At 44.6% G+C, this 137,699-nt stretch overlaps 1 protein-coding gene and 1 long non-coding RNA gene across 3 annotated transcripts; both read right to left on the bottom strand.

Annotated features, from left to right (window-relative positions):
- Window positions 1-14,891: 14,891 nt before the first annotated feature.
- On the bottom strand, window positions 14,892-25,738 carry LOC142677997 (uncharacterized). Its single transcript, XR_012852628.1, has 3 exons — window positions 25,344-25,738; window positions 15,500-15,606; window positions 14,892-14,967 (listed from the first exon to the last, which is right to left on the bottom strand). It is a non-coding gene; the product is annotated as an uncharacterized LOC142677997 (long non-coding RNA).
- Window positions 25,739-73,974: 48,236 nt separating this feature from the next.
- LOC142659939 (uncharacterized) lies at window positions 73,975-121,839 on the bottom strand. Of its 2 annotated transcripts, none has more exons than XM_075836577.1 (9): window positions 121,590-121,839; window positions 108,432-108,586; window positions 107,584-107,945; window positions 101,313-101,410; window positions 101,035-101,146; window positions 82,268-82,431; window positions 81,618-81,785; window positions 81,410-81,536; window positions 73,975-77,571 (listed from the first exon to the last, which is right to left on the bottom strand). In XM_075836577.1, exons 3-9 carry the CDS (start codon window positions 107,666-107,668, stop codon window positions 76,253-76,255), a joined length of 2,073 nt encoding a protein of 690 aa, XP_075692692.1. In that variant the 5' UTR covers window positions 107,669-107,945; window positions 108,432-108,586; window positions 121,590-121,839; the 3' UTR covers window positions 73,975-76,252. The 2 variants fall into 2 exon arrangements, with proteins under 2 accessions (XP_075692692.1, XP_075692754.1); XM_075836639.1 differs by having other exon boundaries at window positions 81,410-81,533.
- Between the last annotated feature and the right edge of the window lie 15,860 nt (window positions 121,840-137,699).

Raw genomic sequence — 137,699 nt, 5'->3', positions numbered from 1 at the left:
GTGTGATCACTTATATAATATATACTGATTATCAGGACTGCCCCTTAGGTGATATGTGTGATCACTTATATAATATATACTGATTATCAGGATGGTCCCTGGTGCTATGTGTGATCACTTATATAATATATACTAATTATCAGGATTGTCCCTGGTGCTATGTGTGATCACTTATATAATATACACTGATTATCAGGATTGTCCCTTAGGTGCTATGTGTGATCACTTATATAATATATACTGATTATCAGGATTGTCCCTGGTGCTATGTGTGATCACTTATATAATATACACTGATTATCAGGATTGTCCCTTAGGTGCTATGTGTGATCACTTATATAATATATACTGATTATCAGGATTGTCCCTTAGGTGCTATGTGTGATCACTTATATAATATATACTGATTATCAGGATTGTCCTTTAGGTGCTATGTGTGATCACTTATATAATATATACTGATTATCAGCATTGTCCCTGGTGCTATGTGTGATCACTTATATAATATATTCTGATTATCAGGATTGTCCCTGGTGCTATGTGTGATCACTTATATAATATACACTGATTATCAGGATTATCCCTTAGGTGCTATGTGTGATTACTTATATAATATATACTGATTATTAGGATTGTCTCTGGTGCTATGTGTGATCACTTATATAATATATACTGATTATCAGGATTGTCCCTTAGGTGCTATGTGTGATCACTTATATAATATATACTGATTATCAGGATTGTCCCTTAGGTACTATGTATGATCACTTATATAATATATACTGATTATCAGGATTGTCCCTGGTGCTATGTGTGATCACTTATATAATATACACTGATTATCAGGATTGTCCCTGGTGCTATGTGTGATCACTTATATAATATATACTGATTATCAGGATTGTCCCTTAGGTGCTATGTGTGATTACTTATATAATATATACTGATTATCAGGATTATCCCTGGTGCTATGTGTGATCACTTATATAATATATACTGATTATCAGGATTGTCCCTGGTGCTATGTGTGATCACATATAATATACACTGATTATCAGGATTGTCCCTTAGGTGCTATGTGTGATCACTTATATAATATATACTGATTATCAGGATTGACCCTGGTGCTATGTGTGATCACTTATATAATATATACTGATTATCAGGATTGTCCCTGGTGCTATGTGTGATCACTTATATAATATACACTGATTATCAGGATTATCCCTTAGGTGCTATGTGTGATCATTTATATAATATATTCTGATTTTCAGGATTCTCCCTGGTGCTATGTGTGATCACTTATATAATATATACTGATTATCAGGATTATCCCTTAGGTGATATGTGTGATCATGTAAAGGATCTGCCAGGCACAGCTTCGGGGTTAACTCCCAGAACTAATCAGTCAGCACCTGAGAATACATCCCTGAGACTGACTCCTGCTTCCACCATTCAGGCTGGCAGGCTTAGGAGTGGGAGAGCCTATCGTAACCTGGCCAGACTCAGCTAGCTCCCGCCCTCGGTCTATTTAAGCCTGCACTTCCTGTCCCTCGGTGCTTGTGATTCTTTCCTTGTGGTTTCCTGGCCCAGCTACAGCTCCTGCTATTTTTGATCCTGCTCCATACAGACCCTGGCTTACCGACTACTCTTCTGCTTTTCGTTTTGTACCTCGCACACTCCTGGCTTGACTCGGCTCGTTCACCACTCTGGATGCTCACAGTGTTGCCGTGGGCAATGGCCCCTTTTTCTTGCTTGTGTTCCTTTGTATGTTTGTCGTGTTTGTCGTGCACTTACTGAGCGCAGGGACCGCCGCCCAGTTGTACCCCGTCGCCTAGGGCGGGTCGTTGCAAGTAGGCAGGGACAGAGTGGCGGGTAGATTAGGGCTCACTTGTCCGTCTCCCTACCCCCTGCCCTTACATAATCACAAGCCCATACCTAGTCTACCCCTGGTCCCTGACACCACTATGGATCCCCGTGAGACCCTGGCTCAGCAAATGCAGGATCTCTCCCTACAGGTCCAGGCCCTGGCTCAGAGGGTCAACCAGCCTGATGCTACCCTGGTAGTTCCCCTCACCGCACCTCTTGAACCCCACCTCAAGTTGCCCGACCGATTCTCAGGGTTCCGGAGGGCTTTTCTCTCCTTTCGGGAGAGTTGTAGGCTTTACTTTCGTTTAAAGCCTCATTCCTCAGGTTCTGAGAGCCAGCGGGTGGGTATAATTATGACCCGGCTCCAGGAAGGGCCCCGAGAGTGGGCCTTCTACTTGGCTCCTGACGCCCCTGAACTTTCCTCCGTTGATTGTTTCTTTTCTGCTCTCGGACTTATTTATGACGAGACTGACAGGACTGCCTTTGCCGAGAGTCAGCTGGTGACCTTACGTCAGGGTAAGAGACCTGTTGAGGAGTATTGCTCTGACTTTAGGAAGTGGTGCGTAGCTTCTCGGTGGAATGACCCTGCCTTAAGGTGCCAGTTTAGGTTGGGTCTGTCGAATGCCCTGAAAGACCTGCTAGTTAGCTATCCCTCTTCTGACTCCCTAGACCAGGTTATGGCTTTAGCGGTACGACTTGACCGACGTCTCAGGGAACGACAACGTGAACGTTTATGTGTTTTCTCCTCCGACTCCCCCATGATGCCTCCCGAAGCTCCGATGCTTCGTTCCTACCCGAAAGATTCAGAGATACCTATGCAACTCGGGGCCTCCGTGTCCCCCCAACAACGTAGAGAATTCCGCAGGAAGAATGGTCTCTGCTTCTACTGTGGGGACGACAAGCATCAAGTGAACAACTGTCCTAAGCGTAAGATTGCAGCCAGAGAACTTCCGCGTCTAAGTGATCATCGGGGAGGTCACTTGGGCGCACAGGTATTTCCCGTAAATATGAAACGTACTAAGATCTTGCTTCCCTTTCAGGTCTCTTTTGGTGGTAGGTCTGCTACCGGCAGTGCCTTCGTGGATTCAGGGTCCTCTACTAATATCATGTCTGTGGAATTTGCTATGTCCCTTGCTATGCGTCTGATTGATTTGCCTAAACCTGTCCCGGTAGTGGGTATCGACTCCACTCCTCTTGCTAATGGTTATTTTACACAGCATACCCCTGTTTTTGAACTCCTTGTTGGCTCCATGCATTTGGAGCAATGCTCTGTACTGTTGATGCAGGGATTATCGTACGATTTGGTTCTAGGTCTTCCCTGGTTGCAGTTGCATAATCCCACGTTTGACTGGAATACTGGGGAGCTTACCAAATGGGGTAATGAATGTTTGACATCATGTTTTTCTGTTAATTCTATTTCTCCCCCTAAGGAGGCGAATACGCTACCCGAGTTTGTTCAGGACTTCGCTGATGTTTTCTCTAGGGAGGCCTCCGAAGTGTTACCTCCTCATAGAGAATACGATTGCGCTATCGAATTGGTACCAGGAGCTAAGCTTCCTAAGGGTAGGATATTTAATCTTTCTTGTCCCGAACGTGAAGCTATGAGAGTGTATATCCAGGAATCCCTGGCCAAGGGTTACATTCGTCCCTCTTCTTCTCCGGTAGGTGCTGGATTCTTCTTCGTGGGGAAGAAGGATGGTGGTCTTAGGCCATGCATTGACTACCGTAGCCTGAATAAGGTCACGGTAAGGAACCAGTATCCCCTTCCTTTGATTCCTGATCTCTTTAATCAGGTTCAGGGGGCCCAATGGTTTTCTAAATTGGATCTACGGGGGGGGCGTATAACCTTATTCGCATCAAAGAGGGGGATGAGTGGAAGACTGCGTTTAACACGCCCGAAGGCCATTTCGAATACCTCGTCATGCCCTTTGGGTTGTGTAATGCCCCTGCGGTCTTCCAGAATTTCATAAATGAGATTTTGAGAAATTACCTGGGGGTTTTTCTGGTAGTGTACCTTGATGACATACTGGTGTTTTCCAAGGACTGGTCCTCCCACATTGAGCATGTCAGGAAGGTGCTCCAGGTCCTTCAGGAAAACAAACTGTTTGCCAAAACCGAAAAATGTGTGTTTGGGGTACAGGAGATTCCATTTTTGGGTCAAATCCTCACTCCTCATGAATTCCGCATGGACCCCGCCAAGGTTCAGGCTGTGGTGGAATGGGTCCAACCTGCCTCCCTGAAGGCGTTACAGTGTTTTTTGGGGTTCGCTAATTATTACAGGAGATTTATTGCTAACTTCTCGGTCATCGCTAAGCCCCTTACGGACCTCACTCGCAAAGGTGCTGATCTCCTCCACTGGCCTCCTGAGGCTGTCCAGGCTTTTGAGGTCCTTAAGAAGTGCTTTGTCTCGGCCCCGGTGCTGGTTCAGCCCAACCAAATGGAGCCATTTATCGTGGAAGTTGACGCATCTGAGGTGGGAGTGGGGGCTGTCTTGTCCCAGGGTACCAGGTCCCTCACCCATCTCCGCCCCTGTGCCTACTTCTCCAGGAAGTTTTCGCCAATTGAAAGTAACTATGATATTGGCAACCGCGAACTCTTAGCCGTTAAATGGGCATTTGAAGAGTGGCGCCACTTCCTGGAGGGGGCTAGGCACCAGGTAACGGTCCTTACCGACCACAAGAATCTGGTTTTCCTAGAATCTGCCCGGAGGCTAAACCCGAGACAAGCTCGATGGGCGTTATTTTTTACCAGATTCTATTTTTTGGTTACCTATAGGGCTGGGTCTAAAAATATTAAGGCTGATGCACTGTCGCGTAGCTTCATGGCCAGCCCTCCTTCGGAGGACGATCCTGCTTGTATTTTGCCTCCAGGTATAATCATTTCCTCGATCGATTCTGATTTAGTCTCTGATATTGCTGCTGATCAAGGTGCAGCTCCCGGGAACCTTCCTGAGAACAAGCTGTTTGTTCCCCTGCAATTCCGGCTAAGGGTACTTAGGGAAAATCATGACTCCGCACTATCTGGCCATCCAGGCATCCTGTGTACCAAACACCTCATTACCAGAAATTATTGGTGGCCTGCTTTGCCTAAAGACGTTAAGGCCTACGTCGCCGCTTGTGAGGTTTGTGCTAGGTCCAAGACTCCCAGGTCCCAACCAGCGGGCTTACTGCGTTCGTTGCCCATTCCCCAGAGACCTTGGACACATATCTCCATGGATTTTATCACCGATTTGCCTCCATCCCAAGGCAAGTCGGTGGTGTGGGTGGTGGTGGACCGCTTCAGTAAGATGTGCCACTTTGTGCCCCTCAAGAAACTACCCAACGCCAAAACGTTGGCTACCTTGTTTTTCAAACACATCCTGCGTCTCCATGGGGTCCCTGTCAATATTGTTTCGGACAGAGGGGTACAATTTGTTTCATTGTTTTGGAGAGCCTTCTGTATGAAGTTGGGGATTGATCTGTCCTTCTCCTCTGCCTTCAATCCTGCAACCAATGGCCAAACGGAGAGGACTAATCAATCTCTAGAACAATACTTAAGGTGTTTTGTCTCTGACTGTCAATTTGATTGGGTCTCTTTCATTCCCCTCGCCGAATTTTCCCTTAATAACCGGGTCAGTAATTCGTCAGGGGTCTCTCCTTTTTTTTGTAATTTTGGGTTTAATCCACGGTTCTCCTCCATTTCACCTGGTAGTTCCAACAATCCCGAGGTAGAGGTCGTTCATCGGGAACTGTGCACAGTCTGGGCCCAGGTTCAGAAAAATCTAGAGGTGTCCCAGAGCGTACAAAAAACTCAGGCTGATAAAAAACGTTCTGCTAACCCCCTGTTTATGGTCGGGGATCTGGTGTGGTTGTCGTCTAGGAACTTGCGTCTCAAGGTTCCGTCCAAGAAGTTTGTACCCCGTCGCCTAGGGCGGGTCGTTGCAAGTAGGCAGGGACAGAGTGGCGGGTAGATTAGGGCTCACTTGTCCGTCTCCCTACCCCCTGCCCTTACAGATCACTTATATAATATATACTGATTATCAGGATTGTCCCTTAAGTGCTATGTGTGATCACTTATATAATATACTCTGAATTTCAGGATTATCCCCTAGGTGATAAGTGTGATCACTTATATAATATATACTGATTATCAGGATTGTCCCTATGGTGCCATGTGTGATCACTTATATAATATATACTGATTATCAGGATTGTCCCTGATGCTATGTGTGATCACTTATATAATATATACTGATTATCAGGATTGTCCCTTAGGCGATATGTGTGATCACTTATATAATATATACTGATTATCAGGATTGTCCCTATGGTGCCATGTGTGATCACTTATATAATATATACTGATTATCAGGATTGTCACTTAGGTGCTAGTATATACTAGTATAGAAAACTCGTTACATGGGTTTGCTAGCAAAAGGAATGCAGTGGTTTGTTAATATATATATATATATATATATATATATATATATATAAATGATCCCCATAGCTGCCCCCACACAGTATAATGCTCCCTATAGCTGCCCCCACACAGTATAATGCCCCCCATAGCTGCCCCCACACAGTATAATGCCCCCATATCAGCTCCTTCTATAGTATAATGCCACTCATAGCTGCCCCACAGTATAATGCCCCTCATAGAAGCCCCACACAGTATAATGCCCCCCAGAGCTTCCCCACACAGTATAATGCCCCCCCCATAGCTGCCCCCACACAGTATAATGCCCCCATAGCTTCCTCCCCACAGTATAATGCCACCCATAGCTGTCCCCACAGTATAATGCCCCCCTCTCTCCCATACACAGTATAATGCCCCCATATGTACGTACCAAATAGAAAAATAATAACATACATACTTACCTATCCCCGTTCCCACGGAGATACCCATTACAAATGGGCAAAGCAATAACAATTTTCATGGGAGTGTTTCTTTAAATTATCTCTTGGTATTTTGTTCAGTTTATTTGATAGTAATAAGAAAATTGAGTTTCAAATCGAAAAATCGCCCATAGGGTTGAAAAAAATCTAGATTTTATTTTTTGCCAAATTCGCCAAGCCCTAGTTCCTAGTAACCTTAGACCTGCTGTTCTTTTACGGCGTCATGGCAGTCAGTTGGCGGGTCATTCAGGTTTCACGAAGATGTGTAAGACCTTGTCTCGATCTGTTTGGTGGCCAGATCCGAGGAGAGATGTAGAAAGGTTTGTTGGGGAATGCGACATCTGTGCTTGGAATAAGACATCTACAGCATTACCTTTTAGCCGATTAAAACCTTTGCCCACTTCCAGGAAACCATGGACACACATATCCATGGACTTTATTGTCGAGTTGCCCAGATACGGGAAGAGAGATACTATTTGGGTTGTTGTGGACAGGTTCAGTAAAATGGCCCATTTTATACCCTTGTCTAGCTGGCCCTCTGCTGATAAACTGGCTACTCACTTTGTTCAACAAGTGGTGAGAATTCATGGTATTCCTGAAAATATTGTATCTGACAGGGATTCACAGTTTGAGCAAATTTAGTTATTGATTTGGGTTTCTTCACCGCTTATCATCCACAGATCAATGGTCATACAGTCTTCATTTACCGGCAGCGTGGGTTTTGACATTCCATTGCTCAGACTGAGGATTAAGATGTTGAAGTCAGTGTGGAGTAAAGTCGATGAGGCTTTGGGCTCAGCTTCCCTTCGTGGTGAACGCAGGATTGATCGCCACCGCAGGCCACATAAGTTCAAAGTGGAAGATAGAGTGTGGTTGTCCATCAAAAAAATCCATGTAAGACAACCATGTGGCAAGTTGAGTCTAGATTTATTGGTCCTTTTAAGATTTTAAGACAAATGAATCCATTTTCCTATATGTTGGATTTACAAAAAAGCATGAGAATACTCAGGACGTTCATTGATCTCTTTATAAACCCGAGTCTACTCTCAGAAGGGCGATCCGTAGACCTCCTCCTGTTTTGGTTCCTGGTCAGCTCGAGTATGTGGTCCAAAAGGATTTTTGATCTATGTGGCGTGGCAGACAACTTCATTACCTTGCTGATTGGTGGGGCAATGTCCCCGGAAAAGTCCTGGGAACGGCTAGAAACATCCATGCTGATAGATTGATAAGAACATTTCATGGTGCCAATCCAGATAAACCCAGGATTAAAGGCTCGTCAGCCCTCCTTTAAAGGGGGGGGGGGGTAATGTTACTATTAGGAGGAAGACTGCAGCTAATTAATGATTTTGGTTACCTCTGTGTGTGGGCGTGGCTAGGCAATGCCTTTGTCTGAGTCTGGATTTGGTCATCATTTAACTTTGCCTGGTTAATTATGGCGGAGTACTTTTCTTTGGCCTATACATACTTCAGGCCTGGATTACTCAGGTGCTGGTTATACTGTTTCTGGCATGTGCAAAACTCTCCAGATTCCAGTTGGTGATGTTGTTCTTGTATGTATGTGTTTGGTTTGTTTGTACTATGAGACCTGTTTGTCCTCTAAGAGATCTGGTTTTTATAAAGTGGGTTTCATGTGTATCCTCGGATCCTAGTTTGCTTGCCGTTCCTGGGCGTTTGGTTTGCTGCCAAGCTGTTTTCCACTGTCTATTCATCAGTTAACTACTTTCATGTTATTCATGTGCCATCCACTTCATTTATGCGTCTCCATCTTCTACTACCTTTAGTGTTCAGTTCCGCTTATCCACTGGTGAGTACTTGTGCCTTTTGTTTTCTGCCAGCGTTGATGCGTGCTTCACCCATGTGATTGCGATTGTCTGGTGTTGAGGTCTTGAGCACTACCAGCGGCGTAACAAGAACTAAGATGGAATCTTACCCTAAAGTGTACTTATTATTCTGGGTGAGTATTCTGAATAAGCCGTCATGTGTGTGTGAACATGAGGAATAACACTATTTTTTAACCATTACAGGACTTGTATCCTGCATTATTCACCAGCTTCCCTCATCTGTAGGCTCTCTAATTGTCAGTTTTCCCTAAATTCAGCTACAGAGTTTGCCTTGACTTGCTGCTATGTCCTCTCCCATACACAGCACACAGAGAGAAGAGAGGATTGTGCTCCCCTCTCTCCCACATTGAGAAGCAGCACGGGGGAAAGTATACAGCAGAACTGAGCAGTGTATCTGAGAATCCAGCACTTGGGTGAGATATAACACTTGCTACAAGCATAAGCAGCATGGAGGACAACATACAGAAGTACTGAGCAGTGTAGGTGTGAATCCAGCACTGGGTTGAGATATAGCATTACTAGAAGCAAAATCTGTGTGTGTCTCACAGGGCACAGCCAGATGTGGCAGAGTTTTTCCGCTGCAAATGTTGGTGTAGATTTGGGGAAATTACGCAACGAATCTGCACCAATATTTGCATATTTGACAGGTAATTCAGACGTTGCAGAAAAGACAGCGGACTTGCCACAGATTTCAGATTTTGCATTGCAAAGGCTGAAATCCGCAGTGAAATTCCGCTTCTTCTCCGCAACAGACAATGCATGCTGCGGAGGGAAAATTCCGCACCGCAGCCTATGGTCCGCCACGTCTGAACAAACTTGCCTAAAAATGTATTGAAACAACTGTAAAAAACGGCGGCTGGAGAATTCCACTGCGGATTGTCCACAGCAATTCCGCCACGTCTGGCCGTGCCCTCTCTCTCTCTCCTTTGCAGCAGCTCCTTCCTCCACCCTCTTCATGGAATTCTCTGGGCAGTAGCTGTAACCTGATCTCTTAGTGTACAGACTCCTTCGTATATATTTTATCAGTACATTCAGAGCAGAAGTCAGAGGAGGATGAGGTGAGAAGTCCGATAAGTGGAGCAAAATTTTTTTGTCATAATATAAATTACAAAGTTTCTTATCTTCACTTATACTAACGATTTATGGGGGAAAAAAATGTAAACGAGAGTTGATTTGCAAGAAACCTCTGAAGTCATTTTCTACATTCATTATTACTTACCTGTGGTAACTCCTCCTGGAATTTCCTCCTCTGCTTTACTCTTACACGGTTGCTCGCCCCTCACCCGCTCTTCTTCTGCTTCATCCTCCGCTTTATTATTAGTCAGATCTTCCCCCTGATTTCACATATGGAACAATTCAGTACAATACAGCAGAGATTGCAAAGAATCTAACAGATCAACATAAGAAACCACCAAAATCTATGACCACATCTATGACCGCAGGACCAAAAAGCTCCACACCCTCCTATATAGATCTGGTATAGGGCTCAGCTTCATCTACCTGATGATTCTCTGGGACATTGTGATTTTCCTCTGGACAGTCCTGGGAATACAGAGGACTGGGACATCTCTCTGGTGGATTTCTCCTACTGGATCCATCTGTAGGAAACACACAGGGACTGAATACATGACTACTGTATATCTGTCTATATATCAGACACTTCTCTCTAAACTTCCATGTTTATTTTTAGAACGTAAATTATAGTAATTTGGGTCCTCACCAACTGTGCTTGGGTCCTAGTGGTAGTTCACAGGCCTGATGTGGCCGATGGGCAAATGAGAGTCAATAGTGTCGCAGGGGAAAGACAGATTTTTACCCAGCTATAATATTCCACGTACACACTTGAAAGCGGCAGGGCGCATCTCTTAAAAATTCCCTGCTAGCCAAACAAATCCCATGGTGTCACCTGCTTACTCGCCCATTTAAAGATGCTCTGTCACCACATTATAAGTGTCCTGTCTCCTACATAAGGAGATCGGCGCTATAATGTAGATGACAGCAGTGCTTTTTATTTAATAAAACGATCTATTTTCACCACTTTATTAGCGCTTTTAGATTTATGCTAATGAGTTTCTTAATGCCCAAGTGGGTGTGTATTTACTTTAGACCAAGTGGGCGTTGTACAGAGGAGTGTATGACGCTGACCAATCAGCGTCATGCACTCCTCTCCATTCATTTACACAGCGCATAGGGATCCTTTTAGATCAGTATAATACGTTACGTCCTTTACGGACCGAACATGCTCATGTGAATCCAGCCTTACATTTTCCCATTTTTCTGCTTCCGACATCAACAACTGACTGGTCACTTACTCCCTAATATATCCCCCCCCCCTTGTCAGGTGCCATTGTAAACCAGATCAACAATGTTTTCACTTCACCTGTCCCCGGTTTTAATGTTAAAGAGGCTCTGTCACCAGATTTTGCAGCCCCTATCTGCTATTGCAGCAGATCGGCGCTGCAATGTAGATTACAGTAACGTTTTTATTTTAAAAAAACGAGCATTTTTGGCCAAGTTATGACCATTTTTGTATTTATGCAAATGAGGCTTGCAAAAGTAAAACTGGGCGTGTTGAAAAGTAAAAGTACAACTGGGCGTGTATTAGGTGCGTACATCGGGGCGTTTTTACTACTTTTACTAGCTGGGCGTTCTGACGAGAAGTATCATCCACTTCTCTTCAGAACGCCCAGCTTCTGGCAGATCACGCTGTGACGTCACTCACAGGTCCTGCATCGTGTCAGACGAGCCAGGACACATCGGCACCAGAGGCTACAGTTGATTCTGCAGCAGCATCGGCGTTTGCAGGTAAGTCGATGTAGCTACTTATCTGCAAACGCTGATGCTGCTGCAGAATCAACTGTAGCCTCTGGTGCCGATGTGTCCTCGCTCGTCCGACACGATGCAGGACCTGGGGCAGGAAGTGAGTGACGTCACAGCGTGATCTCTCGAGAACACGGCTGTGTCTGCACTGCCAGAAGCTGGGCGTTCTGAAGAGAAGGGGATGATACTTCTCATCAGAACGCCCAGCTAGTAAAAGTAGTAAAAACGCCCCGATGTACGCACATAATACACGCCCAGTTGTACTTTTACTGTAAACACGCCCACTTGGACTTTTGCAAGCCTCATTTGCATAAATACAAAAATGGTCATAACTTGGCCAAAAATGCTCGTTTTAAAAAAATAAAAACGTTACTGTAATCTACATTGCAGCGCCGATCACATGCAATAGCAGATAGGGGCTGCCAAATCTGGTGACAGAGCCTCTTTAAGGCTGAACAGTGAAAATACATATATACACTGTGTGTGTGTCTATTAGAGTGGAAGTGGATTGTACAGTGTATATATATGTGTGTCTTTATTGTAAAGTGAATTTAAAACGTCACTAAAGTAAAACGTGAATGTGGAAGAAATGGTCAGTTTGGAGATAATAAATCCACATCCACTCGTCATTCTCTACCCTCTCTGGTGTTTTTAACCTCTAATAACTGGTGTTGGGGAAAGAACATTTTAAAGTTTTTATTTATTGCAGCAATTTAAAGAGTTCTAACATTTTGACGTGCAAAAAGTGCTGTTCCTCATGTATTTACATTGGGATCCTCAGAGTCAGGGTCAGCGGAGCGACATACCGGAAGCTGTTGTTCTGAACTCTGACTGAAGTTGCCCTGTTCCTTAACCCCTTTCCTGACATTCAGTTACGTCATAGCCGGGTAGGGGGAAGTATGGAGCGGGCTCACAGAACCCGCTCCATACAAAGCTGGTGTGTGCTGTATGATACTTCACATACTTTACCCATTAAATACCACAGACAATAGCGACCACAGCATTTAAATTGTTAGAAAGAGGGGGGGGGACCCCTTCTAACATCTCATCAGCTGTGACGCGATCGCGGGGGGCCGATATATATTATGGGAGCCTGTTTGTTCGACCACCTTTGAGCTCCCATATGCAGTATATAGTGCAAGCGATCCAAGTTGACTTGATCGCTGGTTCAAGTCCCCTAGGGCAGTGATCCCCAACCACTGGGCCGCGGACAAGTACCAGGCCGCAGATCATTTGGTACCAGGCTGCGGTATCTGGTATCCGCCCCGATCGCCGAAGGGAATTCCGGCCGAATAACTGCACCAAATTGTGGTGCAGTTTTTCGGCCGGAATGTCCGCTGTGGAAAACTGCTAAGTATTTAGCCGGCCTGTTAACAGGCCGACCTCCTGGGATGACGCATCATCCCAGGAGACCGCTGCAACCTGTGATTGGCTGCAGCGGCGGTCACATAGGATGAAACTTCATCCTAGGAGGATGGTCCTCTGACGTCATCCAGGTAGGCCACCTGGGATGATGATTTATCTCATGTGACCGGCCTATACGTCCCAACCGTCCCGGATTCAGGGTGGCTGTGGGTATGTCTCGCTGTCAAATGTATCTGCGTCCTCAGGACGCAGATATAGTTGAACCCAATTCTGAAGCAGAAAACCATCAGCTCCCTGCTTCACAATTAGTTCAGAGCAGAGGAGAAGAGGGAGATCCTCCACTCATGAGGACTCCTCGGACACAGCGCTACTTTAAGTGCTGTGCTCGGGGAAGCCCTCGACGTCACTGTCCATATATGGACAGTGACGCTGTCAGTGACTACTCCTTGACCGGAATCCCCGTTGCTGATGATCTGGCCGTAGATTCCGCTCCTAGAGGAAACCTCTGAAGTCACTATCCATATATGAACATTGACATCAGGGGCTCCTCCTGGAGCGGAATCCGAAACCAGCGTAGGCAACAGGGATTCCGCTCAAGGAGTAGCCCCTGACGTCACTATCCATATATGGACAGTGACCTCAGGGCTTCCCTCTAGGAGCGGAATCACCGGCCTATGCTCTGGCTGGGGATTCCGCTCCTAGAGGGAGTCTCTACAGGGGGGGTGGCGCTTATCTTCAAGAGGGGTGTGGCACTATCAACATGGGCACTGTGGCACTACCCACAAGGGCACTGGCACTTTATATGTGGGCACTGACACTGGGGCGGCTAGGGGGCATTATACTGTATGGGGGTATTATGCTGCATGGGGGCAGCTATAGTGACATCTGTGTGGGAATTATACTGTATGAGGGGAATTTGTGTGGGAATTATACTGTACGGATGCATCTATGGGGGCATTATACTATATGATGGCAGCTATTTGGCATTATACTGTGTGGGAGGCACTATGGGAGCATGATACTGTGTGGGCTGAACTGGGTGTTTATGGGCGGGCTTAGAGGGGTGGATTAATAGAAAAAATAATTTCCGTTACGTGTGCCGCATTGGTTGTCTCTCTTTGTGATACTTGACAGTTGAGAGGTATGGTGACCGCATCTGCAGCGGTCACATGCGTTGAAACGTCATCCCAGGAGGCCGGCCCAGAGGAAGATCAGACTTCTCGGTAAGTATATATATATATTATTTTTTTTCTGAGTTGCGTTTTTGCGGCCGTGATTCCGCCACAATAAAAGTAACAACTTCTAATTGTTGTGGGTTTTACCTCCCATTGAATTCAATGGGGAAAACTCGCAAAAAATAAGCAGCGTTTACGTAAATACAATTGTCATGTTGCAGAATAAAACTCCGCACCGCAGGTCAATTTCTGACCGCTTCTTCCACTCACTTTTACACAGCGTGTGGATGTGATTTGTTTAATCTTATCCGCTTTGCTGCTACTGTATTATGCTGCGGATTTTCCGCAACGAATTCCGATGTGGAAAATCTGCGGTATTTACGCAACGCGTGAACTCACCCTAACCCCCCCCCCCCAACCAGAGATCAGCAGAAATGATGTACTACAAGCCACGTGGTCTGTGGTGGGACAAATATTACAAGGAGGCTCACATGATTTTCTTGTTCCACACATGAATTACCCTCCAAACAAATGTGCACAGATGTGTAAAGTAGTGGCCCCCACATCACAGATATACAGCAGCTGTTCTCAACATGGCCGCCCGTGCCGGCCAGTGCCCACAGTAATGCCAATATATGTATCTATCTCTTCTCACCTTGTGATGTGCGCGGCCGGTAGTTCTCCATCATGACCTCCTCGTACAGATCCTTGTGTCCTTCTAGATACTCCCACTCCTCCATGGAGAAATAGACAGTGACATCCTGACACCTTATAGGAACCTGACACACACAATGATACAGTCATCACCCAGACACCTCCAGAATTTCCCAGCATTCCCAGCAGTGTCACCTCTCCAGTCAGCAGCTCAGTCATCTTGTAGATCAGTTCTAAGATCTTCTTCTCATGTATCCGGGAGTGAGGGGGAGGCTCTGTGATGGGGCTCTGACTACTGCTCCATCCTCCTGACTCATGGATGATGGGAGTCGTACAGTCACCCGATGTCTTCTTCACTATTGTGTACTCCTGTGTATGGAGAGAGACACTTAGAGAACTGAACACAGTATTCCCCCCTCAGTAGAAAGAGGGAGATTGTGACCCCGCTGTATAGAGCTCTAGTGACCCCACATCTGTAATACTGGAGACCTCACCTACAAAAAGACATTGAGAAAATAGAACGAGGCCAAAACTAAAAAGGAAATAATATTGGGGGGACTAGATGGACCATGTGCTCTCCTCCTGCCGTCATCTTCTATGTTTCTATATAGATGTCATCCTGATCCTCCTGGTTCCTTGTCATTGCTCTACAACATTACTATTGCTGCATTGGTGACATGACACATAACTGACCATATTGGTGGCTGATCTTCAGCTTTTCTGCTGGTGGCTTCTTGACGTCACTTGGGAGGTCTGGACGCTGTTATACAGGACACTGGATTCTTCCTATTATGTATTGTCCCTTCCCTATGTGTGACCTTTTCTACATTATAGAACAATTTACATCTCCGCTCAACAGGTAGATGATCTCCAAGGTGAAGTCTAATATTCTTCTGCTCACCTCATTCCTGTCCTTGTCCATCCTTGGTGGGTCATTCAGGAGAAGGAACGTTGTGGAGAAGAAGATGAGAAAACTGGAGGATCTGGAGGATCTAGTACTGCAGACGTCTTTATGAAGAAAGGAGAAGATGGAGATCATACAGGGGACAACATCATGTGTGACATACAGAACCTCACTTATTCATCATTGAGAGAAACATCTTCTCAGAGCCGTCACCACATGGAATAAAGGGGTATTCCCAACACGGACATTTCTCCCCAGGATATGCCAGAAATGTCTGATAAATGCGGCTCCACCTCTGGCAGTGCTCGGCTGTTTCTGGAACTCCTATACAAGTGAATGGAGAGTCGTGCACATGAGTGGTCACCTCTGCATTCATTCTCCACCTGGATGTAGTCATCATCTCACCAGGCGGGTCGGGGGACCCCCGTGCTCCACATAGAGGTGGGACCCCCATATATCAGACATTTATGGCCTATCTCTCAGGTGAGAAGAGTAAAATGAAGATATTTCCCCCCCCCCCCCCCAGACAATGAAGACCTGACTCCTGACAACCTGACGGATATTGCGGAGACATTGCTGACATCTCACAAGACGTGGTACAGTTTGTCCCACATAAAACAACTACCCCACTCCGTTCCATCGACGGAAAAATAAAAAAAAGTTCTGGCTCTGAGAACTTGGTGACACAAAGTTTTTTTTAACTATTAGTTTTTTTCTCTGTAAATGTCGCACATCATCAAAAACGATAGAAATTTGGTATCTCCGTAATCGTATCGACCTCAGAATAAAGTTATCAGGACGTTTTTACCACAAAAATACATTGGAGGAATCACAGATTTTCCCCATTCCCCCCCCCCCCATAGGAGTTTTGCAGTTGCAGTGACATTATGTGATACTTTATATGACGTCCTGAAAATCTACAACTCGTCCCGCAGAATCTAATCCTCACACCGCGGCACTGATAGGAGAACACAAATACATTATAGATCCTAGAAGACTGGGAGGGGGTTAGAAACTGGCCTGGTGGTTAAGGGGGTTAACCGGCGGTGCGGATTATAAACACGCAGGTTATCGGATTTATACAGCGGATTCGCGGCGCATTTGTTGCAGAATTTCCCCATTAAGTTCAATGGGAAAGTCAAGTTCCGCAACAAACGCGATTGTTCCCAGAATCCTCTGCGGCTCCACCGCGTGTTCACAGCAACGCTGCAGATTACACATATATAAAAAAGAAAGCGTCATGTGACCCCTGCAGCCAATCACAGGCCGGAGAGGTCACGTCATTATAGGGGTCATCTCGACACAGCCGGAAGAGCAGGGACGTGTTGCTATGGTAACGCTCGGAGTGGTGAGGATCAGCCTTGTTGTATTTCTGTAGTAGATATTCGGGAGGATTTGGGGTGAATATTCGGGGTGATTTCCTTGCGTGTTGTGGGTCATATTCGCTACGTGTGAACATTCCCTTAAACCGCACGGTGAACGACATTAACAAGAAATGCATAAAAGTCAGTGAATAAGTTGTATGCACCCGTACCTCCCAACCGTTCCAGATCCAGTGGGACAGTCACGGTTTTCGGGGGGTGTCCCGTTGTCCCGGGCGGGCGGTGGTATGTCCCGGACTCCGGGTATCAACTGTATCTGCATCCTCAGGACGCAGATACAGTTGAAGCCAATGCTGAAGCAGGGAACAGTCAGCTCCCTGCTTCAGCATTAGTACAAAAGACTCCCCTGGCACAGCGTCACTTTAAGTGTTGATCCCGGGGAAGTCCTTAACGTCACTGTCATATATGGACAGGGACGTCAGTGGCTCCTCCTGGAGCGGAATCCCCGCCCACAGCGTGGCAGATGCTCGGGCCGGGGATATCGCCCCTTGAGGGAGTCCCGATGGCTACAGGGGGGTAGCGCTATCTACAGGGAGTGTGGCACTATCTACATGGGCACTGGCACTAGGGGCAGCTAAGGGGGCATTATACTGTATTGGGGCAGCTATGGGGGCATTATAGTGTATGGGGACAGCTATGGGGGCATTATAATGTGTGGGGGCCATTATGGAGGAATTATACTGTATGGTGCAACTATGGGGGGGATTATACTGTATGGGGGCATTAACCTGTATGGGGCAGGTATGGGGGCGTTATACTATATGGTGGAAACTATAGGGGCATTATACTGTATGGGGGCATTATACTGTATGGGGGCATTATACTGTATGGTGCAGCTATGGAGGGCATTATACTGTATGGGGGAATTATACTGTATGGTGCAGCTACAGAGGGAGATATACTGTATGGTGCAGCTATTGGGGGGCATTATACTGTATGGGGTATTATACTGTATGGGGCAGCTATGGGGAAATATACTGTATGGCGGCAGCTATAGGGGCATTATAGTGTATGGGGCAGCTATGGGGGCATTATACTGTAAGGGGCATACTGTATGGGGGCAGCTAAGGGGGAATTATACTGTATGGAGGCAGCTATGGGGGCATTATGCTGTATTGGGGCAGCTATGGGGGTCATTATAATGTATGGGGGCAACTATGGGGGAATTATACTGTATGGGGGCAGCTATGGTGGCATTATACTGTATGGGGGCATTATACTGTATGGGGGCAGCTATGGTGGCATTATACTGTATGGGGGCATTATACTGTATGGGGACACTATATTGTATGGGGGCATTATACTGTATGGGGCATTATACTGTATGGGGGCATTATACTGTATGTGGGGCATTATACTGTATGGGGGCATTATACTGTATGGGGGCATTATACTGTATGGGGGCATTATACTGTATGGGGGCACTATACTGTATGGGGGCAGCTATGGTGGCATTATACTGTATGGGGGCATTATACTGTATGGGGACATTATACTGTATGGGGACATTATACTGTATGGGGCATTATACTGTATGGGGGCATTATACTGTATGGGGGCATTATACTGTATGGGGACATTATACTGTATGGGGACATTATACTGTATGGAGGCATTATACTGTAAGGGGCAGCTATAGGGGCATTATACTGTTTGGTGGCAGCTATAGGGCATTATACTGTATGGGCATTATACTGTAAAGGGCAGCTATAGGGGCATTATACTGTATGGTGGCAGCTATAGGGGCATTATACTGTATGGGGACATTATACTGTATGGGGGCATTATACTGTATGGGGGTATTATACTGTATGGGGCATTATACTGTATGCGGGCATTATACTGTATGCGGGCATTATACTGTATGGGGGCATTATACTGTATGGGGGCATTATACTGTGTGGGGGCATTATACTGTGTGGGGGCATTATACTGTGTGGGGGCATTATACTGTGTGGGGGCATTATACTGTGTGGGGGCATTATACTGTGTGGAGCATTATACTGTATGGGGACATTATACTGTATGGGGGCATTATACTGTGTGGGGGCATTATACTGTGTGGGGGCATTATACTGTATGGGGACATTATACTGTATGGGGGCATTATACTGTATGGGGGCATTATACTGTATGGGGGCATTATACTGTATGGGGCATTATACTGTATGGGGTCATTATACTGTATGGGGGCATTATACTGTATGGAGGCATTATACTGTATGGGGATATTATACTGTATGGAGGCATTATACTGTATGGGGGCATTATACTGTATGGGGGCATTATACTGTATGGGGGCATTATACTGTATGGGGGCATTATACTGTATGGAGGCATTATACTGTAGGGGGGCATTATACTGTAGGGGGGCATTATACTGTAGGGGGGCATTATACGGTATGGAGGCATTATACGGTATGGGGACATTATACTGTATGGGGGCATTATACTGTATGGGGACATTATACTGTATGGGGGCATTATACTGTATGGGGACATTATACTGTATGGGGGCATTATACTGTATGGGGGCATTATACTGTATGGGGGCATTATACTGTATGGGGGCATTCTACTGTATGGAGTATTATACTGTATGGGGACATTAAACTGTATGGGGGCATTATACTGTATGGGGACATTATACTGTATGGGGGCATTATACTGTATGGGGGCATTATACTGTATGGGGGCATTATACTGTATGGGGGCATTATACTGTATGGAGTATTATACTGTATGGGGACATTAAACTGTATGGGGGCATTATACTGTATGGGGGCATTATACTGTATGGGGGCATTATACTGTATGGAGGCATTATACTGTATGGGGGCATTATACTGTATGGGGCATTATACTGTATAGGGGCATTATACTGTATGGGAGCATTATACTGTATGGGGGCATTATACCGTATGGGGACATTATACCGTATGGGGACATTATACCGTATGGGGACATTATACTGTATGGGGACATTATACTGTATGGGGACATTATACTGTATGGGGACATTATACTGTATGGGGGACATTATACTGTATGGGGGCATTGGGAACATTATACTGTATGGGGGCATTATACTGTATGGGGGACATTATACTGTATGGGGCATTATACTGTATGGGGACATTATACTGTATGGGGACATTATACTGTATGGGGACATTATACTGTATGGGGGACATTATACTGTATGGGGGCATTGGGAACATTATACTGTATGGGGACATTATACTGTATGGAGTATTATACTGTATGGGGGCATTATACTGTATGGGGGCATTATACTGTATGGGGACATTATACTGTATGGGGCATTATACTGTATGGGGCATTATACTGTATGGGGACATTATACTGTATGGGGGCATTATACTGTATGGGGACATTATACTGTATGGGGCATTATACTGTATAGGGGCATTATATTGTATGGGAGCATTATACTGTATAGGGGCATTATACTGTATGGGAGCATTATACTGTATGGAGGCATTATACTGTATGGGGCATTATACTGTATAGGGGCATTATACTGTATGGGGGCATTATACTGTATGGGGCATTATACGGTATGGGGGCATTATACTGTATGGGGTCATTATACTGTATGGGGTCATTATACTGTATGGGGCATTATACTGTATGGGGCATTATACTGTATGGGGGCAATATACTGTAAGGAGGCTTATACTGTACGGAGGCTTATACTGTATGGGGACATTATACTGTATGGGGACATTATACTGTATGGGGACATTATACTGTATGGGGCATTATACTGTATGGGGCATTATACTGTATGGGAGCATTATACTGTATGGGGACATTATACTGTATGGGGACATTATACTGTATGGGGACATTATACTGTATGGGGCATTATACTGTATGGAGGCATTATACTGTATGGAGGCATTATACTGTATGGGGCATTATACTGTATAGGGGCATTATACTGTATGGGGGCATTATACTGTATGGGGCATTATACTGTATGGGGCATTATACGGTATGGGGGCATTATACTGTATGGGGCATTATACTGTATAGGGGCATTATACTGTATGGGGACATTATACTGTATGGGGACATTATACTGAATGGGGACATTATACTGAATGGGGCATTATACTGTATGGGGGCATTATACTGTATGGGGACATTATACTGTATGGAGGCATTATACTGTATGGGGACATTATACTGTATGGGGACATTGTACTGTATGGGGACATTATACTGTATGGGGACATTATACTGTATGGGGACATTATACTGTATGGGGACATTATACTGTATGGGGACATTATACTGTATGGGGACATTATACTGTATGGGGGCATTATACTGTATGGGGACATTATACTGTATGGGGACATTATACTGTATGGGGACATTATACTGTATGGGGGCATTATACTGTATGGGGACATTATACTGTATGGGGCATTATACTGTATGGGGACATTATACTGTATGGGGACATTATACTGTATGGGGACATTATACTGTATGGGGGCATTATACTGTATGGAGCATTATACTGTATGGGGGCATTATACTGTATGGGGACATTATACTGTATGGGGACATTATACTGTATGGGGGCATTATACTGTATGGGGCATTATACTGTATGGGGACATTATACTGTATGGGGCATTATACTGTATGGGGGCATTATACTGTATGGGGGCATTATACTGTATGGGACATTATACTGTATGGGGACATTATATTGTATGGGGGCATTATACTGTATGGGGGCATTATACTGTATGGGGGCATTATACTGTATGGGGGCATTATACTGTATGGGGCATTATACTGTATGGGGGCATTATACTGTATGGGGGCATTATACTGTATGGGGGCATTATACTGTATGGGGGTATTATACTGTATGGGGACATTATACTGTATGGGGACATTATACTGTATGGGGGCATTATACTGTATGGGGACATTATACTGTATGGGGACATTATATTGTATGGGGGCATTATACTGTATGGGGCATTATACTGTATGGGGACATTATACTGTATGGGGCATTATACTGTATGGGGGCATTATACTGTATGGGGGCATTATACTGTATGGGGAAAGTATAGTGTATGGGGGCATTATACTGTATGAGGGCATTATACTGTATGGGGCATTATACTGTATGGGGACATTATATTGTATGGGGGCATTATACTGTATGGGGACATTATACTGTATGGGGACATTATATTGCATGGGGGCATTATACTGTATGGGGCATTATACTGTATGGGAGCATTATACTGTATGGGGGCATTATACTGTATGGGAGCATTATACTGTATGGGGGCATTATACTGTATGGGGGCATTATACTGTATGGGGGCATTATACTGTATGGGGGCATTATACTGTATGGGGTCATTATACTGTATGGGGACATTATACTGTCTGGGGGCATTATACTGTATGGGGCATTATACTGTATGGGGACATTATACTGTATGGGGCATTATACTGTATGGGGGCATTATACTGTATGGGTCATTATACTGTATGGGGGCATTATACTGTATGGGGGCATTATACTGTATGGGGCATTATACTGTATGGGGGCATTATACTGTATGGGGACATTATACTGTATGGGGGCATTATACTGTATGGAGGCATTATACTGTATGGGGATATTATACTGTATGGGGGCATTATACTGTATGGGGGCATTATACTGTATGGGGGCATTATACTGTATGGGGCATTATACTGTATGGGGCATTATACTGTATGGGGGCATTATACTGTATGGGGGCATTATACTGTATGGGGACATTATACTGTATGGAGGCATTATACTGTATGGGGACATTATACTGTATGGGGGCATTATACTGTATGGAGGCATTATACTGTATGGGGGCATTATACTGTATGGGGGCATTATACTGTATGGAGGCATTATACTGTATGGGGCATTATACTGTATGGGGGCATTATACTGTATGGTGGACATTATACTGTATGGCGGCATTATACTGTATGGGGACATTATACTGTATGGGGGTATTATACTGTATGGTGGACATTATACTGTATGGAGGCATTATACTGTATGGGGGCATTATACTGTATGGGGGCATTATACTGTATGGGGCATTATACTGTATGGGGGTATTATACTGTATGGGGCATTATACTGTATGGGGGTATTATACTGTATGGGGGCATTATACTGTATGGGGGCATTATACTGTATGGGGGCATTATACTGTATGGTGGCATTATACTGTATGGGGACATTATACTGTATGGGGCATTATACTGTATGGGGGCATTATACTGTATGGAGGCATTATACTGTATGGGGGCATTATACTGTATGGGGCATTATACTGTATGGGGGCATTATACTGTATGGGGGCATTATACTGTATGGTGGCATTATACTGTATGGGGACATTATACTGTATGGGGCATTATACTGTATGGGGGCATTATACTGTATGGGGCATTATACTGTATGGGGGCATTATACTGTATGGGGACATTATACTGTATGGGGACATTACACTGTATGGGGGCATTATACTGTATGGGGATATTATACTGTATGGGGGCATTATACTGTATGGGGACATTATACTGTATGGGGGCATTATACTGTATGGGGACATTATACTGTATGGGGGCATTATACTGTATGGGGACATTATACTGTATGGGGCATTATACTGTATGGGGCATTATACTGTATGGGGGCATTATACTGTATGGGGGCATTATACTGTATGGTGGCATTATACTGTATGGGGACATTATACTGTATGGGGCATTATACTGTATGGGGGCATTATACTGTATGGGGCATTATACTGTATGGGGGCATTATACTGTATGGGGACATTATACTGTATGGGGGCATTATACTGTATGGGGCATTATACTGTATGGGGGCATTATACTGTATGGGGCATTATACTGTATGGGGGCATTATACTGTATGGGGACATTATACTGTATGGGGGCATTATACTGTATGGGGCATTATACTGTATGGGGGCATTATACTGTATGGGGACATTATACTGTATGGGGGGCAATATACTGTATGGGGGCATTATACTGTATGGGGACATTATACTGTATGGGGCATTATACTGTATGGGGGCATTATACTGTATGGGGCATTATACTGTATGGGGGCATTATACTGTATGGGGACATTATACTGTATGGGGGCATTATACTGTATGGGGCATTATACTGTATGGGGGCATTATACTGTATGGGGACATTATACTGTATGGAGCATTATACTGTATGGAGCATTATACTGTATGGAGGCATTATACTGTATGGGGACATTATACTGTATGGGGGCATTATACTGTATGGAGGCATTATACTGTATGGGGCATTATACTGTATGGGGACATTATACTGTATGGGGGCATTATACTGTATGGAGGCATTATACTGTATGGGGCATTATACTGTATGGGGACATTATACTGTATGGGGGCATTATACTGTATGGGGCATTATACTGTATGGGGGAATTATACTGTATGGGGGCATTATACTGTATGGGGGCATTATACTGTATGGGGACATTATACTGTATGGGGACATTATACTGTATGGGGGAATGATACTGTATGGGGGCATTATACTGTATGGGGGCATTATACTGTATGGAGGCATTATACTGTATGGGGACATTATACTGTATGGGGGCATTATACTGTATGGGGGTATTATACTGTATGGGGGCATTATACTGTATGGGGGCATTATACTGTATGGGGGCATTATACTGTATGGGGGTATTATACTGTATGGGGCATTATACTGTATGGGGACATTATACTGTATGGGGGTATTATACTGTATGGGGCATTATACTGTATGGGGGACATTATACTGTATGGGGGCATTATACTGTATGGGGGCATTATACTGTATGGTGGTATTATACTGTATGGGGACATTATACTGTATGGGGACATTATACTGTATGGGGGCATTATACTGTATGGAGCATTATACTGTATGGTGGCATTATACTGTATGGGGACATTATACTGTATGGGGGCATTATACTGTATGGGGGCATTATACTGTATGGGGGCATTATACTGTATGGGGCATTATACTGTATGGGGCATTATACTGTATGGGGGTATTATACTGTATGGGGGCATTATACTGTATAGGGGGCATTATACTGTATGGGGGCATTATACTGTATGGGGCATTATACTGTGTGGGCTGAATCGGGTGTGTAGGGGACGGAGATTATGCTGGATTAGAGGTGTGGCTTACGCGCGCCGCATCGGTTGTCGCTCTTTACGCTACTAGAAAGTTGGAAGGTCGTGTACCGAATATTATGTCATCACAAAATACAACTCGTTCTACAAAACACCCGACCACTACAAAGACCAGAAATAACAACTTACCCCAAAGAGGCCGGCACTGGAGGGGTTAAATCCAGGCTAGGAGTCCAGTGGGCGGGGTAATTCAATGATTGACAGCTCTCTGTATACACTCATACAGGGGAGACTGATAACAGAGAGAACACCCGACCAACGCTGCTCTCCACCTCATTCACGGCAATAGCTGAAGGACCTGTGATGACGTCACCACCACGTGATCAGGACGGGGCTTATCAGTGGAGAGAAGTGGCGGATGAAGGACATGTAAAGATCAGCTGACCGCTGCATCTGGGGGCGGAGCTTAGAAGTGCAAAAAAAATGAGAGACTATGAAGGACATATGATTATCACGTGACATGAGGGGTAATGAGGATCATGTGACCAGTGCAGGGGTGATCGGGGCTAAGCAGTGCAAAATATAATGGGTTGTTGCTAAAGGAGCTGTGATGAGATCGCCACCATGTGATCAATGCAGAAGGGGCGGAGCTTATCAGTGGGGAGTAGACGTGGGGGATGAAGGACCTGCGATGTTAATCATGTGACATAAGGGGTGGGTCTATGTGAGGGGCCGGAGCTCCTGTGCTGTGTCGAAAAATGATGATCACGTGACGTTATAGCCCATAATAACAGTCTGGACATGCTGGGAGTTGTAGTTCTCTCCATTTTATATCTACTCCCTGTAATGTCCTCTGATATCCCATAGTAACAAGCTGGACATGCTGGGAGTTGTAGTTCTCTTATACCTAATCCCTGTAATGTCCTCTGATATCACATAATAACAGCTTGCAAATGCTGGGAGTTGTAGTTCTCTCTTACACTCCTCCCTGTAATGTCCTCTGATATCACATAATAACAGCCTGGACATGCTGGGAGTTGTAGATCTCTCTTATACTCCTCCCCACTGGCGTAGCTATAGAAGTCGCAGCGGTCGCAATTGCGACCAGGCCCCGAAGCCAGGGGGACCCACAGCCCCCCGCAGCACATCAATAAAAAGTTGCTATAGTAACTCGGGCCACGGGCCCCTGTTACTATAGTAATAGACTGTACTTACCTTCCTGGTTCCGGATCGCAGCGGAGGTCCTGACGTCACAGCGCACAACATCGAGAGGACAGAACTCCCGCTGCGGCTGAAGAGGAAGGTAAGATTAGCCCTGACTGGCTGGGTCCGTCTCTCGGGACCCACCAATCAGCTGTTTTGAAGGGGCCGCAGCACTCGTATGAGAGCTGCTTCCCCTTCATTCCGGTCACTTAATTCCGGTCACACTGAATTGGTGTCGGTGATTCACAGTGTGAGCGAGTAGTGAAATGAAGGGGAAGCAGCTCTCGTACGAGTGCTGCGGCCCCTTCAAAACAGCTGATTGGCGGTTCCCGGGAGACGGACCCCGACACATCAGCTATTGATGGCCTATCCTGAGGATAGGCCATCAATGTTTGGGGACTGCACAAACCCTTTAAGCCTACGATGTAGCAGTCTTAGAGGGCACATGAGACAGGATCACAGATTGTGTGATTCTGTCTGCTGGGCCCTGTATCTAAGCCAATCACATGGTAGGCTTAGATACATGGCCCCAGCAGACAGTAATCATCTACTGTATAAGATTACTGTCTGCTGGACCCTGTATCTAAGCCTACCTTGTGGTAGGCTTAGATACAGGGTCCCACAGACAGTATCACACATGGGCCCTGTATCTAAGCCTAACACATGTGTTACTAATCGTTTTTTTTGTGTGTTTTCTTACAGGTTCGGTCGTTGGACTACGTCGGATTCCAGGACTACTTCGATGACGGCTTTTTTTTTATTATCAATAAAATGGTTAATGAGGGTTGTGGGGGTATTTTTATTTCAATAAAATATTTTTTCTATGTCTGTGTTTTTTTTAAACTATATTACTACCGCCTTAGTAATGGCCGCCGGCTGATTGACAGCGTCCATTGCTAAGGCGGGGCTTAGTGTTAGCCGATGCAGAGGCTAACACTAACCCCCTTTATTACCCCGGTACCCACTGCCACCAGGGGTGCTGGGAAGAGCCGGGTACGATCCAGTACTTGACCATCTGTAGTGATGGACGGCCACTGGGGTGGCCGCAGGCTGGTATTATCAGGAGGGGAAAGGCCAAAAACAATGGCCCTTCCAACCCTGGTAATGCTAGGCTGCTGCTGCTTTATTGTATCTGGCTGGTTATGAAAAATGGGGGGGACCCCACGTCATTTTAAAGAAATAAAATAAAAAATTATTGGAAAGAACGATGTCGGGTCCCCCCCCCCAATTTTCATAACCAGCCAGATAAAACACAGCAGCAGCAGGCAGTGTTACCAGGGTGGGAAGGGCCACTCTTTTTGGCCTTCCCCAGCCTAATACTAGCAGCCTGCGGCCACTCCGGTTCCTGCCCGTCACTACAGATGGTCGGGTACTGGTTCGTACCCGGCTCTTCCCAGTACCCCTGGTGGCGGTGGGTACTGGGGTAATAATGGGGGTCAGTGTTGGCCTCTGCACCTGCTAACATTAAGCCCCACCTTAGTAATGGAGGTTGTCAATCAGCCAGCGGCCATTACTAAGGCGGTGATAATAAAGTTTAAAAAGATACAAGCACGAAAAAAATATTTTATTGAAATAAAAAAACAACCCTCCTTAGCCATTTTATTGAGAATAAAAAAACGCCGTGATTGAAGTCCTCGTATCCGAAGTCCAACAACCGAACCTGTAAAGAAAACACAAACACACAAAAATAATTAGTAACACATAAAGAAGCAAAACAATTATTATTCTTACCTTTCCTGGGTCCAGCGCTGGAGCCGCAATGTCAGCAAGCTGAGTCCTGTATCTAATCCGATCATGTGTGATACTGTCTGCTGGGCCCTATATCTAATCCAATCATGCGTGATACTGTCTGCTGAGCCACTGTATCTAATCCTATCATGTGTGATACTGTCCGCTGAACCACTATCTAATCCGATCATGTGTGATACTGTCTGCTGAGCCACTGTATCTAATCCTATCATGTGTGATACTGTCTGCTGGGCCCTATCTCTAATCCTATCATGTGTGATACTGTCTGCTGAGTCACTGTATCTAATCCTAGCATGTGTGATACTGTCTTCTCAGGCCCTGTATCTAATCCTATCATGTGTGATACTGTCTGCTCAGCCACTGTATCTAATCCTATCATGTGTGATACTGTCTGCTGGGCCCTATCTCTAATCCTATCATGTGTGATACTGTCTGCTGAGTCATTGTATCTAATCCTATCATGTGTGATACTGTCTGCTCAGGCCCTGTATCTATTCCTATCATGTGTGATACTGTCTGCTCAGCCACTGCATCCTATCATGTGTGATACTGTCTGCTGAGCTGTGTATCTAATCCTATCATGTGTGATACTGTCTGCTGAGCTGTGTATCTAATCCTATCATCTGTGTTACTGTCTGCTGAGCCACTGTATCTAATCCTATCATGTGTGATACTGTCTGCTGAGCCACTGTATCTAGTCCTATCATGTGTGATACTGTCTGCTCAGCCACTGTATCTAATCCTATCATGTGTGATACTGTCTGCTGAGCCAATGTATCTAATCCTATCCATAGTTTATAGGGTCGTAGTGCTATAGATATGCTGTCTCTTATACACACACACATTTTTTTGGGGCGAACACATATGTATTGGGGCTATTTCCCCTGACATTCAAGCCCTTAGTGACGCCCCCAGCTGCTAGTGCTGCATTGTTGGGTCACTTAGGAGACCCAGCGATGCAGCTGAAAGCTGCGGACCGTCGGCTATGAGAATTTTTCGGGGGGTGGGGCCCAATAAGAACTTTTGCATCTGGGCCCATGAGCCTTTAGCTACGCCCCTGCTCCTCCCTGTAATGTCCTCTGATATCCCATAATAACAGTCTGGACATGCTGGGACTTGTAGTACTCTCCTCTTATACTCCTCCCTGTAATGTCCTCTGATATCACATAATAACAAGCTGGACATGCTGAGAGTTTTACTCCTCTCTTATACCTCCTTCCTGTAATGTCCTCTGCTATCACATAATAACAGTCTGGACATGCTGGGAGTTGTAGTTCCCTCTTCTTATACCTTCTCCCTGTAATCTCCTCTGATATCACATAACAACAGCCTGGACATGCTGGGAGTTGTAGTTCTCTCCTCTTATACCTCCTCCCTGTAATGTCCTCTGATATCCCATAATAACAGCTTGGACATGCTGGTAGTTGTAGCCCTCTCCTCTTATACCTCCTCCCTGTAATGTCCTCTGATATCCCATAATAACAGCCTGGACATGCTGGGAGTTGTAGTTCTCTCCTCTTGTACCTCCTCCCTGTAATAATGAGAAAAAAAGACCAAAAATTGACCTATACCGGCGCTGCTGGAATGAAGTTTAGAGCATCGAGGTATATAAATAATTATGTTTTATTGATAAATAGGCTACGCGTTACGACATCGAACTGATGTCTTCATCAGGCCAAGCAAAATCACATTGATTGCTGCAGCTTATATACAGCACATAGAATTAAGCAGGAGAAAAAAAACGCCAAATCTGTATAGGTAAATGGTCAGCGATGACGTCATATACTAGTGTTAGAAAGCATAACAGAAAAATAGCAATGAGATCATAATTAAAACCAATATAATAAATATAATAAAATAATTGTGAAATGGTAAGTCAGGATAAAAGCCACTTGAGTAAAAAAAACTCTATAAATTAAAAAAGGCAGTATACATTAAAAAAAATATATAAACACACATATATATATATAAAAGAGGGAACGATTTGTATATTATTTATTAAGAAGGTAACACTAAAAGGTAAAAGTAATGGATATTGCTTACTTAGTATCGCTGTGATGTTTTGGAAACAGAATGATGTACGATGGACACAGTAAGGAGTTTTTTGCAGGAGGAAAATTCTGCCTCAAAATTCCATTTGGGATTTTGAGGCAGATTTTGTCCTTCCTGCACGTCGTTTGCAGTGATTTTTTCGGCGTTTTTTGCTCGCGCCCATTCAGTGCTACGGGAAAAAAACTCAGCGGAATACGCTTTCTCTGCCTCCCATTGATGTCAATGGGAGGTTAGAGGCGTAAAAGCGTGAAGATATGGCTTGTCCCTTCTTCCTCCCGCAAGGCGGTTTTACCGCTCGTGGGAGAAAACCGCCCCCGCCTCCCATTGAAATCAATGGGAGGCATTTTCGGACAGTTTTTGACGAGTTTTGACGAGTTTTGCGGAGCGGTTTCCGCTTCAAAAAGCTCGTCTAAGTACTCCGTGTGAACAGGGCCTTACAGTGAAGTTCTGGAGTAGCATCACTGTCGTCATGGTAAGAGTCAGCCACAGTGAATGAAAGGAGAAAGAGCTATGGAGCAGCAGGGGAGGATTACTCAGCTATTGGACTGCAAAATAAGGTAAGTGGAAGGTATAGAACCTACAGTGAAGGAAATAAGTATTTGATCCCTTGCTGATTTTGTAAGTTTGCCCACTGTCAAAGACATGAACAGTCTAGAATTTTTAGGCTAGGTTAATTTTACCAGTGAGAGATAGATTATATTTTAAAAAAAACTGAAAATCACATTGTCAAAATGATATATATTTATTTGCATTGTGCACAGAGAAATAAGTATTTGATCCCCTACCAACCATTAAGAGTTCAGCCTCCTCCAGACCAGTTACACGCTCCAAATCAACTTGGTGCCTGCATTAAAGGGAATGTGTCGCAAATTAAACTTTTTTTTTAAGTTTCGTTACTTATTTCTATTATATTTTTTACGTTTTTTGCTGTATTTTTATTTTTTTCCGTATGGTGGAAAGTATTACAAATTAAATAAGAATTTGACATGTTTTCCAATGTTGGCCACCAGGGGGAGCACTTCCCAGAATTACAGCAAGGTGAATAAGGCAAAGCAACCTTACTCACAGCTGCTGTAAATGTGGGAGGGAACCTCACCCCCCCTCTCACAAGCCAGGAAAAGGTGTCTTCAAATTGCTAAGCAGTATCCGGCAGCCATATTGGGTGTGATTCTGCAGCTGGCAGAACTTATAGGACACACCAAAAGGCTAAGTGTATGTGCACACGCTTACTAAACAAAGGGAAAACAGCTCCTGATTTTCAGGCATTTTTTAATCAAACTCACGTTTTCTATAAAGTCAATGAAAAACGGCTCCAAAAACGTCCCAAGAAGTGATGTGCACTTCATTTTGGTCGGGCGTCTTTTTACGTGCCATTTTTGGAAAAAAACGTAAAAAACGCCCTGTCGGAACAGAACGTATTTCCCATTGAAACCAATGGGCAGATGCTTGTAGGCGTTCTGCTTCTGATTTTTCAGCTGAAAACATTGTGTGTGAACATACCCTTAGGGTATGTGCACATGCTAACTGCATTTACGTCTGAAATTACGGAGCTGTTTTCAGGAGAAAACAGCTCCGTCATTTCAGACGTAATTGCTCGTACTCGCGTTTTGCGTGGCGTCAATTACGGCCGTAATTTGGAAATGTTCTTCATTGAATTCAATGAAAAACGGCTCAAATTACGTCCCAAGAAGTGTCCTGCACTTCTTTGCCGAGGCTGTTATTTTACGCGCCGTCTTTTGACAGCGACGCGTAAAATGACAGGTCGTCGGCACAGTACATCGGCAAACCCATTCAAATGAATGGGCAGATGTTTTCCGACGTATTGGAGCCGTCTTTTCAGGCGTAAATCGAGGTGTAAAACGCCTCATTTACGCCTGAAAATAGGTCGTGTGAACCCAGCCTTAGAATGATGAAAGTGAAGTGAATGACTTTTCAGTTTACCGGTTCACACGCCGTTTATTTGACATGTTTTTTTTTGCACATTTTACGTGTAAAAAAACACATAGAAAAACCGCTTGATTACACTTGATTTTGCATGTTGGGGGATTTGTGTGTGTTTGGGGGGGGGGGAGTGCTCGCCGCTGATTCTTCAAAACAGCTGATAAGCGGCTATGAAGCATCAGCGTCGCCCGTGCACACTCCGCTCTGCCACACACACACATGGGAAAAGTCTTAAAGGGGTCGTCCAGGAAAACATAGCGCCGCACCTGTCCTCAGGTCATGTGTGGTATTTCAGCTCTGTCCTATGCACTTCAATGCAGGTGAACTGCAATACCAGACACAACCTGAGGACAGGTGCGGCGCTGTGTCTCCAATCCGGACACCCGTTCTGCCCTGAGATGACCCGATGGGGGAGGCGGGTGTCCGAGCCACCCACCGCCATCACTGCAGACGGAACCACACAACTACGGCATGAGGGCAGGGCTTGTCCTCAGTGAACTGTCTCTTGTTATGGACAGATTTATAGTCACATGAACCCCTTCTGATGAACCGGTAACCTAGGTCCGATCACATGACAGAGGGGGAAACACCAAAAACCCTGTGCACCCTCAGCCCGTCCATCCAGCCCGTTCCTGGTTATATCTGCATCTGGGAAAGCTGGGTGACCACCATTACCCCTCCTACTGGAGTGTGTTTGGGGATGTGACTAATGAACCTCTCACACTCCAGTAGGAGGGGTAATGGTGGTCACCCAGCTTTCCCAGACCCCTGAACGGTAAATCTCTCTAGTTGTGCTGAGACTGAGAGGTTCATTAGTCACATCCCCAAACAGTCTCAGCACAACTAGAGACATTTACCGTTCAGGGGTCTGGGGAAGCTGGGTGACCACCATTACCCCTCCTACTGGAGTGTGTTTGGGGATGTGAATAATGAATCTCTCACACTCCAGTAGGAGGGGCAATGGTGGTCACCCAGCTTTCCCAGACCCCGAACGATAAATCTCTCTAGTTGTGCTGAGACTGAGAGGTTCATTAGTCACATCCCCAAACAGTCTCAGCACAACTAGAGAGATTTACCGTTCAGGGCTTTCCCAGTACAGTTGCATCATGTGTCCTTCATACAAGAGGGGGGCCGTTAGGGGGGGCCGTCGGGTGGGGGGGCCCGTCGGGGGTCACGAGAGCGGCGGTCTGTGAGATAGAGAGTGGGACATGCAGAGACACAGACCATACCTGCAGTGCAGCTGGTCTTCAAGATGGCGCCTGCTATCTCTCCGCAAACAGCTGCTCTGCTCTGTGTGACTCTGACCTGCGTCTGCGCAGTACAGAGCCAGAGAGCAAAGTCAATGGAACGGCTCCCGTTCATTGACTCCTATGCACTGTAGCTGCTGTATTCCATCTCTGTATGTGTCGTTAATCGACACATACAGAGATGAAAAACAAAATGGCAGCCCCCATAGTGAAGTAAAAGTTAGAAAAAAGTAAAACACAAATGTATTTGAATAACATACTAAAAGCAATATTATATATATAAAAAAAATTTTTTTTGCGACACCCGTCCTTTAAAGACAGCTGTCTTAAATGGTCACCTGTATAAAAGACTCCTGTCCACAGACTCAATTAATCAGTCTGACTCTAACTTCTACAACATGGGCAAGACCAAAGAGCTTTCTAAGGATGTCAGGGACAAGATCATAGACCTGCACAAGGCTGGAAAGGGCTACAAAACCATTAGTAAGACGCTGGGTGAGAAGGAGACAACTGTTGGTGCAATAGTAAGAAAATGGAAGACATACAAAATGACTGTCAATCGACATCGATCTGGGGCTCCATGCAAAATCTCACCTCGTGGGTTATCCTTGATCCTGAGGAAGGTGACAGCTCAGCCGAAAACTACACGGGGGGAACTTGTTAATGATCTCAAGGCAGCTGGGACCACAGTCACCAAGAAAACCATTGGTAACACATTACGCCGTAATGGATTAAAATCCTGCAGTGCCCGCAAGGTCCCCCTGCTCAAGAAGGCACATGTACAGGCCCGTTTGAAGTTTGCAAATGAACATCTGGATGATTCTGAGAGTGATTGGGAGAAGGTGCTGTGGTCAGATGAGACTAAAATTGAGCTCTTTGGCATTAACTCAACTCGCCGTGTTTGGAGGAAGAGAAATGCTGCCTATGACCCAAAGAACACCGTCCCCACTGTCAAGCATGGAGGTGGAAACATTATGTTTTGGGGGTGTTTCTCTGCTAAGGGCACAGGACTACTTCACTGCATAAATGGGAGAATGGATGGAGCCATGTACCGTCAAATCCTGAGTGACAACCTCCTTCCCTCCACCAGGACATTAAAAATGGCTCATGGCTGGGTCTTCCAGCCCGACAATGACCCGAAACATACAGCCAAGGCAACAAAGGAGTGGCTCAAAAATAAGCACATTAAGGTCATGGAGTGGCCTAGCCAGTCTCCAGACCTTAATCCCATCGAAAACTTATGGAGGGAGCTGAAGATCCGAGTTGCCAAGCGACAGACTCGAAATCGTAATGATTTACAGATGATCTGCAAAGAGGAGTGGGCCAAAATTCCATCTAACATGTGTGCAAACCTCATCATCAACTACAAAAAACGTCTGACTGCTGTGCTTGCCAACAAGGGTTTTGCCACCAAGTATTAAGTCTTGTTTGCCAAAGGGATCAAATACTTATTTCTCTGTGCACAATGCATATAAATATATATAATTTTGACAATGTGATTTTCTGTTTTTTTTTTAATATAATCTATCTCTCACTGGTAAAATTAACCTAGCCTAAAAATTCTAGACTGTTCATGTCTTTGACAGTGGGCAAACTTACAAAATCAACAAGGGATCAAATACTTATTTCCTTCACTGTATATTGCAAGATTAATAACATGAAAGGTAGATATATTTGATGGTAGATTACATAATCACTTTTACAATTCAAGAAGGTCTGTATAGGGAAAGTCTCTGATGTTACTGATGACCGAAAATTGACATATTTATGGGTAATATTTTTACAACAGAGGCACCTGGATTGCCCACATTTGTATGAACCACATAGTGTGGGAAGCAGACTATCTCTAGAATTTTTGGGGGGTTTGTTATGGAGCCTACTAGGGGCCAAAATGTTACCCAAGGTCTGAGATCTCCTAGAGGTTATAATATTAGTGTTGGGAATAAGATCCCTGAGAACTGGATCGTTCTTTAAAATGTGCCAATGCATATTTAAAATTGTTCTAACCAATTTGTTACCTGTGTTATAATTGGTAATAAAATTGGTAGTGGGGACTGCTTTGTTAGTGTTAATGACAGGTTGAGGTCTAATACATTGTTCCTGAGTCATCTCCTTTGCTCTGTCGCGGGCACCTTTTATTAAAATAGCAAGGAATTTCTTCTCTAAAAACCTTTTTTTCCAAAATACTGCATTCTATGAGAAAATTACTCTGAGAGGAGCAGTTCTTCCTCACCCTTCGAAATTGACCGAATGGTATGTTTTTTAACCATGGGGGATAGTGTGCACTTTTGTAATTTAGGTAGCTGTTTACGTCCACCGTTTTAAAGTGGGTTCTAGTGATAAACTGAGATGAACCATCGTTGCTGATATTGAGATCTAAAAAATCTATTGTCGTTGCTGAAAATGAATGGGTAAATGATAAACCGAAATTGTTGGTATTAAGAGATTTTGTGGATAATTCAAAGTCAAACAGTTGCTCCAGATTCATTCATGTTTATTTCCTCAAGAGGAGGTTTCACAGCAGTGTCATAATGATGTCACTCAGCAAGTGATGGCAGACGGCCTTTTACATACATTAAGAGTGGGCTTATATACAGTTTTTTAGACTGAACTTTCACTACATCAGCTATAAAAAAAAAATCTTGATTTTGCACAAAACAAATTACATTCACAATATTTTCTTAGCATTGCAATATTTTCCTATCAAGTCAGAAAATGGTAAGTCCTTATCTTCTGTATTCTGTAAGGAGGGCGTAGAGGGTGGGGTCTTGAGTCATCAGGTTTCCCTCAGCCTTTATTCTTGCTGATTCAATTCCTTAACACAGCAAAAACAGAAATACATTCTCTCAAAATATCACTCTTATATTGAAGTTAAAATGGAAGTATAGAATAGAAGACAAAATGGTGGAATTCGTTAATTTCTTTCACAGAGAGTTAATGAAAGAAAGGGCTTCTGTTTCACTGCCATCCCATATAAAAAAGAGATCATCAATATAGCGTCTGTACATAAGGATATTATTACATGGGGATGGTTCCCTGAGATGTACATATCCTCAAATTTACCCATACACCGCATTGCAAATTATTATGCAAATGTTATTTTTCGCTGATTTTCCTAAATAGTCGATGCAAATGACAGTCAGTATAATCTTCAAGCCATCAACCGTTGGAGTATAATGCAAATTTTATTGAACAAATCTCCTAATGATAACAGATTTTTTTTTTTAGAAGTAAAAAACTCAAAATGCACTGTTTCAAATTATTATGCACAACAGAGATCAAAACATTTTAAAGATTGTAAAGAGAACTAAAATGGTCATTTGTTGAATTTGCATTTGCAGAAATCAAAAGCTCTTTCAATCAAAAAAAACTTAACAGGCCAAGTTACATGTTAACATAGGACCCCCTTCTTTGATATCACCTTCACAATTCTTGCATCCATTGAATTTGTGTGTATTTGGACAGTTTCTGTAAAGGATCTGCCAGGTACTACGTCTGGGTATACTCCCGGGATTAATCAGTCGACACCTGAGGCCAGACCTCTTGGACTGACACCGGCTCCCACCAACCAGGGTGGCAGGCTCAGGAGTGGGAGAGCCTATCGCGGCCTGGTCAGTCGGAGTTAGCTCCGCCCCCTGTCCATTTATACCTGCCGTGTTCTCTTCCTCAGTGCTTGTTATTCTTCTTGGATTCCTGGCCCCTCTGCTGCCTTGCTCCAGCCTGCTTCTGCCGTGCTTCTGCCTTGCTTCAGTTCCGTTTATCCTGCTTCGCTTTGCCCCTGGCTTGCTTCCTGCTCCGTGCTCTCGTTGGTATACTCCACTTCATCCTGATCCTGACGACTCATTCACTGCTCCGTTTCCTCGCGGCGTTCCGTGGGCTACTGCCCCTTCCCTTGCGTGTTCCCTGTTTGTACTCCCTTGCACTTAGACAGCGTAGGGACCGCCGCCAAGTTGTACCCCGTCACCTAGGGCGGGTCGTTGCAAGTAGGCAGGGACAGGGCGGTGGGTAGATTAGGGCTCACTTGTTCCCTTCACCTCCTTCCTGCCATTACATAATAACAAGCCCATACCTAGTCTACCATTTCTCCTACGCTGACGCTATCATGGACCCCCTTGAGACCCTGACCCAGCAGATGCAGGGCCTCTCCCTAGAGGTCCAGGCCCTGGCTCAGAGGGTCAACCAGGGTGACGCTGCCTTAGTAGTACCCCTCACCTCACCTCTAGAACCCGACCTCAAGTTACCTGACCGGTTCTCAGTGGACCGTAAGACTTTTCTCTCCTTCCGGGAGAGTTGCAGACTTTATTTCCGCCTAAAACCTCACTCCTCAGGTTCCGAGAACCAGCGGGTGGGTATCATTATATCCTGACTCCAGGAAGGGCCCCAAGAGTGGGCCTTCTCCTTGGCTCCTGACGCCCCTGAACTTTCCTCCATTGATCGTTTTTTCTCTGCCCTCGGACTCATTTACGACGAGACTGACAGGACTGCCTTAGCCGAGAGTCAGCTGGTGACCTTACGTCAGGGTAGGAGACCTGTTGAGGAATACTGTTCTGATTTTAGGAAGTGGTGCGTAGCTTCTCGGTGGAACGACCCGGCCCTAAGGTGCCAGTTTAGGTTAGGATTATCTGACGCCCTGAAGGATCTGCTGGTTAGCTACCCCTCTTCTGACTCCCTAGACCAGGTTATGGCCCTAGCAGTACGACTTGACCGACGTCTCAGGGAACGTCTGCTTGAACGTTTCAATGTGTTCCCCTCTGACTTCCCTGCGATTCCCCCCGAGGTCCCGTCTCCTCGCTTTTCCACGGAGGACTCGGAGGTACCTATGCAACTCGGGGCCTCCATGTCCCCTCGACAACGTAGAGAGTTTCGCAGGAAGAATGGTCTCTGCTTCTATTGTGGGGACGACAAGCATCTACTGAACACCTGTCCCAGGCGCAAGAATAAACAGCCGGAAAACTTCCGCGCCTAAGTGATCATCGGGGAGGTCACTTGGGCGCACAGGTATTTCCCGTTAATGTGAAACGCAATAAAATTTTGCTTCCCTTTCAGGTCTCGTTTGCTGGCCGGTCTGCCACGGGCAGTGCCTTCGTGGATTCTGGCTCATCTGCTAATATCATGTCTGTGGAATTTGCTATGTCTCTAAAAATGCCTTTTATTGATTTGCCTTATCCTATCCCGGTAGTGGGTATCGACTCCACTCCTCTTGCTAATGGTTATTTTACTCAGCATACTCCTGTTTTTGAACTCCTTGTTGGCTCCATGCATTTGGAGCAGTGCTCTGTACTGGTGATGCAGGGATTATCGTCCGATCTGGTATTAGGTCTTCCCTGGTTGCAGCTGCATAATCCCACGTTTGATTGGAATACTGGGGATCTCACCAAATGGGGTAGTGAATGCCTGATGTCATGTCTTTCGGTTAACTCTATTTCTCCCTGGGAGGAGGTAAACACGCTTCCTGAGTTTGTTCAGGACTTCGCTGATGTGTTTTCTAAGGAGGCCTCCGAGGTGTTGCCCCCACATAGAGATTACGATTGCGCCATCGATTTGGTGCCTTGTGCCAAGCTTCCTAAGGGTAGGATATTTAATCTTTCATGTCCTGAACGTGAAGCTATGAGGGAGTATATCCAAGAATGCCTGGCCAAGGGTTTCATTCGCCCCTCGACTTCTCCTGTAGGTGCTGGCTTCTTCGTGGGGAAGAAGGATGGTGGTCTTAGGCCGTGCATTGATTATCGGAACCTGAATAAGGTCACCATAAGGAACCAGTATCCCCTTCCTTTGATTCCGGATCTTTTTAATCAGGTTCAGGGGGCCCAATGGTTTTCTAAGTTCGATCTACGGGGGGCATATAACCTTATCCGCATCAAAGAGGGGGATGAGTGGAAAACTGCGTTCAACACACCCGAAGGTCATTTCGAATACCTGGTCATGCCCTTTGGGTTGTGTAATGCCCCTGCCGTCTTCCAGAATTTTATTAATGAAATCCTGAGAGATTACCTGGGTAATTTTCTTGTAGTGTACCTTGATGACATACTGGTGTTTTCCAAGGACTGGTCCTCCCACGTGGAGCATGTCACGAAGGTCCTCCAGGTCCTCCGGGAAAATAATCTGTTTGCGAAGACCAAAAAATGTGTGTTTGGGGTACAGGAGATACCATTTTTAGGTCAAATCCTCACTCCTCATGAATTCCGCATGGACCCTGCCAAGGTTCAGGCTGTGGCGGAATGGGTCCAACCTGCCTCCCTGAAGGCGCTACAGTGTTTTTTGGGGTTCGCTAACTATTACAGGAGATTTATTGCCAACTTCTCGGTCGTCGCTAAGCCTCTTACGGACCTTACTCGCAAGGGTGCTGATGTCCTCCATTGGCCCCCTGAGGCCGTCCAGGCTTTTGAGACCCTCAAGAAGTGCTTTATCTCGGCCCCCGTGCTGGTTCAGCCCAACCAAAGGGAGCCATTTATTGTGGAGGTTGACGCTTCCGAGGTGGGAGTGGGGGCTGTCTTGTCCCAGGGTACCAGGTCCCTCACCCATCTCCGCCCCTGTGCTTACTTCTCTAGGAAGTTTTCGCCCACGGAGAGTAACTATGATATTGGCAACCGCGAACTTTTAGCCATTAAATGGGCTTTTGAAGAGTGGCGTCACTTCCTGGAGGGGGCCAGACACCAGGTAACGGTCCTTACTGACCACAAGAATCTGGTTTTCCTAGAATCTGCCCGGAGGCTTAATCCTAGACAAGCTCGTTGGGCACTATTCTTTACCAGATTTAATTTCTTGGTTACCTATAGGGCTGGGTCCAAAAATATTAAGGCTGATGCACTGTCACGTAGTTTCATGGCCAATCCTCCTTCCGAGAAGGATCCTGCTTGTATTTTACCCCCTGGTATAATCGTTTCTGCCACTGATTCTGATTTAGCTTCTGACATCGCGGCTGATCAAGGTTCAGCTCCCGGGAACCTCCCTGGGGACAAACAGTTTGTCCCCCTTCAATACCGGCTAAGGGTACTCAGGGAAAAGTATGACTCCGCACTATCTGGTCATCCTGGCATCTTGGGTACCAAACACCTCATTACCAGAAACTATTGGTGGCCTGGGTTGCCTAAAGACGTTAGGGCTTACGTCGCCGCTTATGAGGTTTGTGCTAGGTCCAAGACCCCTAGGTCCCGACCTGCGGGCTTACTACGTTCTTTGCCCATTCCCCAGAGACCTTGGACCCATATCTCCATGGATTTTATCACCGATTTGCCTCCATCTCAGGGCAAGTCGGTGGTGTGGGTGGTAGTAGACCGCTTCAGCAAGATGTGCCACTTTGTGCCCCTTAAGAAACTACCTAACGCCAAGACGTTAGCTTCGTTGTTTGTTAAACACATCCTGCGTCTCCATGGGGCCCCAGTCAATATCGTTTCTGACAGAGGGGTACAATTTGTTTCCTTATTTTGGAGAGGTTTTTGTAAAAAGTTGGAGAATGATCTGTCCTTCTCCTCCGCCTTCCATCCCGAAACTAATGGCCAAACGGAAAGGACTAACCAATCCCTGGAACAATATTTAAGGTGTTTCATCTCTGACTTTCAATTCGATTGGGTCTCATTCCTTCCCATTGCCGAATTTTCCCTGAATAACAGGGTCAGTAACTCGTCAGGGGTCTCCCCGTTTTTCTGTAATTTTGGGTTTAACCCAAGGTTCTCCTCCATTTCTCCTGGTTGTTCCAATAATCCCGAGGTAGAGGACGTTCATCGGGAACTGTGCACAGTCTGGGCCCAGGTTCAGAAGAACCTAGAGGCGTCCCAGAGCGTACAAAAGATTCAGGCTGATAGTAGACGTTCTGCTAACCCCCGGTTTGTCGTCGGGGATCTGGTCTGGTTGTCGTCCAGGAACTTGCGCCTTAAGGTCCCGTCCAGGAAGTTTGCTCCCCGATTTATTGGACCTTATAAGATCATTGAAGTCCTCAACCCTGTATCCTTCTGTCTGGAGCTGCCCCCATCCTTTCGCATACATGACGTCTTCCATGCCTCCCTCCTTAAACGCTGCTCCCCGTCCTGGTCCCCCTCGAGGAAACCTCCTGTTCCCGTTCTCACCCCTGAGGGGGTGGAATTCGAGGTGGCCAAGATTATGGACAGTAGGATGATCCAGGGCTCCCTCCAGTACCTGGTCCATTGGAGTGGATACGGGCCGGAGGAGAGGACTTGGGTACCTGCTCGTGATGTTCACGCTGGGGTATTGATCAGGAGGTTCCACCTTCTCTTCCCCACTAAACCGGGTCCTCTTAGTAAGGGTCCGGTGGCCCCTCATAAAAGGGGGAGTACTGTAAAGGATCTGCCAGGTGCTACGTCTGGGTATACTCCCGGGATTAATCAGTCGACACCTGAGGCCAGACCTCTTAGACTGACACCGGCTCCCACCAACCAGGGTGGCAGGCTCAGGAGTGGGAGAGCCTATCGCGGCCTGGTCATCCGGAGTTAGCTCCGCCCCCTGTCCATTTATACCTGCCGTGTTCTCTTCCTCAGTGCTTGTTATTCTTCTTGGATTCCTGGCCCCACTGCTGCCTTGCTCCAGCCTGCTTCTGCCGTGCTTCTGCCTTGCTTCAGTTCCGTTTATCCTGCTTCGCTTTGCCCCTGGCTTGCTTCCTGCTCCGTGCTCTCGTTGGTATACTCCACTTCATCCTGATCCTGACTGACTCATTCACCGCTCCGTTTCCTCGCGGCGTTCCGTGGGCTACTGCCCCTTCCCTTGCGTGTTCCCTGTTTGTACTCACTTGCACTTAGACAGCGTAGGGACCGCCGCCAAGTTGTACCCCGTCGCCTAGGGCGGGTCGTTGCAAGTAGGCAGGGACAGGGCGGTGGTTAGATTAGGGCTCACTTGTTCCCTTCACCTCCTTCCTGCCATTACAGTTTCCGCTTGAATATCTTTGCAGGATGTCAGAATAACCTCCCAGATGTGAACTGCCTCCCACCCTCATAGATATTTTGCTTGAGGATGCTCCAAAGGTTCTCAATAGGGTTGAGGTCAGGGGAACATGGGGGCCACACCATGAGTTTCTCTCCTTTTATGCCCATAGCAGCCAATGACACAGAGGTATTCTTTGCAGCATGAGATGGTGCATTGTCATGCATAAAGATAATTTTGCTACGGAAGGCACGGTTCTTCTTTTTGTACCACCGAAGAAAGTGGTCAGTCATAAACTCTACGTACTTTGCAGAGGTGATTTTCACACCGTCAGGGACCCTAAAGGGGCCTACCAGCTCTCTCCCCACGATTCCAGCCCAAAACATGACTCCGCCACCTCCTTGTTGACGTCGCAGCCTTGTTGGGACATGGTGGCCATTCACCAACCATCCACTACTCCATCCATCTGGACCATCCAGGGTTGCACGGCACTCATCAGTAAACAACACGGTTTAAAAATTAGTCTTCATGTATTTCTGAGCCAACTGCAACCGTTTCTGCTTGTGGGGTGGCTGAATAATAGCTTTATGCACACTTGCAAACCACTGGAGGATCCTACACCTTGAGGTTCGCGGGACTCCAGAGGCACCAGCGGCTTCAAATACCTGTTTGCTGCTTTGCAATGGCATTTTAGCAGCTGCTCTCCTAATCCTATTAATTTGTCTGGCAGAAACCTTCCTCATTATGCCTTTATCTGAACGTACCCGTCTGTGCTCTGAATCAGCCACAAATCTTTTCACAGTACGATGATCACGCTTACGTTTTCTTGAAATATCCAATGTTTTCATACCTTGTCCAAGGTATTGCCATCTTTCACGGTTTCGGCAGCTAGAAATCCTTTTTCTTTCCCATATTGCTTGAAACCTGTGGCCTGCTTAATAATGTGGAACGTCCTTCTTAAGTAGTTTTCCTTTGATTGGGCACACCTGGCAAACTAATTATCACAGGTGTCTGAGATTGATTACAATGATCCAAAGAGCCCTAAGACACAATACCATCCATGAGTTTAATTGATAAACTAATAATGAAATGTTTATGACACTTAAATCCAATGTGCATAATAATTTGGAACACGGTGTATATAGGTTAGCGTAGGCAGGTGCAAACCTAGAGCCCATCGCGCATCCACATAATTGGTTGTAAAAGTTATTATTAAAAGAAAATGTATTATGCCTAAAGATAAAATTGATACACTTAATTAAAAATGTCACCTGTGTTTGAGGTATAAGAGGATTAGAAGTGAGAAATCCTCTGAAAGCCTCTATACCTTTATCATGGGAGATGCTAGTATAGAGGGCTGTCACCATGTTGACAGTGGTTATGGCGTGTTTCGATTGTAGATCCCAAAGGTCTCTAATTAATTGAGTAGAATCTTTGAGATAGGATGGTAATTTGAGGACAAATGGCTGTAGGTGCAGGTCAATGAAATGGGATAAATTGCCCGTGAGTGATCCAATACCAGAAATATATAGATCATTGATTGAAGGTGCCTTTGAAGGTGGCTTGATCAATAAAAAAAAAGGAGTTTCCTACTAATTTCATTTCCGACTGTGCTATTCATATACCATCTCCCCAAAATTCATAAATCTCCCACTAATCTCCCCAGCCGTCCCATAATTTCTGGTATTATACTCCTCCCTCTAATGTACTCTGATATCACAAATAACAGCCTGGACATGCTGGGAATTGTAGTCCTCACCTCTTATACCTCCTTCCTGTAATGTCCTCTGATATCCCATAATAGCAGCCCGTGCATGCTGGGAGTTGTAGTCCTTTCCTCTTATAATTCTTCATGTAATGGCCTCTGATATCACATAATAACAGCTTGCAAATGCTGGGAGTTGTAGTTCTCTCTTATACTCCTCCCTGTAATGTCCTCTGATATATCATAATAACCGTCTGGACATGCTGGGAGTTGTAGTTCTCTCCACTTATACCTCCTTCCTGTAATGTCCTCTGATATCACATAACATTCTTGACATGCTGGGAGTTGTAGTTGTCCTCTCTTATAGCTCCTCCTTGTAATGTCGTCTAAAATCCCATAATAACAAACGAGGCCTGCTGGGAGTAGTAGTTCTCTCCTCTTATACATCTTCTCTTTAATGTTCTCTGTTATCCTATAATAACAGTCTGGGCATGCTGGGAGTTGTATTTCTCTCCTCTTATACCACTCCTTGTAATGTCCTCCAATATCACATAATACCAGTCCGGACATACTGGGAGTTGTAGTCCTCTCCTCTTATACCCTCTCCCTGTAATGTGCTCTAATATCCCATAATAACACTCTGGACATGCTGGGGGTTGTAGTCTTCTCCACTTATACCCCTCCCTGTAATGTCCTCTGATATCACATAATTACAGTCTGGACATGCTGGGAGTTGTAGTCCTCTCCTCTTATACTCCTCCCTGTAATGTCCTCTGATATCATATAATAACAGTCTGGACATGCTGGGAGTTGTAGTGCTCTCCTCTTGTGCCTCCTCCCTGTAATGTCTGCTGATATCCCATAATAACATTCTGGACATGCTGGGAGTTGTAGTTCTCTCTTATACCTCCTCCTGTAATGTCCTCTGATATCACATTATAACAGCCTGGACATGCTGGGAGTTGTAGTCCTCACCTCTTATACCTCCTCCCTGTAATGTCCTCCAATATCCTATAAAAACAGCCTAGACATACCGGGACTTGTAGTTCTCTCCTCTTATACCACCTCCCTGCAGTGGCGTAGCTATAGGGGTCGCAGCGGTCGCAACTGCGACCGGGCCCCCAGCTTGGGGGGGCCCGCAGGCCCCCCTCACCACAGTAGCACAGTAGTGCTACAATGATTCCTCTGCATTGCTGGGTCCCTGCTGGGGTACAAAAGAGACCCAGTAATGTATTTTAAAGCATTGGTGGCAGCTCGGCGGTGAAATAGTCATTGCACGGAGGGGGAAGACTCTTGCCCTCCCACTGTGCTGTCCAGCCAATCAGCTCGCTTCTAGCTGTTTCCCTCTTCCTCGTGGCCTGTGCAGAGGGAAAGGAATGGCTACAGTAAGCAGATCGTGTGTGTGTGTGTGCCGGCTCCTCCCAGGAATCCTGACTCCTGCTGCTCTCTGACCCCACACCCGATGTATGTAAGTAACTGCTAGTAATGCAGCTATTAACCCCTTCACTGTGTATGTCTGTCATGCTGAGCAGTCACACTTCAGGGCTGACTGTTTAGTATAACAGACAAAGTCTGTCTATCTATCTATCTATCTATCTATCTATCTATCCATCCATCCATCCATCCATCCATCCATCCATCCATCCAGCCAGCCAGCCAGCCAGCCAGCCAGCCAGCCAGCCAGCCATCCATCCATCCATCTATCTATCTCTTATCCAATTGCGGTGTGTCAGCGATTCACAGAGTGAACAAGTGACCGGAATGAAGGGGAAGCACTGCTCCCCCTTCAAAATAGCTGATTAGCAGGGGTCCTGGCGGGTGTCTGCTAGGCACTGTATCTAAGCCAACCACATGGTAGGCTTAGATACATGGCACATGTGTGATGCTGGACCCTTTGGATTCGAGGACAACTTCGATGACAGCTTTTTTTTCTTTTGAATAAAATAGTTAATGAGGGTTGTGTGGGGGCGACAATTACGAAGGCGTTAGTAATAAAGTTTAAAAAAAATACAAATATACAGAAAAAACATTTTATTGAAATTAAAAAAACACAGAACCCTCATTATCCATTTCATTGAAAATAAAAAAAACGGCGCCATCAAAGTAGTCCAACATCTGAAGTAGTCCAACATCCGAACCTGTAAAAAAACACAAACCCAAAAAGAATTTGCAACATATAAAAAAGCAAAACAATTCTTATACTTACCTTTCCGGGGTCCAGCGCTGGAGCCGCAATGTCAGTGAATGGGCCCTGTATCTAAGCCTATCATGTGTGATACTGTCTGCTGAGCCAATGTATCTAATCCTATCAATATCTATAGGGTCGTAGTGCTATAGATATGCTGTCTCATATATATATATGTATATATATATATATATATATTGCCCCTGATATTTTAAGACCTTAGTGACGCCCCTGGCTGCCAGTGTTGCATCATTGAGTCACTTAGGAGACCCATTGATGCAGCTGAAAGCTGCGGACCGTCGACCATGAGAAGAAATTTGGGGGGGCCCAAGAAGAACTTTTGCACCAGGGCCCATGAGCCTTTAGCTACGCCCCTGCCTCCCTGTAATGCCCTTTGATATCCCATAATAACAGCCTGGAAATGCTGGGAGTTGTAGTCCTCACCTCTTATACCTCGTGCTGTAATGTCCTCTGATATCACATAATAACAGCCTGGACGTGCTGGGAGTTTTAGTCCTCTCCTCTTATACCTCCGCCTGTAATGTCCTCTGATATCCTATAATAACAGCCTGGACATGCTGGGAGTTGTAGTTCTCTCCTCTTATACTCCTCCTTGTAATGTCCTCTGATATCTCATAATAACAGTCTGGACATGCTGGGAGTTGTAGTTTTCTCCTCTTATACCTCCTCCCTATAATGTCCTCTGATATCACATAAAAACAGCCTGGACATGCTGGGAGTTGTAGTTCTCTCATCTTATACCCCTCCCTGTAATGTTCTCTGATATAAGATAACAGTCTGGACATGCTGGGAGTTGTAGTCTTCTCCTATTATACTCCTCCCTGTAATGTCCTCTGATATCACATAATAACAGCCTGGGCCTGCTGGGAGTTGTAGTTCTCTCCTCTTATGCATCCTCCCTGTAATGACCTCTTGTATTCCATAGTTACTGTCTGGACTTGCTGGGAGTTGTTGTTCTCCGGTCTTTTACCTCCTCCCTGTAATTATATAACATAATAACAGCCTAAACATGTTGAGAGTTGTAGTTATCCCGTCTTATACTTCCTCCTTGTATTGTCCTCTGATATCCTATAATAAAAGTCTGGACATGCTGGGAGTTGTAGTTCTGTCCTCATACTACTCCCTGTAACATCCTCTGATATCCCATAATAATAGCCTGGACATGCTGGGAGTTGTAGTTCTCTCCTCCTATACTCCTGCCTTTAATGTTCTCTGATATCCAATAGTAACAGCCTGGGCATGCTGGGAGTTGTAGTCCTCTCTTTTTTTCCCTCCTCCATGTAATGACCTCTGATATCACATAAACACAGTCTGGACTTGCTGGGAGTTGTTGTTCTCCTGTCTTATACCTCATACCTGTAATGATATAACAATAACAGCCTGGACATGCTTGGAGTTGTAGTTATCCCGTCTTATACCTCCTCCCTCTAATGATATCACATAAAAACAGACTGTACATGCTGGGAATTGTAGTTCCCTCCTCTTATACTTCCTCCCTGTAATGTCCTCTGATATCTTATAATAACAGTCTGGACATGCTGGGAGTTGTAGTTCTCTCCTCTTATCCTCCCTGTAATGTCCACTGATATCCCATAATAACAGTCTGGATATGCTGGGATTTGTAGTCCTCTCCTCCTTTACTCCTCCCTCTAATGGCCTCTGATATCACGTATTTACAGTCTGGACATGCTGGGAGTTGTAGTTCTCTCCTCTTATACCTCCTCTCTGTAATGTCCTCTGATATCACATAAGAACAGCCTGGACGTGCTGGGAGTTTTAGTCCTCTCCTCTTATACCTCCGCCTGTAATGTCCTCTGATATCCTATAATAACAGCCTGGACATGCTGGGAGTTGTAGTTCTCTCCTCTTATACTCCTCCTTGTAATGTCCTCTGATATCCCATAATAACAGTCTGGACATGCTGGGAGTTGTAGTTCTCTCCTCTTATCCTCCCTGTAATGTCCACTGATATCCCATAATAACAGTTTTGATATGCTGGGATTTGTAGTCCTCTCCTCCTTTACTCCTCCCTGTAATGTCCTCTGATATCACGTATTTACAGTCTGGACATGCTGGGAGTTGTAGTTCTCTCCTCTTATACCTCCTCTCTGTAATGTCCTCTGATATCACATAAAAAAAGCCTAGACATACCGGTACTTGTAGTTCTCTCCTCTTATACCACCTCCCTGTAATGCCCTTTGATAGCCCATAATAACAGCCTGGATATGCTGGGAGTTGTAGTCCTCACCTCTTATATCTCCTGCTGTAATGTCCTCTGATATCACATAAGAACAACCTGGACGTGCTGGGAGTTTTAGTCCTCTCCTCTTATACCTCCGCCTGTAATGTCCTCTGATATCCTATAATAACAGCCTGGACATGCTGGGAGTTGTAGTTCTCTCCTCTTATACTCCTCCTTGTAATGTCCTCTGATATCCCATAATAACAGTCTGGACATGCTGGGAGTTGTAGTTTTCTCCTCTTATACCTCCTCCCTATAATCTCCTCTGATATCACATAAAAACAGCCTGGACATGCTGGGAGTTGTAGTTCTCTCATCTTATACCCCTCCCTGTAATGTTCTCTGATATAACATAACAGTCTGGACATGCTGGGAGTTGTAGTCCTCTCCTATTATACTCCTCCCTGTAATGTCCTCTGATATCACATAATAACAGCCTGGGCATGCTGGGAGTTGTAGTCCTCTCCTCTTATGCGTCCTCCCTGTAATGACCTCTTGTATTCCATAGTTACAGTCTGGACTTGCTGGGAGTTGTTGTTCTCCGGTCTTATACCTTCTCCCTGTAATTATATAACATAATAACAGCCTAAACATGTTGGGAGTTGTAGTTATCCCGTCTTATACCTCCTCCCTGTATTGTCCTCTGATATCCTATAATAAAAGTCTGGACATGCTGGGAGTTGTAGTTCTGTCCTCATACTACTCCCCGTAACATCCTCTGATAGCCCATAATAACAGCCTGGACATGCTGGGAGTTGTAGTTCTCTCTTTTTTTGCCTCCATGTAATGACCTCTGATATCACATAATTACAGTCTGGACTTGCTGGTAGTTGTTGTTCTCCAGTCTTATACCTCATCCCTGTAATGATATAACAATAACAGCCTGGACATGCTGGGAGTTGTAGTTATCCCGTCTTATACCTCCTCCCTCTAATGATATCACATAAAAACAGACTGTACATGCTGAGAATTGTAGTTCCCTCCTCTTATACCTCCTCCCTGTGATGTCCTCTGATAACTCATAACAACAGTCTGGACATGCTGGGAGTTGTAGTTCTCTCCTCCTATAATCCTCCCTGTAATGTCCACTGATATCCCATAATAACAGTCTGGATATGCTGGGATTTGTAGTCCTCTCCTCCTTTACTCCTCCCTGTAATGTCCTCTGATATCACGTATTTACAGTCTGGACATGCTGGGAGTTGTAGTTCTCTCCTCTTATACCTCCTCTCTGTAATGTCCTCTGACATCACATAAAAACAGTCTGGACATGCTTGGAGTTGTAGTTATCCCGTCTTATACCTTCTCCCTGTAATGTCCTCTGATATCTCATAATAACAGTCTGGACATGCTGGGAGTTGTAGTCCTCTCCTCTAATACCCCTCGCTGTAATGTCCTCTGATATCACATAACAGCCTGAACATGCTGGGAGTTGTAGTCCTCTCCTCTTATGTCTCCTCCCTGTAATGACCTCTGATATCACATAATTACTGTCTGAACATGCTGGGAGTTGTAGTCCTCTCCTCTTATGCCTCCTCCCTGTAATGATATCACATAAAAACTGCCTGCACATGCTGGGAGTTGTAGTACTCTCCTCTTATACCTCCTCCCTGTAATGTCCTCTGATATCCCATAATAACCATCTGAACATGCTGGGAGTTGTAGTTCTTTCCTTTTATACCCCTCCCTGTATTGTCCTCTAATTTCCCATAATAAAAGTCTGGACATACTGGGAGTTATGGTCCTCTCCTCTTGGACTCCTCCCTGTAATGTCCTCTGATATCCCATAATAACAGTCTGGACATGCTAGGAATTGTAGTCCTCTCCTCTTCTACCCCTCCCTGTAATGTCCTCTGATATTTCATAATAATATTGTTCCGGAAGTCATAGCTCAAAATATATGAGACTGAAATTTAGACAAGTGTTCCAACAGACACTCACTCCAAGAATTTTATCCAGATTCTAATCATGTATTAGATTGATATGTATCGAGAGAGTAATAAAACACACAGACAATGCTCGTAAGTTTAAAATACTCTTCTGAGGTTTATTGCCAAAATCAATTACAATAATATCATTTAAAAGGGGTGTAGGCTTGAGTTTAACCAATCAGTGGCAATGTGACAATAACTCTGAATCAGCCAATAGCAAACAATGACAATATTTCATATTCAGCCAATCACAGGCATATATTGCATTTTAAATATATTATAATTCTTCATTAGATGCGGACGTCAGGGTTTCATCTGGACTATTTCTCTTGGCAAGAATATAATAGTTTTGTTCTTCTAAGATGGGCGAGTTTTGGGAACTTACATTCCCATACATAAGAAATGTTGCGATAAGGAGAAAATCTTGCAAATCTGATAGATTTACGTCTGAGTGTTCAGCCAGACTGCTAGCTGTTAGCATATCCAAGGCCGTAAGAAGAATACACAAAGATTACATGTTTCTTGCAGACTCATACAGAAATAAGGTGGGGACAGAGTCATTACAGGTGGAATAGAATTTGGCCTCTGGACACAAGTGCCATCCCCCATCAGACTGACTCCAGATGCCTTAACTCCTAAGTCATCACCCCTATAACCTTAGTTTTATTGCCCCGGCTTATCTTAATGATGTATCACCTTATGTACTAATAGTCTTTGCGTAACATCTTATATGTTGTGTTTTTTTTCTCAGTCATTCATTTGTAAATTGCCTGACAAAGGGGCCTCTGCGCTCTGAAAGCTTGCATATAGAACTTTTATGGTTAGCCAATAAAGGTATCATACCTACTATACATTTGTCTTTTTTGACACAAAAGTATTTAACATTGCATGTAGTAATTCACAATGTAATTTAATGCAGAGAATATAAGCAAATGGACCATCCATCACACCCATAATAACAGCCTGGATATGCTGGGAGTTGTAGTTCTCTCCTCTTATACCTCCTCCCTGTAATGTCCTCTGACATCCCATAATAACAGTCTGGGCATGCTGGGAGTTGTAATTCTCTCCTCTGAGTTGGAAGCCTGTGCTTTATCATTTATTTTATAATCATGTTCTTATGAACAAGATTCAATTTATTCTCCGGTCTAAAAAACTATTCCTTACAAAGCACAAAATATTGCAAAATCAAGTTGCATAAGAACTTTCTCTCACCGCTAACTTTAAAGATTCTTCCTCTTTCCCTGAAATGGCTGACCACAAACTGAAGAGATACTTCTTCTTTTCAAGAAATAACACATTACAAACTCTGAGCACAAGGCTAAGAATATGATGACTAAATTTATAATAAATCATGTGATAATGTATACGTGTTCTCATTATGATTGGATGGACCATAGGCCACGGTCCCCTGTTATGTGATTGGAGAGGAAGGAGACATGGTCAATATTGATTGGATAGATCGAAGGCCATGGCCCCTCTTATGTGATTGGAGAGGGAGACATAGCCAACACCCCTTTTAATTATATATAATCTATGTATTGTTTCCTAATAAACCGGAGAATCTGATTAAACTCACATATCGTATTAGTGTGCTATTTTTCTCTCCAATGTATTGTACCTTTTGCATGCTCTCCCACCATTTGAAACCAGATAAAGACTACAACGAGGTCCAGTTGATGATCTGTCTTAATTGATGTCCACAACAATATTGGTGCCGAAACCCAGGATGGAAGACAACGAGTAACAGACTGAACACAGTGGACGAATTCGGGAGGAGTCACTGACATAAAACCGCCGTGAGTTACTTGAAAATTGCTTCAGCCACTCCAATTCTGTCTCAAATTCTCCACTCCCGATTCTGTATCATTGTGTTCTAATTGTAAGGATATATCTGAATCTGATATAGTCTGATTTCAACAGAGGGTGACGATTTACCAATTCCGTTTGAGTGCTGTAGGCCTGGGGACGGTATATCACTATATCCTGATTGTTTGGATATAGAAAGGTTTGACACAGTCAGACTAAAAAGGAGAGTAGTCCTTCGAGGTCTGATACAGCTGAACTGGGAACCTCCTGTTCACTCCCGACATGGGGTCCGGAGACTGTGAACCCGACAGTGGGTGTATGGAATCATGGGTGTCAGCAGTTGATATAGTTAAACGGTTGAAAGGTGAAGAAGCAGTCAAAAACTGTAAAGGAAAGTTTAAACAAATGAAGATGGGAAGTAATGGTACGTTAGATAAAGGTGGTTGTTTACATAGTTCAATATGTAAAACTAAATGATCGGAAAAGCAGAGCTATAGAAGAGTGTGTCAATGAATGTTATTATGAATAGTATATCTATAAAAGCATAGATTTTGATAAGAGTGACTGTACTAGTGATGTAAAGATTAATATAGCTAGGTACATTGCAATGAGATGTGGATTATGATGAGAAGTTGATGTAGACATGTATAAAGTGTGTGTGCTGTGGACTAGTCTGAGGAGCGACTGGAGCAAATGAAAATGTGTACTGTTTGATGTGAGATGTTTTTCTCAATCCAGATTGAGAGCTGAATTTATTGAACTTTAAATTATTGTTATTATATGTAAAAATATTGTGTAAAAAGTCCTAGAACATTGAACTTAAGAACAAGGTTGTGTAAATAGAATGGTGTTTTTTTTAACGTACCTTATCTATAAGGTTTAAATAATTAAAGTTAGCTGTGTAAAGTCAGGTTTTAGAGTTATAAATACAGCAATTTCCTCTCAGCATTTTGGCTTGCTGAGTCTTCTAGTTCTACAAGAAAGGGGAAGTTGTAAAAGGCGGGGGTGGGGCAGCAGCTGGTTGAAGTGTGTGAGAATGTTCAAAGGAAGTACATTTCTGCTCTCTCTCCCTCAAGTGAAATATTACAACAAGCACGGTCTACATAAACGACATTGCTAGTTTATTAGAAAATAAACTGATAACAATGTATTTTTTCTCTATCCCTCTGTCTCCAGATTGTTACCAATATTTTGCCTTCATCCACAGAGGCAAACAGTATGCCTGGATGGTGCTTCCCCAGAGTACAGCAAATTCCCCTGATATTTTCACACGTACAATGAAAGAACTGTTGGATAAGTGGTCCCCCGAACATTCCACCACTTGTCTATTGCAATATGTTGATGATTTGCTTTTGTGTTCTGTCTCTGCTGACATATGTGCTCAGGAAACAGTCTCATTATTCTTGTATCTGTTCCATATAGGTTGCAAAGTGTCCAGGAACAAATTACAGCTTTGTAAGCCCATTGTTGTTTTCCTTGGTCATTGCCACTCTGCTGGTGTATTGCACCTGACTCCCTTCAGGCTTAATGCTATCCAAGAACACCCACTCGCACACAACTATTTCTCTCTTAGAGCCTTCCTGGGAATAGTGGGTTATTGTAGACCATGGATTAAAAATGTGTCAATTTCAATGCAGCCCCTATATGATTGCCTACAGACTGACCCCTTCCAACTCTCGTCTGACCCTCAAGTTGTCTTTGATCTTAGCCCCAGCTATGGCCATCCCTAGCTACCTTAAGCCTTTCCACCTCTATTGTCAAGAACAAGATGGTCACACTTCAGGTGTGTTCACACAAGACCATGGTTGTTGTATGCGCCCCATCGTATATTACTGGGTTAGCATGGAACCCATTGCACAAGGTGCTCCATAATGCCTCAGGGTTATTGCTGCAGCCGCCCTCCACCTTGACAAAACTGCAGACATTATTTTACAACATGATTTAGTGCTTCATGTCCCACACGCAGTTGCCGAGGTCATGCACAATATTAAGGCTAAGCACTTCAAGGGTTACCAGGTGTCACTGATCTACCTTTGACTAACTATGATATTCAGTATTTTGTAGACGGATCCAGATACTGGAATGAGCAGACAGGACATTTCACCACCGAGTATGCAGTATTCCAGGAAGGTAAGATAGTGCTGCCAAAGTCAGTGCCCTCCAGCAGCTCTGCCCAAGAGGCAGAACTCATGGCACTCGCAGAAGCATGTAAGTTGGGCACAGGTAAAATGGTGAATGTCTATACAGACTCAAGGTATGCCTTTGGAGTCACACACGATTATGGCACAATATGGCAAACAAGAGGCTTTCTGATTTCAGCAGGCAAACCAATCAAAAATGCATATGCAGTATAACAACTACTCGAGGCATTATCTACAGAGGTAGCCATAATTAAAGTGCAAGCGCACACAAGATTAGACATCCCTGAAGCAAAAGGGAATGTACAGGCTGACCAAGCAGCAAAGGCAGCTGCCACCCTCCCCGTGTTGGTAGTCCAAGAAGTGGGCCCAGTCACGGAGGAATTGCTGTGTGCTTTCCACACCCAAGCGCCGACCCCTGAGCAGAAATTGTGGCAGGAGGCAGGACCTGTCAGAGGCGAAGGATAGCCATGGCATATAAAGGGTAAAACGTGCTTACCACATAGTCTTTTTCCAATGATGTGCGCCCTAGCGCATTCCCCAGTCCACAACTCTAAAAGAGCCATGAGTAGCACAGTGTTACAACACTGGTGTTCCCCTAGATTCCAGAACGCTGCTGCTGCTCGACATGTAGAGGGTTGCCTGACATGCGCCAGTCACAACCCCGGTAAATTGACAAAAACACCTAGTAAGCACACGCCTCGCCCTGATTACCCCTTCCAGCGACAGCTACCCAAGTTAGGTGTATATGAATATGTCCTTGTATGTACTGACTTGTTTTCAAACTGGCCTGAGGCATGGCTAGTAACTAAAGCCACAGCTAAAAACACTGCTAAGAAAATAGTCAGTGAAGTAGTATGCCGATATGGGGTCCCTGAAGTAATTGAAAGTGACAGAGGAACCCACTTCACAGGAGAAATACTATGACATATACTTACTAGCCTCAGCATCACACAGACATTCCATACACCATATCACCCCCAAAGTAGTGGTAAGGTAGAAAGACTAAATGGAACTCTATAGTTAAAAATACAGAAAGCCATGGAGTCCTCAGGTTTGCCATGGACTGAATGCCTACCCCTGGCATTGTACTCTGTAAGAACTACTCCTAATGGGCCATTGAAACTCAGCCCCTATGAAGTACTGTTTGGGTCAGTCTCAAAGACGGGTTTGTACTTCCCACAACAGTTTGACGGACTAAGAGCCTATGTTATCCAACTACACAGGCATTTAACTGAATTGCATAAACAAGTGTATTCTTCTAGTCCAGACCCCAATTCCTTAGAAGGTGCCCATCAACTTCTTCCCGGTGATTGGGTAGTCCTGAAATGACACACAATGGAGGCCTTGGAGCCCAGATATACTGAACCATATCAAGTGCAACTGGTCACTGCAACTTCAGTCAAGCTCGACGGCAAAGACACCTGGATCCACGCCAGCCACTGCAAAAAGATTGTAAACCAGGAAGTCAAAGATGTCGCTACTTGGGACGATTGGGACAATGCAGCGTCCATCGGGTTTACTCACCTCCCGACGCCCGCAGCCATGGATCCGTGAGCGCAGGTCCCCATCTCCTTCCTAGGAGACGCCAGCGCTCACTTTCGCTCCGTTCTGCTGTGTCCCGTAGAGTGTGCGCGCACGCTCGTGCCCGGCCTTAAAGGGCAAGCGCGCGCAAATAGGAAGTCGTCATCATAATCAACTGCCACGATTTCCTGGTCTATAAGAAGGCCCCAGGCCTTCTAATCCTTGCCTGAGCGTTGTTAGTCTTTCCCAGTCTGTCTCGCAAATGGTCCCTTAGTGTTTCCCCGTTCCCATTGTTACCCGTGCCCTGTTACCCGTTCCTATGTCCCGTATTGTTCTTGTTCCTGTGCCTACCAGTGTTGGAGTCGTGTCTACTGCACCTGCTGTCGTTTGCCACGTCCAGTGTCTTCTGCCACGTCCAGTGTCTTCTGCCACGTCCAGTGTCTTCTGCTACATCAGATACTGCCCGCCACATTTGGCGCTACCTGCCGCACCGGCCTCGATCCGTGCTGAAGCCACAGCCACCGTCTGGACTAGTTCAGGTACCCAAGCATTGCTATCTGCTATTGACTTTCATATAGACTGTGACCTGGTCAGCTGCCTCCCCGCTACGGCGGAGCGGCCTAGTGGGTCCACATACCCTGTGACCGTGACAGTACGCGAAGGCCATGGAACCCTCTGGCCAGCCCAGGACCGCAGTCCAGAAGATACAGACAGAGATGCATGACCTACGCACACGTCAGGATCAACTCCTTGAGGCTGTGAATTCTATCCTGGTCCGCCTGGATCTACTCACTGTTCCACCCCCGGTTTTTCCTCCTGAAGCTGTTGCTGTGCCACTGCCCGTTGCTGCTCCTGTTTGTTCCGGATCCATAGTTCCTCTGCCTCTTCCTCCTAGCTACGACGGTGATCCCAGAGCATGTAGAGGATTTCTTAATCAATGCATGGTTCATTTTAGGCTGCGGCCTCATCTCTTCCCCTCCGAGGAGGCCAAAGTGGCATTTATTATCTCCCTCCTTGCTGGCAAGGCCCTCGCATGGGCGAACCCAATCTTGGAGCAACAAGGACCTGTATCCTCGGACCTAGCCTTGTTCCTGCAGTCCTTTCGTGCCGTGTTCGAGGAGCCGGGTCAAACATAGATTTAGGGTATAGGGTCAACAGACATTTCTGCCATATCCTGGGTAGAAATGTCCGTGTTGGGAATACCCCTTTATTCCATGTGGTGACGGCTCTGAGAAGATGTTTCTCTCAATGATCAATAAGTGAGGTTCTGTATGTCACACATGATGTTGTCCCCTGTATGATCTCCATCTTCTCCTTTCTTCATAAAGATGTCTGCAGTACTAGATCCTCCAAATCCTCCAGTTTTCTCGTCTTCTCCTCCACAACGTTCCTTCTCCTCAATGACCCACCAAGAATGGACATGGACAGGAATGAGATGAGCAGAAGAATATTAGACTTCACCTTGGAGATTATCTACCTGTTGAGCGGAAAGGTAAACTTTTCTAGATTATAGAACAAGTCACACATAGGGAAGGGACAATACATAATAGGAAGTAATAGGAAGAATCCAGTGTCCTGTATAACCGCCTCCAGACCTTCCAAGTGACGTCAAGAAGCCAATAAAAGAAAAGCTGAAGATCAGCCACCAATATGGTCAGTTATGTATCATGTCACCAATGCAGCAATAGTAATGTTGTAGAGCAATGAGAATGACCAGGAACCAGGAGGATCAGGATGACATCTATATAGAAACATAGAAGATGACGGCAGGAGGAGAGCACATGGTCCATCTAGTCCTCCCCAATATTATTTCCTTTTTAGTTTTGGCCTCGTTCTATTTTCTCTTTCTTTTTGTAGGTGAGGTCTCCAGTATTACAGATGTGGGGTCACTAGAGCTCTATACAGCGGGGTCACAATTCCCTCTTTCTACTGAGAGGGGAATACTGTGTTCAGTTCTTTAAGTGTCACTCTCCATACACAGGAGTACACAATAGTGAAGAAGACATCGGGTGACTGTACGACTCCCATCATCCATGAGTCAGGAGGATGGAGCAGTAGTCAGAGCCCCATCACAGAGCCTCCCCCTCACTCCCGGATTCATGAGAAGAAGATCTTAGAACTGATCTACAAGATGACTGAGCTGCTGACTGGAGAGGTGACACTGCTGACACTGCTGGGAAATTCTACAGTAACAGCACTGGAGGTGCCTGGGTGATGACTGTATCATTGTGTGTGTCAGGTTCCTATAAGGTGTCAGAATGTCGCTGTCTATTTCTCCATGGAGGAGTGGGAGTATCTAGAAGGACACAAGGATCTGTACGAGGAGGTCATGATGGAGAACTACCGGCCGCACACATCACAAGGTGAGAAGAGACAGATATGTTTTTCCCCTAATGAGACAATTGTCACCCACCTCATGGGGGGTTTTGTCTTCCTCTGGATCAACACGGTGGGATTATAGGTTGCACTTGATGGACTTGTGTCTTTTTTCATACTTATTAACTATGTAACACAGAATGTATGGAGCAAAATATACCACTAATATAAAGCACAACGTGTTCTGAAAAAACAATCTCACAATGACTTGGATGAGTAAAATCTTATTCCCACTTGTGCTATTTTTATTTCATTGACTATTTGATTTTGGGTTTTTTAATTTGACCTTAGTTAAACCTTTTTTTTTTTTATAATACAACTGTTATGTCTCTTCTATACACAGGAGCTGGATCATTCAGCTGAATCCGTAAGTGTAGTGACCTGACGACTCGACTGAGAGCGGGTTGTGGGTATCCATGTTCATCGCCTTAGATGTGATCGATATTATTGTGATACTGTGTGTTAGACACACAGGACCAGCTCTCAGCCGAGTCGTCAGTTCACTTCACTTACGGATTCGGCTGATAGTGAATGATCTCGCTCCTGTGTATAGAGGAGACATGACATAGCTGTATCTTGAAAACAAAAATAAAAACTTTTATTAAAAGTCAATCTAAAAAAAAATAAAAAAAATGTAAGGAAATTGTTCCCTACAGAGGTGTTCACACCCTTTAAGAGAATAATAAACAGGTGATGACTTAACAATTTTTTGGGTTGCAGGGAACTCTCAAAGTAGAGGCTCTCGGTATCCCACCGTTTTCATGTGTATCCACAGAACGCAGATACAGTTAAATACTATGGTGAAGCAGGGAGATGTTGGCGTCCTGCCATTCGCTTTGGTAGGCCAGAGTCTACTTTAGTCCTGCAGCTTACAAGGCGCAGGGACTTTCACACAGGTAGTGAGGACCTCAACATTGTAATTTCGGCTCTGATCAGTAAACATAGAAGTGTAGAGAAAAGTGTCTGATATATAGACAGATATACAGTAGTCATGTATTCAGTCACTGTGTGTTTCCTACAGATGGATCCAGTAGGAGAAATCCACCAGAGAGATATCACAGTCCTCTGTATTCCCAGTACTGTCCAGAGAAAATCACAATGTGCCAGAGAATCATCAGGTAGATGAAGCTGAGCCCTTTACCAGATCTATATAGGGGGGTGTGGAGCCTTTTGGTCCTGCAGTCACAGATGGGCTCATAGATTTTGGTGGTTTCTTATGTTGGTCTGTTAGATTCTTCGCACTCTCTGCTGTATTGTATTGAATTGTTACATATGTGAAATCAGGGGGAAGATCTGACTAATAATAAAGCGGAGAATGAAACAGAAGCAGAGCGGGTGAGTGGCGATCAACCATGTAAGAGTGAAGGGGAGGAGGAAATTCCAGGTGTTACCACAGGTCAGTAATAATGAATTTAGAAAGTGAATTGGGAGGTTTGTTAAGGTGGGGTTCCTCCTTAGGTCTACATTACAGTAACACTTCAGACAATGTGTTATACATAGTGCAGGAGCTGTGACTGCACATAGAAGTTCTCTACAAGGTGTTCTATAGATCCGGTTATGCACTAGGCTTAGTGTCAGATTTTGGGGGGCACCAGCTGCAATTAACAGCCGGGATCTTAGAAAACTAAGTTTACCCACTTAAACACCACATCAATGCTGATGGGCGGCACTCGTTGACATTTTCAGCCTTGCACTGTGTGAAGCCCTCACGGTCTCATTTTGTTTGTGGTGTTTTTCTTGCCTTTTTTTTTTTCAGGCAGATTTTACATGACAGTTTATAGTAAAATATAAAATGCACTGCACATAATGGCTGTTTTTTTATTTGTGTTTTTTCTTCTGTCCTTTTGGTACATGTTTTGCTTCCATGGCATTTTTTTTCAAAATGCAGCATGCTTCTCTAAAGAAACCTGAAAAATGGCAGAAAAAAATATGTTACAAATGTATGAATCAAAAAAACAAAATACTCCAGATAAAACACTGGTAAAACAGGCATGAAATTCATGGCGTCTCTAACAACTCAAGAATTGATACGCAGCAAATTTGTTGCAGAAATTTCTGCGACTTTTTCCATTCATCTGTATGAGGTTTGCAGAAATTCATTCACAGAAACTTTTCTATTCACATGAGTCTCATCTGCAGAAGTTTCTGTAACAAATCTGCCGCATCTGAATTTACTATAAATATCAGTACATTGTGGAGGAACTACATACCGCCAATCACTTAAATTTTACAGGAAAGGGTTAAACATCATTTTGTTATAGTCCACAACAAAAAACATACATTCTGGTACTTTTTTAATTTATTTGGTTCAACCATTACAAATCCCCTTATAATAACATCTGAGCGGAGAGAGACCCTCATTATAGTTCTATATTTATTATGAGACTGGGACAAGAACTGAGGAATTATTAGAAAACGCACAAGGTCCCCATGACAACTCTGCACACAAGTCACAAGGGGATTTACTTATTTTTCAGGGTAATCTAATCGTCCAGATCCATTATTATTAGGAAGCTCGTATTTCACATTTAAGTATTGTTTCAGTGATGATCCCCTGCACTCAGAGGCCACTTCACTAGGTCCACCTTATTAGTGCTTGATAGGACCCTCTTTCCCCTTAGAACAGCCTAAATTCTTAGTGAAATCGTATAACTATGTACCAGATACCTTCATTACAGTTTCTGATTGATAACCTCACTCTGTCTATTCCACCACATCCTAAAGACTAAAGATGTTCTATAAAATTGAGATTCGGTGACTGTGCAGCCATTGGGATATACAGACCTTATTGTCATGTCTGTGATTTCAGCCGGAGTTGTGTGCTTTGTGTCATGACTCATTATCTGTGGCCAAGATTAGATTATCAATGACAATATTAGGTTCTTGTTATAAAGTGATTCCCAATTGGTGTTACTAGGGTCAAATGTGTTAGCAGAGGACAGGTGGGATTGTCAGACAAGGTTATGGTTTATTAACCCATTAGTGACCGACCATAGGTGCTTTTACGGTGACCACTAACGGGCTTTATTCTGATGTAATTGCCTTTTTACGTCACTGCATAAATAATAAATAATTACTGCCGGGAGTTAAATCTACCTTCTCTCAGCTACCGGAGGTTTGCTTCTACGATCTCGTCCGTTTAACCCCTCAGATGTTGCGCTCAATAGCGAGCGCCGCATCTGAGTGGTTTTGGAGTGAGGGGGCTCCCTTTCTTACCCCACCAGCACCCTGCGATAAGATCACAGGGTGCCGGTGTCTTCTACAGCAGCCGGTGGCCTAATAAAGGCCCCCAGATCTGCCTCTAGTTAATGCCTGCTAGAGATGCCTGTCCGTTTTACAAAAAGGTACACATATTTGGTATCTCCGCGTCATTAACGACCCCAACTATAAAGTTATTACATTATTTAACCCGCTTGGCGAACGCTGTAAAAAATAAATTAAAAAACAATGAAGAATTGCTGTTTTCTATGCATCCTGCCTTTAAAAAAAAGTGATCAAAAAGTCACATGTGCTTCAAAATGGTACCGCTAAAAACTACAAGTCGTCCCTCATAAAGCTGCCTCGGTGGAAAAATAAAAAAAGTTATGGCTCTTCAAATATGGAGACAAATAATTATGAAAAAGTTTTTAGTGTGTAAAAGTAGTAAAACATAAGAAAACTATATAAATTTGGTCTTGTCGCAATTCTAAAGACCCGCTAAATAAAGTTAGTGTTATTTATACCATACGGTAAATGGCGTAAATTTAGGACGCAAAAAATGTAGCGAAATTGCTGTTTTTTTTCTATTCCCTTCCCAAAAATGTTAATAAAAGTTAATCAATAAATTATATGTACCCCAAAATGATGCTATTAAAAACCACAACTTGTCCCGCAAAAAACAAGACCTAATACAGCTATCTCGATGCAAAAATAAAAAAAGTTATAGCTTTTTGAATGAGACTATGGAAAAACATAAAAAAAATAGGCTGGTCACTAAGGGGTTAAATATGTTTGTTTTATCAAGTTAAGGTTTATGTAATAAAAGGGGTGACTGGGTGTAGGCCAGAATCACGGACTTTATTATTGATAAATTTTAAAGCGCACCTATGTTTTTATCCAAAAGTTCAAAATAGTTATGCTCCTCAGTCCTCATTGATGTTATGATGTCGTACCCACATTTTAGAGCTTTGAAAATTCTTGCAAATGAAAACACTACAAATTTTCTGCGGTTTTTGTGAAGTCACGACATAATGCCCTGATTTCCTACGATTCTCTGCAAAAGACAAATTTTTAGCTTGACATGAGAACCCTGTACATGCAGCTTATTAGTTATTATTGAGGAATACTTGCAGGCAGGCTATGAGTACAGGGAGCTTTAGCAGAGAGAGGCACCCCCATTTTCTGCAGTCTTTCTACTCTTCTCTGTAACTAGAGACTGAATTTGCAGGACAACCGAGGGTGAACAACAAATTATAGAAAAGGAGTCACCTAGTGGCAGTAACTTCATACAGACTTTGCAAGGATAAAGCAGACATTTTTTTGAAGAAATCAAATAGCAAAATTGCTAGATATCAGGTATACTATTAGATTATCACACGTTTTTAATGAAAAGTTATTGTCCATTTAAAGTGTTTTTCAAAGATGTATAAGGCTGGAATTAGGCATTCAGTTTTTGTGGCAGTATTTGGTGCAGTTTTTTTGTGCCAAAGCCAGTGGTGGTTTTGAAGGGAATGACTCAAACCTTTCCTTTCTGCTGAATCCACTTCTGACAGACTATAAAAAAAAACTGCATGCAGCCTAATATGTCATAAATGTGTCTACATTGTGGTTTGAAAAATATAAAAATCACAAAATCCATTTTTAATCCAAACAGAATATGCCAGTAAGAATTCTGAGGGAAACTTCATGTTTTTGATAAATTACGAAGTAGAAGATGAAGATATCATGCAGAAGTCTTCAGGAGAAAACCACATTGCCCTTAATATACATCCAGGACTTCACAGTAAAGATCTATCTTATAATTACTCTAACCATGAAGAACCTTCTCCTGACCTATCACAGATTGTTACCACAAGTACAGCTCTGAAAGGGGGTAAAAGGTTTCAATGTGGTAAACAGGTCACAAAAATCTCACGTCTTTTAAAGCACAGAATAATTCACACAGGGGAGAAGCCGTATTATTAATACTTTATTTCACGAGTATTATTTTCACGTGTTGTTGGGAAATTTCTTAATATCTTCAAACATAACATTAAAAAAGATTTGTATGGCCAGAAAGAAAGAAAAGGAGGAGGCAGTAGTAGATCGTACCTTATGGGGGAATCGAGTAGGATCAATAACATGTTCATTCTCCTCCAAAAGAACCCTAATGGCTTGCTGTTCAGCTTCCGGAATATGATCTATCAAAGATGGTTAAGTTTGTGCCTCCTGCAAAAAAGATAAAGGTCTTTTGTCACAGTGAATTTATCAAAGGTATTCATTGGAGAGGAGATGAAACCCTTTTGCAAGACTGACCTTTCATCGTCGTTCAGCACATATGAAGATAGATTAATGATATGTAGTGAGTCAGCATCATTTTGTTAATGGTACAGTCACCGTCTCGGGTGATCTACCATTGGGGCCCCCTTCGATCACGAGACCCTTATTTTGGTGCTAGCGGCACCCAAGTCTCGTCCTCCGTCTGTGTCGCTTGCCTCTGAAGATAAAAAAATAACTAGAGCTTGGTTAAAAAGCATTTGAAGAGGCATTATTATGTCTTGGGCCCCAGAAATTCTACGTGCTTTGCCTACATGTTTTCATTTGTATGCTGTCTTCTTCTCGAAGTCCGATTTATCACGACCAAAATTTTAAGTTTTCCCTGAGATATTTTTCACATAACTGTCCATGATCTCATTTATGTACAGTCTGCACAATGAATGAATTCTCATCAAGCCAGATGGTCATTGTTATTTGCCAGATTCCAGTTCCTACTTCACTTTGAGACAGGTGACTCAAAAGTGAACCCTCAACAGATCATTAATCCTGCTAGGAATATTTCTGTTAACCCGCTGCAGATTAGAGACATTCCTCCTGGAAAAAATGTTGTTTGTCCTGTTGACAGAAAAAAAATTCTAATCTGGGGGTCATAATTCCAAGTTGGCTGGGCACTCTGGTGTCCGTAAGACTCAGAACTTTATTTTTTTTCATTACTGGTGGCCCACGCTGCCTAAATATATTGTGGACTATGTTTCTTCTTGTACCAACTGTGCCCAAAACAAGGCTACACATTCCAAGCCTGCTGGTCTTCTTCTACCTCTGCTTGTTCCTGATGGTCCATGGCAACACATTGTCATAGATTTTACTACCGACCTTCCTCCTTCTGCTGGATGTACCACTGCCTGGGTCGTGGTGGATAGTTTTTCTAAGATGGTACATTTCGTCCTTCAGTCTAGCCTCCCCTCAGCTCCTCGTTTGGCAAATTTATTTATTCAACATATCTTTTGTCTGCACTGACTACCTCTACATATTGTGTCTGATCGGGGTGTACAATTTATGTCTAAAATCTGGAGAGCCCTGTGTAAACTTTTGTGAAGCTCCACTTTTCTTCTGCTCATCACCCACTTTCACATAGGGTTCGTGGACCCACTAGGCCATACCGTCTTGGCGGTAAGGCAGCTGGCCAACAGGGCGCAGGTGAAAGTCTATAGTTCGTATAGGTACCTATGGCAGCTGGGAAAGTAGCAAGGCAGGCTTGGCAGGAACATGGCACCAGGTGAACGTCAGGTGTGGAGAAGCATGACAGGCATGGTATACAGCACAGCACGACACTAGATCAGGATACAGGTATAGGATTTAGGAGGAACAGGAACACAGAGCAGCGAGCGTGCACGCGCACCCTACAGGATCCGGCTGTGGTGACCAGAGCGAGAGAGAATCTTTTTCAGAAGAGCAGGAGCATTGAGGTTCTCCTCTGGCTCCCAAGACCTCTCTTCAGGACCAAATCCCCTCCAATCCACCAAATAAAAGGTCTTTCCTATCACTCTTTTGGAGTCTAGGATCTCTTGAACCTCAAACAATCACAGGGCTAGGAGTCTTGGTGTAAAGGTTCAGGACCACTGGCATCAGGAGGGATACATGGAAGGAGTTGGGGATCTTGAGGGCAGAAGGCAGCCGAAGCATATAGGTGACAGGATTAATCTGTTGTAGGATCTCAAATTGTCCGAGGAACCTGGGAGCAAACTTACATGACGGCACTCTTAGTCGAATGTTCCTGGAGGACAGCCAGACCTTTGTGCCAGGAAGAAACTGAGGCGGTTCTCTTCTCCTAGTGTCCGCCCTCCGTTTCATACGGTCAACTGCCCGCAGGATGGAGGATCAAGTCTGCCGCCAAATCTGTAGAAAGTCCCTAAAGGCCGCGTCAGCAGCTGGTACCTTGGATGAATCAGGAACCGTGAGAGATATTCGTGGGTGTTGGCCCAGGACTATGAAGAACGGAGTGTTCCTTGTGGACTGCTGGTATGATTGTTGTAGAAGAATTCAGCCCACGGAAGCAACTGCACCCAGTCATCATGCTGCCTAGAGACAAAGTGACGCACGTAGTTCTCCAAGATTTGATTGATCCTCTCGACCTGTCCATTGGACGGAGGCTGGTAGAGCAAGGAAAAGTCTAACTTCACACCTAGAAGTCCACAGACGGCTCTCCAGAACCGCGAGGTGTACTGAACCCCCCGATCAGACACAATATGCTGCGGCAAGCCGTGCAGGTGGAAGATGTGTTGGATAAACAGCTTGGCCAGTTGAGGAGCAGACGGAAGGCCGGTCAGAGGAACGAAGTGCGCCATTTTTGAAAATCGATCCACCACCACCCAGACAGTACTGCATCCGACAGAGAGAGGCAGGTCAGTAACAAAGTCCATAGCTACACTACCGTTACAAAGTTTAGGGTTACTTAGAAATTTCCTTATTTTTGAAAGAAAAGCACAGTTTTTTTCAATGAAGATAACATTAAATTAATCAGAAATACACTCTATACATTGTTAATGTGCTAAATGACTATTCTAGCTGCAAACATCTGGTTTTTAATGCAATATCTACATAGGTGTATAGAGGCCCATTTCCAGCAACCATCACTCCAGTGTTCTAATGGTACATTGTGTTTGCTAACTGTGTTAGAAGGCTAATGGATGATTAGAAAACACTTGAAAACCCTTGTGCAATTATGTTATAACCGCTGTAAACAGTTTTGCTGTTTAGAGGAGCTATAAAACTGATCTTCCTTTGAGCTAGTTGAGAATCTGGAGCATTACATTTGTGGGTTCAATTAAACTCTCAAAATGGCAAGAAAACGAGAGCTTTCATGTGAAACTCGACAGTCTATTCTTGTTCTTAGAAATGAAGGCTTTTCCATGCGAGAAATTGCCAAGAAACTGAAGATTTCCTACAATGGTGTGTACTACTCCCTTCAGAGGACAGCACACACAGGCACTAACCAGAGTAGAAAGAGAAGTGGGAGGCCCCGCTGCGCAACTGAGCAACAAGACAAGTACATTAGAGTCTCTAGTTTGAGAAATAGACGCCTCACAGGTCCTCAACTGGCAGCTTCATTAAATAACATGCCGCTGACATCTATACTCCATTCCGTGGAGTACAGCAGAATACCTGCTGCTGAACTAAATATCGCTGGCATCCCTGGCCAGAGTGACCAAGCTACAGACCCCTGATGATGAGTATTGAAACGCGTTGGGTCGGTTGTGAATAGGAATTTTTTAGCATTGGGAACACTAGCATTGTTTGTATACCTCAACACTAGGAGCTTCCGATGCGGTTATCACGGACTCTAGTGTGAATTAGGGTCAAGACTATTGTTATGCCCATTTTTCAAATGCTGATTCCGTATTGATATTCTTGTTGAACACTGAGCTATAGTAGGTTCACAATTGAATTAGAACTCAGAGTTTATTATTTAATACGTTTTTATACACACGGTGGGGCTTTTTCACAGTGGTGATTGTACCCCTGTTTTTAGAGAGTTATAAATAAATGTTATATTTTACTCATATATTACACCAGTGATTCATTAAATAGTACCCGCAAAACGCCAGTGTCAACGTCTACAGTGAAGAGGCGACTCCGGGATGCTGGCCTTCAGGGCAGAGTGGCAAAGAAAAAGCCATATCTGAGACTGGCTAATAAAAGGAAAAGATTAATATGGGCAAAAGCACACAGACATTGGACAGAGGAAGATTGGAAAAAAGTGTTATGGACAGACGAATCGAAGTTTGAGGTGTTTGGATCACACAGAAGAACATTTGTGAGACGCAGAACTGAAAAGATGCTGGAAGAGTGCCTGACGCCATCTGTCAAGCATGGTGGAGGTAATGTGATGGTCTGGGGTTGCTTTGGTGCTGGTAAAGTGGGAGATTTGTACAAGGTAAAAGGGATTTTGAATAAGGAAGGCTATCACTCCATTTCGCAACGCCATGCCATACCCTGTGGACAGCGCTTGATTGGAGCCAATTTCATCCTACAACAGGACAATGACCCAAAGCACACCCCCAAATTATGCAAGAACTATTTAGGGAAGAAGCAGGCAGCTGGTATTCTATCTGTAATGGAGTGGCCAGCGCAGTCACCAGATCTCAACCCCATAGAGCTGTTGTGGGAGCAGCTTGACCGTATGGTACGCAAGAAGTGCCCATCAAGCCAATCCAACTTGTGGGAGGGCCTTCTGGAAGCATGGGGTGAAATTTCTCCCGATTACCTCAGCAAATTAAGTGTATATGCTGCCAGAGATCATCGGGCACAGGCAATGTCTGTAGCAGACCAGCAGGTCTAGAGTGAGCCACCTTGTTAGCTGCACACACAGAGCAGGAGGAAACAAAGTCCAGAACATCTTTGGGCAGCGTGGGCCACCAGAAATGACGGGCAATCAAATCCTGGGTCTTACGGATCCCCGCGTGACCTGCCAGTCTAGAGGCGCGTCCCCAGCGGAGGACTCTCCTTCGGTCAGCCATGCGCACAATAGTCCTCCCTGGGAATGTCCCCAACTTGCAGTGGATTGACTGAGACAATACAGGACGGGTCGATAATGTTCTGGGGCATCTCCATGGTGTCTAATGTCTCAAAAGACCTGGACAAGGCATCGGCCCTCACATTCTTGTCAGCTGGGCGATAATGGAGCTCAAACTGGAACCTGGCAAAGAACAGTGACCACCTGGCCTGACGAGGATTCAGCCATTGGGCTGTCTAGTAGATGTCTCCACCCCTCCGGGGCCAATTTGACGGCCAGTAACTCCCGATCCCGAATTGAGTAGTTGCGCTCAGCGGAAGAGAAAAGCTTAGAGAAATATCCACATACCCTAGACTTGCCCTTGGAACCTCTTTGGAACAGGAGTGCACCAGCACTCTTCAGGGTATTGAATGCGGACTTTGCCTCAGGAGTCCACACCTTGGCGTTCATGCCCTTCTTGGTGAGGTTAGAGATAGGAGATGTAAGTGAAGAGAAGTTTGGGATGAACTGTCTGTAAAAATTGGCGAATCCCAGAAAGTGCTGTATGGCCCTCAAGCCTTGAAGATGTGGCCATTCCAGGACGGACTTTACCTTTTCAGGATCCATCTTGAGACCTCTATTCCAGATGATGTAGCCCAGGAAGGGTAGCACATCTCTCTCAAACACACACTTCTCCAATTTGGCGTACAGATGAATCCCCCTTAACCGCAGAAAGACTTGATGGACATGTCTCTGATGAGTCATAGGATCTGGAGAAAAAAAATCAAGATGGCATCAAGATAGACTTCTACACAAACATAGAGGAGGTCACGGAAAATGTCATTAATAAACTCCTCTATAAACTTCATCAATTCAATCCAAGGCAAGAAGATATATGTTTAATGGATAAGAATGCTACGCGTTACGAGATCGGACTGACCTCTTCATCAGGCAAAGAAACATACATAAACTTCTTTCCTTGGATTGAATCCTTCAATTCCACAACATTTGGACAGCGCTGGAGAATTTTATCCTCCTTTTTTTCTCCATTTATTAATAAACTCCTGGAAGACCGCAGGGGCATTACACAAGCCGTAGGGCATTACTTGATATTCATAGTGTCCATCTCAGGTGTTAAATGCTGTCTTCCATTCGTCACCCTGGCGAATCCGGATTAGGTTTTAAGCCGCAGGTGTAACTTGGAAAAAATCTTGGCACCACGTATACGGTCAAATAATTCTGAGACCAATAGTAATGGATACTTATTTTTCACCGTGATCTGGTTGAGACCACGGTAGTCTATACAGGGACGAAGAGAACCATCCTTCTTTTTGACGAAGAAGAACCCGGCTCCTGCTGGGGAGGAATACTTGCGTATGAAGCCCCGCTCCAAGTTCTCTCTAACATAGGCGGACATGGATAGAGTCTCTGGCAGAGACAGAGGATATACCCTACCACGGGGAAGGGAAGCGCCAGGAACCAGCTCGATAGGACAGTCATACGCCCGATGTGGGGGCAGTGTCTCCGCCTCTTTCTTGCTGAAGACGTCCGCAAATGAAGAAAAATGACTAGGCAATCCTGCCAGTGACTGAGGCAGAGGAAGCCGAGCCGAACGAATCTGTCCCAGACAACGATTGTGACACTCGGGGCCCCACTGAAGAACCTCTCCAGAGTTCCAGTCCAGGACTGGGGCATGCAATCGGAGCCAAGGCAGGCCCAGCAACACAGGGTCAATGGCTCTGGGAAGGACATAGAACGACAACAATTCGGAGTGGAGAGCCCCTACTTGGAGCCTCAGTGGTTTGGTCACAGCAATAACTGGGTCTGTCAGGGGTAGACCATCCATAGAAGCAATTGTAAACGGGCTCTCCATAGGGTTGGTAGGCAATTGAAGATCCACCAGGCCTCTACAGATGAAATTAGCAGTGGATCCAGAGTCCAGATACGCAGAGACCTGATGCGCTCTCTCGCCGGATACTATGGTCACGGGTAAGGATAATTTGGACGGAAGTCGTTTTTTACCCAGGGTTGTCACTCCTAGCAACCCTAGGCTTTGGGGCTTTTGGGGGCACAGGCACACAAGATGGCCACCGAGGCTGCAATATAGACAAAGTCCCGAAGTGCGTCTGCGTTGTCTCTCTTGGGTGGATAGCTTACCCCGGTCCATCATCACAGACTCCTTAGGAGGATCGACATATGAGGACAGCAAGGGTTGCTGCAAAATAGGTACCAGACTAGGAGGATCTCCCTCCCGACGAACCTCTTGGAGGCGTTCTCAGATCCACGTATCAATCCGGGCGGACAGAAGGATGAGGTCATCCAGGGTAGATGGAAGGTCTCGAGCGGCAAGTTCGTCCTTAATTTTAGGAGACAGTCCATGCCAGAATGCAGCTACCAGGGCCTCATTGTTCCAGGGTGCGGAAGTGGATGGCGTTCTCACTCTCGGAGGTGTCTCCTTGGCGTAGTTTAATCAAGGAAGCCGCCTTGCCAGTGAGGAGAGAGATGATGAAAGCGACCCTTTGCGCGGTCAGATGAAAATGAAATGGATCTGGCATTGGTTCAAAAACCCACGACAGGAACCTGCGTCTCCACACTCTGCATGTCGACACTGCCAGGTGTAGTAGGAGGAACGGCAGCTCGTGCCTCCTGCTGACGTACGAGAATGTTCAAATCCTGGAGGAGTTGGTTCTGTCGAGACTGGAGGTCCAGCAAATCCGCGCGCATCTCGTCGGGACGTCGTCATGGTCTTGGATCGACCAGCGGGGTCCATGGCCTGATCTTACTGTCACGTAGGGTTCATGGACCCACTGGGCCATACCGTCTTGGCGGTAAGGCAGCTGGCCAACAGGGTGCAGGTGAAAGTCTATAGTTCGTATAGGTACCTGTGGCAGCTCGGACAGTAGCAAGGCAGGCTTGGCAGGAACTTGGCAGCAGGTGAACGTCAGGCGTGGAGAAGCAGGACAGGTGTGGTATACAGTACAGCACGACACTAGATCAGGATACAGGAACACTGGGAGCAGGAAACACTAGGAGGCCATATGCAAGACAGACTAGGAATACACAACAAAGCTCAGGCAAAGAACTAGGGGGCTGGACCCCTCTTATGGTCCAGAGTACTCACGGGTCAAGGTTCATGAACGAGGTCCGGTGCGCGTGCTGCCCCTTTAAGAGCGGACACGAGCGTGCACGCGCACCCTACAGGATCCAACTGTGGTGAGTAGACGCGAGCGTTGGCTTCTCCGGAGGAGGCTGGGGCCAGCGCTTACCGACTCGTGGCTGCGGCTGTCAGGGGGAGAACGGAGCTGACAGCCCGCATGTTACACCCACAAACTAATGGCCAAGTTGAAAGGATTAACCAAGTACTAGAAAATTATCTTCATCATTTTATATCTGTTCAACACGACAATTGGGTGCATCTTCTTCAATGAGCTGAATTCTCTTACAATAATAACAGAAGTGAGTCTACTGCTTCTTCTCCCTTCTTTATTGTTTACAGCCAACATCCACGTGTTCCTCTACCTGTAACAGCCTAAATCTTTGTCTGAAAATCCCCTTACAAATTCGCTCCCAGACTTCTTGGTCCCTTTGAGATTCTACAACAAAACCCTGTGTCTTACTAGCTACAGCTACCCCCTAGTCTCAAAATTTCCAACTCATTACATGTGTCCCTCCTAAAGCCTGTGGTTCCGTACCGATACAGTAAATTTCCTGGCTCTGCAATCACTCCCAGTGGTGCTTCAGAAGTCTTCCAGGTAAATTAAATCCTGGACTACAAGGTTGGATCTTCTACCTGATAGATTTGTTAGGGGTAGGTCCTAGGGGCCAGCATCTACCAGATATTTGGCATTTTCTGTGTTGGGAATACCCATTTATTCTGCTCTATTTCCACATTGCAGCTTCCTGCTTTTCTATTTCTTTTAAGGTGTCATGACACCATATCTTTTCTCCAAGACAGACAATCTTCACTATATAATGTGACATCATTGCCTTGTAAACAGACTGTAATCTGTATAGAGAAAAAAAGAGAAAAGAACGGCGCCACATACAGTAGTGCAGATAAAAAACAAAGGAAAAAAGGAATAAACAAAAAATGTGGTTACCTATAGCAGGTGTGGATAATTCAGATACAATGCTGATGTTAGTTAGTATAAAGGAGTAAGCTGCTGCCATGGTCCATTCCAGTAACATAAAATGTTACAGCGGTGGTTAGGAGAGAAATTCAGGGGAGAAAAAGGGGACCAAGTAGTGGCCTTGCTAAACGAAATATTCGCCTTTGAAATATTTTGTTTAGCAGCGCCACTCCCCTTGGTCCCATTTTTCTCCCCTGAATTTCTCTTGTAAACAGTCAGATAACCCCTTTTAGGTACATTGATATAACCCAATTCAACGAACGATACGATAAGAATAACGATGAATAAAAACATTGTGAGAAACAAGCACTTTATTAAAAAATAAGCGTTCCACATAAGGTTTAGTGTAAAATGATGGGATTAGATGTAAGATGATCATTGTGCGGCTGTGTCAGGATAAGAACGATAGTTCATGTAAAACCTGCTCTGTGGATGGTAGCACAACTATAAAGTTTTTTCTTGTGTAAGGTAAAACACTAATGTCGTTTTAGTCTTACTCACAATCATTATCTTATCCTTCAGAATTACATGTTGATGGGGCCTGCAGTTTCTAAGTCTCCGACTACAGTCACGCAAGGACACCCCATGTAAGCTTTCTTTTTTTTTTACATTTGTTGACGTGTATCAATATTTAATTTTCATCCATACAGTATAAAAAGAAAAAAGGTGATAGAAAACACTTTATAAATTAAATTTTTAATCATTTATTTATTTTTAAAAAGGTAAAAATTCACAGATATGCCACTTCCTTCTATGGCTGAATACCTGGTTCTGCCCCTTTGGCAAAACCAACCTCCAGCAGGTGTATCTTTTTTATAAGGTATCTTGTGTATTTTGGTTACTACTTTCTAGCAGTATTTTTATGCCAACACTGGGCATTGAGCATAAATAGAAAAAAGAATAATGGAAAGATTTGCATGTCTTCCACATTTTGTACCCATAATGAACAAAATATGCAAATCTAAATGAGGCGTTACGGTCTACTAGTCTCTTATATTGGAGATTTTGTTTCCTACTCTTAAATGGGGTACATGCAAAACCAGTTTTACATCCCCCCAGCATCGTGATGGGATTTAGAACTAGGCTTTTACTTGGTCATTCAAGAACACTCCAATTATTTTTTTTTGGCCATACCTTCGTAGGTTTACTGGTATTACCATGTTCCAAAGTCTACTTTAAGCTAAAAAAAGCTTTCGGACAGATGGTCTCACATAATCCTCAAACAGACTCTGCCAATGTAGAATTCATAGTGGATTCTAGGATGATGAGCTGCCCAGGTTCTGATGCAGTTTAGCAATGCCAAACCATAACATTTCCTCCACCATGCTCTCAAGTCATTTACAAATTTTTTCTGGTGAAATACGGTCTATAATTTATGCCAAACATGTCTTCTGGTACTGGGGGCGAATAACTTTTTGATTTTTCTTTCCAAAGCAGACTGTTCCAGAAGTCATGTTTTCTTTCCTAGGTGTTCACGAGCAAACTTTAGTCTTGCCTAGGGATGCACGGTGCATCGAAAATTCGATACTGTTTCGATACTGTGCATCCCTAAACGGTTCGATACCGCTATTTCCTGTATTTCGATACTGAGCTGCGCAGCCGCACAGCTCAGTATAGTAATACATGAATGTATGGGAGCGCGGCTGCGGCTGTGTAATTCAGCCACAGCCCCGCTCCTGAGTCATGACATGTGCGTGGGGTCAGGATGATACGATGCGGCCATCGCTGCACTAATGAGCAGCGGCACTGAAGACAGAACATGGCGGGCGCTCTACAAAACACCCCCATGTTCTGTCTCCAGTGCCTGAACTGCCGCTCATTAGTGCAGCGCCGGCCGCATCACCTCATGCAGACCGCGCGCGCACTTCCTGTCAGGAGCGGGGCAATGGCTGTATTACACAGCCGCAGCCCCGCTCTATAACGGCGGAGATCAGAGAAACCTCTCATCTCCGCCGTTATTCCCCTGAATGCTTTGATCACCGCTGACTGCAGCATTCAGGAGAAAATGAGCAGGGGGGGTGCCCATGGATCGCGTCACAGGGAATTCCTGTGACGCGATCGAGGGCCATACCATATATGGGCAGACAGCCCAGGGTCTATTGACGGACCCCAGGGCTGTCTTACCATATTTCTTGTTGTTAGGGCATACTTGGGTATGTCCTAACAACAGCCTGTGTGCTATCCGTCCACAGGCTGATGTACTGGCACATATCTGATATATGTCAGTACATTAAAGTTTAAAAATAAAGTAAAAACAAAGTATTGTTAAATTTAAAAAAAAATACACATTCACCTTTTTTACAATAAACATTAAAATAAGTCTCAATACATAAAATATACACATTCAGTAATGGCGCGCACAACTATTTTTTTGCATCATTTATGATGTGTACGCTGTAAAAAAATGAAATAAACACTGCTTTCTATCACTTATTAATGTGAGGCGCGAGGTGCGATGAATTTAACCTCCATGTGCCGCACATTAATAGTAATTAACCCCATCATGTACCTCGCACATTAACCCATTATGACTGAGAAACATGATGGGATTAATTACTATTAATGTGAGGCGCATTCAAAATTCATCACACTTCGCGCCTCACATCAGAAAACGGAAGAATTGTATTTTTTTTATTACTGTTGGCAACGTATCGAAATTGGTATCGAAATCGCAATACTAAACGAAGTATCGGTATCGAAGTCCAAATTCTGGTATCCTGACATCCCTAGTCTTGCCCTGATGTTTTTTCTGGATAGCTAAGATTTTCTTTTGGTACACCCCCATGTAGTTTTCATTTTTGCAATGGTAGACATCAAGAGTGGCAGAATCTGATGTAGATCTTTAAAGAAATTCTGGGGTTCTCAGAAACTTCTCAGTGTTCTGCTCTCAGGCTGACCTTACGGAGACAAACTGGCCTGGACCAATTGGCAGTTGTATGAAATCTCCACTTGTAGATGGTTTTCTGGACGGTGGAATGATTGACATCTAATAGTTTTGCCGTCTGCCCTTTCCTGGATCATGGACATCCATAACTGATCTGACGGCCTCAGAACGCTCTGGATCTCGACATGGTGATACCACTCATTTCAATAACAAAGGGTAAACCAAATGTCAGAGATTTAAATGAGACATGTTCCACCTAGATCAGGAGTCTCAAGCATGTGGCCCCCTGAGACTGTCATCTGCATCCCACGAGGCACCGTAGCACCCTCGTGAGAGAAGAGAGCAGTCTGAAGAAGTATGCAGGCGCTCCTTCCTGCCGTCACACAGTCCCCTACAGTGCACCCCCATCAGTAGATAGCACCCCACCCTGTTGACAGTGCTACAGCCTCCCTCCCTGTAGATAGCTCTATTGGGGCTCGCTCTAGAAGAGGAATCCCCAGCCATAGCATTGCCTTCTCTTTGGCCAGGGATTTTACTGATGGAGGAGCCCTGACGTCACTGTCCATACATGGACATTGATGTCAGGGGCTCGACCAGAGAAGGAGTCCCAGACCAGAGACTATACTAGCGCTCTGCTCCAAGACTCTGGAAAAGCCCCTGACATCTCTGTCGGTATATAGACCGTGATGTCAGGAGAAGAGTTGAAATTCCAGGCAGAGCGCTACTCTGGGGTTGCCTCTCATGTCACACCGTGGCACTAGCTAAAGAAGGCACCGTAGCACTATTTAAGAAGGGGCTGCCCAATCTTGACATTCTTGCGTCTGCCAAATGACCTGCCGGACTGCATTTAACTGGATTGTTAAATTGATCAGGTGGAGTAAACTCGCAAATTTCCGGTAAGTTTAAACCTAGCGATATTAATATAATAATGTAGTTTTGTTATAGTAGTTAAAATAACTAGTTGATTAACAATAATTTAGTATTGTATCATTTCTATGTGCGTCCCTATACCCGGCCGAGTTTGAGACCCCTGTCCTAGATCCTCTCTAAGGCTGGAATCGCACATGCAGCGGTTTGGGGGTTTTTTTTTTTGTTTTTTTTTAGCAAAAACCAAAATGTGTAAACATTTTCCACATAAAGAACATCAAAACGTCTTCCCCCCTGTGTGATCTTTCTGATGAGCCCTAAGTTTGCTTTTATAATTAAACCATTTCCCACATTCTGAACATGAATATGGTTTCTCTCCGGTATGACTTCTCTCATGTGTAACAAGATGTGATTTTTGTGTAAAACATTTCCCACATTCTGAACATGAATACGGCTTCTCTCCTGTGTGACTTCTCTTATGTCTAATAAGACCTGATTTATCTGTAAAACATTTCCCACATTCTGAACATGAATACGGCTTCTCTCCAGTGTGACTTCTCTCATGTGTAACAAGATGTGATTTATCTGTAAAACATTTCCCACATTCTGAACATGAATATGGTTTCTCTCCTGTGTGACTTCTCTCATGTTTAACAAGATTTGATTTTTTTGCAAAACATTTCCCACATTCTGAACATGAAAATGGCTTCTCTCCTGTGTGATATTTCTCATGTATAACAAGATTTGATTTTTGTGTAAAACATTTCCCACATTCTGAACATGAAAATGGCTTCTCCCCTGTGTGTTCCCTCTGATGAGCCCTAAGTCCACATTTAGTAGTAAAACATTTCTCACATTCTGAACATGAAAATGGCTTCTCTCCTGTGTGACTTCTCTCATGTTTAACAAGCCTTGATATATCTGTAAAACATTTCTCACATTCTGAACATGAAAATGGCTTCTCTCCTATGTGAATTCTCATATGTGAAACAAGAGTTGATTTATCTGTAAAACATTTCCCACATTCTGAACAAGAATACGGCTTCTCTCCTGTGTGAACTCTTATATGTACAACAAGATGTGATTTTCTTGTAAAACATTTCCCACATTCTGGACATGTATATGGCTTCTCTCCTGTGTGACTTTTCACATGTACAACAAGAGTTGATTTTCGTGTAAAAAATGTCCCACATTCTGGACATAAATATGGCTTTTCTCCTATGTGACTTCTGTAATGTATAACAAGAGTTGATTTTCGTGTAAAACATTTCCCACATTCTGAACATGAATATGGCTTCTCCTCTGTGTAACTTCTTTTTGTAAACAGAAGAGATTTTGAGATTTGTGTGAACGGTTTACCACATTGAAATCTTTTACCCCCTTTCTGAGCTGTACTTGTGGTAACAATCTGTGATTTGTCAGGAGACGGTTCCTCATGATTTGGGGAATTATATGATAGATCTGTACTGTGAAGTCCTGGATGTACATTAAGGGTAATGAGGTTTTCTCCTGAAGACTGCTGCATGATATCTTCAACTTCTACTTTATAATTTCTCGATAACATGATGTTTCCCTCAGAATTCCTAAAGGGATTTTCTGTTAGGATTAAAAATTTATTTTGTGATTTTGTTTCAAAACACAAAGTTGACAAATTTAAAACATTCATAGTAGAAACACACATGCAGTGTTTTGAGCCAAAGCCAGAAGTGGATGAAGCAGGAAGAAATTTAAGCCATGCCTTTTCGAATACACTCCTGGCTTCAGATTAGAAACTTGCCTTAAAAACTATATTTGTTATTCCAGCCTTATAAAGCTTTGTATAACACTTTAAAATACAATAGATGACAAAGTCTGGGACCCTGGTCTACACCCAGTCCTCCACTTTTATTACATAAAGCTTGACTTGCTAAAAAAAAAAACGTTAAAAAAAAAAAGCAGAAACCTGTCTGGCAATGAAGCCTGTCTTCTGCTAACACATTTGGCCCTTCAATACGAATTGGACATACAACAGCTTAACTTAGTAATGTTATTGCCAATCTAATCTTGGCCACAGTTTACATTTAACAAGATAATGTGCCATGATACAAAGCACACATCTATTAATAAGAATCTGTAATAAAATTTCCCAGTACATTGTAATATCATTCCACTAAGAATTCAGACTGTTCTAAGGGGAAAGAGGGTCCTATCAAGTACTAAGAAGGTGGACCTAATGAAGTGGCCTCATTCAAGTTTTAGCCATGTGTTCATTTAAATAGAAAATTGTTGTTCTAGTTCTCTGCCAAGCTATATGTGTTTTGCTCTTGTTTTTCTCATAACATATAGGGCTTCCATATTGTGTAATAAAATAAGTGATATATTTAACTCTGATGGAATGGAAGAGGCGTTGAGGGGAAAACTCTGCAGGATGTTTAAAAACGTCCTTGGAGAGATAGGTGTGGACCACCAGGACGTTTAAAGTCTATGGGCAGTCAGCAACAGGTTTTTTTTTCAGTTTCTTTTAATCCAATATAAAGAAACCACATCTTTAAACCTATTTAGAAAACTTCTTAAAGACCCTTAAAGCAAACCTAATTTTTAGACAACTATTCAGAATAATTTGTCATACGTGTGTACAGGAGGAATAATACTATTTTTGGCCATTATATGTCTTGCATATGGCATTCATTCTTTAAGAAGTTTTTTTAGGCTCTATCTCTAAATCTCAATTTTCCCTGAGGTAGTGGGTGGAGTCTAACTTCTATCATGTCTTCTATACACTGCACACACCTGGACACACCCATCCTGGTCCACTATCTCTCTGTATAACACCCCTAGAAGCAGCAGCAGCATGGAGCACATCATAAAGCAGTGAGGAGCAATGCAGCAGAAAATCCAACAGTAAGGTGACGTATAACTTTTACCAACAGCCTATGTCTCTTCTCTCTCCTCCTCCCCTCATAAACGACTTCTATTGGTAACAGCATCTTTGTCTTTGTGCTCTTGCTGACTCCTCCAGCTCCCCTGCCATCTTCATAGATGTATATAAGCAGCAGCACCTGTGTGACTCTTACCTAGTGGCACTAACTTTGCACAAAATTTGCTTATTCATTCATCGAGCGGAGGAGCTCAGCAGTCACTTCTATCTCTGCCCCAAATAAGTACCTATTGATTGTCTGGCTAGTCTACATGGATTTATGCATTAAAATGGAGTCCTAATACAGCCTCTCTACATGTTTCACCACCTATATTGGCGTCTTCAAGGGAGATGGCTGTTTGCATAACACTCGCGGGAACAACGGTTTCTCCTTAAATAACCTCCCGCAATTTCCCTATCCTTAATACCGCATCCACAGATGTACAACCTACCTGAGAGGACATAACAAATATACAGGAAGAAACTTGTTTGCCCATTGGCCGCTGAATATCAGACTAGCGTCACGTCTAATAAGAGGAAGTGGGCAGACGAGGAGAGGGATTGGGCGAGCTAGTGGCGCTTCACAGCTATGTGTATGACTCGTCGATACGTAGGTAGAGGAGGGGGGAAAGCCTCCCTTGGAAACCAGATGCATCGCTACAGTACACAGGAAACTTACCTAACTATCCGACAAGCATATTGGCTTGTAGGACAGAATACTAAAGGATACAGGGATGTCATTTTTATTGGTTTTATTTTGGCATACATGGGACTTATTGATTAACTTTTATTTTAACTTTTGCCGGGGGAATAGAAAAAAAAATAGCATTTTCGCCGTTATTTTTGTGTGGTCTTTTTCTAATGGCATTCACCCAGTGGTTTAATTAATGGATTAACATTATTACAAGAGTCGTTACGATCAGGGTGGATACCATATATGTGTGTGTTTTGTTTTTTTACACTTCCAGTAAATAAAACCACACTTTATTTTTTAAGTTTTAATTTTATTTTTAGTCCCACTAGGAAACTTCACAATGCGATCTCCTGATCGCAGATATAATGCTTTGGTATACTTATTATACCAAAGCATTATTGCCTGTCAGTGTAAAACCTACAGGCAATCTATTAGGCCATGCCTCTGGCACGGCCTTATAGGCATACAGCCAAGGCGGGGCTGGGTGTCTTTGTTAGGCCCCCAGCCGCCATGTTAACCGGTCAGCGATCACGGGCTGCCGATCGGTGACAGAGCGGGCTCTCTCTGTCAAACAACTTAAATGTCAGGGTCGCTATTGACCACGACATTTAAGGGGTTAGACGGTGGGGGGTTGTAGACTTGGGATTGAAAGATTGGCATTAAACGGTGGGGATTGGGCTCCCGTGGTGATCGTGCAGGCACAGCTTTTGTGCTCGAACGATCACAATCACGTACATGTACGGCGGAATGGCTGCATTTATATGCCGTACATGTAAGTGATTCTGTGTCAAAGGGTTAAAAAAATCCGTAAGTGAAGTGAACTGACGACTCGGCTGAGAGCGAGCCCTGTCTCTAACACACAGGATCACAATAATATCGATCACATCTAAGGTGAAGAATATTGATACACAGGACCCGCTCTCAGCCGAGTCGTCTGTTTACTTCACTTACGAATTTTGCTGATAGTAAACGATCCAGCTTCTGTGTATAGAGGAGATATAACAGCTGTATCGTAAAAACAAAAGACAACAAAAAATGCGTAATTAAAGTCAAATGAAAAAAATATAATCAAATATTCAATGAAAAAATAAAAAAATGCCTAAAGAAGGTGTACATAGCATAAGTCGGAATAAGATTTTACTTATCCAAGTCATTGTGAGATTGTTTTTTGGGAACACATTGTACTTTATATTAGTGGTAAATTTTCCTCCATACATTCTGTATTACATAGTCAATAAGGATGAAAAAAGTCCATCCTATAATCCGACCGTGTTGATCCAAACCCCCCTCCATGAGGTGGATGACAATTGTCTCATTAGAAACTTCTCCCTGACCCCAAATCTGGAAATCACAATAAATCCCTGGATCATCGTCCCATCTTCAGAATCTTGTACCCATAACTAGTAAAATTAAAGAGAACTACCGGTTATACTGACACTATATAGAAAACTATTATACTGCCAGAGTGTGCCGATAATCGTCTTTCTAAATGACTTGTATTACCAAGTTTACTTCTAACTACAGCACAGACAGCCCATAGTCCACGCTGCCGCTGCCCATAACTCTGCATTAGGAGCGTCCTGCTCGTCTCCATGGCTCCCATACCCAGAACGGCCGCCAGTGCTTTACAATGTAATGTGACAACTAATGCAGTGTTATGAGCAGCCGGCAGCGCAAAAAGTAGGGATCTAATGTAAAAGGAGCCGAAATTGTGGAGCTCCTACATTAAATGTCATTGTACACACGTGTATATGTACTGCACATGACGTAACTAAGAATTCAACAAGGCCGCCAGTCCAGCCTGTGCCCACAATAATGACCAATATATATCTGTCTCCTCTTACCTTGTGACGTGTGCGGCCGGTAGTTCTCCATCATGACCTCCTTGTACAGATCCTTGTGTCCTTCTAGATACTCACACTCCTCCATGGAGAAATAGACAGCGACATCCTGACACCTTATAGGAACCTGCTACACACAATGATACAGTTATCACCCAGACATATCCAGTGCTGTTACTGTAGAATTTCCCAGCATTCCCAGCAGTGTCACCTCTCCAGTCAGCAGCTCAGTCATCTTGTAGAACAGCTCTAAGATCTTCTTCTCATGTATCCAGGAGTGAGGCTCTGTGATGGGGCTCTGACTACTGCTCAATCCTCCTGACTCATGGATGATGGGAATCATACAGTCACCCGATGTTTTCTTCACTATTGTGTACTCCTGTGTATGGAGAGAGACACTTAGAGAACTGAACACAGTATTGCCCGCTCAGTAGAAAAAGGGAGATTGTGACGCCGCTGTATAGAGCTCCAGTGACCCCACATCTGTAATACTGGAAACCTCACCCACATAAAAACATTGAGAAAATAGAACGAGGCCAAAACAAAAAAGGAAATAATATTGGGGGGGACTAGATGGACCATGTGCTCTCCTCCTGACGTCATCTTCTATGTTTCTATATAGATGTCATCCTGATCCTCCTGGTTCCTTGTCATTCTAATTGCTCTACAACATTACTATTGCTGCACTGGTGACATGACACATAACTGACCATATTGGTGGCTGATATTCAGCTTTTCTGCTGTTGGCTTCTTGGCGTCACTTGGTAGGTCAGGACGCTGTTATACAGGACACTGGATTCTTCCTATTATGGATTGTCCCTTCCCTATGTGTGACTTGTTCTATAATGTAGAAAAGTTTACCTCTCCGCTCAACAGGTAGATGATCTCCAAGGTGAAGTCTAATATTCCTTTGCTCATCTCATTCCTGTCCTTGTCCATCCTCGGTGGGTCATTCAGGAGAAGGAACATTGTGGAGGAGAAGATGAGAAAACTGGAGGAACTGAAGGATCTAGTAATGCAGACGTCTTTATGAAGAAAGGAGAAGATGGAAATCATATAGGGGACATCATGTGTGACATACAGAACCTCACTTATTGAGCATTGAGAGAAACGTCTTCTCAGAGCCGTCACCACATGGAATAAAGGGGTATTCCCAACACGGACATTTCTCCCGAGGATATGCCAGAAATGTCTAATAGATGCGGCTCCACCTCTGGCCGTGCTCGGCTGTTTCTGGAACTCCTATTCAAGTCAATGAAGAGAGTCGTGCACATGTGTGGTCACCTCTCCATTCATTCTCCACCTGGATGCAGTCATCACCTCACCAGCCGGGTCGGGGGCCCCCAATTCTCCACATAGTGATGGGACCCCTATATATCAGACATTTATGGCATATCTCTCAGGTGAGAAGAGTAAAATGAAGACATTTCCCCCCCAGACAATGAAGACCTGACTCCTGACAACCTGACACATGGCGGATACTGGGGAGACATTGCTGACATCTCACAAGACGTGGTGCACACTATGCAGTCAGTATTTGATGTGAACTGTGAAGTTCAGCAGCAGCAGAGGTGACATTATATATAAAGGGAACATGCACTGTGATCTCTTATGTTATATCGCAGATGGAGCAGGAGCGGAGTGATACATAGTTTTGTGGAATAAGATTCACTATAAACATGATTTTTACTCATTTAACCCCTTCCTGCACAGGACATTTACCGCTCAGGTCTTGTTCACATTACTTAGGGAAGACCTGACACCCTGCTGCAAAGGCTGGAAACCGGAGAGGACTACAATTACGGCAATTTAAACCCTTTGATGCTGCGGTCAATATGATTGAGGTACCTAAGAGTTTGGGAGGGGGATCCTCTGTAAGACCATCCTCACCTCAAGATTGTGAAGTAATGATAAGTTGTAAATCTCGATTTCACCTTACAAAATGTTTTATAATGAATTTTTTTGAACTATTAATAGATATCACCCCAAAAATAATGACCGGAGTGATAAATGATGATATTTTACGACTTCTTTCAGCGTGAAGTATAAAGAGCTCAGAAACATTATTGTAAAGGGTTTTCCCATTTGCGGTCAGGACTGGATGATATTATTCGGGATGGTGCACAAGTTATTCCAGAGAGAGACCAAAACAACGACAACGTCTCCCCCGAATTTATGTGAGAGTGAAATACGGAGTCATACTTGTCTGACCACTGAAAGTTATTTCCACCGTGGTCATAAAAAGCTGATCCTGGAATTATAACAAAGCTACAAATAGTTCTTCGTCTTGTACAGATAACGGGGTGTCACTAGTAAGACAGATATAGATTGTAACACATCACGTCATTTATCTCATCCGCTCTATACAATGTCAGGTTCAATATGTCAATTGTACAACATTAATGATGCAAATTCATAAGCCCCTTCTAGATAGTAACAAGAAAGACGCCAGTAATCCATCAGTCATGTCCAAAGGTGGCCATTCCCATGACAACACTGAATGTCATAGTGCGGGGAGAGAAGTATGGAGCGGGTGTACAGGCTGAGCCCGCTCCATACGCTGCTAGTAGGACTGGGCGATTTTGCCAAAAAACTAAATCTAGATTATTTTCAACCCTATAGAGGATTTTCAATTTAAATGTTGATTTTCTTATTTTTAGGAGTAATTAAGGAATTATTGTGCATGCATTTCCCTTATCTAAAAAATACCAAGACACAATTCTTTTATAATTGGAATTGCAGGTAGAGCGATTCCATAATATATACGGATTATCAGGATTTTCCCTGATGCTATGTGTGATCACGAATATAATAAATACTGATTATTAGGATTGTCCCTCAGGTGCTATGTGTGATCACTTATATAATATCAAGCACAGTAGAAGGAAGTCGGCACCACTCTCAATCCTCACAGCATGGAACAGGCAGATAGATGCAAGTGGAATCAAGGTTTTTCTCATTTAAGCAAAGGATTGTCCCTGGTGCTGTGTGTGGTCAATGATATAATATATACTGATTATCGGGACTGTCCCTTAGCTGCTATGTGTGATCACTCATATAATATATGTCACGGCGTGGGTTGTGGACACACTGGGCCGTACCGCGTAGCGGGGTAGCAGCTGGCCAACAAGGTACAAAACAATGTCTATATTCCGGAACGGGTACCTGAGGCAATGTAAACAGTAGAAGAAGACACGACTTGACTTACTCAGTAGATACGATAGCACGGGATACAGGGTACAGGTAGAAGGAATGGGTGACACTGGGAACTGGAAAACACTGGGAGACCATTTGCAAGACAAACTTAGGTATACAACAACGCTCAGGCAAGAAACAAGTGGGCAAAGCCCCTTTTTATAGTCCAGCAGCCATTTGGGATAATTATTGGTTGATGACAGCTGGACGCGTACTGGCCCTTTAAGGCCGTGGGCGCGCGCGCCCAGCAGGAAACAGTCCGAGGGCCCGGAAGTGAGTGCTGGCGTCTCCCTGGAAAGAGCGGACGCTGAGAAGACAGATGTACATGGCCGGGGCCGTTAGAGGGTAAGTCTGAACGACGGCCCCCGGCCATAGACGTTACAGTATCCCCCCTCTTACGCCCCCTCTTCTTGGGGCCAGAGAGGGAGAGAAATTTCTTCACGAGGACAGGGGCATCGATTTTCTCCTCTGGCTCCCATGACCTCTCCTTTGGACCAAATCGCCTCCAATACACCAAATAAAACGTCCTTCCTCACAGATTCTTGGTGGCCAGGACCTCCCTCACTTCGAAAGTTCCAGATGACCCGTCAGGAGCCACTGCGGTACTAGGAGTCCTGGAGTAGCGGTTCAGGACCACAGGTTTCAAGGAGACATGGAAGGAGTTAGGGATCTTGAGGGTAGGAGGCAGTTGAAGCTTGTATGACACAGGATTGAGCTGTAGCAGAATCTCGAAGGGTCCAAGGAACCTGGGAGCAAGCTTGCAAGATGGCACCCCCAGCCAAATATTCCTGGAAGACAGCCAGACCTTTGTACCTGGAAGAAACTGAGGAGGTTCTCGTCTTCTAGTGTCTGCCTTTCTCTTCATGCGGTCCACCGAGAGCAGAATAGAACATCGTGTCTGCTGCCATATCTGCAGAAAGTCCCTGAGGCACCTGGGACATAGTAGAGACAGGCAGAGGTATTCGAGGATGTTGGCCGTAGACTATGAAGAACGGACTGGAGGTGGTGGACTCACTGGTATGGTTATTATAGGAGAACTCCGCACACGGGAGAAGCTGCATTCAGTCATCCTGTCGTCTGGAGACAAAGTGCCGCAGATAGTTCTCCATAATTTGGTTAACCCTTTCAACTTGTACATTGGACTGAGGATGATAAGCTGAGGAGAAGTTCAACTTTACACCGAGGAGGCTGCAGAGTGCTCTCCAGAACTTTGAGGTGAACTGGACCCCTCGATCCGAGACAATATGCAGAGGCAAGCCGTGCAGACGGAAGATGTGTTGAACGAAGAGGTCGGCCAGTCGAGAAGTAGAAGGCAGGCCAGTCAGGGGAACAAAATGAGCCATTTTAGAAAAACGATCCACCACCACCACCTAGATCACACTGCATCCTGCAGAGAGAGGCAGATCTGTGACAAAGTCCATAGCAACAAGCCGCCAGGGGGCATCGGGCACAGACAGTGAGTGGTTGGAGCTGACCGGCTGGTCTGGAGTGGGCAACTTTGTTTGCTGCACACACCGTACAGGAGGAGACAAAGTCCATGACGTCTTTGGGCAGCGTCGGCCACCAGAACTGACGGGAAATTAGGTCTCGGGTCTTACGGGCACCCACGTGATCTGCCAGCTTGGAACTGTGACCCCAGCGAAGGATTCTTCCTTTGTCAGCCAGACGTACAAAAGTTCTTCATGGAGGAATGTCTCTAACTTACAAAGGGTTAACAGAATAGATGCAGGAAGGATCGATAATATTCTGAGGGCACTCCACAGTGTCCTCTGCTTCAAATCACCTGGACAATGCATCGGCCATCACATTCTTGTCGGCAGGTCGGTAGTGGAGTTCGAACCGGAACCGTGCAAAAAAACAATGACCACCTGGCTTGACGAGGATTCAGCCGTTGAGCCGTCTGTATATAGGTCAGGTTCCTGTGGTCCGTGAAGAGCAGGATAGGATGAGCTGCGCCTTCTAGTAGGTGTCTCTACTCCTGCAGGGCCAGCTTGATGGCCAGTAACTCTCGATCCCCAATCAAGTAGTTGCGCTCTGCGGGAGAAAACAACTTGGAGTAGTAACCACATACCACCGTCTTGCCTTTCGAACCTCTCTGGAACAAAAGTGCGCCAGCACCAACAGAGGAGACGTCCACCTCTAACGAAAACTGTAGGGATACATCAGGATGATGAAGAATAGATGCTGACGTGAAGGCCTTTTTTAAGGTTTTAAATGCGACATTCGCCTATGGAGTCAATATGATGTCATTCATACCCTTTTTAGTGAGGGTAGAGATGGGGGCTGTCAAAGAAGAGAAGTTGGGAATGAACAGTCTGTAGAAGTTGGAGAATCCCAGGAAACGTCGTATGGCCCTTAAGCCTTGGGGACGTGGCCACTCCAGGACAACCTTGATCTTCTCAGGGTCCATTTTGAGACCACGATCAGAAATGATATAGCCAAGGAAGGGTAAAAACTTCTCAAGGAACACGCACTTCTCCAACTTGGCGTAAAGATGATTCTCCCTTAATCGAAGCAACACCTGGTGGACATGACCCTGATGAGTCACAAGATCTGGGGTAAAAAATCAAAATATCATTGCGATACACCACAACACAGACATAGAGAAGATCACGAAAAATGTCGTTGACAAATTCTTGAAACACCGCGGGGGAGGGGGAGTTACACGGGCCGAAGGGCATGACCAGATATTCGTTGTGTCCATCACATGTGTAAAATGCAGTCTTCCACTCATCACCTTGACAGATGCGGATTAGAGTGTAAGCCCCCCGCAGGTCTAGCTTGGAAAAAGTTTTCACCCCCCGGTATGCGATCAAAGAGTTCCGAAATCAAAGGAAATGGGTACCTGTTCTTCATCGTGATCTGGTTGAGACCTCGGTAGTGAATGCAGTGTTGGAGGGATCCATCCTTCTTCTTGACAAAGAAAATCCCGGCTCCGGCCGGGGAAGAAAACTTTTGTATGAAGCCCCTCTACAGATCCTCCTTAATGTAGGCTGACATAGACTAGGTCTCTGGCAAGGAGAGAGGGTGTACTCTACCGCGAGGAGGGGACGAATCAGGAACCAAGTCGATAGGACAATCATATGCTCGATGTGGTGGCAATGTCTTGTTGAAGACATCAGCGAACGGAGAGTAACAAGGAGGCAACCTTGCCAATGACTAATGCGGAGAAGGCTGGGATGGATGGACATGCACCAGACAGCGGTCGAGACACGGGACCCCACTGAGAACCTCTCTGGAGATCCAATCCAGGACTGGGGCGTGTAGACAGAGCCTAGGCAAACCCAGCAGCACGGGGTTGATGGCCTTGGACAGGACAAACAGGGAGAGGAGCCCAGAATGAAGAGCTCCCACTTGAAGTCTTAATGGCTTTGTCACAGACAACACTGGGTCAGGCAAAGGCAGTTCATCTACCGAGGCAACGATCAACGGACTCTCCAACAGAACAGTGGGTAATTGAAGAAGATCCACAAGGTCATGGCAGATAAAATTGGCTGCAGAGCCAGAGTCTAGGTAGGCAGAGACTGGATGGAGCCTCTCGCCAGCGACGATGGTCACATGCATAAACAGTTTGGAGGAGAGTTCTCTATTAAATGCTGTACCGCCCAGGGTTGTCTCTCTAACCAATCCCAGGCGTTGGGGTTTCTTTGGCCTCTGGGAACACAGACGCACGACATGGCCAGCGAGGCCGCAATACAGACAGAGTCCAGAGGTGCGCCTGCGCGGTTTATCTTGAAGGGACAGTTTAAGGCCCCATGCACACGACCGTATTTTTGTCCACCCGTAAATACAGGCGTAAATACGGGTCCTTGGTCACACGTATTCGACCCATATTGCACCAGTATTTACGGATCCGTGCCCGTAAATACGGGTCCGGTGTCACTCGTATTCCACCCGTATTTACGGGCACGTTTTTGGCTGCAAAATTGCACTGCACTAATCGGCAGCCCTTCTCTCTATCAGTGCAGGATAGAGAAAAGGGACAGCCCTTTCCGTAATAAAAGTAAAAGAAATTCATACTTACCCGGCCGTTGTCTTGGTGACGCGTCCCTCTTTTGTCATCCAGCCCGACCTCCCTGGATGACGCGGCAGTCCATGTGACCGCTGCAGCCAGTGATTGGCCTGTGATTGGCTGCAGCGGTCACATGGGCTGTAACGTCATCCCAGGAGGAAGAAGCAGGGAGTTTTGGGTAAGTATGAACGTCTTTTTTTCTACAGCTTTATCTATATTGTGATCGGTAGCCACTGTCTAGGGTGCTAAACCAGTACCTGACGATCGTTTAACTCTTTCAGCACCCTGGACAGTGACTATTTACGGACGTCGCCTAGCAACGCTCCCGTAATCACGGGTGCACACACGTAGCCACCCGTAATTACGGGAGCCCCATAGACTTCTATGGGCTGCCCGTGCCGTAATTACGGCCTGAAATAGGACATGTTCTATCTTTTTCAACGGCACGGGCACCTTCCCGTAAGCATACGGGGAGGTACCCGTGGCCAATAGAAGTCTATGGGCCCGTAACTACGAGCCGTAAGAGGTTGCTGGAAGTTGGGCGCCAGTCTAGGAACCCGTCTCTCCTGTAGTATCTCTTGATATCGCTCCCTGAGCCTTATGTCCACTCGAGTAGCCAGTAGAAATCAGGTCGTCCAAGGCAGCTGGTAGATCTCGAGCAGCAAGTTCATCCTTGATCTCGGGCGATAGACCATGCCAGAAGGATGCTACCAAGGCCTCATTGTTCCAGGACAACTCTCCTGCCAGGGTCCAGAACTGGATGGTGTATTCGCCAACAAAGGCGTCCTCCTGGCGCAGGTTCAAGATACAGTAGCTGCCAACAAAACTCGTCTAGGCTCCTCAAATACGGAACGGAACAACCGCACGAACCCCTGGAAGTCTCGGGTCCCTGTCGTTCCCAGATTGGAATCGCCCACGCCAGTGCCTTGCCGGCAAGTAGAGATATAATGAAGGCGAACCTGTCTCCGTCCGAAGGAAATGCTCGGGCATTCAGAGTGAATTGGATATGGCATTGGTTCAGAAACCCCGTACACGTACTTGCGTCTCCATGGAACCGAGGTGGCAATGGCAGCGAGAGCTGAGGATCCGAACTGGGGCTGCCAGGAGATGTAGCAGGATGGTCGATCGGAGCAGCTTGAATAGGAGCAGTGAAGGAAGTAGCTAGCGCCCCTAGCTGCTGTGCCATAGAGTTCACTGCCACAAGGAGTTGATCCTGTCGTGATTGCAGATCCTGCAGGTCCGCCTCCATGGCTTGGGAGAGCGACAGGCTCTTGAATTGGCCAGTGTACTGTCATGGCGCGGGGTGTGGACCCACTGGGCCGTACCGCGTAGCGGGTTAGCAGCTGGCCAACAAGGTACAAAACAATGTCTATAGTCCGGAACGGGTACCTGAGGTAATGTAGACAGTAGCGGAAGACACGACTTGACTTTCACAGCAGGTTGCACCGTGGATGCAGCGGAAGACATGACTTGACTTTCTCAGTAGATACGATAGCACGGGTTACAGGGTACATGCAGCAGGAAAGGGTGACACTGGGAACTGGAAAACACCGGGAGACCATTTGCAAGACAAACTTAGGTATACAAAAACGCTCAGGCAAGGAATGAGTGGGCAGAGCCCCTTTTTATAGTCCAGCAGCCATTTGGGCTAATTATTGGTTGATGACAGCTGGACGCGTACCGCCCTGCGGGAAACAGTCCAAAGACCTGGAAGTGAGTGCCGGCGTCTCCCTAGAGGGAGCAGACGCCGAGAAGACAGATGTCCATGGCCGCGGCCGTCAGAGGGTAAGTCTGAACGATGGTCCCCGGCCATAGACGTTACAATATATCCTGATTATCACGATTGTCCCTGGTGCTATGAGTGATCACTTATATAATATATACTGATTATCAGGATTGTCCCTTAGGTGCTATGAGTGATCACTTATATAATATATACTGATTATCAGGATTGTCCCTGGTGCTATGAGTGATCACTTATATAATATACACTGATTATCAGGATTGTCCCTTAGGTGATATGTGTGATCACTTATATAATATATACTGATTATTAGGATTGTCCCTTAGGTGATATGTGTGATCACTTATATAATATACACTGATTATCAGGATTGTCCCTTAGGTGCTATGTGTGATCACTTATATAATATATACTGATTATCAGGATTGTCCCTGGTGCTATGTGTGATCACTTATATAATATACACTGATTATCAGGATTGTCCCTTAGGTGCTATGTGTGATCACTTATATAATATATACTAATTATCAGGATTGTCCCTGGTGCTATGTGTGATCACTTATATAATATACACTGATTATCAGGATTGTCCCTTAGGTGCTATGTGTGATCACTTATATAATATATACTGATTATCAGGATTGTCCCTGGTGCTATGTGTGATCACTTATATAATATACACTGATTATCAGGATTGTCCCTTAGGTGCTATGTGTGATCACTTATATAATATATACTGATTATCAGGATTGTCCCTTAGGTGCTATGTGTGATCACTTATATAATATATACTGATTATCAGGATTGTCCTTTAGGTGCTATGTGTGATCACTTATAAAAGGGACAATCCTGATAATCAGTATATATTATGGAATAGCTTTGCCTGTAATTCCCTTATGTAAAAGAATTGTGTCTTGGGATTGTTTAGATAAGGGAAATGCAGGCATAGTGATTCCTGAATTACTCAGACATAGTGAACGAGCCGAGTCAAACCAGGAGTGTACGAGGTACCAAACGCAGAGCAGGAGAGTAGTGAACGAGCCGAGTCAAACCAGGAGTGTACGAGGTGCCAAACGCAGAGCAGGAGAGTAGTGAACGAGCCGAGTCAAACCAGGAGTGTACAAGGTGCCAAACGCAGAGCAGGAGAGTAGTCAGTAAGCCAGGGTCAATATGGAGCAGAGGACAAAGTACAAGCAGCAGCAGAGCCAGGAAACAGACAGAATCACAGGCAAAGGAGGAGCAGGAAGTGAAGGTATAAATAGACAGAGGGCGGGAGCTAGCTCCGTCTGGCCAGGCTGTGATAGGCTCTCCCACTCCTCAGCCTCCCAGCCTGATTGGTAGAAGAAGGGGGTCACTCGATCAGACTTAGGAGCAGGTGCAGAGTGACTAACCACGGGCGTAAACACAGAAGCTGTGTCTGGCAGATCCTTTACAACACCATTGTTCCCAGAATCCTCTGCGGCTCCACCGCGTGTTCACAGCAACGTTGCAGGTTACACATCTATAAAAAAGTCACATATCATTATAGGGGTCACCTGGACACAGCAGGAAAAGCAGGGACGTGTTGCTATGGTAACGCTTGGAGAGGTGAGGATCGGCCTTGTTGTATTTGTGTAGTAGATATTCGTTTGGGAGGAATATACGTCCACCATTTGGTGTGAATATTCGGGGTGATTTCCTTGAGTGTTGTGGGTCGTATTCGCTATGTGTGAACATTCCCTTAAACCGCACGGTGAACGACATTAACAAGAAATTTATAAAAGTCAGTGAATAAGTTGTATGTAGCGAATATTATGTCATTACAAAATACGACTTGTTCCACAAAACATCCGACCACTACAAAGACCAGAAATAACAACTTACCCCAAAGAGGCCGGCACTGGAGGGGTTAAATCCCGGCTAGGAGTCCAGTGGGCGGGGTCACTCAATTATTGACAGCTCTCTGTATACACACTCATACTTGAGTAACTGATAACAGAGAGAATACCCGACCAGCGCTGCTCTCTACCTCATACGCTACAATTGCTGATGGACCTGTGATGCATCATCACCATGTGACCGGATCAGGAGGAGCGGAGCTCAGCAATACAAAGAAGTGGTGGATGAAGAACCTGTGATATCAAGATCATGTGACCGATGCATCAGGGGGCGGAGCTTAGAAGTGGAAAGAATGAGCGATGGATGAAGGACCTGTGATGATGTCACCACCATGGGGCTGTAATAGTTACATAGTTAGTCCAGTTAAAAAGACACATGTCTATCAAGTTCAACCAAAAGAAGGGAAAAAGGAAGGGATGAAAAAAAATGTCTACACATTGACATAGGAGCGGATATTTTTTTGTTTTAGGAAATTATCTAAGCCTTTTTTAAAAGCCATCTACTGTCCCTGCTGTGACCGGCTCCTGCGGTGACTATTCCATAGATTCACAGTTCTCACAGTAAAGAAGGCTTGTCGCCTCTGCAGGTTGAATATTTTTTTTCCCAGACAGAGGGAGTGCCCCCTTGTCTTTTTGAGGGGGTGTTACGTGGAACAGGATTTCACCATATTTTTTGTATGTGCCATTCATATATTTTTATAAGATAATCATGTCCCCCCCTTAATCGTCTTTTTTCAAGGCTAAAAAGGTTTCATTATTTTAATCTTTCCTCATAACTTTGAGTCTCCATGCCCCTAATTAGCTTCGTTGCTCTTCTTTGTATTTTTTCCAACTCCAGGGCATCCTTTCTATGAACTGAAGCCAAGAACTGAACTGCATATTCTAGATGAGGCCGCAGCAGAGGCGTCACTAGCACCGGACCTCCGGGGCCCAAGCCCCGGATCTTTGGGCCGGTGCCCCAGATCTGCCGCTACAGGGGTGACTGCCGCTACAGGGGTCTCAGCGGTCGCAGCCCCTGTCTCAGCCCCCGCACCGCTGTAGAAATTTACTATAGTAACTGGGGCTATGTCATAAAATACACAGGTCCCAGTTACTATAGTAACCACACATACTTAGCCACCTTCCCGAGGGCACCTTCCCGAGGGCAGCGGAAGTCCTGATGTCTTCTCCCGTCATGACGCTGTGCGCCGCTCATGACGTCACATCGCTGGATTGTGTCGGGACATCCGCTGCACCGAAGAGCTGGGTAAGTGTGACATCATTACTGCCTGCTGGGGTCCTGTATCTAAGCCTGCCTTGTGGTAAGCTTAGATAAATTGGTAGTTTTTTACCGCTCAGACGGTTGTAGATGTAAAGTCTGAAGTGTCCATCAAGGGTTTGACCTTCCCCCAGCTAGCATGCAGAAAAAACGATCCATGATACATAGATACATGGTCCGACAGCATCACACATGGGCTTAGATACAGGGCCCACTGTGACACTGTTTCTTGGACACTGTATCTAAGCGTACCACATGTTCAGCTTAGATACAGGGCCCCAGCAGACAGTAATCTTATACAGTATATAAGATTATTGTCTGCTGGGGTCCTGTATCTAAGCCTACCTTGTTTTTTGTTGTGTTTGTGTTTTTTTACAGGTTTGGTCATTGGATTACGTCGGATTGCAGGACTACTTAGATGACGGCTTTTTTTATTTTCAATAAAATGGTTAATGAGGGTTGTGTGTGTGGGTTTTTTTTTTTTATTTCAATAAAATATTTTTTCAAAGTCCTTGTATTTTCTTTTAAACTTTATTACTACCGCCTTATTAATAGCTTCTGGCTGATTGACAGCGTTCATTACTAAGACAGGGCTTATTTTTATCCCATGCAGATGCTAACAATAACCCTATATTATTACCTCGGTACACCCCACCACCAGGGGTACCAGGAAGAGCTGGGCACGATCCAATACCCGACCATCTGTAGTGACGGTTGGGGTCTGGGGCGGCCGCAGGCTGGTATTATCAGGCTGGGAAGGCCAAAAACAGTGGCCCTTCCCCCCCGGTAATGCTAGCCTGCTGTTGCTGTATTGTATCTGACTGGTTATGAAAAATGGGAGGGACCCACTGTAATAATAGGGGTAGGGAAACGGACAAGTGAGCCCTAATCTACCCGCCACTCTGTCCCTGCCTACTTGCAACGACCCGCCCTAGGCGACGGGGTACAACTGGGCGGCGGTCCCTACGCTTAGTAAGTGCACGAGACAAACATACAAGGGAATATAAAGCAAAGGGAAAGGGGCAGTTGCCCACAGCAACACCGTGAGCAACAGAGAGGTGAACGGGCCAAGTCAAACCAGGAGAGCACGAGGTACCAAACGCTGAGCAGAAGAGTAGTCAGAAAGCCAGGGTCAGAATGGAGCAGGATCAAATTGTTAGGAGCTGTAGCTGGGCCAGGAAACCACACGGAAAGAATCACAAGCAAGGAGGAACAGGAAAGGCAGGTATAAATAGACAGAGGGCGGGAGCTAGCGGAGTCTGGCCAGGCTGCGATAGGCTCTCCCACTCCTAAGCCTGCCAGCCTGAGTGGTGGAAGCTGGAGTCAGTCTCAGAGAGATAGACTCAGGTGAAGACTGATTACCTCTGGAAGTTAACCCCGAAGCTGGACCTGGCAGATCCTTTACACCCTCATCATTTTTTTTAATGGAATAAACGTCGGGCGGTCCCTCTCATTTTTCATAACCAGCCAGATACAACACAGCAGCAGAAGCCTAGCATTACCGGGGGGGGGGGGGGGGGGGTGGGGGGCACAGTTTCTGGCCTTTCCCAGCCTAATAGTACGAGGCGGTAGTAATAAAGTTTAAAAGAAAATACAAGGACATAGAAAAAATATTTTATTAAAATAAAAAAAAACACACAAACCCTCATTAACCAATATATTCAAAATAAAAAAAGCTGTAATCGAAGTAGTCTTCGAATCCGACGTAGTCCAACGACCGAACCCGTAAAACAAACACAGATACACCCAAAAAATTAGAAACACATAAAAAAGCAAAACAATTATTATTCTTAACTTTCCGGGGTCCAGCGCTGGAGCCGCAATGTCAGCGAGCTGGGCCCTATATCTAATCCTATGATGTGTGATAAGGTCTGCTGAGCCACTGTATCTAATCCTAACCATAGCTATATGGTCATAGTGCTATAGATATGCGGTCTCATACACACTATATATATACATATATATATATATATATATATATACATATACATATACACGTACACATACATATACACACACACACACTTTTTTTTGCGGTGGCAAACATATGTTAGTACAAGTATACTTACTGCTGGGGCCCTGTATCTAAGTGTCATGTGTGATACTGACTGCTGGGCCATGTATCTAAGCCTATCATGTGTGATACTGTCTGCTGGAGCTATGTATCTAAGCCTATCATGTGTGATACGGACTGCTGGGGTCCTGTATCTAAGTATCATGTGTGATACTGACTGCTGGGCCATGTATCTAAGCCTATCATGTGTGATACTGTCTGCTGGAGCTATGTATCTAAGCCTATCATGTATGATACTGTCTACTGAGACAAGGTACGTATGTGGGACTACCTACAGGGGACTGCATTGCACTGTCTACAAGGGTGATGTATGGAACAGGGACTGTGTGTGGAACCATACAGTGGTTGTGACACTATATACAGCTGGGTTGTGACACTATATACAGGGGTGTTGTGACACTATATACAGGGGGTTGTGACACTATATACAAAAGAGGTTGTGACACTATATACAGGGGACATTGTTTGGGAAACACTCTACAGGTGTCTTTGATTAGAGCCCCAAGACATAACTTTGCTTGGGCCTCAGAAATGTCAAATTTGCCCCTGAGGGTTAGTACAAGGATACTTACTGCTGGGGCCTGTATCTAAGGCTAAATTCAAACTAGCGTGACAGATTTATGTGTGCAAAAAACATGCGTAAATCTATCCGTGTGCGCTGCGTTTTGCATCAGTGTGCTTCGCGTGTGGCATGCGTTTTTCACGCACTCGCAAGCACTTTTTTTTCCAGTGTAATTGATGAGTGAAACACGGACAGCAAAGGGATGCACCCATTGACTTCAATGGGCGGCTAGGTGCGTGAAATACACCAATATAGGACATCCAACAAGTATAGATCAGCAGCACTGGACAAAAAAATTTAGTTGGGTGCACGCCTCTTGGGTCACAGTCCAATGACTCTTCAATATAGACAGAAGAAAGTAAGGCAGCACTACCAAATTTGTGAAAAACATGATCCTTTTATTCCACATGTGTGCGACGTTTCAGTCCAGTGTGAGCGTGAGAAAGGCTCACACTGAGCTGAAACGTCGCACACACGTGGAATAAAAGGATAAATTTTTTTCACAAATTTTTTTCACAAATTTGGTAGTGCTGCCTTACTTTCTTCTGTCAATATAGGATATCCAGTGAGTTTCACGAAACGGACACTAGCTGTGTGAAAACTAACGCATGTGTGAATAGTCCCATTGAAGTCAACGTGTCCGTGTGCTGTGCGTTATTTCAATGCACATCACACGGATGAGAATCACGCTCGTCTGAATGAGCCCGAAGTCTATCATGTGTGATACTGTCTGCTGGGGCCCTGTATCTAAGCCTATCATGTATGATACTGTATGCTGGGGCCCTGTATCGAAGTCTATCACGTGTAATACTGTCTGTTGAAGCCCTGTATCTAAGTCTATCATGTATGATACTTTATGCTGGGGCCCTGTATCTAAGCCTATCATGTGTGATACTGTCTGCTGGGGCCTTGTATCTAAGCCTATCATGTATGATACGGTCTGCTGAGACAATGCATCCAATTCTATCCAGCGGTTTAGCTATAGAAGCCTTAGTCTTATAGATATGTTATCTCCGATATGTATGTAAAAATGTTTTTTGTTTTTTTTTTGGGGGGGGGGGTAAATATATGTGCCCCTGATCTTTTGAGACCCTAGCAATGCCCCTGGGCTGCACTAATGCTTTATAAAAAGTGGTAAGATTATATCCCTGTCCTGCGAGTCCATGCCTCTTTCAATACACAACAATATCTTTCTGGCCTTAGACGCAGCTAACTGACATTGCATGCTGTTATTTAGTCTATGTTCTATAAGTACACCCAGATCCTTCTCAACAAGTGACTCCCCCAGTGTAGCTCCCCCTAGGACATATGATGCATGCAGGTTGTTGGTACACAGATGCATAACTTCACATTTATCTAAATTAAACCTCATTAGACAACTGGATGCCCAAACACTCAGTGTGTCCAAGAAAGCTTGCAATTTACATAGCTTGGTGTCATCTGCAAAAATAGAAATAGTGATATTAATGTCCTCTGATATCCCATAATAACAGCCAGGACTTGCTGGGAGTTTTAGTCCTCTCCTCGTATACCCCACCCCTGTAATGTCCTCTGATATTCCGTAATAGCAGCAGCGACATGCTGGAAGTTGTAGTCCACTCCTCTTATACCCCTCCCTGTAATGTCCTCTGATATCCCATAATAACAGCATGGACATGTTGGGAGTTTTAGTTCTCTATGAGACTTACATAGAGAAACTGGCTGCTGGTCCACACATAAGACGCAGTGTGAATCGACCAGTCAGTTTACAGATCACGTGACCGCATGGGGTAGCCGAACGGAGCCTATGTATTTAAAGCTGGACGCTTGGTGAGGAAATAAATATCATATACGTGTACAAGATACCCATTACAAACGGGCAAAGCAATACCAATTTTCATAGGAGTTATTCTTTAAATTATCTCTTTGTATTATTTTCAGTTTATTTAATAGTAACAAGAAAATTGAGATTCAAATCGAAAATTGCCCATAGGGTTGAAAAAAAAAAAATCGAGATTTTATTTTTTGGCAAAATCGCCAAGCCCTAGTTCCTAGTAACCTTAGACCTGCTGTTCTTTTAGCGCGTCATAGCTGCCCCCACAGTATAATTCCCCTCCTCTCTCCCATACACATTATAATGCCCCCTCCCTCGCATACACAGTATAATGCCTCCATATGTACAGACCAAATAGAAAAATAATAACATACATACTTACCTATCCCCGATCCCACGGAGATACCCATTACAAACGGGCAAAGCAATAACAATTTTCATGGGAGTGTTTCTTTAAATTATCCCTTGGTATTTAGTTCAGTTTATTTAATAGTAGTAAGAAAATTGAGATTCAAATCGAAAAATCGCCCATAGGGTTGAAAAAAATCTAGATTTTATTTTTTGGCAAATTCGCCAAGCCCTAGTTTCTAGTAACCTTAGACCTGCTGTTCTTTTACAGCGTCATGGCAGTCAGTTGGCGGGTCATTCAGGTTTCACTAAGATGTGTAAGACCTTGTCTCGATCAGTTTGGTGGCCAGATATGAGGAGAGATGTGGAAAGGTTTGTTAGGGGAATGTGACCTCTGTGCTCGCAATAAGACATCTACAGCATTACCTTTTAGCCGATTAAAACCTTTGCCCACTCCCAGGAAACCATGGACACACATATCCATGGACTTTATTGTCGAGTTGCCCAGATCCGGGGGGGAGAGATACCATTTGGGTTGTTGTAGACAGGTTCAGTAAAATGGCCCATTTTATAACCTTGTCTAGCTGGCCCTCTGCTGATAAGCTGGCTACTCACTTTGTTCAACAAGTGGTTGGACTTCATGGCATTCCTGAAAATATTGTATCTGACAGGTGTTCACAGTTTGTGCAAATTTAGGTATTGATTTGAGTTTCTCCGCCGCCTATCATCCACAGACCAATGGACAGTCTTCATTTACCAGCAGCGTGGGTTTTCACATTCCATTACTGAGACTGAGGATTAAGATGTTGAAGTCAGTGTGGAGTAAGGTTCATGGGGTTTGGGCTCAGCTGCCCTTCGTGGTAAACGCAAGTAACACATAAGTTCAAAGTGGAAGATAGAGTGTGGTTGTCCATCAAAAATATCCATGTAAGACAACTATGTGGCAAGTTGGGTCTAGATTTATTGGTCCTTTTAAGATTTTAAGACAAATTAATCCAGTTTCCTTTATGTTGGATTTACAACAATGCATGAGAATACTCAGGACGTTCATTGATATCTTTATAAACCCGAGTCTACTCTCAGAAGCGCGACCCGTAGACCTCCTCCTGTTTTGTTTCATGGTCAGCCCGAGTATGTGGTCCAAAAAGATTCATGATCAATGTGGCGTGGCAGACAACTCCATTACCTTGCTGATTGGTGGGGCAATGGCCTGGAGGAAAAGTCCTGGGAACGGCTAGAAACATCCATGCTGATAGATTGATAAGAACATTTCATGGTGCCAATCCAGATAAACCAAGGATTAAGGGGGACCCTCCTTTAAAGGTGGGGGGGGGGGTAATGTTACTATTAGGAGGAAGACTGCTGCTGATATAATGATTTTGGTTACCTCTGTGTGTGGATGTGGCTAGGCAATGCCTTTGTCTGAGTCTGGATTTGGTCATCATTTAACTTTGCCTGGTTAATTCGGGCAGAGTACTTTTCTTGGGCCTATAAATACTTCAGGCCTGGATTACTCAGACGCTGGTTATACTGTTTCTGGCATGTGCAGAACTTTCCAGATTCCAGTTGTTGATGTTGTTCTTGTATGTGTTTGGTTTGTTTGTACTGTGAGACCTGATGGTCCTCTAAAAGATCTTGTTTTTATAAAGTGGGTTTCATGTGTATCCTGGATCAGTAGTTCTCCTGGTTTGTTTGCTGTTCCTGGGCGTTTGGTTTGCTGCCAAGTTGTTGTCCACTGTCTATTCATCTGTTAACTACTTTCATGTTATTCATGTGCCATCCACTCCATTTATGCGTCTCCATCTTCTACTACCTTTAGTGTTCAGTTCCGCTTATCCACTGGTGAGTACTTGTGCCTTTTCTGCCAGCGTTGATGCATGCTTCACCCATGTGATTGCGATTGTCTGGTGTTGAGGCCTTGAGCACTATCAGCGGCGTAACAAGCACCGAAGATGGAATCTTACCCTAAAGTGTACTTATTATTCTGGGTGAGTATTCTGAATTAGCTGTCATGTGTGTGTGAACATGAGGAATAACACTATTTTTTTAACCATTACAAGATTTGTGTCCTGCATTATTTACCCGTTTCCCCCATTTGTAGGCTCTCTCTCTAATTGTCAGTATTCCCTAAATTCAGCTCCAGAGTGGGCCGAGACTAGCTGCTATGTCCTCTCCCATAAACACGGCACAGAGAGAAGAGAGGATCGTGCTCCTCTCTCTCTCCAACATTCAGAAGCAGCATGGGGGACATTATACAGCAGAACTGAGAAATGTATCTTAGAATCCAGCACTTGGGTGTGATATAACACTTACTACAAGCATAAGCAGCATGGAGGAAAACAGAAGTACTGAGCAGTGTAGCTGTGAATCCAGCACTGAGGTGAGATATAGCATTACTAGAAGCAGAATCTATGTGTGTCTCTCACTCTCTCTCTCTATTGCAGCAGCTCCTTCCTCCACCCTCTCCATGGAATTCTAGGGGCAGTAGCTGTAACCTGATCTCTTAGTGTACATACTTCTGTGTATGGATTTTATCAGAAAATTAAGAGCAGAAGTCAGGGGGGGGGTGGTGAGATGAGGAGTCTGATAAGCGGAACAAAAAATAAAAAAAGCATTTTTCTGTAAAACAAACTACAACGTGTCTTATCTTCACATATACTATTGACTTATGGGGAAAAAAAAATTAAACTATAGTTAATCTGCAAGAAACCTCTGAAGTCACTTTTTAAATTCATTATTACCTACCTGTGGTAACACCGCCTGGAATTTCCTCCTCCACTTCACTCTTACACGGTTGATCGCCCCTCACCCGCTCTTCTTCTTCTCTCTCCGCTTTAATATTAGTCAGATCTTCCCCCTGATTTCACATACGTAACAATTCAGTACAATACAGCAGAGAGTTCAAAGAATCTAACAGATCAACATAAGAAACCACCAAAATCTATGACCACATCTATGACCGCAGGACCAAAAAGCTCCACACTCCCCTATATAGATTTGGTATTGGGCTCAGCTTCATCTACCTGATAATTCTCCTGGACATTGCGATTTTCCTCTGGACAGTCCTGGGAATACAGAGGACTGGGACATCTCTCTGGTGGATTTCTCCTACTGGATCCATCTGTACGAAACACACAGTGACTGAATACATGACTACTGTATATCTGTCTATATATCAGACACTTCTCTCTACAATTACATGCTTATTTTTAGAGCGTAAATTATAGTATTTGGGTTCTCACCAATTGTGCTTGGGTCCTAGCACTTAAAGGGAAGGGGTCATGAAATTATTTTTTTTTAATATAATATTGCTTTTAGTATGTCATTAAAATAAATTTTATTTATTTGTGTTCTACTTTTTACTTTTTTCTTCTTCTCTTTGGGGGCTTCCATTTTTTATTTCATCTCTGTATGTGTTGAGTAACGACACATACAGAGATGGAATACGGCACATATATCCCCATAGAGAATGCGAACGGGAGCCATTCCATTCACTATAGCGTACGCCGTCTGTGTGGGAACGGCACATGCGCCGCTCCCACACAGACCAAAAGGAAGGTCTTTGGTAGAGCGACATCCGGCGCCATATTCATGTGGAAATATATAACCCCAGCACACACAGAGGTACACAAGAGATCCAGATGCAAACAAATTTAAGTTTTATTGCAACAAAAGTTGGTAAAGTTGAGGTAGTAAGCGACTTGGTAAAGACGTTTCGGCCGAACCTCGGCCTTTATCACTGTCGCTGTTCGTAGATATCACTGGTATGGGATGTCCGCCGGATCTTCCGTGTGTCCTGTGAACCGGAAGCCGCGGCCGACAGTAAGATTACGACTTCCGGTCGCGGCTTCCGGTCATATGGTCAAGGCAGCGCAGACACAAGGACTAGGAGCTGAGGCGGCAGGAGCATGTAAGTTATGTTTGTGTATGTGATGTGTGTGTATATGTTAGTGTTATACTGTCTGATTACCACTGTATCTAATCCTCTTACACTGTGCATTCGCTCAGAAAATGGCGGCACACAGTGTAGGAGGTTTGAACATTCAACCCCCTCCTTTCTCCTGGCACTAGCCAGGATAAAGGAGGGGGGATTGTGTGAGGACACTAGAGCGAGTGTGTCTACTCCAAATTTGCAGCATAAAGCAATGAGGTTGCTTTACCACATTGCCAATGCTGCAATTTTGGGAATTGCTCACTCTAGTGACCAGCACATGGAAAAGTTATAAATTAGAATCTAATTTATAATATTTCCTGACTTGTGAAAAAATTAAAAAAATTAAAACAATGTGTAATCATTTATATACTAACTCTTTAACTGAAAAAAACAAAACAATTCTATCAACACATTCCCTTTAATAGTTCGCAGGCCTGATGTGGCCGATAGGCAAATGAGAGTCAATAGCATCGAAGGGGAAAGACGTATTTTTACTCCGTTATACTATTCAACGTACACACTTGAAAGTGGCAGGACGCATCTCTTTTAAGAATTCCCTGCTAGCCAAACAAATCCCATGGTGTCACCTGCTTATTTGCCCCTTTAAGCACTGAGTCATTTTTTGCCATAAGGACCAAGATAATTTTTTTGTTTTTGCCTCCTCACATTCCATCAGCCATAACTTTTTATTTTTAAGGCTTCACAGTAATGCTCACCAGAATCAGTTATGCAGCAGGCACAACACTAGGATAAGTTTATTTGTGAATTCAGGTAGGGTTTGTGACCACTGCTCCAACCCGCAAGCCTCTAGCATCGGGTAAAATTTACCTTAGGAAGAGCTCAGATCAACCTTAAATTGCGTTGTACTTTCCTAATAAATCTTTTTATACCCATCTACACAACGGTGAAAGTGGCCAATCTATTTGTAGATATACATAGTTATTTGAGGCCTTATTGTTTGTGGGGCGAGTCGTAGATTTTTTTAAGGAATAATTTTTGGTTAAATCCATCCTAGTGCTTTCTCTTCCCCAGGTGAGCGATGCACATGCACCCAGCCGTCCAATAGATGTAAAAGAAAACGTGATCCATCAGACCAGACCAACTTCTATTACTCCATGGTCCAGTTCTGATGCATGTGCCCATTGTAGGCGCGCTTGGCGGTGGACAGGGGTCGTCATGTTAGCCCCAACTGCAATAAGCTGCGATGAACTGCATTATCTGACAGCTTTCGATCATAGCCAGCAGTAACTTCTTCAGCAATTCGTGCCACAATCGGTCCATATGGACTCGTCTTCGCTCCTCATGCGGAACAATGAGTCTTGGGCACCCATAACTATTGCCGGTTCACTGGTTGTCCTTCATTGGACAAATTTTTGTAGGTACTAACCACTGCATACCGGGAACACTCCACAAGACCAGCCATTTTGGAGATGCACTGACCCAGTCGTCTAGACATCACAATTTGGCCTTTGTCACAGTAGCTCAGATCCTCACACTTGGCCATCTTTCTGCTTCCGACATCAACAACTGACTGATCACTTGCTGCCTAATAACAAGCCCCCTCCCCGCCCCCGTCAGGCAGGCGCCAATGTAAACCAGCTCATCAATGTCTTGACTTCACCTGTAACTGGTTTTAATGCTAAGGCTGAACAGTGAAAAAAAAATACAAATACATATATATATATATATATATATATAAAAATATATATATACTGTATGAGTGTGTGTGTGTGTGTGTGTGTGTGTGTGTGTGTGTGTACATATCACAGTGGAAGTGGATTGTACAGTGTGTGTGTATATATACAGTATATATATATATATATATATATATATATATACACATGTGTGTGTGTGTGTGTGTGTGTCTGGATTGCACAGTGAATTTACGACGTCACTAATGTAAAACGTGAATGTGGAAGAAATAGTCAGTTTGGAGATAATAAATCCACATCCACTCGTCATTCTCTACACTCCCTGGTGTTTTTTAACCTCTAATAACTGGTGTTGGGGAAAGTAAATTTTAACGTTTTTATTTATTGCAGTAATTTAAAGAGTTCTCACATTTCGAGTTGCAGAAAGTGCCGTTCTTTATGTATTTACATTGTGATCCTCAGAGTCAGCAGAGCGACATATCGGAAGCTGCTGTTCTCCTGAACTCTGACTGAAGTTGCCCAGACTTGCCCGGTTCCTTAACCCCTTTCCTGACATTCAGTTACGTCATAGCCGTAACAGGGGGAAGTAAGGAGCGGGCTCACAAGCTGAACCCGCTCCATACAAAGCTGGTATGTGCTGTATGATACTTCACAAGAACGGGCAGGATCGAGCTCGATCCCGCTCGTTTAACCCATTTAATACCACGGACAATAGTGACCGCGGCATTTAAATTGTTAGAAAGAGGGGTGACGACCCCTTCTAACATCTTATCGGCTGTGACGCGATGGCGGGGGGGCCGATGTTTGTTATGGCAGCCTGTTTGTTCGACCACCTTTGTGCTCCCATATGCAGTATATAGTGCAAGCGATCCAACTTGACTTGATCGCTGGTTCAAGTCCCCTAGGGCAGTGATCTCCAACCACTGGGCCGCGGACAAGTACCAGGCCGTGGATCATTTGGAACCAGGCTGCGGTATCTGGTATCAGCCCCGGTCGCCACCTGGAAGTCCGGTGCAATTTTTCGCCCGGAATGTCCGCTGTGGAAAACTGCTAAGAATTTAGCCGGCCTGTTAGCAGGCCGACCTCCTGGGATGACGCATGTGATAGGCTGCAGCGGCGGTCACATAGGAAGAAATCTCATCCCAGGAGGCCGGCCCTCTGACGTCATCCAGGTCGGCCACCTGGTATGATGATTTATCTCATGTGACCGGCCTATACCTCCCAACCGTCCCGGATTCAGAGTGGCTGGGGGGTATGTCTCTCTGTCAAATGCAACTGCCTCCTCAGGACGCAGATACAGTTGAACCCAATTCTGATGCAGGGAACCATCAGCTCCCTGTTTCACAATTAGTTCAGAGCGGAGGAGAAGAGGGAGATCCTCCACTCATGAGGACTCCCCGGGCACAGCGCTACTTTAAAGAGGCTCTGTCACCAGATTTTGCAACCCCTATCTGCTATTGCAGCAGATCGGCGCTGCAATGTAGATTACAGTAACGTTTTTATTTTTAAAAAACAAGCATTTTTGGTCAAGTTATGACCATTTTTGTAGTTATGCAAATGAGGCTTGCAAAAGTCCAAGTGGGTGTGTTTAAAAGTAAAAGTCCAAGTGGGCGTGTATTATGTGCGTACATCGGGGCGTTTTTAATACTTTCACTAGCTGGGCGCTCTGAAGAAAAGTAACATCCTCTTCTCTTCAGAACGCCCAGCTTCTGACAGTGCAGATCTGTGACGTCACTCACAGGTCCTGCATCGTGACGGCCACATCGGCACCAGAGGCTACAGATGATTCTGCAGCAGCATCAGCGTTTGCAGGTAAGTAGCTACATCGACTTACCTGCAAACGCCGATGCTGCTGAAGAATCAACTGTAGCCTCTGGTGCCGATGTGGCCGTCACGATGCAGGACCTGTGAGTGACCTCACAGATCTGCACTGTCAGAAGCTGGGCGTTCTGAAGAGAAGAGGATGTTACTTCTCTTCAGAGCGCCCAGCTAGTGAAAGTATTAAAAACGCCCCGATGTACGCACATAATACACGCCCACTTGGACTTTTACTTTTAAACACACCCACTTGGACTTTTGCAAGCCTCATTTGCATAACTACAAAAATGGTCATAACTTGGCCAAAAATGCTCGTTTTTAAAAAATAAAAACGTTACTGTAATCTACATTGCAGCGCCGATCTGCTGCAATAGCAGATAGGGGTTGCAAAATCTGGTGACAGAGCCTCTTTAAGTGCTGTGCTCGGGTAAGCCCTTGATGTCACTGTCCATATATGGACAGTGACGCTATCAGTGGCTACTCCTTGAGCGGAATCCCCGTTGCTGATGATCTGGCCGGGGATTCCGCTCCTAGAGGAAACCCCTGAGGTCGCTATCCATATATGAACATTGACGTCAGGGGCTCCTCCTGGAGCGGAATCCCCAACCAGAGTCCCCAATCAACAAGGATTCCGCTCAAGGAGTAGCCACTGACGTCACTGTCCATATATGGACAGTGACATCAGGGCTTCCCTCTAGGAACGGAATCACCGGCCTATGCTCTGGCTGGGGATTCCGCTCCTAAAGGGAGTCTCTACAGGGGGTGGTGCTTATCTTCAAGGGGGTGTGGCACTGTCAACATGGGCACCGCGGCACTACCCACAAGGGCACTGGCACTTTATATGTGGGCACTGACACTAGGGGTGCCTACGGGGTATTATACTGTATGGGGCAGCTATGGGGGCATTATGCTGCATGGGGCAGCTATGGGGACATCTGTGTGGGGATTATACTGTATGGGGGCATTTGTGTGTGTATTATACTGTATGGGTGCATCTATGGGGGCATTATACTATATGATGGCAGCTATTTGGCATTATAAAGTGTGGGAGGCACTATGGGAGCATGATGTGTGGGCTGAACCGGATGTTTATGGGCGGGATTAGAGGCGTGGATTAAAAGAAAAAATAATTGCCGCTACGTGTTCCGCATTGGTTGTCCCTCTTTGTGATACGTGACAGTTGGGAGGTATAGTGACCGCAGCTGCAGCGGTCACAAGGGTTGAAACTTCATCCCAGGAGGCCGGCATGGAGGAAGATCACAGACTTCTGGGTAAGTATATATATATATTATTTTTTATTTTATTTTTTTCTGAGTTGCGTTTTTGCGGCCGTGATTCCGCCACAATAAAAGCTACAACTTCTAATTGTTGTGGGTTTTACCTCCCCATTGAATTCAATGGGGAAAACCCGCAAGAGATAAGCAGCGTTTACATAAATACAATTGACGTGCTGCAGAATAAAACTCTGCACCGCAGGTCAATTTCTGACCGGTTCTTACACTCACTATTTACGCAGCGTGTGGATGTGATTTGTTTCATCTTATCTGCTTTGTCGCTACTGTATTATGCTGCGGATTTTCCACAACCAATTCCGTTGTGGAAAATCTGCGGTATTGACGCAACGTGTGGACTCACCCTAACACCACCTCCCCCAACCAGAGATCAGCAGAAATGATGTACTACAAGCCACGTGGTCTGTGGTGGGACAAATATTACAAGGAGGCTCCCATGATTTTCTTGTTCCACACATGAATTACCCTCCAAACAAATGTGCACAGATGTGTAAAGTAGTGGCCCCCACATCACAGATTTACAGCAAGTGTTCTCAATATGGCCACCAATGCCCACAGTAATGCCAATATATATATATACATATCTGTCTCTTCTCACCTTGTGAAGTGTGCGGCCGGTAGTTCTCCATCATGACCACCTCATACAGATCCTTGTGTCCTTCTAGATACTCCCACTCCTCCATGGAGAAATAGACAGCGACATCCTGACACCTTATAGGAACCTGACACACACAATGATACAGTCATCACCCAGACACCTCCAGAATTTCCCAGCATTCCCAGCAGTGTCACCTCTCCAGTCAGCAGCTCAGTCATCTTGTAGATCAGTTCTAAGATCTTCTTCTCATGTATCCGGGAGTGAGGGGGAGGCTCTGTGATGGGACTACTGCTCCATCCTCCTGACTCATGGATGACGGGAGTCGTACAGTCACCCGATGTCTTCTTCACTATTGTGTACTCCTGTGTATGGAGAGAGACACTTAGAGAACTGAACACAGTATTCCCCCCTCAGTAGAGAGAGGGAGATTGTGACCCCGCTGTATAGAGCTCTAGTGACCCCACATCTGTAATACTGGAGACCTCACCTACAAAAAGACATTGAGAAAATAGAGCCAAAACTAAAAAGGAAATAATATTGGGGGGACTAGATGGACCATGTGCTCTCCTCCTGCCGTCATCTTCCATGTTTCTATATAGAGGTCATCCTGATCCTCCTGGTTCCTTGTCATTCTCATTGCTCTACAACATTACTATTGCTGCATTGGTGACATGACACATAACTGACCATATTGGTGGCTGATCTTCAGCTTTTCTGCTGGTGGCTTCTTGACGTCACTTGGAAGGTCTGGACGCTGTTATACAGGACACTGGATTCTTCCTATTACTTCCTATTATGTATTGTCCCTTCCCTATGTGTGACTTGTTCTATAATGTAGAAAAGTTTACCTCTCCGCTCAACAGGTAGATGATCTCCAAGGTGAAGTCTAATATTCTTCTGCTCATCTCATTCCTGTCCTTGTCCATCCTTGGTGGGTCATTCAGGAGAAGGAAGGTTGTGGAGGAGAAGATGGGAAAACTGGAGGATCTAGTACTGCAGACGTCTTTATGAAGAAAGGAGAAGATGGAGATCATACAGGGGACAACATCATGTGTGACATACAGAACCTCACTTATTCATCATTGAGAGAAACATCTTCTCAGAGCCGTCACCACATGGAATAAAGGGGTATTCCCAACACGGACATTTCTCCCCAGGATATGCCAGAAATGTCTGATAGATGCGGCTCCACCTCTGGCCGTGCTCGGCTGTTTCTGGACCTCCTATACAAGTGAATGGAGAGAGTCGTGCACATGTGTGGTCACCTCTCCATTCATTCTCCACCTGGATGTAGTCATCACCTCACCAGGCGGGTCGGGGGACCCCCGTTCTCCACATAGAGTTGGGACCCCCATATATCAGACATTTGCGACATATATTTCAGGTGAGAAGAGTAAAATGAAGACATTTCCCCCCAGACAATGAAGACCTGACTCCTGACAACCAGACACATGGCGGATACTGCGGAGACATTGCGGACATCTCACAAGACGTGGTACAGCTTGTCCCACAAAAAACAACAATCCCCCACTCCGTTCCATCGACGGAAAAATAAAAAATGTTCTGGCTCTAAGAATTTGTTTTTCTTTGTAAATGTCGCACATCATGAAAAACTATAGAAATTTGCTATCTCCGTAATCGTATTGACGGAAGAATAAAGTTATCAGGACATTTTTACCACAAAAATACATTGGAGGAATCACAGATATTCCCATTTCCCTCACATAGAAGTTTTGCAGTTGCAGTGACATTATGTGATACTTTATTTATATGACATCCTGAAAATCTACAACTCGTCCCGCAGAATCTAATCCTCACACCGCGGCACTGATAGAAAAACACAAAAGTTATAGATCTGAGAAGACGGAGAGGGGAAAATGAAAACAGAAGCTGGCCTGGTGGTGAAGGGGTTAACCTGCGGTGCGGATTATAGACACGCAGGATATCGGATTTATACCGCAGATTCGCTGCGCATTTGTTGCAGAATTTCCCCATTAAGTTCAATGGGAAAGTCAAGTTCCGCAACAAACGCCATTGTTCCCAGAATCCTCTGCGGCTCCACCGCGTGTTCACAGCAACGCTGCAGGTTACACATATATAAAAAAGAAGGTGTCATGTGACCCCTGCAGCCAATCACAGGCTGGAGAGGTCACATGTCATTATAGGGGTCACCTGGACACAGCCAGAAGAGCAAGAACGTGTTGCTATGGTAACGCTCAGAGAGGTGAGGATCGGCCTTGTATTTCTGTAGTAGATATTCGGGAGGATTATACGTCCACCATTTGGGGTGAATATTCGGGGTGATTTCCTTGCGTGTCGTATTCGCTAAGTGTGAACATTCCATTAAAACGCACGGTGAACGACATTAACAAGAAATATATTAAAGTCAGCGAATAAGTTGTATGTACCCGTACCTCCCAACCGTCCCAGATACAGCGGGACCGTAACAGTTTTTGGGTGGTGTCCCGCTATCCCGGGTGGCCGGTGGTATGTCCCAGACTCCAGGTATCAACTATATCTGCATCCTCAGGACGCAGATATAGTTGAAGCCAATGCTGAAGAAGGGAACCGTCAGCTCCTTGCTTCAGCATTAGTATAGAAGACTCCCCAGACACAGCGCTACTTTTAAGAGGCTCTGTCACCACATTATAAGTGCCCTATATGATGTGATCGGCGCTGTCATGTAGCTTACAGCAGTGTTTTTTATTTAGAAAAACGATCATTTTTGACGGAGTTATGACCTATATTAGCTTTATGCTCATGAGTTTCTCAATGGACAACTGGGCGTGTTTTACTTTTTGGCCAAGTGGGCGTTGTACAGAGGATTGTATGATGCTGACCAATCAGTGACCAATCAGTGACCAATCAACGTCATACACTTCTCTCCATTCATTTACACAGCACATAGTGATATAGCTATATCGCTATGTGCAGCCACATAAACACATTATAACGTTACTGCAGTGTCCTGACAGTGAATATACATTACCTCCAGCCAGGACGTGATGTGTATTCAGAATCCTGACACTTCACTAATACAATCCCGACACTACAGCACAGGAAGCATAATCTCGCGAGATTACGCTGTAAACTGTCATTTCAAATGAGATTACGCTTCCTGTGCTGTAGTGTCGGGATTGTATTAGCGAAGTGTTAGGATTCTGAATACACATCCCGTCCTGGCTGGAGGTAATGTATATTCATTGTCAGGACACTGCAGTAATGTTACAGTGTGTTTATGTGGCTGCACAAAGCGATATAGCTATATCACTAGTGCTGTGTAAATGAATGGAGAGAAGTGTATGACGCTGATTGGTCACTGATTGGTCAGCGTAATACACTTCACTCCACAACGCCCACTTGGTCATATAGTAAAACACGCCCAGTTGTCCATTGAGAAATTTATTAGCATAAAGCTAAAATAGGTCATAACTCCGTCAAAAATGATCGTTTTTCTAAATAAAAAACACTGCTGTAATCTACATTACAGCGCCGATCACATCATATAGGGCACTTATAATGTGGTGACAGAGCCTCTTTAAGTGTTGAGCCCGGGGAAGTCCTTAACGTCACTGTCATATATGGACGGGGACATCAGTGGCTCCTCCTGGAGCAGATTACCCGCCACAGCGCGGCCGATGCTCGGGCCAGGGATTCCGCCCCTTGAGGGAGTCCCGATGGCTACAGAGGGCTAGCACTATCTACAGGGAGTGTGGAACGATCTACATGGGCACTGGTACTAGGGGCACCTAAGGGGGCATTATACTGTATGGTGACATTATACTGTATGGGGCAGCTATGGAGGTATTATACTGAATGGGGGCAGCTATAGGGCATTATACTGTATGGTGCAGCTATGGGGGGCATTATAATGTATGGGGGCATTATACTTTATGGGGGCAGCTATAGGGGCATTATACTGAATGGGGGCAGCTATAGGGCATTATACTTTATGGGGGCAGCTATAGGGGCATTATACAGAATGGGGGCATTATACTGTATGGGGTGATTATACTGTATGGGGACATTATACTGTATGGGGGCATTATACTGTATGGGGCACTATACTGTATGGGGACATTATTCTGTATGGGGGCATTATACTGTATAAGGACATTATACTGTATGGGGGCATTATACTGTATGGGGCATTATACTGTATGGGGGCATTATACTGTATGGGGGACATTATACTGTATGGGGCATTATACTGTATGGAGGCATTATACTGTATGGGGGCATTATACTGTATGGGGGCATTATACTATATGGGGACATTATACTATATGGGGACATTATACTGTATGGGGGCATTATACTGTATGGGGGCATTATACTGTATGGGGGCATTATACTGTATGGGGGCATTATACTGTATAGGGGCATTATACTGTATGGAGGCATTATACTGTATGGGGGTATTATACGGTATGGGGGCATTATACGGTATGGGGGCATTATACGGTATGGGGGCATTATACGGTATGGGGGCATTATACTGTATGGGGACATTATACTGTATGGGGGCATTATACTGTATGGGCATTATACTGTATGGGCTCAGCTATGGGGAATCATAGTATTTGGGGCAGCAATAGGGCATTACACTGTATGGTGGTAGCTATAGGGGCATTATACTGTATGGGGCATTATACTGTATGGGGCATTATACTGTATGGGGGCAGCTATGGGGACATTATACTGTATGGGGGCATTATACTGTATGGGGGCAGCTATGGGGACATTATACTGTATGGGGCATTATACTGTATGGGGACATTATACTGTATGGGGCATTATACTGTATGGGGGCATTATACTGTATGGGGACATTATACTGTATGGTGGCATTATACTGTATGGGAGCATTATACTGTATGGAGGCATTATACTGTATGGGGCATTATACTGTATGGGGACATTATACTGAATGGGGGCATTATACTGTATGGGGGCATTATACTGTATGGGGGCATTATACTGTATGGGGCATTACACTGTATGGGGGCATTATACTGTATGGGAGCATTATACTGTATGGGGGCATTATACTGTATGGGGGCATTATACTGTATGGAGGCATTATACTGTATGGGGACATTATACTGTATGGGGGCATTATACTGTATGGAGGCATTATACTGTATGGGTGCATTATACTGTATGGGGGCATTATACTGTATGGAGGCATTATACTGTATGGGGGCATTATACTGTATGGGAGCATTATACTGTATGGGACATTATACTGTATGGGGACATTATACTGTATGGGGGCATTATACTGCAGGGGCATTATACTGTATGGGGCATTATACTGTATGGGGACATTATACTGTATGGGGGCATTATACTGTATGGGGGCATTATACTGTATGGGGGCATTATACTGTATGGGGGCATTATACTGTATGGGGGGCATTATACTGTATGGGGACATTATACTGTATGGAGGCATTATACTGTATGGGGGCATTATACTGTATAGGTGCATTATACCGTATGGGACATTATACCGTATGGGGGCATTATACCGTATGGGGGCATTATACCGTATGGGGGCATTATACCGTATGGGGCATTATACGGTATGGAGACATTATACGGTATGGGGGCATTATACTGTATGGGGCATTATACTGTATGGGGCATTATACTGTATGGGGGCATTATACTGTATGGGGACATTATAATGTATGGGGTCATTATACTGTATGGGGGCATTATACTGTATGGGGGCATTATACTGTATGGGGGCATTATACTGTATGGGGACATTATACTGTATGGGGACATTATACTGTATGGGGGCATTATACTGTATGGGGGCATTATACTGTATGGGGACATTATACTGTATGGGGACATTATACTGTATGGGGGCATTATACTGTATGGGGCATTATACTGTATGGGGGCATTATACTGTATGGGGACATTATACTGTATGGGGACATTATACTGTATGGGGGCATTATACTGTATGGGGGAATTATACTGTATGGGGGCATTATACTGTATGGGGGCATTATACTGTATGGGGGCATTATACTGTATGGGCCATTATACTGTATGGGGCATTATACTGTATGGGGGCATTATACTGTATGGAGGCATTATACTGTATGGGGGCATTATACTGTATGGGGGCATTATACTGTATGGGGGCATTATACTGTATGGGGCATTATACTGTATGGGGACATTATACTGTATGGGGGCATTATACTGTATGGGGGCATTATACTGTATGGGGACATTATACTGTATGGGGACATTATACTGTATGGGACATTATACTGTATGGGGGCATTATACTGTATGGGGCATTATACTGTATGGGGGCATTATACTGTATGGGGACATTATACTGTATGGGGACATTATACTGTATGGGGGCATTATACTGTATGGGGGAATTATACTGTATGCGGGCATTATACTGTATGGGGACATTATACTGTATGGGGGCATTATACTGTATGGGCCATTATACTGTATGGGGCATTATACTGTATGGGGCATTATACTGTATGGGGGTATTATACTGTATGGGGACATTATACTGTATGGGGACATTATACTGTATGGGGACGTTATACTGTATGGGGGCGTTATACTGTATGGGGGCGTTATACTGTATGGGGCGTTATACTGTATGGGGGCGTTATACTGTATGGGGGCGTTATACTGTATGGAGGCGTTATACTGTATGGTGGCGTTATACTGTATGGTGGCGTTATACTGTATGGTGGCGTTATACTGTATGGGGGCATTATACTGTATGGAGACATTATACTGTATGGAGGCATTATACTGTATGGGGCATTATACTGTATGGGGCATTATACTGTATGGGGACATTATACTGTATGGGGGCATTATACTGTATGGGGGCGTTATACTGTATGGGGGCATTATACTGTATGGGGGCGTTATACTGTATGGAGGCGTTATACTGTATGGTGACATTATACTGTATGGGGGCATTATACTGTATGGAGACATTATACTGTATGGAGGCATTATACTGTATGGGGCATTATACTGTATGGGGGCATTATACTGTATGGGGGCATTATACTGTATAGGGACATTATACTGTATGGGGACATTATACTGTATGGGGCATTATACTGTATGGAGGCATTATACTGTATGGGGACATTATACTGTATGGGACATTATACTGTATGGGGGGCATTATACTGTATGAGGGCATTATACTGTATGGGGCATTATACTGTATGGGGCATTATACTGTATGGGGACATTATACTGTATGGAGGCATTATACTGTATGGTGGCATTATACTGTATGGGGCATTATACTGTATGGGGGCATTATACTGTATGGGGACATTATACTGTATGGGGACATTATACTGTATGGGGTTATTATACTGTATGGAGGCATTATACTGTATGGGGGCATTATACTGTATGGTGGCATTATACTGTATGGGGACATTATACTGTATGGAGACATTATACTGTATGGAGGCATTATACTGTATGGGGCATTATACTGTATGGGGCATTATACTGTATGGGAGCATTATACTGTATGGGGCATTATACTATATGGGGGCATTATACTGTATGGGGGCATTATACTGTATGGGGACATTATACTGTATGGTGGCATTATACTGTATGGGGACATTATACTGTATGGAGGCATTATACTGTATGGGGGCATTATACTGTATGGTGGCATTATACTGTATGGGGCATTATACTGTATGGTGGCATTATACTGTATGGGGCATTATACTGTATGTGGCATTATACTGTATGGGGACATTATACTGTATGGGGACATTATACTGTATGGGGGCATTATACTGTATGGGGGCATTATACTGTATGGGGCATTATACTGTATGGGGGCATTATACTGTATGGGGGCATTATACTGTATGGGGGCATTATACTGTATGGGGACATTATACTGTATGGAGGCATTATACTGTATGGGGCATTATACTGTATGGGGACATTATACTGTATGGGGGCATTATACTGTATGGGGGCATTATACTGTAAGGGGGCATTATACTGTATGGGGACATTATACTGTATGGGGGCATTATACTGTATGGGGACATTATACTGTATGGGGACATTATACTGTATGGGGGCATTATACTGTATGGGGACATTATACTGTATGGGGGCATTATACTGTATGGGGACATTATACTGTATGGGGCATTATACTGTATGGGGACATTATACTGTATGGGACATTATACTGTATGGGGACATTATACTGTATGGGGACATTATACTGTATGGGGGCATTATACTGTATGGAGGCATTATACTGTATGGGGGCATTATACTGTATGGGGACATTATACTGTATGGGGGCATTATACTGTATGGGGGCATTATACTGTAAGGGGGCATTATACTGTATGGGGACATTATACTGTACGGGGACATTATACTGTATGGGGACATTATACTGTATGGGGGCATTATACTGTATGGGGACATTATACTGTATGGTGGCATTATACTGTATGGCGCATTATACTGTATGGGGGCATTATACTGTATGGAGGCATTATACTGTATGGTGACATTATACTGTATGGGGGCATTATACTGTATGGGGACATTATAATGTATGGGGGCAATATACTGTATGGGATATTATACTGTATGGGGACATTATACTGTATGGGGACATTATACTGTATGGGGACATTATACTGTATGGGGGTATTATACTGTATGGGGACATTATACTGTATGGGGGCATTATACTGTATGGGGACATTATACTGTATGGGGCATTATACTGTATGGGGCATTATACTGTATGGGGCATTATACTGTATGGAGACATTATACTGTATGGGGCATTATACTGTATGGGGACATTATACTGTATGGGGGCATTATACTGTATGGGAGCATTATACTGTATGGGGACATTATACTGTATGGGGACATTATACTGTATGGGGGCATTATACTGTATGGGAGCATTATACTGTATGGGGACATTATACTGTATGGGGACATTATACTGTATGGGGACATTAGACTGTATGGGGGCATTATACTGTATGGGGGCATTATACTGTATGGGGACATTATACTGTATGGGGGCATTATACTGTATGGGGGCATTATACTGTATGGGGACATTATACTGTATGGGGTCATTATACTGTATGGGGACATTATACTGTATGGAGGCATTATACTGTATGGAGCATTATACTGTATGGGGACATTATACTGTATGGGGGCATTATACTGTATGGGGGCATTATACTGTATGGAGGCATTATACTGTATGGGGCATTATACTGTATGGGGGCATTATACTGTATGGGGCATTATACTGTATGGGGACATTATACTGTATGGGCATTATACTGCATGGGGACATTATACTGTATGGGGACATTATACTGTATGGGGGCATTATACTGTATGGGGGCATTATACTGTATGGGGGCATTATACTGTATGGGGGCATTATACTGTATGGGGACATTATACTGTATGGGGGCATTATACTGTATAGGGGAATTATACTGTATGGGGGCATTATACTGTATGGGGGCATTACACTGTATGGGGGCATTACACTGTATGGGGCATTATACTGTATGGGGGCATTATACTGTATGGGGGCATTATACTGTATGGGACATTATACTGTATGGGGGCATTATACTGTATGGGACATTATACTGTATGGGGGCATTATACTGTATGGGGGCATTATACTGTATGGAGACATTATACTGTATGGGGCATTATACTGTATGGGGGCATTATACTGTATGGGGCATTATACTGTATGGGGACATTATACTGTATGGGCATTATACTGTATGGGGACATTATACTGTATGGGGGCATTATACTGTATGGGGGCATTATACTGTATGGGGGCATTATACTGTATGGGGACATTATACTGTATGGGGGCATTATACTGTATAGGGGAATTATACTGTATGGGGGCATTATACTGTATGGGGGCATTACACTGTATGGGAGCATTACACTGTATGGGGACATTATACTGTATGGGGACATTATACTGTATGGGGGCATTATACTGTATGGGAGCATTATACTGTATGGGGACATTATACTGTATGGGGGCATTACACTGTATGGGGAAATTATACTGTATGGGGACATTATACTGTATGGGGGCATTATACTGTATGGGAGCATTATACTGTATGGGGACATTATACTGTATGGGGACATTATACTGTATGGGGGCATTATACTGTATGGGGACATTATACTGTATGGGGGCATTATACTGTATGGGGGCATTATACTGTATGGGGACATTATACTGTATGGGGTCATTATACTGTATGGGGACATTATACTGTATGGAGGCATTATACTGTATGGAGGCATTATACTGTATGGAGCATTATACTGTATGGGGACATTATACTGTATGGGGGCATTATACTGTATGGGGGCATTATACTGTATGGAGGCATTATACTGTATGGGGCATTATACTGTATGGGGGCATTATACTGTATGGGGCATTATACCGTATGGGGACATTATACTGTATGGGCATTATACCGTATGGGGACATTATACCGTATGGGGACATTATACTGTATGGGGGCATTATACTGTATGGGGGCATTATACTGTATGGGGACATTATACTGTATGGGGACATTATACTGTATGGGGGCATTATACTGTATGGGGGCATTACACTGTATGGGGGCATTACACTGTATGGGGCATTATACTGTATGGGGGCATTATACTGTATGGGGGCATTATACTGTATGGGACATTATACTGTATGGGGGCATTATACTGTATGGGACATTATACTGTATGGGGGCATTATACTGTATGGGGGCATTATACTGTATGGAGACATTATACTGTATGGGGCATTATACTGTATGGGGGCATTATACTGTATGGGGCATTATACTGTATGGGGACATTATACTGTATGGGCATTATACTGTATGGGGACATTATACTGTATGGGGACATTATACTGTATGGGGGCATTATACTGTATGGGGGCATTATACTGTATGGGGGCATTATACTGTATGGGGACATTATACTGTATGGGGGCATTATACTGTATGGGGGAATTATACTGTATGGGGGCATTATACTGTATGGGGGCATTACACTGTATGGGGGCATTACACTGTATGGGGCATTATACTGTATGGGGGCATTATACTGTATGGGGGCATTATACTGTATGGGACATTATACTGTATGGGGGCATTATACTGTATGGGACATTATACTGTATGGGGACATTATACGGTATGGGGGTATTATACTGTATGGGGGCATTATACTGTATGGGGGCATTATACTGTATGGGGACATTATACGGTATGGGGGCATTATACTGTATGGGGGCATTATACTGTATGGGAGCATTATACTGTATGGGGCATTATACTGTATGGGGGCATTATACTGTATGCGGACATTATACTGTATGGGGACATTATACTGTATGCGGACATTATACTGTATGGGGACATTATACTGTATGGGGACATTATACTGTATGGGGACATTATACTGTATGGGGCATTATACTGTATGGGACATTATACTGTATGGGGACATTATACTGTATGGGGCATTATACTGTATGGGGGCATTATACTGTATGGGGGCATTATACTGTATGGAGCATTATACTGTATGCGGGCATTATACTGTATGGGGGCATTATACTGTATGGGGGACATTATACTGTATGGGGGCATTATACTGTATGGGGGCATTATACTGTATGGGGGTATTATACTGTATGGGGCATTATACTGTATGGGGAAATTATACTGTATGGGGACATTATACTGTATGGAGGCATTATACTGTATGGGGACATTATACTGTATGGGGGCATTATACTGTATGGGGACATTATACTGTATGGGGTATTATACTGTATGGGGGCATTATACTGTATGGGGGCGTTATACTGTATGGGGGCATTATACTGTATGGGGGTATTATACTGTATGGGGAAATTATACTGTATGGGGACATTATACTGTATGGAGGCATTATACTGTATGGGGACATTATACTGTATGGGGGCATTATACTGTATGGGGACATTATACTGTATGGGGTATTATACTGTATGGGGGCATTATACTGTATGGGGGCATTATACTGTATGGGGGCGTTATACTGTATGGGGGCATTATACTGTATGGGGCATTATACTGTATGGGGCATTATACTGTATGGTGGCATTATACTGTATGGGGCATTATACTGTATGGGGTATTATACTGTATGGGGGCATTATACTGTATGGGGGCATTATACTGTATGGGGGCATTATACTGTATGGGGACATTATACTGTATGGGGGCATTATACTGTATGGGGACATTATACTGTATGGGGTATTATACTGTATGGGGGCATTATACTGTAGGGGGCATTATACTGTATGGGGGCATTATACTGTATGGGGTATTATACTGTATGGGGGCATTATACTGTATGGGGGCATTATACTGTATGGGGGCATTATACTGTATGGGGACATTATACTGTATGGGGGCATTATACTGTATGGGGACATTATACTGTATGGGGTATTATACTGTATGGGGGCATTATACTGTATGGGGGCATTATACTGTATGGGGGCATTATACTGTATGGGGTATTATACTGTATGGGGGCATTATACTGTATGGGGGCATTATACTGTATGGGGGCATTATACTGTATGGGGACATTATACTGTATGGGGGCATTATACTGTATGGGGACATTATACTGTATGGGGTATTATACTGTATGGGGGCATTATACTGTAGGGGGCATTATACTGTATGGGGGCATTATACTGTATGGGGGCATTATACTGTATGGGGCATTATACTGTATGGGGCATTATACTGTATGGGGCATTATACTGTATGGGGACATTATACTGTATGGGGCATTATACTGTATGGGGCATTATACTGTATGGAGGCATTATACTGTATGGGGGCATTATACTGTATGGGGACATTATACTGTATGGGGCATTATACTGTATGGGGCATTATACTGTATGGGGACATTATACTGTATGGGGACATTATACTGTATGGGGGCAGCTATGGGGGCATTATACTGTATGGAGGCATTATACTGTATGTGGCATTATACTGTATGGGGACATTATACTGTATGGGGACATTATACTGTATGGGGCATTATACTGTATGGGGACATTATACTGTATGGTGGCAGCTATGGGGGCATTATACTGTATGGGGGCATTATACTGTATGGGGACATTATACTGTATGGAGGCATTATACTGTATGGGGACATTATACTGTATAGGGGCATTATACTGTATGGAGCATTATACTGTATGGGGGCATTATACTGTATGGGGCATTATACTGTATGGGGGCATTATACTGTATGGGGACATTACACTGTATGGGGACATTATACTGTATGGGGGCATTATACTGTATGGGGACATTATACTGTATGGAGGCATTATACGGTATGGGGGCATTATACTGTATGGGGGCATTATACTGTATGGGGACATTATACTGTATGGGGACATTATACTGTATGGGAGCATTATACTGTATGGGGGCATTATACTGTATGGGGGCATTATACTGTATGGGGCATTATACTGTATGGGGCATTATACTGTATGGTGGTATTATACTGTATGGGGACATTATACTGTATGGGGACATTATACTGTATGGGGACATTATACTGTATGGGGGCAGCTATGGGGGCATTATACTGTGTGGGCTGAATCGGGTGTGTATTGGAGGAGATTGGGCTTGGATTAGAGGTGTGGCTTACGCGCGCCGCATCGGTTGTCGCTCTTTACGCTACTTGGAAGTTGAGAGGTCGTGTACTGAATATTATGTCATTACAAAATACGACTCGTCCCACAAAACATCCGACCACTACAAAGACCAGAAATAACAACTTACCCCAAAAAGGCCGGCAAGGGGTTAAATTCCGGCTAGGAGTCCAGTGGGCGGGGTCACTCAATGATTGACAGCTCTCTGTATAAACACTCATACGGGGGTGACTGATAATAGAGAGAACAACCGACCAGAGCTGCCTTCTACCTCATACACGGCAATAGCTGAAGGACCTGTGCTGACGTCACCCACACGCGACCGGGGCAGGAGGGGCGGAGCTTATCAGTGAAGAGAAGTGGTGGATGAAGGACATGTAACGATATAAAGATCACGTGATCGCTGCATCTGGGGGCGGAGCTTAGAAGTGCAAAGAATGAGAGACGAATGAAGGACCTATGACGAGATTCACGTGACATGAGGGGGGAATAGGGATAATGTGACCAGTGAAGGAGGGATCGGAGCTTAACGGTACAAAATATAATAGGTTGTGACTAAAGGACCTGTGATGACTCACCACCACGTGACCAATGCAGAAGGGGCGGTGTTTATCAGTGGGGAGGAGACGTGGGGGATGAAGGACCTGTGTTGTTGATCACAAGACACAACGGGCGGGTCTATGTGAGGGGGCGGGGCTCCTGTACTGTGTGGAGAGGTGATGATGATCACGTGATGTTATAGCCCATAATAGCAGCCTGGACAAGCTGGGAGTTGTAGTCCTCTCCTCATACTCCTCCCTGTAATGTCCTCTGATATCCAATAGTATTAGTCTGGACATGCTGGGAGTTGGAGTGCTCTCCTTTTATACCTCCTCCCTGTAATGACCTCGGATATCACATAATCACAGTCTGTACTTGCTGGGAGTTGTTGTTCTCCAGTCTTATACCTCCTTCCTGTAATATAACATAATAACAGCCTGGATATGCTGAGAGTTGTAGTTATCCCGTCTTATATCCCCTACCTGCAATGATATCACATAAAAACAGCCTGTACATGCTGGGAGTTGTAGTTCTCTACTCTTATACCTCCTCCCTGTGATGTCCTCTGATATCCCATAATAACAGCCCGGACATGCTGGGAGTTGTAGTTCTCTCCTCTTATACCTCCTCCCTCTAATGTCCTCTGATATCCCATAGTAACATCCTGGACATGCTGGAAGTTGTAGTCCTCTGCTCTTACACCTCCTCTCTGTAATGTCCTCTGATATCACATAATAACAGTCTGGACATGTTGGGAGTTGTAGTTCTCTCCTCTTATACCTCATCCCTGTAATGTCCTCTGATATCACATAATAACAGCCTGGATATGCTGGGAGTTGTAGTTCTCTCCTATTATACTCCTCCCTGTAATGTCCTCTATCACATAATAACAGCCTGGACATGCTGGGAGTTGTAGTTCTCTACTCTTATACCCCTCCCTGTAATGTCCTCTATCACATAACAGCCTGGACATGCTGGGAGTTGTAGTTCTCTCCACTTATATCTCCTCCCTGTAATGTCCTCTGATATCCCATAATAACAGCTTGGACATGCTGGGAGTTGTAGTCTTCTCCTCTTATACCCCCTCCCTGTAATGTCCTCTTATATCTCATAATAACAGTCTGGACATGCTGGGAGTTGTAGTTATCCCGTCTTATACCTCCTCCCTGTAATGTCCCCTGATATCACATAAAAACAGCCTGAACGTGCTGGGAGTTGTAGTTCTCTCCTCTTGGACTTCTCCCTGTAATGTCCTCTGATATCCTATAATAACAGTCTGGACATGCTGGGAGCTGTAATCCTCTCCTCTTAATCCTCTGCCCTGTAATGACCTCTGATATCACATAATTACAGTCTGGACTTGCTGGGAGTTGTTGTTCTCCAGTCTTATACCTCCTCCCTGTAACGATATAACATAATAACAGCCTGGACATGCTGTGAGTTGTAGTTATCCCGTCTTATACCTCCTCCCTCTAATGATATCCCATTATAACAGTCTGGACATGCTGGGAGTTGTAGTTCTCTCCTCTTATACCTCCTCCCTGTAATGCCCTCTGATATCTCATAATAATAGTCTGGATATGCTGGGAGTTGTAGTCCTCTCTTCTTCTACCCCTCCCTGTAATGTCCTCTGATATTACATAATAACAGTCTGGGCATGCTGGGAGTTGTAGTTCTCTCCTCTGAGATGGAAGCCTGTGCTTTATCATTTATTTTATAATCATGTTCTTATGAACAAGATTTAATTTATTCTCCGGTCTAAAAAACTATTCCTTACAAAGCAAAAAGATATTGCAAAACGAAGTTGCATAATAAATTTCTCTCACCGTTAACTTTAAAGATTTTTCCTCTTTCCCTGAAATGGCTGACCACAAACTGAAGAGATACTTTTTCTTTTCAACACATTACAAACTCTGAGCACAAGGCTAAGAATATGATGACTACATTTATAATAAATTATGTGATAATTTATACGTGTTCTCATTATAATTGGATGGCCCATAGGCTACGCCCCTCTGTTATGTGATTGGAGAGGGAGGAGACATGGTCAATATTGATTGTAATAGATCGAAGGCCATGGCCCCTCTTATGTGATTGGAGAGGGAGACATAGCCAACACCCCTGTAATGACGGGGGTAGGGAAAAGGACACGTGAGCCCTAATCTACCCGCCACTCTGTCCCTGCCTACTTGCAATGACCCGCCCTAGGCGACGGGGTACAACTTGGCGGCGGTCCCTACGCTCAGTAAGTGCACGAGACAAACAGACGAGGCAACACCGTGAGCAACAAGAATGGTGAACGAGCCGAGTCAAAACCAGGAGTGCACGAGGTACCAAACGAAGAGCAGAAGAGTAGTCAGAAAGCCAGGGTCAGTATGGAGCAGGATCAAATAGTAAGAAGCTGTAGCTGGGCCAGGAAACCACACGAGAAGAATCACAAGCAAAGAAGGAACAGGAAAGGCAGGTATAAATAGACAGAGGGCGGGAGCTAGCTCCGTCTGGCCAGGCTGCGATAGGCTCTCCCACTCCTAAGCCTGCCATCCTGAGTGGTGGAAGCTGGAGTCAGTCTCAGAGACATAGACTCAGGTGCAGACTGATTACCTATGGGCGTATACACAGAAGTTGTGCCTGGCAGATCCTTTACAACCCCTTTTAATGATATATAATCTATGTATTGTTTCCTAATAAACCAGAGAATCTGATTACACTTACATATCGTATTAGTGTGCTATTTTTCTATCCGATGCATCGTACCTGTTGCATGCTCTCCCACCATTTAATACCAGATAAAGTCTACAACAAGGTCCAGTTGATGATCTGCCTTAATTGATGTCCACAACAATTTTGGTGCCGAAACCTGGGATGGAAGACAACGAGTAACAGACTGAACACAGTGGACGGATGCGGGAGGAGTCACTGACATAAAATCACGGTGAGTAACACTGTTAGTTACTTGAAAATTGCTTCAGCTACTCCACTCCCGATTCTGTCTCAGGTCAGTCAATGACTCTTACATTTCCATCTTGAAAAAATGTCTCTATCTGTGTTTGTATAAATGTTTGAATGAAAGGTCTTCAATAGAACTCAGACTCTATAGACTGATAAATTGAATTGACATTGAACAGATATTGAAATACCAATTATTGTTTTTTGTATTTTACTGTATGTAATCTTCATTATATGGTTAGTGGTTAAGATAGTAAAGGATCAACGTAAAGTATACCCCACCGCACACCTAGTATAGTATAAAAGATATATACTTTTCGAGTGCTATAGGCCTGGGGAAAATATATCATTGTGTCCTAATTGTAAGGATATAATTGATTCTGATATTGTCAGATTTCAACAGAGGGTGACGATATACCAATTCCGTTCGAGTGCTGTAGGCCTGGGGACGGTATATCACTATATCCTGATTGTTTGGATATAGAAAGGTTTGACACAGTCAGACTAAAAAGGAGAGTAGTCCTTCGAGGTCTGATACAGCTGACCTGGGAACCTCCTTATAAACTACCGACATGGGGTCCGGAGACCGTGAACCCGACAGTGGGTGTGTGGAATCATGGGTGTAGAAGTTGATATAGTTAAACGGTTGAAAGGTGAAGAAGCTGTAAAATAATGTTTAAACAAATGAAGATGAGAAGTAATGGTACGTTAGATGAAGGAGGTTGTTTACATAGTTCAATATGTTAGACTAACTGATCGGAAAAGCCGAACTATAGAAGAGTGTGTCAATGAATGTTGATATAAATAGTATGTGTATAAAAGCATAGATTTTGATAAGAGTGACTGTACTAGTGATGTAAAGATTAATACAGCTAGGTACATTGCAGTGAGATGTGGATTATGATGAGAAGTTGATGTAGACATGTATACAGTGTGTGTGTTGTGGACTAGTCTGAGGAGCGACTGGAGCAAATGAAAATGTGTACTGTTTGATGCGAGATGTTTTTCTCAATCCAGATTGAGAACTGAATTTATTGAACTTTAACCCCTAGGCGCACGAGGACGCAACTGTACGTCCATGCGGCCAGTGTCTTATGGCACAGGGACATACAGTTACTGCGTAGTTCCCGGTGTACACTGTCGGCGACAGTCCACTGTATGCCGATCAGCGGCTTATTTCCGCTGATATCGGCAATTAACCCCTTGATTGTGGTGATTGATTGCAATCACCGCATTCAGGGGTTTCTAGCTCATCGGCAGACCTCACGATGAAATCGTGAGGTTTGCAGATGGCTAGCATGGCGATCGGAGGCCAAGTAATGGCCTCCGTGTCTGCCATGTACGGAAGCCTATCAGGATCAGCCTCCTGATAGACTTCCTGTCAGAGTGACAGGACGTCACTGTTGTTCGCGATTCACACTGTCGATGACAGTGTCTGTGACAGTGTCGGCGACAGTGTGCATCGGGAATCGGGAGGTCAGCTGTCCCTGACAGCTGACACTCCACTAGTTGCCGATCAGCGGCTCATTGCCGCTGATTTCGGCAATTAACCCGTTACATGCGGGGCTCGATTGCGATCCCCGCATGTACAGGGTTTGTAGCACATCAGCAGCCCCCATGCAATTGTGGGGGCTGCTGATGCTTGTGATGGCTCCCGGGGGCCAGACAACGGTCCCTGGGTCTGCCATGTATGCAAGCCAATGAGGATCAGCCTCTGCTGGTCCTCGTAGACTGTCACGGACACAGGGTATGTGGACCCATTAGGCCGCTCCGCCGTAGCGGGGAGGCAGCTGCGAAGGTCACAGTCTATGCGGAAGTCAATGGCAGACAGTAATGCTTGGGTACCTGAAATAGTCCGGGCGGTGGCTGTGGCTTAATCACGGATGGAGGCAGGTGCGGCAGGTGGCGCCAGACGTGGCGGGCAGTATCCGATGAAGCGGAAGACACTTGACGTGGCAGATGACACTTGGCGTGGCAGAAGACACTTGACGTGGCAGATGACACTTGGCATGGCAGAAGACACTTGACGTGGCAGATGACACTTGACGTGGCAGATGACACTTGGCGTGGCAGAAGACACTTGGCGTGGCAGAGGACACTTGACGTGGCAGATGACACTTGACGTGGCAGATGACACTCGGCGTGGCAGATGACACTCAACGTGGCAGATGACACTTGACGTGGCAGATGACACTCCAACGCTGGTAGGCACGGGAACTAGAACAATACGGAATACAGGAACGGTAACAGGGCACGGGTAACAGCTGGAACGGGAGACACTAATGGACCATTGCGAGACAGACTGGGAAAGACTAACAACGCTCAGGCAAGGATTAGAAGGCCAGGGGCCTTCTTATAGACCAGGAAATCGTGGCAGTTGATAGTGATGACGATTCTAATCCTAATTGCGCGCGCTGGCCCTTTATGGCCGGGCGTGAGCGTGCGCGCGCACCCTACGGGACCCAGCCGAACGGAGCGGAAGTGATCCATGGCTGCGGGCGTCGGGAGGTGAGTAAACCCGACGGCCCGCGGCCATGGACGCTACAGTATCCCCCCTCTTACGCCCCCTCTTCTTGGGGCCAGAGTGAGAGAGGAACTTTTTAATAAGAGATGGGGCGCTGAGGTTCTCTTCTGGCTCCCAGGACCTCTCCTCAGGACCAAACCCTCTCCAGTCCACCAAATAGAAAGTCCTTCCTCCTACCCTTTTGCAGTCCTTTACCTCGAATACATCAGAAGGACCGCTGGGAGCAACTGTGGAACTAGAAGTCTTGCTGTAGTGGTTCAGGACCACTGGTTTCAGGAGGGACACATGGAAGGAGTTAGGGATTCTGAGGGTAGGAGGCAGCCGCAGCTTATAGGAGACAGGGTTAATTTGTTGCAGGATCTCGAAAGGACCAAGGAACCTGGGAGCAAACTTGTATGAAGGCACCCTCAAGCGAATGTTCCGAGAGGACAGCCAGACTTTAGTCCCAGGAAGATACTGAGGCGGCTCTCTTCTCTTGGTATCTGCCTTTCGCTTTATGCGATCTACCGCCAGCAAAATAGAGGACCGGGTCTGTTGCCAGATTTGCAGGAAGTCCCCATATGCAGAGTCAGCAGCGGGTACCTGAGATGAAGTTGATACAGGAAGAGTAACTCTGGGATGTTGACTGTACACGATGTGAAACAGAGTGGAAGTGGTGGACTCACTTGTGTGTCGGTTGTAAGAAAACTCGGCCCATGGAAGAAGCTGTACCCAGTTATCGTGCTGTGAAGAGATGAAGTGGCGGAGATAATTTTCCATGATCTGGTTGATCCTATCAACTTGCCCATTGGACTGGGGGTGATATGCAGAGGAAAAGTCCAAACTCACATCCAGGAGTTTACAGAGGGCTCTCCAGAACTTAGAGGTAAACTGAACCCCCCGGTCGGACACAATGTGAAGAGGCAAGCCATGCAAGCGGAAGATGTGCTAAATGAAGAGACTCGCCAGTCGGGGAGCAGAGGGTAGGCCGGTCAGCGGGATAAAATGTGCCATCTTAGAGAACCGGTCCACCACCACCCAGATGGTGTTGCATCCTGCTGAGATAGGAAGGTCTGTGACGAAGTCCATAGCGATGTGCTGCCAGGGGGCACTGGGTACAGGCAGAGGTTGAAGCAGGCCGGCAGGCTTGGAGTGAGTCACTTTATTAGAGGCACAGACCGTGCAAGCAGAGACAAAGTCCAGAACATCCTTAGGTAGCGTGGGCCACCAAAAGTGACGAGCAATCAGGTCTTGGGTTTTACGGACACCGGCGTGCCCAGCTAGTTTAGAATAGTGTCCCCAGCGGAGAATTCTTTTTCTGTCTGCCAACCGAACAAAAGTTCTCCCCGGAGGGATATTTCTAAGCTGCAGAAGATTGGCGGTGACAACGCAGGATGGGTCTATGATCGTCTGAAGGGACTCCACCGTGTCTTCCGTCTCAAATGATCTGGACAGGGCATCGGCCCTCACATTCTTGTGAGCGGGACGGTAGTGGAGCAGAAATTGGAAACGGGTGAAGAACAGTGACCACCTGGCTTGACGAGGATTCAGTCTTTGAGCGGACTCAAGGTAGGTGAGGTTCTTGTGGTTGGTGAAGATCAGGATGGGGTGAGCAGCGCCCTCCAGAAGATGTCTCCACTCCTCCAGGGCCAATTTGATAGCCAGTAGCTCCCGATCTCCAATGGAGTAATTGCGCTCAGCAGAAGAAAACAGTCTTGAATAGTAGCCACATACAACTGCCTTTCCTTTGGAGCTCCTCTGGAACAGAAGTGCGCCTGCACCAACAGAGGAAGCGTCCACTTCTAGTGAGAACTGCCGAGATACGTCAGGGTGATGGAGGATTGAAGCTGAAGTGAAGGCTTTCTTGAGGCTAATGAAGGCGTTCACACCCTTCTTGGTAAGGGTAGAGATGGGGGCCGTCAGAGAAGAAAATTTCGGAATAAACTGCCGGTAGAAATTGGCGAAACCCAGGAACCGCTGTATGGCCCTTAGGCCTTGAGGACGTGGCCATTCCAGGACAGACTTTAATTTCTCAGGGTCCATCTTAAGGCCTTGATCCGAGATGACATAGCCCAGGAAGGGCAAAGACCTCTTTTCAAAGGTGCATTTCTCTAACTTGGCATACAAGCGATTCTCTCTTTGTCGCAGAAGAACTTGACGAACATGCCTCCGATGGGTCATCAGATCTGGGGAGAAAATTAGAATATCATCGAGATAAACTACAACACACATATAGAGGAGATCTCGGAATATATCATTAATGAACTCTTGAAATACTGCGGGAGCGTTACACAGTTCGAAGGGCATCACTAGGTATTCGTAGTGCCCATCGCTGGTGTTAAATGCCGTCTTCCATTCGTCACCCCGGCGAATGCGGATTAGATTATAGGCCCCCCGCAGATCTAGCTTGGAAAAAATTTTGCTCCTCGTATGCGATCAAACAGCTCGGAAATGAGTGGCAATGGGTATTTGTTCTTTACCGTGATCTGATTGAGACCACGGTAGTCAATGCAGGGTCGGAGAGATCCATCTCTCTTTTTAACGAAGAAGAAGCCTGCCCCGGCCGGGGAGGAAGATTTTCGAATAAAACCCCTCTCCAAGTTCTCCTTGATATAGGCTGACATCGATAAAGTCTCTGGCAAGGAGAGAGGATATATTCGTCCACGTGGAAGAGAAGCATTGGGAACCAGTTCAATGGGACAGTCATAATTCCGATGTGGAGGCAATGTCTCAGCCTCTCGTTTGCAAAAGACATCCGCAAAACTGGCATACTGAGAAGGTAGATCGGAGAGTGACTGAGGCAGAGGGGGCACAACAGGACGGACTTGTGACAGGCAATGGCTATGGCATCTGGAACCCCATTGAAGAACCTCTCCAGAATTCCAGTCGAGTGTCGGGGCGTGTAGACGGAGCCATGGCAGTCCCAGCAGGATAGGATTGATAGCCTTAGGTAGTACCAGGAAGGTGATCTGTTCTGAGTGAAGAGCTCCGACCCGTAGTGTCAACGGCTCAGTGATGAGCATGATCGGATCAGGCAATGGTAGACCATTCACAGAGGCAACTGGCAGGGGTCTCTCCAGACGGACTGTGGGTAGTTGAGACCGATCCACTAGATCCTGGTGGATAAAATTAGCAGCCGCTCCAGAGTCAAGATAGGTGGAGGAAGGAGGTGATGTCTGTCCGGTGACGATGGCCACAGATATCGATAATTTGGAAGAGGTTTTAACATTTGGAGACGTTCCACCTAGAGTTGCCTCTCCAACCAACCCTAGGTACTGGAGTTTCCCGGTTTCTGTGAGAATTGGCGCACAAAATGACCCTTGAGGCCACAATACATACAAAGTCCAGAGGAGCATCTGCGCTGCTTCTCCTGTTCAGATAACCGGACTCTGTCTACCTGCATGGGTTCTTCAGGTAGCGCACTAGGAGTGGACAATAGTGGTCTCTGGGCAGAGGGTGCTGGTCTGTGGGCCCGGCTCTCCTGACGAACCTCTTGAGAGCGCTCCCGGATTCTCATATCAACCCGGGTGGCTAACAGGATGAGGGCATCCAAGGTAGAAGAAAGGTCGCGGGCTGCCAGTTCGTCCTTGATGTGAGAGGACAGTCCCTGCCAGAAGGTCGCCACCAGAGCCTCATTGTTCCATGCCAGCTCGGCTGCTAGGGTATGGAAGGAGATAGCATACTCCCCTACTGTGGAGCCCTCTTGCTTGAGTGTCAACAGAGTAGCTGCGGCAGAGGATGTTCGACCTGGCTCCTCGAACACGGCACGAAAGGACTGCAGGAACAAGGCTAGGTCCGCGGATACAGGTCCTTGTTGCTCCAAGATTGGGTTCGCCCATGCGAGAGCCTTGCCAGCGAGGAGGGAGATAATAAATGCCACTTTGGCCTCCTCGGAGGGGAAGAGATGAGGCCGTAGCCTAAAATGCACCGTGCATTGATTGAGAAATCCTCTACATGCTCTGGGGTCACCGTCGTAGCGAGGAGGAAGGGGCAGAGGAACTGAGGATCCGGAACAAATGGGAGTAACAGGCAGTGGCACGGCAACAGCTCCAGGAGGAAGAACCGGAGGTGGAACAGCGAGTAGATCCAGGCGGACCAGGATAGAATTCACCGCCTCAAGGAGTTGATCCTGACGTGTGCGTAGGTCATGCATCTCTGTCTGAATCTTCTGTACTGGGGTCTTGGGCTGGCCAGCAGGTTCAATGGCCTGAGCGTACTGTCACGGACACAGGGTATGTGGACCCACTAGGCTGCTCCGCCGTAGCGGGGAGGCAGCTGACCAGGTCACAGTCTATGCGAAAGTCAATGGCAGACAGTAATGCTTGGGTACCTGAAATAGTCGGGGCGGTGGCTGTGGCTTCAGCACGGATGGCGGCAGGTGGCGCCAGACGTGGCGGGCAGTATCCGATGAAGCGGAAGACACTTGACGTGGCAGATGACACTTGGCATGGCAGAAGACACTTGACGTGGCAGATGACACTTGGCGTGGCAGAAGACACTTGACGTGGCAGATGACACTTGACGTGGCAGGTGACACTTGACGTGGCAGATGACACTTGGCGTGGCAGATGACACTTGACGTGGCAGATGACACTTGACGTGGCAGATGACACTCCAACGCTGGTAGGCACAGGAACTAGAACAATACGGAATACAGGAACGGTAACAGGGCACGGGTAACAGCTGGAACGGGAGACACTAAGGGACAGTTGCGAGACAGACTGGGAAAGACTAACAACGCTCAGGCAAGGAATAGAAGGCCAGGGGCCTTCTTATAGACCAGGAAATCGTGGCAGTTGACAGTGATGACGATTTCCTAATTGCGCGCGCTGGCCCTTTAAGGCCGGGCGCGAGCGTGCGCGCGCACCCTACGGGACCCAGCCGAACGGAGCGGAAGTGAGCGCTGGCATCTCCTAGGAGGGAGACGGAGACCAGCGCTCACAGATCCATAGCTGCGGGCGTCAGGAGGTGAGTAAACCCGACGGCCCGCGGCCATGGACGCTACATAGACTAACTGTCAGAGTGACTGTGACGTCACACTGACAGTTGGAATACGTTACACTACCTAGGTAGTGTAATGTATTCTAGCAGCGATCAAAGCTTCATTTAAAAAAAGAAAGTGTAAAAAGTAAAGAAAAAAGGAAAAAAAAGTTAATAAAAATGTTTTACAAAAGTGTAAAAATAAAATATTTTTTTTCCTATAATAAGTCTCTTAATTATAGGAAAAAAATGAAACCGTTAGAAAACAGTACACATATTTGGTATCACCACGTTCGTAACGACCCAATCTATAACACTATAGTGTTGTTTTGGTGAACGCCGCAAAAAAAACAAACTAAAAACAATGCCAGAATCAATATTTTTTGGTCACCACCCCTCCCAAAATATAGAATAAAAAGTGATCAAAAAGTTGCATGTACCCGAAAATAGTACCAATAAAAACTACAACCCGTCCCGCAAAAACAAGCCCTTACACCGCTTTTTTGACTGAAAAATAAAAAAGTTACGGCTCTCAGAATATGGTGACACAGAAAATAAATTATTTTATAAAGAAGTGATTTTATTGTGCAAACGCTGCAAAACATAAAAAAACCTATATACATATGGTATCGCCGTAATCGTACCGACCCGCAGAATCTAGTACAATTGTCATATATAGCGCATTATGAACGCCGTAAGAAATAAAGAATTTAGACCGCCAAAATCACTGTTTTTGGCAACCAAAGCTCTAAATAAAATGTAATAAAAAGTGATCAAAAATTTGCATCTACCAAAAAATGGTACCAATAAAAACTACAGCTCGTCCTGCCAAAAATAAGCCCTCACACCGCTCAATTCATGGAAAAATAAAAAAGTTATGGCGTTTGGAAGGCGGGGAGTGAAAAACTAAAATGGAAAAGCAAAAAAGGATCAGTCCTGCAAAGATTAATTAATTTCTATTAAAAAAATTAATTATTACCACATGTGGGGTATTGTCATACTCGGGAGAGATTGCGCTACAAATTTAGGGCAACTTTTTCTCCTTTATCCCTTGTGAAAATGAAAAAATTCAACATTTTAGTGGACAAAAATGTTTATATTCATTTTCACGGCCTAATTCTACTAAATTCTGCAAAAGACCTGTGTGGTATAAATGCTTACTAAACCCCTAGAAAAATTCCTTGAGGAGTCTTGTTTCCAAAATGGGGTAACTTTTGGGGGGTTTCCACTATTTTGTTCCTTCCAGGGGGTTGCAATCGCGACATGTCACTGAAAATCAATCCAGCAAAATCTGTGCTCCAAAATCCAAATGGCGCTCCTTCCCTTCTGAGCGCTGCCTTGGGTCCAAACAGCTGTTTATTACCACATATGGGGTATTTCCATAATCGGGAGAAGATGCTTTACAAATGTTGGGGTGAATTTTCTTCTTTATTCCTTGTAAATATTAAAAATGTCTATGTTATTTCAGGAAAAAAGTAGATTTTCCTTTTTGACAGACTAACTCCAATAAGTATAGCAAAATACCTGTGGGGTCAAAGTGCTAACTATACCCCTAGATAAATTCCTTGAGGGGTCTAGTTTCCAAAATGGGGTCACTTTTGCGGAGTTTCCACTGTTTTGGCACCACAAGACCTCTTCAAACTCGACATGGTGCCTAAAATATAATCTAAAAATAAGCAGGCCCCAAAATCCACTAGGTGCTCCTTTGCTTCTAAGACCAGTGTTTCAGTCCATTACCGCACTAGGGCCACATGTGGGATATTCCTAAAAACTGCAGGACCTGGGCAATAAATATTGAGTTGTATTTCTCTGGTAAAACCTTCTGTGCTACACAATTTTTTTTATTACAAATGAATTTCGGCAAAAAAAGGAGAAATTTGTAAATTTCCCCTCTTTTTGCTTTATTTCCTGTGAAACGCCTAAAGGGTTAAAATACTTTCTGAATGCTGTTTTGAATACTTTGAGGGGTGCAGTTTTTAAAATGGGGTAATTTATTGGGGTATTCTAATATATAAGGCCCTCAAAACCACTTCAGAACTGAACTGGCCCCTGTAAAAATCGCCTTTTTAAATTTTCTTGAAAATGTGAGAAATTGCTGCTAAAGTTCTAAGCCTTGTAACGTCCTAGAAAAATAAAAGGATGTTCAAAAAACGATGCAAATATAAAGTACACATATGGGAAATGTGGTATTACTATCGGTTTTACAAGCAGATACATTTAAATTTAGAAAAATGCACATTTTTGCAAATTTTCTCTACATTTTGGTGTTTTTCATGAATAAATATTGAATTTATCGACCAAATTTTTCCACTATCATAAAGTACAATATGTCACGAGAAAACAATCTCATAATCGCTTGAATAGGTAAAAGCATTCCGGAGTTATTACCACATAAAGTGACACGTCAGATTTGAAAAAATTGGCTGTGCCACAAGGCCAAAACAGGCTGCGTCCTAAAGGGGTTAAATTATTGTTATTATATGTAATAATATTGTGTAAAAAGTCCTAGAACATTGAACTTAAGTACAAGGTTGTGTAAATAGACTGGTGTTTTATTTAACTTACCTTATCTATAAGGTTTAACCCCTTAATGACCGGGCCTGAAAAGACCTTAACCCCTTCCCGCTCCTTGACGTACTATTACGTCATGGCAGCTGTATCGTTCGCGCTCCATGCCGTAATAGTACGTCACGGGAGTAACGGCCGTTTTGGCCGTCCTCCCGACACATACAGGAGCTGTGACGCTGCTGTCTTGTTCAGCAGCTGTCACAGCTCCTACAGCGGGGACCGATCGCTGTGTCCCCGCTGATTAACCCCTTAAAAGCCGCGTTCTATAGAGATCGCGGCTTTTTAGGGGTTAAGCTGCCATCGCCGGCCTGCTACGCGATAGCGGCCGGCGATGGTGACTATGGCAACCGGACACCAAACAATGGCGTCCGGCTATGCCATAGACGGAAGCCTAGTGGGTCCTGACAACGTCAGGACCCACTATGCTTGCTGTCAGTGAGTAGCTGACAGTTCTAATACACTGCACTACGCATGTAGTGCAGTGTATTAGAATAGCGATCAGGGCCTCCTGCCCTCATGTCCCCTAGTGGGACAAAGTAATAAAGTAAAAAAAAAGTTAAAAAAAGATGTGTAAAAATAAGAAAATAAAAGTTTTAAAAGTAATAAAAGTAAAAGTCCCACTTTTTCCCTTATCAGGCCTTTATTATTAATAAAAATATATAAACAAACAAATAAACTATACATAATTGGTATCGCCGCGTCCGTAACGGCCTGAACTACAAAATTATTTTGTTATTTATCCCGCACGGTGAACGCCGTAAAAAAAAATATTAATAAACCGTACCACAATCACAATTGTTTGGTCACTTCACCTCCCAAAAAATGGAATAAAAAGAGATCAAAAAGTCGCATGTACCTAAAAATGGTACTGATGGAAAATACAGTTCGTTACGCAAAAAATAAGTCCTCGCACGGCTTTATTGATTGAAAAATAAAAACGTTATGGCTCTTAGAATAAGGTAACACAAAACGTGAATGATTGTTTACAAAACGTATTTTATTGTGCAAACGCCATAAGACATAAAAAAAAACTATAAACATCTGGTATCGCCGTGATCGTATCGCCCCGCAGAATAAAGTTAATATATCATTTATAGCGCACGGTGAACGCTGTAAAAAAAAAAGTATACAAAAACAATAGTAGAATTGCTGTTTATTAGTCACCACGCCACCTAAAAATGGAATAAAAACTGATCAAAAAGCCGCATGCACCCCATGAAAACTACAATGGATTCCTCAAGGGGTCTAGTTTCCAAATTGGGGTCACTTTTGGGGGGTTTCCAATGTTTTGGCACCACAAGACCTCTTCAAACCGGACATGGTGCCTAATAAAAAAGAGGGCTCAAAATCCGCTAGGTGCTCCTTTGCTTCGGAGGCCGGTGCTTCAGTCCATTACCGCCCGAGGGCCACATATGGGATATTTCTCTAAACTGCAGAATCTGGGCAATAAGTATTGAGTTGCGTTTCTCTGATAAATCCTTTTGTGTTATAAAAAAAATGGTATAAAAAGAGTAAATTTCACCTCTACTTTGCTCTAAATTTCTGTGAAACACCTAAAGGGTTCATAAACTTTCTAAATGCTGTTGTGAATACTTTGAGGGGTCTAGTTTCTAAAATGGGGTGTTTGATAGGGGTTTCTAATATATGGGCCCCTCAAAGCAACTTCAGAAATGAACTGGAACTTAAAAAAATAAATAAATGAGGCAATACTTCGCTTCTTACATTATACTGATAATGAGCAGTGCCCACTCCGAGATGACCCCAGTTTTGACCGTTTGTATAAACGGAGACCCCTATTAGACCGTTCCAGTGCCCGGTTTTCCCAAGCATACACCCCCGAGAAGTGTTTTTCTATTGATGAGTCCCTGGTACATTTTAAAGGGAGGGTTCAATTCCGCCAGTACCTGCCAGGTAAGAGGGCAAGGTATGGCGTGAAGATGTATAAGCTGTGCGAGAGTGCATCAGGGTATACCTACAGGTTTAGGATATATGAAGGAAAGGCCACCCCCAAACCAGACTGCATCCTGGACTACAATAGGTACATGGGAGGGATGGACTTGTCAAATCAAGTCCTGAAGCCCTACAGCGCCATGCGGTGTAGTATAAGAAGCTGGCCGGGCACATCATACAGATGGCTTTGTACAATGCGTATGTGCTACGTCGATGTGCAGGCCAGAGGGGAACTTTCCTGGAATTTCAAGATCTAATCTTTAGGGACCAGGAAGGGGGGGCGCATCGTACCAGGGCAACACTTTCCAGGAGAAGGTCCCCAAACCGGTGGAAAGGGAAAGAGTCAAAAGAGGTGCAGAGTCTGCTATAAGAGGGGGATAAGGAAGAACACAATATACCAATGTGACACGTGTCCCGAAAAACCAGGGCTCTGTATAAAAGATTGTTTTAAAATGTATCATACATCCCTTGATTTTCAATTTACCCTGATGCACTCCGCACAGCTTACCCCCCTCATCTTTCCCTTCTGAGCCCTGCCGTATGCCCAGGCAGCTGATAACAGCCACATGTAGGGTATTGTCGTACCCAGGAGAACCCACATTACAATTTAAGGGGTGTATATCTCCGGTGGCGCATGCTGGGCACACTATATTGGACACTGAAATGGCATATACATATATAAAATTGCAAATCTCACACTGCACCATCTGCTGCGCATTATCTTTTACACAGTACCTGTGGGGTCAAAATGCT

This window comes from Rhinoderma darwinii, chromosome 1 (assembly GCF_050947455.1).
Source record: "Rhinoderma darwinii isolate aRhiDar2 chromosome 1, aRhiDar2.hap1, whole genome shotgun sequence".
Classification (NCBI taxonomy): Eukaryota; Metazoa; Chordata; class Amphibia; order Anura; family Rhinodermatidae; genus Rhinoderma; species Rhinoderma darwinii.
This window is presented reverse-complemented; position numbering and strand designations above follow the sequence as displayed.

Excerpts from the sequence above, each read along its gene's own strand:
- LOC142659939 (XM_075836577.1), bottom strand. The coding sequence starts at position 107,668 with ATGGAGGAGTGGGAGTATCTAGAAGGACACAAGGATCTGTATGAGGTG. Across the intron at positions 101,411-107,583 it reads CCGGCCGCACACTTCACAAG|ATGGATCCAGTAGGAGAAAT; the intron begins GTGAGAAGAGAC and ends TGTTTCGTACAG. Across the intron at positions 81,537-81,617 it reads CTGAGCTGCTGACTGGAGAG|CAGGTTCCTATAAGGTGTCA; the intron begins GTGACACTGCTG and ends CATTGTGTGTAG.